The sequence below is a fragment of the Phoenix dactylifera genome, chromosome 11, assembly GCF_051530095.1.
Source record: "Phoenix dactylifera cultivar Ajwa chromosome 11, Ajwa_hap1_PhDact_Kaust_v1.1, whole genome shotgun sequence".
NCBI lineage: Eukaryota > Viridiplantae > Streptophyta > Magnoliopsida > Arecales > Arecaceae > Phoenix > Phoenix dactylifera.
Genome location: NC_143200.1, coordinates 22049290 through 22187370, shown reverse-complemented (window position 1 = coordinate 22187370; position 138081 = coordinate 22049290). Strand labels below are relative to the sequence as shown.

Here is a 138081-nt window from a genome sequence, read left to right as displayed (position 1 = left end):
AAAAAGCTTTGCACCAGCAAATCCTCCATTTTAGTATATATATATATATATATATATATATATATATATATATATATATATATATATATATATATATATATATATTAGATATAATAAAATCGGATACCTTAGGAAAGTTATTTATGTAGTGGATTCACAATTGTTAATTTTTTTCCCTTCATCCTATAATTGAATAAATGGAGATATCAGTGGCTTGATGAGGATACTTGAAGATGATTCAAAAATGGAACTAGTTAGGATGGAAATAGTTGAAATTTTCTAACTTAGGCATCAGTGAAAGCTTCCAGATATAGATCTATTTGTATCAAACAAATTAATTTGTATTAAATCGTGATTTTGGATAGAAAATTTTTGAATGATTCATCTTTTTAATATTAGTTATTTAAATTATTTTAAAACTAGTAGGTAACAATTATAAGAACTGGATTTATTATATTAAACTAGGACTATTAGGGATTAAATCTTGCAGCAATGATTAAATCGGATCAAATAAGTGACCAGAAATAATCTGTGAGTGGGTACGAATTAAGAGGTCTTGATGCGATCCCCGATCTCCTAGATATAAGTCAAAATTTTGCATCTTGTTATCATTATTTGACCCGATCCGAATGCTATCTGGCCCAATCCCCTCTCTCTAAATATATCCATCGCTTGGTGGTTCAGTTAGTTCAACGACGATATATATTTAGTCTCAGATGTATCTCCCAATTGCATGTCTTGTAAGTTGGTGTGAGATTTATCTTCCATCGTCTTTATTTTTTTAAGTAGAAGAGATCTGTGGACAATGAATTACATTATGGAGATACCCTCTCCCAGATACCTCTAAAGCCCCAAACTATAGTAAAGTATGGATTTTAACCCAAATGTGAGGCTTATTTACAAAAAATATACTTTAACACAAAATGCTTACGTAATAAAAGTAGGACTCGTATACGTAAAATGCTTGCATGATATTGTATAATCTTGTCTGACCAGCATCTAAAATTTCACATTGCATGGCCATCCTGGTCTCCCTCTTATATTTAGAAGCCATTAGAATATCCAAATGATGTGGAGAGAAATGATATTTGAGTATAGTTTAGATTTTGAGAGAGAGAGAGGGAGAGAGGAGGGAGGCCAGCCTCTATAATTATCTAGATTCTATTTGGGAATACAATAATACACCATACAAGACTTGGTTTATATATTAGCTCATATAGTATGTTGACAGGGAGGGATGGGCTATTGTGGTATTTATTGACTTTTATGGAATAATAAAATCACTTACTTGAAGATTAAACCATTAATATCTTGATGTTTGCTGTCAGCATTACAATGCAGGAAGAAGATCCGGATGTATCAAACCCAATTTCGAGTACTCTTCATGGGAGTGCAGGTTCTGTAGGGTTTAATTTTATAACATATATACCTCACCCATCAAAAGATGGTTACGAAGATTAAGATGTATGCTATCTCTGTTAAGGTCACGTAGTAATTATTCTTATCATAACGACCATAAAATATATCATAGCGTTATACCGGAGGCTTATCTCGAATAAAGAACCTATACTAAGTTGAACAAGTAAAATAAATCGGAGTATATATGTTAGTGTGGGCCATATATGGATGGATTTAAATCGGAGCAATACTTGCATGCAAATTTATAATAAAACAAGGAGGAGATTAAAAATTAAAAAAAAATACATAATTGCTAGAAAAGTCAGATGCATCGAGACAAATGATTTAGATATATTAAATTTTTTTAAAATAATAAGCTAACCTATGTATTGGCAGTATGTTCATCTCAGCCCCATATTAAGCCACATATCAAAAATCTATGATTCTAAAAATTCCAATTTTTTAATTTTTAATTCTAAATTCTAAATTTTAAATTTTGAAGTTTGAATTTCAAATAGAATAAATTTAGGATTTATTCTAGAGACCCATTTATTATTTTTTTCTATCTTTGTATCATTCTACTTATAATCTCTTGTATATTCTGAACTATAAATATACACGATGACTACCTCATGAAGTAGGTAGAAATAATTCTCCACAATATTTTTTTTCCACGTATTCTTATTTCCCTACATGGCATTTTGGGTATCGTTGCTATATATATTTTTCAGATGATTATAGTCATTTCTCCTGGTATTATCCATTGCAAAATCGTTTGGACATTTATCATGTCTTCTGCATTTTTCAGCTACACATTGAAAATATTTACAATATAAAATTAATTTTTTGCAAACTAATTGTGCTTGTGAGTTTCAATCGCAACCGTTTTAATAAAAATTAAATGATCATGGAATTAGTCATTGCTTCTCATGCCCACACATCTCCCAACAAAATGGGGTTGCAAAGTGCAAACATTATCATATTGTAAAAGTAAGCCTCGCTCTTCTTTCCCAACCTAATCTTTCTTCTCAATTTTGGGATACGGCTTTTAAAGTGGCTAAATTTTCTTATAATCGTTTACCCATGCATGCATTCCATTTTACTTCACTTTGGAAATTTTGTTTAATAAAAAGCTAGATTATAATTTTCTTCGTATTTTGACTCCAAATTTCTTTTCTACCTTCGTCCCTACAATAAAAATAAATTAGAATATCATTCTCTTCCATGTATTTTTTTTGGTTATCCTACAGGTTTTCATGGGTACCGATGCTATCATCTTTCTTCTGGGCGCATTTCCATATCTTGTTATGTTATTTTTGATAAGATAGTATTTTCTTATGCACAGAACTCTTCTAGTGAGCAATCATCCTAATGCCTCTTCTTTACCATAGCTTACATCTGAGCCCAACAATCTATTAACATCAACCCACATTATTACACCCGTATCTTCAACCCCAAGTCCTCAAACTTAGCCCAATTCTTTACAAACATATGACTATGATCCAACCACGATATGTGACCAACGTTTTATAGCAACTACTGAACCTGTTGCTAGCCCGTTCTATAGCCACCGACGAACCTATCGCTAGCCCAATTAAGTTATCCCTTAATTAAGTTTTTTTTTCCAAATAACAAGGTAGCCCGTGGAATGGAAACTACTGCCAGTCTTCTTCAAGAAAATTGTGGAAATAGGCCTGCACCCGGTCCTGTCAACTTAGCAGCTGATGGTTGGCCATTTCTTTGGAGCATTTGAGGGAGGCGAAGCATTTTCTAAAGTGTAACGTAACGTCACCTACAAGATAACAATCGCGAGCACCAATCCGGGATCCGATTGAGGCGGCTTTCTAAATCGAGCAGTGGTTCAAAACAAAGCCCTTCGTCCATGGTCATAGTTTAGGGTAGTGGATTGGTCACTATGTTTGTCCCGGTCTTGGCTTTGTTCGGTCCAATGAAGGGCTGAAATAAAAGTAAATATCACGGGTCAAATCTTCTATTTCGACACTAGGATTATGGGTCTCTACTCCCTTCCGTTCGCAAGGACCGGGGACTGATGCAAGGGGGTCTTTGGGGTTTCTAAGTACGCAGATTGGACTAGCACGTCCCTCAAGGCAGCTACATTGTGGTCAAGAAAAACACGATGCACGTGCGAACATGGTAGAAGCACAAAATATCTAGAAGTAGAAATAGTTATGTCGATTAAAAAAGAAAATAGTATCCCGTTGACTTGGAAACTTTATCTAATCCAAAACCCATGCGATGTTTCCCTTTATACAAAGTTTTTGGCCAAACATGTGCCAAATCTTTTTGGCAACAAGATTTCCTTCTCCGAGGAACTTGATTGGAAGAGTGTAAGAGAGGAAAATCTTTCGTATTACAAAGAATTAGGGGTATAGAACTCCCGAGGAGTTAGTTACCTATTTATAGGTGTTGGCTATAATTAGAGGTATGTACACTGGTCGGATAGGGTCGATTTAGGGGTAAAATTAAAATCAAATCGATTTAACTCAGTCTCCTAGAATTAAATCCAAACAAATGGTTCATGAAATTGAAGCGAGAAATTCTGTTTGATTTATTCTGTTGAAAAGATCCAATTTTAGATCCATTATATCAAGTTGAGAAGATGTAAGGATTGCTGATTCGTGATAGATTTTTTTGAAAATTGTATCCGAAAAACTCATCTGAAAAGCCTGTAAATCAGAGAGAACAGGATTTGTAGTCGGGATAGATTGTTTTGGATGCTCTCTAATCTAGTAAAATATTTGACTCCAAAGTCTCTCTTCGCCTTATTTCTCAAAAAGAAAGGCATGAGGAAAAGAAGTGAAGCAATTAAAGAGAAGGAAAGATTTAAAAATACAAGACAAAAGAAAGTGGCGAGAATTTGAGGAGAAGATTTTTGGCATCGAGTTTTATCCAAAAAAAAAGAGGTGAAAGATATGAGACACCCCATAAAAGCTCGATCTCGTCGAGCGAGAGCACTTCCGTCGCCGCCAAGGGGCCGTCGCCGCCGCCGCCGTAGTCGAAGCAATGGGCGGACCAGCCCGAGCACAGGAGTGGAAGGATGGAGAAGAGGATATCCTTAAAGTCATCGAGCCCATCGCCATCCTCACGAAGGAGATACTCCACTCCAGCAGGTACTTTTAGCTCAATACTGCCCATCCTGGCTTTTCAGTTGATGAAAGGGTATCGAAATCAATGGACCAAATGAGATTTTGTCTGTTAATTTATACTGTGAATAATCTGAGTAGGAATCGTTAATTAATGCCGTTTTGTGATTTTGCATGAAATTCCTAATTAATCGTCACTGATAAAGGGCCCAAGTTGCCGTTCCTGTGTGTTTTCCTTCGATTGATCTGTTAGAGCATAACCAATTAAATACCTGGAACTACATTTGAAAGAATTTCCACAAGAATACTTCCTCAAGTTTGAACCGTTTTGAGATTTTGTAGTGTAGTCATATGCATGATCTTAGATGAGCAACCCGAGATGCAAAGTGGATCTTGTTTGAAGAAATGTCCTCTGGAAGGAAAGTGAAATCTGCCAGAATTAAGTACTGCTGCATGGATGGGGTTTTGGATTGTCAGCTCTTGATTGTGATGGGCAACTTGACCTGCTATGATTCCCCCCCTTCGCGCAGAATCTCAATTTTAGAGCAAGGGTGAGACTAGGAATTTTATTGATTTAGGGTTAGGGGTCCTGCCAGCCTAGTAATAGAGGTTGTATGGGTGCATCAATTTTACTACCAAGACTTACGAAGCATCTACCAAAGTTTTTGTATGTAACAAAAACAAGGAATAGATAGCTAACTAGCCTCAAGGAGAGAAGTTGCAAGCCTGAGGGATTTCTTCTCTGCATTCCAAAAGCTTTCATCATAGTGCCATTCTTCCAAGATCTATCATAGACTCATGAAAAAACTTGACAGGAGCTGACTGACTAGCCACTAAAAAGAACTCATTACACAGCAACAACTCAAAGTCATCATTCAGCAGACTACTTTTACAGTCCATTCCTTAAGTTTCTAAAAGACAATTGTAAGGGCTAACTGATCAATGGGCAAGAGGGTTGATCATCCAAAGTTCCAACATTCTTATAGTATGAAGCAATAGATTTTGGAGTACGTATCAATACAATATGAAGTTAAACTATTGATCCAAAAGAAAGATCATGTGGCATCCTAAATCTACCCCCGATATGGTTAAAACATCTTAAAGGGATATAATGTGTCAATCGTAATCGATTTTCTTACACACAAATATGCATGCACACGTGCATGCGTGTATATCCGTATTTGTATCTTGTCACATCCACGTGCATCCTAAATCTACCCCCGATATGGTTAAAACATCTTAAAGGGATATAATGTGGTAATCATAATCGATTTTCTTAGACACATATGCATGCATGTATATCTGTATGTGTATCTTGTCATATCCACTGTATGAGAGAGGGCATTGTTGTCCGAGTTATCGGCTTCTGGCATATTTAAAAGTATGTTGCTTATTTTCCCTTGGTATCAAAATACGTTAGTTAACCGGCCTTGTTTAAAGTGCCTCAAATAAAAAAGTAATAAGAGCATAACAAGCTCCACTGATGGCCTACTCACATACAATTGTCCAGGTGAATAGTTTCTCCATGCATTTTATACTATGGACAACAGCTGACAGACAAAGGACAAAACAGTATATAGAAGATAATAAAAAGTTTAGAAGAGGGAAGAGGGTATAGAGTTGTACATTGGTATCGGAAGGATAAATAAGATAAGCATATAGTAGCTGGTAGGAATGAGATGATTTGACAAGGAAAAGAAAAAGATATTAAGTAACAGGAGAAAATTGTCAAAACCTGGGCACCTGAAATTTTGCATCAGGTATATTAAGGTGCAGAGATAGAAGCAATAAGCAAGGGAATGGCATTGAGGGGATCTGCACTGTTGTTACAAAATTCAGCACCATGATAGGTAGGATGATACACTATGGCCTAACTACACATTTCTAAGATGCAATATGAACTCCATAACAAATAAATGGCAGCACGATGCAGCATGATGTAATATGGATGGTACTCTGATATGTTGGTGAATAAAGCAATACAAGGATTGTGGTATAATGCAACAACGGGTGAGGTCATGTGCCAAAATATGGGTTATTTTGTGTGGCTGTAATGTGCTCAGAGTATCAAGTTGTAGATGGCTCTGACAGAGATCATGTCATTAGTATGCGGTGAAGAGATACCTCTCTAGGCAGAAAATTACAAGGCTACGGTGGTGAATGAACAATGCAGTATCTTAGAACTCTTCTTCCATCTCTTTAACTACTTTGGCCACTGGTTTAGGGGAAAAGGTTTGGAAGATGGGTCTAGAGATAGAAGATATGAGATAATGATCTCACTTAAGAAATAACATTAATAGCACTGTACAAGGTTTGAGTGTTGACGTGGTATTAATGGCTTATGAAGGTTATCAAGTTCTCTAGTGAGAAGGTGGTGACATAGCAAGATGACAATGGATAGAGTGACAATGGGTTGCATCAGAGCACTGCTATATGTCAGGAGCATAACAAGGCTTGACATTAAATAGAGAAGTGCAAAAAGGTAGAAGGAAGAATAAGGGAGAGAAGAAAAAAAAGGATGGTTCAAGAGAATGCTTTCGTTAGATCTCTTATAATATAGTGAACAAGAAATGTTGAGATTTTGAGATGAGGAATGACATTGACCCATAGAATGTTATATGGATGCATGATATCTTGTAGGTCCCGTTTTCTTTTGTTCCACTTCAAGATATGCATCTACTCTAAATATAACAATTGTAGGAATGCCGTGGTTGGAGTGGGTATGGGCAGTTGAATATGATAAGAATACTCCAAAACTTCCCGGTTCTCTTTAGCAATGTACATAAATACATGTAAAGGTTTGGTGGTTTCAAATAGGTTATAGGCCCATGACATGTAACTTCTTGAATCTTGATGATACCTAACAAATGTTTTGTATACACACAAACATTAGGCTGGGCACGTATTTAGTCAACCATTCTGCTTATACAAAATTGTGTGTTGGGTCTTCCTCAACCAAGCATCTTGGGTCCTCCAAGTATCTGATGGGCTATATGGTGGCACATTTACCTTTGATCTTGAAGCATATACTAATAAATACTTGTCTGGGGCCTGCCATGTATTAAACCGACCACAAGCCTTGTATGCATAGATATGCGAGTCCATCATGCATCAGGTAAAATACCTGCCACGACATGTAACTTCTTAATATTGCTTTGGATGTCTTATAGATGAACTAACATGCAGGGCATGCCATGTATCCACAAGGTACATAGTTATCTTTTTCTCAAAGTCAAGGGTTTGCATGCCAAACTAGGTTGGGAGGCCCCTCATGGCAGACATTTCATTGGTTGGAGAGGAAAATAGATTCCCAACTTTGGTGTTTCTCTTAAATATGTGGGTCCACAAACATTAATTTTTGAGGTATACAAAACCAGAAATCTTGGGCTGTGTTCATTCCCTATTTATGAATTTTTTGAATTGGTGGAATAAGAACCTTCCTCTCTGAACAAAGAGTCAGTTGACTAGCAGTATTGATATTCTTTTCAGCCTTGGGCTTTATCTCTTAATGTATTTCCTCTTCTTGCTCCAAATAATCTCTTACATACCCACGACATTGTGAAGCTGAGACTCATTTGTTTCTTTTCTTTGACATAATTTGTCATCAACAATTTTGAGATTACAAGGACTGTTAAGGGGACCGAACAAACAAAATGATGAAAAACCATTTTGGAACCAAAGGTTTGAACTTGCCATGCAAGTTTTTTTATCATGCTCTGTATTTAGAAGGCGAATTTTATGAAAAACTGGTTTAGATGAGAGGTTGAATTTGTCATCCAACAATTTCTGTTTGAATGGTTACATGTTTATTAAGGTTTCAAATGCTTACATCTAGGCTATCTTGGCTAAGGAGTTAGTTTCCAAACTAATCATTTAAAGAATTGGCTACTGGATTTAGGAATCAAGATTTAATGGCAATTGTCAGGAAATCCATAGGTGGAAGCTAAAATGATTTTACAACTTTTAGTATGTTTGCAATAATATAAAAGGTTAAAATTGGAATTAGCAAGCAAGTTGTAATGGCGACCATCAGTTTATAATCTGGAACTGTTTTTGGATAAGTATAGTTTAATCTTAGATAGTGCTGTTTTGACTCATTAAGTTTAAAATGTCTTGGTTTAGTTGGAGGCTGATTTTCTCAAGCCATTAAGTTGTAATAATTATGTTTTGGAGTGATTTGTCCCTCCTAAGTATAGGTTTCCGTGGAACTCTGGTATCATTTGGGAAATCCACTACTTTTCTATTTCTCATTTCTTTTTGTTTTTATTCATCTTGTTTTTAGCCCCAGGCTTTTCATCCTAGATAGATGTGGTAGATGGGCAGTAAGCTGACAATTGGCGGCCAGGTTCTGACATCTATCTGGCTATTTTGTTATCGGTGGATAGTCCCTTGTGAACTCTTGTGCTGATGGTCGTAACAACGATCAAGTTATACCAAAAATGAGCCACTTTGTGCTATAGAACTTTAAATTTTTCATGGTGGTATTGAAACCAAATATCTAGGTTTTGATACCATGGAACATGAGAAGGTTGGAAGGATTGCAATACTACCGTGAAATCCGCTAATGGGGGCAATAGCTCCATATTTACAATTACAAGGACCATGATCTATTTAAATAGTATACAGATATAACAAATATACATTGTATTAATATTAATATTAGGAGACAATATTATACACCAATATCTGTAACAAATGGATAAAACTTGCATTTGGTTATCTCTAAAACCTCTTTTGTGAAACGACAGATCATATATTGAATTTCAGCCCTTTTTTTTATGACACATAATGTCATCCTTTTCAAGAGTTCTTTATTTGCCTCCCAATCTCAAAGTTGAACAATAATTCTATGCGTTGAAGCTCCAGAGTCTGTGATCCAGTCCATGCGATTTGCGTAATGGAAAGTAGTAGGAACTGGACATCAGAAGAATCCACAACATTATTAGATAGTAATATTACAGTTCATGATTTTGCCTGAAACACACATTTAGGATTGATGGAGGCTTAATCAAGGATTTCAGTGTTGTTCCATATAGTATGTCCTATGATGCCTACATAGCAGAATAATAATCATATTTGCATTAGCTTTTATTGATGTGTTGGCATCTATCGGACCATATGATGGAATGATACCCTATGATGTGCTGGTAGAGGTTGCCACTGCTCTCGAACTGCCTATAAATGCAATCGAACCAACTCAAAGTTGAGTTACTTGAGTGAGTTACCTTTCATATTTTCCCTCATTCAGAACCGTAATCTCATTGAAGCTTCACTTCTTTCATATAAGTTGTTGTTTTTGCAATTACAATGCATTTTTAGTATTATTTAGAATGATAAATCGAAAAGAGTTCGATGAGGGAAAATGCTTGACGTGGTGCACTGCCTCCATGGCTTACTCTAGGCAAATATTTAGCCATACTTGTACAAATAGCTGATTATTCTAAGGGGATCATGATCAAATATAAAAAAACTGTTCAGTTAGGTGCTCTGTTGATTGTTCTTCAGACACCAGCATTCTGCTAATTCTTTATCATGGCTTAGTTAGACAATGCGAGACATGATTTCATGTTTATGAAGCATTGTGGTTATTAAAATTCATTTTTCCATAATATGTTCCTGCTTTATCATTCAATCGGAGTCTCTTTCAACCTAAATCCTTTTCCTTGAGATACGCAAGTGTCCTACATCATACCTAGCCAAGTTGTGCATTATAACAGTGCACAGAGTTGTTCAAATATTTGAGGGGGAAATCTTGTGCTTGTGGGCAGCACAAATGCTGTCAACATGCAATTACTGCTGGCCAACAGCAATGCAACAACAGTCTATCTTCTAAGATCAGGCAAGACCATGGAGCTTGTAATTTTATCATCAAAAATGCTTGAGCTGGGTGTTGCACAAATGGAAGATGCACTTACCAAGGTTACAACTATTGTCTTCATATGTATTAGCATGCGAGATTGTGAGAGTGTCATTTTAGCTACCCATGTAGTTGTATGATGTATACTACAAATGCTGCATTCACCTTATTGCCCTTTGATATGCAAATGCATTCAGGTGCTAGTGGTTTAAAATGGTTTCCAATGTACTTTTCTTTCTGAATTGTTCTTGAGTGAAATTATTTTCTCAGGTTCTACTTGAACCTCCTGCTTAGGTATGCTGAGAAGAATCTGGGAATCCACTTTGTGCGTTCTTATTCTTTATGAACCAAATTTATTTGTCATAGTCTTGTGCAATCACATTCTCTGTGTCTTAGGTTTCCCAGGAGGCCATAAAACATGCTGCTTAAAATATGAAAATAGAAGAACACCTTGAAATAAATGGGAAACTATATGTCATCTTATATGTGAAAATTATTAGTTTTTAAAATTTAATAAACAAGATCCAACTCGTGACACGATAGGTCCAGATTAACGAGCTTTTCTTATGCCTGCAAAGAATAGCATGAGAACCTCTCCTTTTTTTTTTTCTTTTTTTTTTTTTGAATCTACATTGTGCTTCTACTTAAGCCTCATGATTATTTTCCCTATCCATAGATGGATCATTTCAGCGCATGAATCTGGATGTACAGAATTCTAATTGGGATGCCAGGATATAGAAGCTTATTTGATTTATGTTGTTGAAGGTTGATCGAAATCCACAATTCGGAAATTCAAGATGCCTCTTTGTTGTAAGAACTGATGGTGGCTGGATCGATTTTTCCTACCAGAAGTGTCTTCAAGCATATGTTTGAGATAAGTATCCATCTTATGCTGAAAGGTTCATGCAAGAACATTTCAAACGTGTCTAAAGATTTTACGTTGTCATGATATATTTTGCTCATCCAACCACCCAACATTCTCACTGGTTATGGATATGAGGGAAAGATTTCATACGTCAAGTTCATGGTCTCATTTCTAATTTTGTATAGCCCTTGTATTTTTTCATCCAGTGACCAAGAAGATAAATTATTTAGCAATTGTAGTTGGAACAAACATGATGAAATGAAGTATGCAAGATGACCTTTCTAATATGTTCCCCTTTTTAATTCTTCCCTTGGAAAATTCATGAAGTCATACCTGAATCTTGTATTTTAAAGTTCATGGCATTGCTTATCAAACATGGGTACTGCATTGTATAATCTGACCATGTTGTGTGCAGCCTGAAATTTGGTACTGAAGGTCAGTGAATCTGATCAGTTACTCTCCAAGCACCTTGATGCGGCTTAGTTTTTTTTGTCAAAAGTGCCTAAAGAAATTTCACATGTTCACTCACTCGAGGTGCAGCACGAGGTATGAGTACTCCTATTCCACCCCGCTCAATTTATATGTCTTCCATTTTAAACACAAGCTGACCCATTTCATGGATTTAAAAAAGTCTTAGTTGTGTTCCATTTGAAAGTATAATCATCTAGCTGATCTCATAGTATTCTAATAATAGTCCAAGAAAAACTAGTCTTTTAAGCTTTACCATGATCTTTGCGTAATAATTCTATGTTTTCCTTCAGCCTCCCTAGTGTTCTTCATGCTCATCTACCTTAAAAGAAGCCTATTACCCTGTGCAGTGCAACAACTATGAGCATAGCCAAGCTTCTACTACATGACATCACATCATACGAAGAAGGAATATTGCATCTTCTTGTTTTTTCTATCGAAAGGTAAAAACTAGTTTTTCAGTCCTAAGTTGGAGATCAAGTAACCAGTCTTTTCCTGTATTGGATTATCGCACTAAAATTGGATGTTACACTCTTTCTATGGGTTTCCATCGACAAAACAAAAAATGCACTCTTTCTATGGGACATCCGGGAGGATCCATAGTAGCAACCTATCCTAAAGCTAACCTTTCCTTTTAAACAGCAGCCATCTTTTAACCGAAACAGCAGTTTAGGACCAGCACATAAGTTTCTTTACTTTTTTCTTCATAAAAAGGACCAGCAGCACATAGGTCCCCCCTCCCACCCGCAGATGTCTCCATCACTGTTTGTTAAAAAATTATCATCAGTTGTTTTTTTTTTTTTAAAGTTACATCGGCAGCGCACACCAGTCTTCTAGCATGAGCATTGCCCTCAAAGTCAAGTAATACTTTATAAAGATAAAGGAACAGATACAAAGCGAGTCCAAAAAAATTTTCAGAATGGTGCCTCGGCTCTTCTGGATGTCAGGATACCTCCGGCCTTTTCTATAGAATCTACTCAATCATCTTCATTAAGTTTTCCTCCAGAATGATCTCTAGAGGAGTGAAAGTGTGACCAGGTGAAGAGCATACCCTGAAGAGGAGGGCACCATTACTGGCTGGACGCCACAAAGAAAACGATGGTCCACGGCACCTTTATCTTCTCACGATTTTTTGAGTTCTGCATCTCACACTCACCCTTTCAGGCTTTTCCAATCCTCGCCTCCTTTATCGCAACGTACCTAGTCTACGTTGGACTTCATGTTCTATATTTTGTTATAAAGAAAACTAAAGGAAAGGTGTCCGTATGACGACACGGCAAGCCAAAGGTTACTTGCCACAACATCCGCAACATGAGACTACTATTGCATTGAATCCATGGCCGATATCTTTGCCTTTGTTGAAACGAAGAATGGGAAAGAAAGGATCAGGGGATCCATAAAGATAGGAAAGAGAAAACGTAGCTGTAGAAGGACAAGAGAGAGAGGGGAAGGAGATAAATAGAGAAAAAGATAAAAAAAAAAAAATGGAGGGAGAGGGAGAGGGAGAGAGAGAGCAGTGGAACTTGGGTTTCTTCCTATTGATTAAGGTTCATCGATATCGTGTATCCGTTCTACTGCAAGAGGGGTAGCATTGGACCTCTTCTTTTTTCCACTCTTGAAGTGACTCCTACTCCGCGAGCTTGTATTTTTTGATTTTTTTAAATGTATTCGTACATGCATTATATAAAGAACCTATCAAAGCAAAAAAAGTTACGTACCAAGTACATGAGACACCACGTACAGCTCAATTCTCTTTATTCTTTTTGTGGTCATATGCTCCTCTAATGTTACCCAAAGCCATTCCTCTGACTTAAGAATTCTCAATCAAATCAGCTTCGGACGACCTCCTCTCTATCTTTTTTCTGTATACAAATCAGCGCTTCTTTTTTTTTCTCTCATGCAGGTTTATCGGCACTCTTCAGATCATCATATCGGATTTTGGTAATCGAGGTAGATCCCATTTGTTCTTTTGTTGTTGTGCATTTGTTTTGTTATGATGAGTTTTCCTTCGACAATTAGAGACTTTCCTATGGTACCGAAAGTGGGCTGGGTTTATAAATCCTTCACCTTTCTCCAAGAGGGGAATTTGTGCGTCACTATTATTTGACTCTCCTTTAACTGGATAACCTAGTGAAAGGCTGACTGCAATGCAAGTGATATTATTGCTCAAGGGGGATGATCAGGGCTATTGGTGAAGCTGAGCCTTCTGCAATCGATTAAAGAATAAGGAGATATGTTGTGCATATTAAGGCTCAAGACTTCATGCATTGCTTAGATTTTTTTTTTTTTTTGCACAAAGATGATATATCTAGAGCCTTTTTTTTTTGTTGTTGTTCTCCAGATGGGCTGGGCCTGAAAAATTGGCCCATTTAATAAACGGGCTGAGCTAGGTTTGGGAATTATTTATAATATAATATTAAATAATTTTTAACTATTTATAATTTTAAAATAAAATAATTAATAGAATATTTCAGTATATTTTTTAAAATATTTTTAGTATTAAAAAAATGGTTATGAAGTCGAAGCCTGAGTAAGAGCCTGGCTCGTGCTCGGAAGGTAGGCCTGCCAAGGTCTAAGTAAATTTTTGCGACCTCTGGGCAAAGCCCGGCCCCAGGATACACCACCACTAGGGCCTAGATTATTGAGCTGGCTCGCCATGGCCGAATACTTGGATGTTGGCTTACCATATTAAACAAACGTAGCAAACTTTTTTTTTTGTGGCTCTTGTTCTGTAGCAACGCATGGCAATGCTGGAGCACACATTGAAGCGTTTCTTTCCCGGACCTACTGTATCTGGATCTCACCCACAGTAAAAACCAACAAAAGAAAAGAAAGATAAAACAAAAGAATAGTATAAAAAGAATGGCAGCTTGCAGGCAGGCGAAGGCCTGGTGACGCCCCAACTCCAATTAAAGCTTGCGCTTTTTCCGTCTCTCTCTCCCTATGCTCACCCTCGCTGCTGCAACCGAAGCCCAGTAGGCGCCATAGCAGCAGAAAAAGCCAACAAAGGGAAAGGGGAGGCGAAGATAAAGATAGAACAGAGACAGAGAAGAGAAGAGAACGAAGGGAGATGACGAGAAGCCACTCCCTCTCCTCCTTTTCGATCGTCTTCTCCTCTCCATCCTCCCACCACTACTATAACCCCTGCGTATCATGAACAAAACCCGCCAACCTCTTCTTCCCCTCAGAAGGAGACCATGGCTCTCACCTTCCTCCTTGACCCCCTCTACTGCCCAGAAGAGCACTCGGAGCTCGACGCCGATGCCTCTCTACCTTCCCACCTCCCCGTCTCAGCCGCCGAGGTCGGGACGGAGCTGCCGGAGGACTGGGCGGAGATCTTGTCTTCTCTGGTCGCCAAAGAAGGGGAGACCCACCCCACGCTTTCCTCTGATGGCGCTGACGACCTTTATCTCCGCTCCGCGAGGAGGGGCGCCGTCGAGTGGGTGGTGCGAGCCGTCGCCCGGCATGGATTTTCTGCTCTCACGGCGGTGCTCGCCGTGAACTACCTCGACCGGTGCTTCCTTTCCGGCGGAGGTAGGCTTCGGCTGCAGGGTGATCGGCCGTGGATGGGGCGGCTGTCGGCGGTGGCATGCCTGTCTCTGGCGGCGAAGGTGGAGGAAACGTACGTCCCGCTCCTCCTCGACCTCCAGGCGGCCGCGGTGGAGGCGGAGGCAGACGGGGAGGTTGAGGCGGGGTACGTGTTCGAGACCAAGACCGTGCGGCGGATGGAGCTTCTTGTGCTCTCCGCCCTCGGCTGGCGGATGAATCCCGTCACCCCTCTCTCCTTGATCCACCTCCTCCTCCCCCGCCTCCTTTACAAACCCCAAAACGGTACCCTCACCCCCTCCTCCGCCCTCCTCCGCTGCGAAGCCATTCTCCTCTCCGTCATAGCCGGTGGGTTCTGGCAACAAGTCGTTCCTCTTTGTTAAAATCTCTCTCTCTCTCTCTCTCTCTGCTCCGATTGCTTATTTTATTTGCTTCTTGGTTAAAAGATGGGAGATGGGTCCGGTATCCGGCATCGGCGTGGGCCGTGGCGGCGATGCGACACGTTTTCGACCAGCAGCTGGAGCCCGGCATTGGCGCCGCTGCTGGGGACGCCTTGGAGTGCCACGAGACCCACCACCTCCTGGCCTTCCTCAACGCTCCCAAGGTTGGATCTCGTATTACTTTTTCCTCCAATCAGTTACGTCCTTTCCTCGTTATATTAACGTCTACCAATTGGTCAAACAATCTCCATGAAAAGGTGGAAGAATGCTTTCAGCTCATTCTGGACTGCACTGGCGGTAACGGTGGCGTTATTGGTCATGGGCGCAAAAGGAGGAACTTGTTCTCCTCTTTGGATTACCATCCTTCGCCACCCAGTCCCAATGCGGTGCTGGGTTCGTGCTTCAGTTGCGAAAGCTTGTCGAGCTGCGACTCCCGGGCAATGTGGCCCTTCTCGTCGGCCTCGTCCTCCCCGGAGCTTCCTCCTCCCAAGAGACCCAATCGCATTGCCACCGAAGCCTTTGGAGACGACGAAGATGGGGAGAATGGGGATCGGCTTCATCACCACCAGGAGCCAAGACTGGACTGCTGCAGTGCTCCTCCTCTTTAAAGTATATTAAGTTATATGGTATATGTTATCAGAAAGCAGACTGCCTTCCATCTCTGTCTGAGTTTGGGAACTCGGTAGCGGGTCGTAGATCTTGGGAGCAAGTCTTGGTATGGTTGGGACTTGGGGTGGTGAGGTGGAGGAGAGTTGGGACTCGCAACTAGGAGGGAGAAGAGGGAGGAATGCAGAGATGGGCGGCATTTTTCTTTTACTTTAGTTGACAAGAGAAAGAGGCTTTGGCCCTACTGTTGCCATGCTAACCGTGCCTTTTGGCCCAGCGTTACTATGATACCGTACGTGCCTCTGGCTGTCGTCCTATCAGTTATATATCATCGATGCGTTGTTCCCATGAACTCATATATATTCACGAACTTTTAAACCTCTTTTCAATGGCTCTCATGGATATAATAATAACGACTGACGAGTGTTCATTTATTTATGCTAGTAGTTATTATGTCATTAGGAGGCTAATAAGACTTCGCCCTTCTGATGATGTACCTTCGGTCGGGCATGCTTCCTTGGAAGCAAAATAGTACATCCAAAAAAAAGGGTGGAGGGTGGATTGAAGACCGGAGAGAGAGTGAGAGGAAGGCAGGCCGGAGAGAATATAAAAGCTTAATGCCTAACCATTTGTTGCATGTGGCCATGATAGGCAATGCGATGACTTCCTAGACCTTTTGGCAGCTTCATTAAAAGCTAATAGAAACGAGTACAATAGTCAATGGGAGAGAGATCGAGAAGGACGGATTATAATTAGTCATGCTGTTAGCCATTATGTTGGTACTTAAATTTTGCCTCCGGTATGCTTCATTTAAGGCTAATAAAATAAGCACAGTTGGAGAAAGAGAGAGAGAGAGAGGGCAGGAGAAAGAGTGAACTGGATCAGCTGTTTTGTTTGCATGTGTGGAGGGTGAGTTTTTGGCGGGGCAGATGCAGCTCCGCGACATACATAGATTATAATTTTTTTTTTTTCTCGAGCTATTCAAATTTATTGCAAGACAAATATTTTTTCTTTTCAAGCCATTCATACCTATCGATTTTTCTTTCGAGTTGCTCATATTTATTAGAAAGCAAACAGTACTCATAAAGGAAGAGTTTTGGCCTGTGAAATTGGATGTCTGCCACTAACAAGGGTTTTTTTTTTAATTTGTTTTCGGGAGGTCTTGTTTGGACTTTATTAGTGTTTGACCTCGAGGAAAGAGTAGGAGCCCTTGAAGTCCCACGACCCAGCCAATGTCCCCCCCTCCAAGGACTTTTTAAGCTCCTTGCTTAGTTTAACCTACAAAGCCGAAGCCCCAAAGTGCTCAGTCTGCTGCAAGACACCCAGAAGTCCTCTCCCCATGTGTTGCTTTCCTCCACCTTTTCCTCTTTCAACACCAAATCATGTGTTTGGTGCTTCTCCTTCTGAGCCATAAACCATGTCTCATGGCATGACATTGCTCGAACAAAAGCTTCACTATGAGCCTTGTGAAACAGCTAATAAAGGAGAAAGGGTGGAGTGTCCTTGACTACTGTGCCCTTTCCTTTCTCTTCTTTTAACAACTATCGAGACATGGAGTGGAGCCGGACGAACCCCCACCAAACCAAACCAAGACCAGCTTTTGTTTCCGTAGCATTGGATGGGATGCTGCGTTAATTTGTAGTGTGTGGTAGGCCACAGGAGATTGGATCACTTCAGGACAGAGCTATGGGCAGAAGATCTGACCCCATGGCTCTCTCTCGTTATTTTTTTGCGTCTTTGTTCTGGTGTCATGACATATATGAGATGCATTGAGTCTCACTTTTTTTATTGGCAGAGAGATGTATATGAGCTCTCCAACTCTTGAAACCTGGGCATAACCACACTTGTTTCTGGAGACATGTCTACAGTCCTGCGTACAAGAGTAGGTGGGATATCTCAAGTGTTTTAAATTCTAACAGCTATTCTTGTTGACTTTTTGACCGACGACTTTTGACTCGTGGGAAACGCTTGATGCCTTTTCCAGTTCACTTCATCTCTGGACTAGATAATTATGGCTAATTATGGCTTTGCTTCCCTGTTTTAATTTTGTTGTGTAATAATATTTTCAGGAGTGCATGATGAAAGAAACTATACAGAGGGATAATTACAGAGCTTAAAAAGGTAGAAAATGAAGAATTTGGTTTGGTATTTTAAGGAGATAGATGTGACATATTTTAAGGGAGGATTCCATGTATATACTTGCGACTGCAAAACTTCGCACGCTTAACTTTTGACAGTATTCAAACTCGCATCCTCGCATTGACGTAGAAATCTTCCTTTTTATTTCCCAGGCTCTGAACTGTAGCTCTGCGAGACCGAAAAAAAAAGAAGAAGAGGGCGAGATATGTTTCAGAGATTGCACTGCGTCATGTACTTCATATAGAAGTTGGTTGTCGTTTCAGTGCTCATGTACTAATATTCTACTTTCTCTAAAGCCTCGCTAACTGTAGCCTCCAAGCCCTTGGAAAACAAAAAAGAAAAAGCTAATTTTCAAGTATTTAACATTTCACTTTTTAGTACACAGTTTAGTCTTCCATCTGATTGGGAGATGCTGATACCTTCATTTGTATGAAAAGCTGACAATTTTAGGAGTTGGCGGAGTGGAAGAAGGTGGGAGAGAAAACCTTTCCACCAAATAAACGTGCTTTCAACGGATTATATCTCTTAGAGGGAGAAAGGATTTTAGATTGGATCACCAACTTTCTTTTTAGTATATGATGAACCAGTATCATGTCAACTTGGATCAGATGCAAGTGGAGGCACAGTCCTAGTTTGGAGTGACAAACCCTATTTGCAACCTGTTATTATATGTACTTGTTGTGGGATGGGGTTCCCAGTTTAGTCCCACATCGGATAATCAGCGGAAAGGTCTGTGCCTTAAATGGGGGGTGCAAACACCTCTTCTCATCGAGGGCCCTTTTGCGGGACAAAACCGTGAGGGTAGGGGGCAACCTCCGCGGACCCCCGCGCCGGCAGGGCTCGGGACTGTCATTGGGACTGTCATTGGGCTCCGGCCCTGGGCGACCTCCCGCAGACCCGAAGCGGCAATCCCAGAGCGGACAATACCTCGGGGAGGACGCGGATGCTTTCCCTGCTCGTCCGGTGTGCGGGCTGGTGTCGGAGTTCCGACCCCACATCAGATGGCGCTAGAGGAAGGGCCCCGGCCACGCACAGACCTTCCCGCTGGGGGGCTGTGTTGTGGGATGGGGTTCTCAGTTTAGTCCCACATCGGATAATCAGCGGAAAGGTCTGTGCCTTAAATGGGGGGTGCAAACACCTCTTCTCATCGAGGGCCCTTTTGCGGGACAAAACCGTGAGGGTAGGGGGCAACCTCCGCGGACCCCCGCGCCGGCAGGGCTCGGGACTGTCATTGGGACTGTCATTGGGCTCCGGCCCTGGGCGACCTCCCGCAGACCCGAAGCGGCAATCCCAGAGCGGACAATACCTCGGGGAGGACGCGGATGCTTTCCCTGCTCGTCCGGTGTGCGGGCTGGTGTCGGGGTTCCGACCCCACATCAGTACTAATGACTTCGCAAATAAATTTAACTAATTAAATGGAATCTAAATAATTAATGATCGGTCTAAGGCAAGGCATTGTGTGTAACAGAATCAAATGATTGACGGATAGTTACGAAATATCTGAACAAGAAGAGTGGAGACAATACCTAGAATTTAAATCAAGAGTGCAACAGTCAGGAAGTTATAACTATAATAGCAAACCAGTAATCGAACATATGTCCAGAAATTAGGCAAGTCATATATATATCCAAAGTTATAACTATAGAGAGGGGTTTTTTCCCGAACCATTATTACATGTTAAATTTTTATATTTTTTGGTTTTCAACTAATATTATAGTTTGCTTTTCTGAGCCTTCTTTTTTAGTCACCATCCTTTAAATGGGCAGCTGTTGTGGTTCAAATTTGGCCCAAGGGTGACCACGCCGGAGGAGTCGAGGGAGCTGTCGGAAGGTCGAGGAAGAGGGTGAGCCATCTCGCGCGCGACGGCGTACCTGCACAAAGCCTTACCGGTCCCCCCCCCCCAAAAAAAAGTTTCCTAGGTGTTACCAATGGGGCTATTTGTAGTCCATACAGAGGTGCCTAGGTGGCGGAGGTGTGGCCCGTTCTCATCATGAGAGGAGATGGCTTCCAACCAAATGACGCATAGCTAGGACTTGCTTGAGGCACACGATGCGGTCCATTCTTGTGAACGGGAGGGCGTTGACAATTGTAGCAGGGTGTGGCTGGAGCAGCATTGCATTGTCTTTAATTGTCGTTGGCCAGCAATCAAAGCGGAGACGTTGCGATGTACGGCCGCGTAGGTAGGTGTAGGCAGGCTCGTGGATGTGGCCGTAGGCGAGGCCGAGCTCGGTAAGGTCGCATCATATATTTGACAAGGTCGGCTTGTCGGGTGCTACGGTCGGCTTAGCATCCCTGATTTCGAGATGTGCTCGGTAAAGCGCCACGAGCTCGAAGGTCGGATAAGACACCCCGACCGAGATCGGAATGCGTCGGTGAATATAGGGGCGCCCTAGGCTCGGTCTGGGCGCGTTGTCTATGGAGAGTGCTGGAGCAGCTCAGCAGAAAGCTTGTGCACGACAATTTTTTCCTCACGGCTCTGTCCCACAAGGGGTGCCTTGCTATGAGTATTAAAGAAGGTTGACGCAGGTGGTAGCAGCGGAGAGACCTGTCTAAAATCGGCTGAGCCCTCGATGAAGTTCGAGCTTGGATTAACTCTTAGCGGGGCCGAGACTTGGCTCAACCGGTGCTGGGGTTTATTTGGCTAAAATTGGGTGGCCCAACTGTAGTGAGCAGGACGATCTATTCTAGCAAAGTTCTTGAAAGTTCAAAGCGATAAAATCTACTATCATTTATCCATTCTTTCCGGTTCGAACTGGTGGGAGGCTCGTGCATGGTCTTGGCCAGCATCCTGGTCCGACCCCTCTTCCAACTAGAAATTAAGACAAGCAGCACAAATCAAACTATAAATTGAAGACGTTCTATAAATAGACTATGATGAAAGAAAAGCGCAATGCTACGATAATATAACTAGAATCCCGACCACGAATAATAACTCAAGTCAAAATTCTGCCTAGGTGCCAGGTACACAAGCATATGGCCCTTCATTAATTAGTTGCTGAAATGATTTAGCTATGCTAATTCATCAGACAAAGTGCTGCCACTTAATTTTGAGGAGAATAGAATATAGGTAGGATTTATGCTGCAATTTCAACGGCTTGAGTAATCGATGAAGGCGAACAGTAGAGCTTTACGAACACGCAGCAAGCAAAAGACATACTCATGTCTCATGCACAGAAGTCTCATCAACTTAGAAGAAGACAAAATAGAAATGAATTGGAGGGAAAAATCCCCACCCACTCCGCACTCAAAAAGTCGAATGTGGGGTTTAAACAATTGAACTGGGGAACAAGCCTTTGAATTGTGAAGACAGGTCCAGCTTTTTCTCCGAGAAGCATCAAAAAGATCGCTCCCTTCGGCCCACACAATAATTTTAGAATAATATGATGGCCAAGTCCTCTTTTTGACTCGGTCCTGCACTTCCCTTGGTAGAATTCCTCATAAAATAAACATATATATATATATATATATATAAATTAAGGGAAAAAGAATAAAAGAAGAAATAAAAGCCTCTACGTCCAACTTTCCTTCCTCCCTCCCTCAAATATACAAATGGATGTCACCTGTTCAGAGAAATCTCCTATCATCTCTCTTTCTCTTTCTCTTTGGTCTGAAAGGCTACTGCTGCAAATGCTTGGATGCTGTTATAAACAATAATTAGACAATGTCAAACATGGTAGGTTTGTTTAGACACATATAATCGGATAATGTCAAACATCGAGGAAGATGTATATATAGGTACAGTGCCGGTGGAACCGTCTGATTGTCCTGTGCAACATCAACTGTTCATCACTCCTCCAAGATGTGTGTGATATATGGAACATAGGACAACTAGAAAGTGCAATAAGCACAATGACAATAAGTTGGAGTATGAACCTGAGAAACAAAGGATAAATCTAAATCACTCAGAATCTGTTTGAATGATTGAGCTGAAAATTCTATGAAATTCGTAAATTAAGCTAATATAACAACAAAATTGTAGAATTACAGGCTAGACTAAGCTTATATTCATAAATATCCAAAAGTAATTTTAGAATGGGCAGATTCAAATCGCACAAGGAGAAAAAAAGATCTATAAGATACAGGCTGGTATACTTTATCGCTATTTTTAGAAATTTATGAATATATTCAATTCACAAATATGATAGAATTACCGGTCCAATCATTCAAAGAGGCTCTCAATAATTGTGCTAAGCATATAACATATTTAATTAGTTTTTACCATAAGGAAAGTTTGATGAGTATGTTGCACCTAACAATGTAGTCAGAGTGTAATTAAAAAGTTTATGCAAGAGATTGTCGGAAATTAATGGCTAATGCAAGCGACAGTGGTCGGGTGCGGAGCCCAATTTCGAGGGCGTTCAATTCGGACGCACCGCCCACCGCGCTGCGTGTGTTAAATAAGATCTCGGACTGAACAATGCGGTGGCTGCAGGCTGCGGCGTAAAAATCGAAGAGGAAAAGCTCTTGCCCCCTAAAAATAAAAAGGAAATAAGAACAAGAGGAAATCGATCTCCATGCATCGATGGGATTAACCTGGCCACCTTGGGCTTTTCCTCTTTTTTTTTTTTTTTGGTGGGTGGGACGTCTCTCTTATTTTAATGAAACACTAAATCTTTATCTAGTCTAGCTTTTCATATAGGCCATCTTGTTCACGTTCGTAGGATCTCATGTTTTGAAATAAACTAATTGGTAATTCGGTTCATCTCCGGGCAATTCCAAACAAAAAGATTTCTAGACTGGATTAGACGTTTGGATCTTGACTTATCATGGCTCTAAATGTGAGGTATGAGTTGGAAATATAACTTATATAATAGAGATATGCGTCTATTCAATCCACTTACATCGATAAATTTGACATAAGGATGAGGAAAGGAGAGAGAGATAAAAAAATTTTGAACTCCAAAAAATTCTTCATTTTTTCGTGGTTTCATAATGTTTCTTGTCATCGTCCAACAAGTATATTTTACTTTGGCATCTTTCGTGAGAGGAAAACTGTTGCGGGGACGACATTCTATCGGAGCCTCACACAACAGCCTAGCCCACATTAAGCTAGCAGAGAAAGAAGACTGCGTTCCTTCCGAGGTATTGTCCGCTTTAGGAGTCGAGCGTACCCGGAGCCCTCCTCACGGTTTTGTCCCACAAAAGGGCCCTCGAGAGGAAAGGATTTCCACCCCCCATTTAAGGCACGGAACCTTTCCGCTACTAGCCGATGTGGGACTAAATTCAAGGCCCCCTCCCCCCCCACAACATAGCCCCCCAGTGAAAAGGTTCCGACCAGGTTTTACCCCAACGGGCCCCCACAGTCCTGGAGGGTAGTCAATGGAGAGAGGAGGCGCCCCTTTCCTGGCGCGCCATCTGTTGCAGGGACGGCATTCTGCCGGAGCCTCACACAACAGCCTAGCCCACATTAAGCTAGCAGAGAAAGAGGACCGCATTCCTCCCGAGGTATTGTCCGCTTTGGGGTCGAGCGTACCCGGAGCCCTCCTCACGGTTTTGTCCCACAAAAGGGCCCTCGAGAGGAAAGGATTTCCACCCCCCATTTAAGGCACGGAACCTTTCCGCTACTAGCCGATGTGGGACTAAATTCAAGGCTCCCTCCCCCTCGACCAGGAAGCGCCGACCAGGAAGTGCCGACCCGGAGAGCGCCGACCAGAAGCGTCCGACCTGATGACGCTCGGACTAGAATGCGCCCAGCTTGGCAATTGGCTCGGCACCCGACCAGGTGCCGAATTCCGAAATACCTTGTCCAAATATTCAATCCCGGCCTAACTCCTTAAGGAAGTGTGACTCCAGATACGCAACCTCACCATATCCTGCCACTGTCGTCAAACTATTATTGCGTATGGCCTCTGCAGGCCTCCAGCACACTCAACCATTAAATGGGCATGGTTCATGATGATCTCCGGTTCACTCAACCATCAAAGCGTATGACCTCTCCCGACCCCCGATTCACTCAACAATTAAAGCGTATGGCTTCTGTCGTCTACGGACATTGAGCCTCTTACAGCAAACCTACTTGACAACTGATGATAGCATGATTCAACGATGACTCGAGAGCTTCGACCTAATCTCCAACAGTAACAGCGTTGACTCACACGATCGGGCATTAATTTTCACTCCATACTAGATTGTACGACAGGCCGTTTGCCCCGTCACATCACAGGTAACCCAGCTCCCTCTATAAAAAGGGGACTCCTCCATTTTAAGAGGGGGGCGGGAAGCAAAAAAACCCAGACTCTCTACTATTGTCTCCATTCTCACACTTGTCCCCTCTGACTTAAGCATCGGAGGGCCGGCGCCGGAAATCCCGGCCACCGGCTTCTTGCAGGTCTTCCGGAGGACGCCACGGTCGCCGGACCGCCGCCGATCACCGCCGATTCTCACCGGAGCTCCCCCTTCCTGGCCCAGCGGTCGCCCCCGAGTCCAATTTCCAGCAACAAAAATAATAAAAAAAAGGTACGCATTTCTTATTCCTACCATGATTTTTTTTCTTCTCCTTCACCCATTTCTCATAATCTGTGACATATTGTTTCTTCACCGGTCGATCCTGTATTCTCATTTTTGATTATACATATACATATATATTATCATTATTATTATATATTATCAATATATATACATAGCATCCAATTGCAATAATTTTTTTTCAGAATTCTGTTTTCCTGTCAAGATGCTGATAAATCTTATGACAAGATATATCAATACTTATGTTTTAAGTACCCACCTATGTACAAATATGATAATATAAGTGAATCATTTCGAAAATTAATATTTTTTTCAATTTTATAAGAGTTAGATTTTTCTAAACTAGTATGACATCTAAATGTACTCCTCTTCTTTAAATTGAGAATATAATATTTTTTTAAAAAATTTATCAGTCTAGGTAGGAGAATAATATATCTTGGTATTATTGGTCATTCTTTGATTTAAAAAGTCATCCCATCTTAACTAAAATATATTTTTTAATAAAAAATTTTTATGTTTAAGTTTTTAGGGATGAATAGCTCTTTCGTTAACCTTATGAAAAGATTGGAAGAATAGTTCTTGTTGGGGGGGAATATGGTTTTTCCCCAGCGACATGGTTACCCCTAAGAAGCCGTATAACCGCCGACCTTGGACAGCCGAAGTCGGCGTCCGACCTCGGAGCGTCCGACCTCAGAACCTCCGACCTGGAGAATTCCCGACACCCGAGGTCTATTCTTGTCAACCACCTACTACGGCCGTACCCCACCGAGGTCCGGCCGAGGGCCATATCCTGCCACTACCCCAACATTTATTGCGCATGACCTCTGCAAACCCTCGGTTCACTCAACAATTAATGCGGATCTCCAGCCTACTCAACAATTAATGTGGATCTCCGGCCTGCTCAACAATTAATGCGGATCTCCGGCTTACTCAACAATTAATGCGCGTGGCTCCTATTATCTACGGACCCACGGCTCTCCACGGCAAGTCAGCTCAGCAGAATTCAGTCAACTGTGATAAGTCTCTGATCTCGGTCTCACCTCCGACATCAATGCAATGATTCACCCGATCGCGTGCCAGTTCGGGTCGTACGACGGCCTCACCTCCGACATCAATGCAATGATTCACCCGATCGTGCGCCAGTCCAAGCAACATGCCGAGCCGTACAACGGCCTCACCCCATCACATCACAGGTAAACCGACCCCCCTATAAAACGGAGCCCTTGCTCCTCAGGGGGGGATACACAAAATTCTACATATACTGTTCTCCTTCTTCCCCTCAAACAGAGCTTGCACCCTCTGACTTAAGCATCGGAGGGCCGGCGACAGAAGATCCGGCCACCGGCTTTTCTGCAGGCACCCAGACGGAGGACGCCGCCCGCCGACGGACTGCCGCCCCCCTGTGTCCACCTGCTGCTCCTCCTTCTCGACCGACGATCGCCTCCGGGTCCAATTTCCAGCAACAGTTCTTTTGTTTTTAATCAAAGAAGTTGGCCAGATGAGCTCTCTGCTTTCTCTACTCCCACGACGAGCCTTCGATTAAAAAGGGGTCGAATTGGTTCCAATAGCTGCCATCTCATCAATGACTAGCGACAGCTGACTGGGATGGCCTTGCCATCCTAGAGAACCAGTGGTTGGCATCATTCATGGGGAATTGAGTCTATTTTGCAGCCAAAATTTTTTATCTTACCCCTCAGTCCTTGTTCGCAGAAATTAAATCAAGCCTGCACTCTCTTTGGACATCATTCTCCTCCCAAGGAATTTGAAAATAATGGTACAGTGGAATCTATCGATTGCTATGATTTCTAGAACTCCATCCATCTCAAATATTATCATCCCGCAGTGAAATAAGGCGGCAACGGGATAATAGGGCTGAAAGTGAGCTCGAACTGGCCCGAAGCTTATTGGGCTAGATCGAGGCTCACTGAGCTAGATCAACTTCAGATCGGACTTTGAAATAGGCCTGAAAGAGTTCAGATCAGATTTGGACTTAATTATAGAGCTCATTTATTTTTTCGAACCTGATTTAAGTATGTTATTGATCCGGCCTGAGTCTAACCCTAGACCGAGGACAGATAAGGTCTGAAATGAAGCCCAAATTTAGGTCTAAATTCGAAACCGAATCTATTTATTTTTGTACATTATTATTTAGAGAGAATAACAAAAAAGTAAAAAAAATAAAATAGATTTACCTGAAAATAATATATCATGTATTATTTACTTGTGTTATAGGATAGAGTTCAAGTTTTAACTAGTTCATTTACTTGTAAAGCAATATTATGAAATATTAAATTTTAATCAGATTCGAACTAGACATATTTTTGACCCAAATGAATAATTTGGGTCGGCCAAATTTAGGTTCATTTTAGGCCTGGGCCTGGGCTCAGAGCTAGAATATCCAAAAATTCGAAGTTCAAAAAAAAAAAAAACCTGATTCCGGTAGGAGCGTGACCCAACTCACTTTCTGCCCTAAATGGTTGGCCATACAAACTGTCCAAAACGTTTATAAGATTGATGGTGTGAGTTGGTCTTTTGTGAAACCGCTCTAGATGGGGCTGTTGTGAATTAGCTGACATAAAGTGATGCAGCTGGCGAAGAAGGAAACCAGGACTTTCAACTTTCTTTCAACTTTGAACCATGCATCGATCTTTGCTTGGCCCAAGGGGGCAATGGTGCTTTGTTGGGCTAGAAGCCCTCACTGGTAAAAGATGCTTGTTATTCAGCAAGTGCCATGTTATGTACTGCATGCATAGAGAACTCCCATAATCCACTGTCGAACATTCAATATATCCTCTTGCTATGATCTTAATCACACTAGAAAGAAAACTGGACAAATGGAAATACACAAAAGAACTAATTATATGTGCCAAGATCTAATTAACTAATAGTAATTAGGATATGAACAACCTTATTTGTTTTTTTTTTTTTTTTTGCTGAAATCATCCTTATTTGTTTGGTTGAAGATAAGTTGCTTGGGATGGTAATAGAACCTAGAATTATATTCGCAAGATTCTGGAATACTATTTTTATTTTTTAAACGAACACCGAGGTTGATAAGAATACTGGCAGGAGACTTGTACGCAAACATCCTTTGGTTTGGGGATTTGTTTCATCTGCGACGAGACTGGTCATGAGTTCTAAGGTGCCAAGACTTGACAATGCACCCAAAAAAAAAAAGAAGAAAAGCAGCAGCAAAAGAAGGGAAGCCGTGACTGGCCGTCAGGAGCCTTGTAGGGAAACGTTTTTTTGGCATTCGTTTCAGCTGTGAATAGACTTGTCATCAGTTCAAAAATGTGCGAAGACTTTTGACTAGTCACAAAAAAAGAGGGTCGAATGAGACTTCACAAATTCTTTTTGCAAAAAAGGAACTCGGCAAAAGCAGGAGCTTGGAGAGGAACCACACCATTGTCCACATCATGAAAAAGTGTCACGTTGATCCGATTTGTTCACATTGTTTCCTTGAGAATCTAGAATGAGTGGACCAAAATCTTTCAACAAAATACAAGTCTATCATCTGTTTCTATCATCAGTTTAATAGCTGTTCTAATTGTAACAATGACCAAAGGCTAGTAGTTGTTTTAAGAGCTAAAGTGTATTTCAAGTTAATTCTTATACTTCAGCACAATTATGAAAATAGATGCTAATTTTATATTACATTGACAATTTTGCACTGCACTTCAACAAAATCATAATGTCTGTCATAAATACATTAATGAGAAAATCAGTTATTATGATAATTGATAAACAGTTATCCTTTCATGCTTTTGAGTAACTACCCTGTCAAGTAGCTAGAATAATTTATTATGAGCTGCTATATCAGTTCCTATCTTGGCAAAACTTTAGAATTCACCATATATAGATTTTCAGATGAATGCATAACAAAATTGGATTCAACCTTGCTTATTTTAGGATAAATAGATGATACACGACCTACGACTAGATGTAAAGAACCCTAACTTACCCTGGGGAGACTATAGTGTAACCAAGCAAACGGCCCGTATGGTATTACACATGCGGCATCAAATATATTCTATGCAACATACCTCGCAACATCTTCGATGTATTTAAAGCACCTAACGATGTTGGAATAAGGGACCTCCTTATCATACCAAGGGCCAAGCTTCATACGCAAGATCAAAACCATCAAAAAAAGATATAACTCATGTTTTCAAGTGCCTTATTCAGCCCAAAATTGGTTATGCAAGGAAGTATAATAATGTCAATAGGGTCATTGGTGCTGTCTTAACACAGAAGACTGCTTTGCATGTGCAGTGGTTCAATGGCTGGTTTTAGATGGCTTGATTCAATGGCAAAATTTACTCCTTCCCTGTATCACTAGATACGCTGTAAGGCTATCTCGGCCATCCAATGACCCCAAAAATCTTCAGCTTTAACTAGGGATACAAAGGACGATGCTTTGAAATGTAAGAATTTTATGAACACTTGACCTGACAACAACCCATTATTACTGGGCTCCACAATGTCAGTCAAGTAAACTGCTTTGCAGAATCCCAAATCATGAAGCAATAATGTGAATCAGCAACTAAAAAAATGCCAAGACTTGGAATACCGAGCCAAAAAAAAGATTATAGGATTGAGCATGATAAGATATATAATAATCTTGTCATGTAACTCTGAGGAGCTGGTTGAAGGACCGCCTTCCCCAGAGTCCATGATATCAATGAACTAACCTGCTCCGAGTCCTAAAAAAACCTGTTCATGGGCAAGGCCGGGCTCGAACCAGGCTTTGCCCAAAGATCAATATTATTTATTTAGGCCCAGGCCCGGCCTAGTCTTTGCGCCTATGTCCCAGGCCCAAGCCCGGCCCTTACTTGGGCCCTTACTTGGGCTTCAGACCTCGGCTTCTCTACCAATCTTTCTAATTTTTTAAAACATCCTAAAAAACCTTAAGTATATCCTAAGAAAATGCTAGATATAAGTAAAGTAATTAAATATTACCGGCAATCTACAACATACTTATTATCCTATTAAGTCTACTTATCAACAATAATTGTCGATTAAGTTTACAAATGCATAAAACAATAATAACCAACACAAAAAAATAAAAAATTTGAACCAGGCTGGACTTTAATCTCCAGGCCCAAGATCATCTCATGTACCAAATGGGGCTATTTTCCAAGCCCAGCCAAGCCCGCTGGGCCGAAAAACCTTTGGCACTAGGCTCTAATCCTAACCACATATTCACAGTCACATGTCACAATCCAGAAGTAAAAGCATCAAATTCATGCATATAATTTTTCATGCCTATGATAACAGTCATACCAAACTATTACAACACCGCCAAAGGTATAAGAGACATAGGAATGCTCATGAGCTGTGAAGCAGTATCCAATTAGGCTATGCAGTAGTGCTAAGAAAGATGCTACAAGGGGTCCATGTAGCACTGCAGAGGAAGCAGTTTAAACACTGCAAGATTGGTAAGATTAGTCTTACATTGATACAATAGTAGCAAATAATAAGTTTAGATCATCATGACTGGAAGAAGCCATATCCTCCTGAAATCATTAGCCTCTATAATGATGGTGTGCATTCAGTTCACCAAAATCAGAGCCTTTTTCTTGCAGACAAACTGCATCCAGCTTCTGCATCAAGACCTCATTTGTGTTGATAACCAATCAGGAAGCCTTGATGGCACCTGTTGGCTTGACCGTGAAGATAAAGCTACCTTCTTTGGGATGTATCTCAATGAGTCCTGGCTTCCCCCTAGCTTCTGCTTTCTTGATCACTTCCTCATCATAGATGTAATTTCATTGCTTGTTTGCCCGGTCTTACATACTTAGTTGTAGCCGTTGCCTTATGAAATCTAACTTAATCGGGTAAGATACCCATTCTTGCACTATGAGGTTGGTATGTACTTCAGGAACGAAGACAGCTTATCTTACCACTACAAGTCAGAGCCATTCTGTAATTGATTTCTCTACCGACTTGGCCCGGTAATCTACATCGAATGGAGATAAACCCCATTTTAGAACGAAGTACCCGAGAGCTTTCTACTCTTTGTTGACCTTTTTTTGGGGCTATGCCTCAGAATGGACCACCACTACATAATACGCAAATTCAGTGATCCGCAATGAAAAAAAATGATCCGCAATCAAATAACATTGTCCAGATTTGGAGTTTGATATGATATAGCATGCCATGAAATATTGTGGATGAATCACTACAATTCATTTAAGCTAACTATTTCAGGGCACTATTGATGTTGAGGATAATAGTTCTAACACTCGCTATCAAAAGCAATCAGATTACTCCATTGTTGTGCGGTGTAATTTTATTCAATTGTAAGCAGGCATCGGTCATTCCTAGATACTTTAGATGCAGCAATAATGGACATCTAAAAATATTTATAAAATTGACCTATGATATATTGCAGAAACCTATTGCTTTGCAATAAAGACATATTGAGATCCCGTCAAGTTATGATCCACATTAACAAATGACATCAATATGGTCCAAGTGGAAGAATGTTGCATTTTGTTTAATTAAACCCTGATCCTGTTTAACTAGAACCCACATTTGACAAGTGTCCCTTGAATTTCGTAAATTCTAATGATCTTAAGGGCATTAAAGTAATTTTGCAGCAGTGAAAGGTTACCTTGATGGAGAGTGACTCTTAACGGGTGTAACCACCCGCGGTGTTTGGTCCCTGGAGAGGGTTATAAATAGCTTGTTAGACCTCTTCTCTAATACACGCATTAAAAGCTCTCTCTCCAAAAGATCCTTCCCTAATCTTTATCCATATCGGAGCTAATCTCGGTTGATCGTGCGGTTCAGATTGCACACATCTCGAAGTTTCAAGATGGATTTAGTGAGTCAAGGTATGGTTTATGATTCATTTTGGAATCCATCTGCTCTGATACCATTGATGGAATAATTATACTTAATATGGGCATCAAAAGTCGGGGTATGTCCAATGTGACAAGCTCCACTCCCATATACTGCACTAATCTCCAAACCGCTATGAGATGGAGACTTAGCAAAGAATGGACTGGTGATCTGGAGAGATGCTCTTGATTTTATCCGTGGTCCAACGCCCTAAACCCACACGAGTCTGGGTCTGGATTTCAGCCCGAGTTCAAGTGAGACTCCGATCATTATATGCTTTTCAGGCCACAACCTGTTCAAGTCCAAGTAAATTCCCAGTCCAATTCCCTATTACAAGCACTGCTCTAAATTCCCAGTCTAATTCCCTATTACAAGCACTGCTCAAGAACTTTATATTAGGCCCAGCGGCAACTAGCCGCGTACTTAAAAAAGAAAAAGAAAACAAGGCCAGCAAGCATACTTCATCTCACAGTGTTGGATTACAGCAGGGCGTGCCCTCAGACTGGCATTAACCTAATTTTAGTCACTGATCCATTGCCCGGCAGCCAGCTATTCTATCTAATTTCTCCTCACATGGATGACTGTGAGAAAGCATAAGGTGGAAGGATGAAGAAATCGAGGAACAGCGGGACTCAAAAGCTTTCTCAATTGTCGTCATATATATAACTATATAAGTACCCTACTTTCTTTCCACCTCCTCGAGATTTGTTTCCAGAAAAGATCTCCAGTCCTCAGCTCACCACACATCCAGAATCTAGTAACCAATGCGAGCGCGGAGAAAAGATAAGCTTCATGGTATCTGTAGAGGGGAATTTGCTCAGTTCCGAAGCCAACAAGAGGTAAAAACCGTTGCTTTTTATCGTTAGCTCCGGCTGGACTCCGGGCTTCTGTCTCCGTGGGAGCCACCACGATGCCTGGTACCGAGTCTCGACGAAGCACCGGACGCAAGCATTTCATTTGCCGGTGTCACGTTGAGGAGAACAGTGGGTGCAGAGTGAAGTCTTGTGAACGGGGTACGTACGGGGAGGTCCACCTTTGAGCTGGCCACTGACACGATTTCTGCTAGTTTATTACCATCTCCGGTAGCTAAGCTTTTAATCCCAAAAAGTACATGATGATGCTTTGCTTTAGGCTTTAGCTCAATCTAATAAGATTGAAGTGCTCAAATATGTTTAATGGATCTCATTTATCGATGGAGTTCTTTTTTCAGTGCTAAACTTAAACTCTTTTGTAGATTGCTTTAAAGATGAGAGGACAGCTTTGCATTACATGCAAACAAATCACCCTCAAAAAGGAGATTTATAAGCACCGTTCACACTAGCGTGCATGCAAATATGCAATGGGAGATACATGTGGCCCAAGCGCAGAACAGAACTTTAGAGTCCACGTGCATGGAGGTGGTTCTTGACGACCTGCATGCATATAAAACGTTATTTTAAGGCTACGTTTGGTTTGTAAAGAGCTTACGGCCGTAATTCTAAAAAAACTTCAGTATCTGGTTTTGTTCGGTCAAACAAGCTTTTTTCGTACTCCAATAAATCAGGAACGAACAAGGTAAAAGAACTTTCTGGTACTATAAATCTCCCAGCTTGAACCAATTAAACGGTTGCGGTGACTAGATTAAAATAGAATCATGCTAAATAACCAGCATTGGAAATCTGATGATTAACTAGACCGGATGTTGAAATATCCTTCATAAATTATTTGGATATTTTTTGTGTTGAAAACTCACCCCTCAGCAAATGGACATTTTTTGGTTCAGTCTCGGTGGCTGCAGCAGTGTCAAACACAATATTCTACTATGGATCGGGTTGGGCACATAATAAATCAAACCATATTAATGCGAACTCGATATTTTTATTTAGTAGGTCGAAAATCCAAACTTAATTCTGATCATTTTATGAAACAGGTAACCTAATCTGATCTACAATGAGTTAAATCATGTAAAATGGGTCAAGCATTGCCGCTTCTACTATTATATACTTTATACTTAATCATATGAGCTTACCTTGCTCATTAACCAAACAAGTACTACTATACGTGCCAGGCCACAATTACTGGAATTTTAAGCCACACCTTTGAGCTTGTTGCCGACCAAAGCACTATTACTTAACAATGCCAATGCCAGGCTGCTGCAGTATTAAGACACCTCATTGCCCCACTCAGCATGCATGATTAGGTGTGCTTAACTTGTTTGGTAAGAAAACACAGTGCAACATCTTCATCTTCCACACAATGTTATTGTTTTTTAATGACTTTCAAGTTAATCTACAGAATTATTTGATATGGCAATCTAAATTTAATATATATATATATATATATATATATATATATATATATATATATATATATATATATATATATATATATATATATATAAAATATTATATTCTGTTTGGTATTCAAGCCATGAATGGGAAGGCGAGTCCAAGTTTCTCAGATATCTTGCCAAAGTCGACTGCGCCTGGTCAGCCATCATATCTCCGACTTCAAAAAGTCACAGTCCACTCGGTTTCATATATATTCTAGTTTCATTAAATTTACTATTCCTATATACGGAGCCATAGTTAGAATGAAGCTTGTCTCTCGGAATTATTAACAAATTTTTCATTCCCATTTCAACCATTAGTTTTCCCGGGACTCTCCCATGCCCTGTTATGATTCAGTAAGAATGAAAAGGACTAGAACGTATTCTATCGACCTGCCTAAGTAGTTGACCATGAACTCTTCTATTTAAACAGACAGCGCATCCAACTACTCTGAGTTAATGGGCATATTATTGTGCTTGGATCTGATACCACATTTGAATTAAATGGTCGAAAGCTAAATACTTCGATCACACACACATATATATATAGTTGAAAAACTCTTTCAACTAATAGCGTTGCATATTGAATGGCATTATTTATTGCTGCTCATACAGGATCTACTGTGACCGATTTTTTTTCTACATTTTATTTTCTGATTCTCATGGATGCATCTACTCTAGAATGGTTCAATGAATTCCGGTTTACCAAAAAAAAAAAAAACTCCTCCAAAAGCTTGGATCAAGAGTAAATGCCAACTTGTACAAAAAGCAACCCGCTTGAAGATAAGAACATCTTGTTTCGGCCATAAATCATTGTAGGAAAATATGAAAGCCCAACCATCAACATTCATCACATAGTGGGACCTTTTACCTGTTTTACTGTTCTACGATTTTACTACTTGATCACATTTGGCAACTGGGCGTGCGTACACTTGGGATGCCTTGAAATTAATGTTAAAGAAACAGGGTAAAAAAATTTGTAGTTTTCTAAAAAGAAATAAAAAAACAAAAGTTATGCAGCCAACGAAATGGCTGCTGTTATTAGTTTCTCGGATGTTAGAAGACAATGTCGATCCGAGGGTAAAGCCACAAAAATAACGGTGATATGGTTGTAGAACGTCCACGCCCTCAAACCACTATGATCCTTTGTTCGCGCTGCTACAACAATAAAGTTTATTTGATTAAAAAGTTCAGATGCCTAATTTCCAAATTATATTTTGTCTCAATTACTTTATTGTTAGTTATTGCAATGGCACATGATGGCTCGCAATAACATTGAAAATATTTCATGTATATGTAATTAGTACCATTCATATTGAAAAGATATTACTTTGTATTTGGATGATACATTGTAAACATATTTATATTATGGAAGCTGAAATTTTAGGTAACACTGTTTTTTTTTTTTTTGATGCAATTAGGTAACTCTGTTGTGAGACCGTAGTTTGCGTAGTTGCAAGAAACGGTGTTGTAGATCTGCATAGAATTAATTTTTTTGATGAAAACGGAGAGAAACGGAGAGATATCTGCACAGAATTATCATACCCGTGCTATTTAATCTCAGAATATGAACAGAATTCAAGGTAGATAACTTCCAAGCAAACCACTAGACACAATGAGTTGACCCTAAGACTCAAGACATATGTATCAAAGTCAAGCGAAAAAAATGGAACTGGCAAAGCATAAAAATGTTGAGAGGAAGCAGACAATATATGGGTGCTGAAAGAACCAGCCAAATCTATTATGTGTTAAGCTGAGTTTGATCGGGTACTTATAAGATAGAAGAACTTCAGACATTCATGATGCCTAATGACACTACAATACATGCCAACAGAAAAATAACACCACAACCTAGCAAGATGCTCATATTTTAACTCAAGGAAAATGTTGAGCTAAATATATATGTGATGCTTATGAACACCTTGCTAGGTTGATAGTGCTAGATATAAATTAAAATGGCTGTCATTTGGTCATGTATGTCATCAGTGTTGTCATCTACGTCGAACCTTAGTACATTAGGTTTATCAAAGTTGGGCTACCAAGGAGGTACTTAAACACATTGGAAACAAGACATAATCTCCATGTCACCCTTGTTCTGCCTTTACTCCTCTGGGCACTCTTCAGTGTAGAATCTATATCCAAACCCTTGCGTAAAAAGTGGTTTTGACTGTTTTTTTTCTAAATCATTTCTTAATAAAACTACTTTCTCAGCAACTTCTAAACCTTCAGCAAAATTATCTTCTTAAATATTATGTGTACCATTTGTATGGAAAGACATGAATACAACTACGCCAGCCAATAAAATTTTAAGAACATGGAAATGGGACAGAAGCCAGAAAGAGTGAAAGATCAATTAAGGTGAAAAACTCTATTACCACCTGTCCGAATGCACCGACAACTACCTTAATTTCTATCCAAATACTCCAAAATAGAGCAGCCATACAGTCATTTTGGCTATCTCACGCATTCATTGAAATCCTCTTGGAAATTTTACAACAAATTAAGTAGAAGGGCCCATGGAAACTCCTCCTTCACTTGTGCAAATGCCTGGTGTTGAACCATATGAATGCCAGAATAAAAAAACCTGATCGACTGACTTGTCCAACCATATCTATCTTAACTGACTCGAGCAATCCCAGTAGAAAGCAAGTCCAGTAAATAGTAATTGTTGCTTGTCAACTAGGTCACTGACTCCCCATGGTCTACAAATGCCACTACCAACAAAAATCTTCCCACTAAATAGCACAGAACTATGGGGAAAATTTGGCCAGGATCATGTCGTGAGTACCATACCTTTCATCTGTCAGACACAAACATCCTAAAGACCAGGCATCACCATCTTTGCAGTGCATTACTTTGTCTTCTTTCATCAATTAAAAGGGCAGGCATTGCGACTTCATCATCGAGATGCATGGAATGGTTTCACGAGGGCAATAGGTATTATAGATCAGGCACACGGACCGAACTATTTTATAGGGCATGGAGGTGACCACGCTTTATCCATGAAACAAAAGCTTGGTGGCTGACCAGCGGCTGTCCATGTCCATAAAGTTGGGCATGGCATGTCTCCTCAAGCGGGCCTACAATAACAAGATTGGATCAAAGATGAGAGATACGGAGGAAGCTCTCCTTTCTGACGTACATTAGCTGCTGAAGGAAAGCATAGTGTTCCTTGTTAGCTCTCCAACTATCTATTGTTATCTAGTTATTGATCCCACAGTAGATTGCAAGAGTTAGTATACTCTATCAAGTATCATGCCTATGTACGTCATATTTCTTAGATATAGGACACAAAGACATCTCGTTATGGTTTTGATTGAAGCTGTCAAAGCTAGGCAGCACTACTCTGATCAAATTTCTTTCAAGCAATCATCAGTCTTTTGTTTAAGAACTCCAGGCAACTACAATTGCATCACATGACTGCTAAAATCCAAAACCTAGTATGCTCTCATAAGATTCCCAGGCTGTTGTGACATCCCAGATCTATAACACTTTCACCCCGCACATTATAATCCTACAAATCCCCGTGGTCCCAAGCAACGCCTTAGATCTCCTAATCCTTTATAAAAACCACGGCAAGTCAAAAAGAGCTATACTAGAATCCTATATAAAAGAAATCTTTTACCCAGTTTTACTCGCGTCAGCAGAGTACTCCATGAGGAGAATAACACACGGGCATTTCATTCCCTGCCGTCCCTTACTTAATTTATCAGGAGAGGAAAAAAAAAGGGGTATAAACCTGGGCGGGTATTTAATCGTACCTCGGTTAAATATTTATAGCCGGCGCCGTCCTTTTGATGAGCTGTTATCTTATTTTATGCCACTCTCCCATCCTCATGTCCCCTGGTCCCTCTCCTACAATGCCAGTATAATTTTTTCCAATCTTCTCTCGCCCCCTGGCCTTCATTTATTTGGCGAACTCCCCTCCGCCAAACAAAGGATTCCCCCATTACTCCTCCTCCGCCTCCTTTTTTTTTTTTTTTTTTTACTCCTGTTTCCTCTTTATCTCCTTTCCGTCCACCTCTTATTCTCCCCTCCATTGAGACATGCTTTGCTCCAAGGCTGCAGCATGAGCTCTCTAAGCGGTAGTCTCCGTTCCAGATGGAGACGTACAGTCTCTCGTATTGCTCTTTTGCTTTGCGGTCTTCTACTCTTACCTTGTCAAATATTTGGTCTTAACTCGGATGGAGTGCTGCTGCTGTCCTTCAAGTACTCCATCCTCAGCGACCCCCTATCGGTGCTCGGTGACTGGAACTACGACGACGCCACTCCCTGCTCGTGGAATGGGGTCATGTGCATGGGCTTCCCAATCGCTAATGCCGCTAGTTTCACATGGAACACCAGTCGCGACGACTTTAGGATACCGGCTGCTTCCGCTTCTAGAGTGATTGGGTTGGTCCTCCCCGATGCCCAGCTGCTGGGCTCCATCCCCGCGAAACTCGGCCTCATCGAGCACCTCCGCCACCTCGACCTCTCCGGCAACTTCCTCAACGGCACCCTCCCCGCCACCCTCTTCAACGCCTCCGACCTCCGCGTCCTCGAGCTGTCCAACAACGAGATCTCCGGCGAGCTGCCCGAGATCGTCGGCGAGATGAAAAGCCTGCAGTCCCTCAGCCTTTCCGGCAACGCCTTGGTCGGCGGAGTTCCAAGAAATCTGATGCTGCTTCCCAACCTCACAACGGTCTCTCTCGCCAACAACTACCTCTCCGGCGAACTCCCCGGCGGAGGTTTCGAGCAGCTTGAGGTCCTCGATCTGAGCTCCAATCTTGTAAATGGATCCCTGCCGCCGGATCTCGGCGTAAAGAGCCTCCGGTACTTGAATTTGTCCTCCAACCGGCTCGCCGGCGTGATCCCGCCGGAACTTGCAGCAAGAATTCCGGCCAATGCCTTGATCGATCTCTCCTTTAATAATCTCACGGGAGAGATTCCGCAGGCTGGAGCTTTCCTCGCGCAGAAGCCGATGGCCTTTGCGGGGAACCCAGAGCTCTGCGGAAGGCCACTGAAGAGCATGTGCACGATCCCTTCCATCCTCTCCAATCCTCCCCCTAATGACTCCACTGCAGCTCCGCCGCCGCCGAAGTCTCCTCCAGCCTTCGCGGCGATACCCGAGATCCCGGCCGGGAATTCGTCGCCAGGGTCTGCAGCGGGCGGCGGAGGGCAGGGGGGTCTTAGGCCAGCAGCAGTCGTGGCGATCGCCGTCGGAGATATCACGGGGGTTGTCCTTCTATTTATAGTGTTTTTGTATGCGTACCAAGTAAAGAACAAGAAAAGAGAGCAGCAGCGGCAGCGGCAGCAGCAGCAGAAAGCAGATAGAGGGCTCGACCTGAAGAGGATGGAGAGAGGAGGGAGGGATGAAGGGCCGCCATCAGCATCCCCTGAATCCAGTGGAGTAGGTACCTTGTGTTGGTGTTTAAGAAAGAAGGGTGGGGACAGCGATGACACCGAAGAGGCCTCCGAAACCTCGGCGTCCTCGGAATCAGAAGCAGAAGTGGGGGAGCTACACACGAGAGGAAAGCAGGATGGCAAAACCCAAGCACAGCAGAAGCAGCAGGGTGCTACTCTCGTCACAGTCGATGGAGCTGAGCTGGATCTGGAGACTCTGCTGAAAGCCTCGGCTTACATACTGGGAGCCACCGGACCCAGCATCGTCTACAAGGCGGTTCTCGCCGACGGGACCGCCTTGGCCGTCCGCCGGATGGGGGAGAGCTGCACCATCTACAGGTTCAAGGATTTCGATGCCCAGGTCCGCAGCATCGCCAAATTCCGCCACCCCAATCTCCTCCGCATCCGGGGATTCTACTGGGGTGCTGACGAGAAGCTCCTCATCCATGACTACGCCCCCAACGGCAGCCTCGCCAACATCTCTTTTAGCAGTAACAGCTCTATCTCTACGTCTCTCTTTCTCTTCCGCGTATCGGATTTGTCGCACTGGTAGCGAGCATAGACTAATTAATTGTTTGCAGAGAAGCTGGGCTCCTCGCCGCTTCACCTGAACTGGGATGCCCGGCTGAGGATAGCGAATGGCGTGGCGAGGGGGCTTGCGTACCTCCATGAGAAGAAGTCTGTTCATGGCAATGTCAAACCAAGCAACATTCTCTTGGGCGCCGACATGGATCCGGTGATCGGAGATTTCGGGCTGGATCGGCTCGTGCCGGGCGACGGCAGCTGCAGACGGGGCGCATCGGCCAGGCAGTTTGGAAGCAAGCGGTCGGTGCTGTCCACAAGCAGCCTACCGGACTTGTCGACCGTCGCCGGAGCCAGCCCCTGCGGCTCCTCCTCCACTTCAGCATTGGCTACTCCTCCACATCAGCCGCCGGAGTCGCTAAAGAATCTCAAGCCCAATGCCAAGTGGGATGTCTACTCTTTTGGGATGGTATTGCTGGAGTTGATTGCTGGGAGGGTGTTCTCAGAGGTGGAGCTCCGGCAATGGAGTGCTGGATTTGTGGTGGAGGAGAGGAACAGAATTTGGAGGATGGTGGACCCGGTGCTGAGAGGCGAGGTGGAAGGCAAGGAAGAGGCTCTGCTAAACTGCTTCGAGTTGGGCTTTGCATGCTGTTCCAGTGCTCCTCAGAGGAGGCCTTCGATGAAGGACGCAGTCCAAGTGTTGGAAAAGGTAACGGCCACCTCGTCCTCTTCCTATTAGTCTTCTCGGCAACGGTAGTAATAATGTCATCCAAATTACGGTAGCTGTTGCTATTCTGCTGTGGAAACAACTAATTGAGTGCTGCCATTAACCCGTCGTTGTAACGCTAACTGATTTGGCTTATGTTTCTTGCGTGATGTGATTTCAAGTGGATGTTCTTTTTTTCCGTTTTTCTCTTGCGGAGCTGCTCGCGATCACCAGCCTTCCAATTTTGCTACAGATGGTGGGTGTTCTACACAAGTGAGATCTGGGTTCGGTATTTGTAATATAATGAGTTCAGGTGTTGCTTTCTTTTGTTCCCGTTCAGATGGATGGTAAGCACTAAGGTAGCGTTGGAAAAAAAGAACATTCTCTAATCTCGCTTTCAGCAATCATAATAGGCTATGATTGCTAATTTGGAGAAAATAAAAATGAAAATGAATCCACTCCCTGATTGGCTTCACTTTGTCCGAAAAGGAAAGCATTTGTGCTTCTTTTCTCCGTATTTCACAAGGCATGATAGGTTTGTCTCCAAGAGCACCTTTTTCTTCTAGTTCATGAAATGATTGGGAGAGGATTTCCGCCTATTTGGTAAAAAATTATAAAAACTACTTTTTTACCGGTTAAAAACTAATTTTTTAAAAAATTATTTTTAAGATATCAAAATTCATAAATATTTTTTTATTAAATGTATAATAAATATTTTATGCAATTTTTTTAGATGTCAAATTAAACATAAGCTACTTATCACTTTTTTATATCCAATTAAATATGCTAAAATTATTTTTTCAGATATTATATTTTAAAAAATATTTTAATAAAAAATTTTATGAATCAAATAAATTTTAAAATAGATAACGCTAAAATAGTTCTGCAGTGGAGTAGTTATTTAGGTTGCTCCAACTCGCTTATAGCAAGCTTCCGTCGTGAAAACACTTTGGGCAACGCGGCTGGTTGAAGATTTTTTTTGAGCACGAGAACTCCTTTTGCTCGGGATACAGGCCAATGCTGCCGGCTGGACCTCTTGGGATACGTGCTCATGTACATGAAGCCAAGCAATTGAGTCAAACACCCATCATATCTTCAACAGTGGACTAAATCGGCCCTATGTGTGATTGCGCTGCGACATGTGCTAATGTACATGAGAACAAACAACTGTGTCAGATATCCTCAAATCTGAGACTCTGTATGTGTGTTTGTGTTGGGACATGTGCTCATGTACATGAAACCAAACTACGGTGTCAAATATCCATCCTATCTTCAAGAGTGGACTAAGGCCGTACTGTTCGCATGTGAAGTGAATTCAGTATCTCCAACAACATTGAGCCCACTCCTTTGTACCAAATAAAGAAACATTATTAATTCTGCCGCTTCAAGCAATGCTTGGCCTTCCTACGGAGCTTTTTGAGACCGACAGGAGCCTGCCGTCAGAAATAAATGATGCAAACTGAAGCTATACACAGCTTGCCCGAAAGATTCATGTTACTGCAGCCATACCTAAAACTTACGACGATGGAATATTACTTCAATGGTCCAATCTAATACAAATCTGTCAACTTAAGACAGAACCAACTGGTTCAAGAAAACATCGTAAAATGATTGCAAATTAAATTAAGTAGGCAACAATATGAAGAAAACGGTGTGAAGGCCTGCCAAATCAGTGGCAGCTCAAATAAATGAAACCGAGCATCATCATCAAGAGGCATAGAGCAGCATCTGCAGCATTGGCTGGCTGACCACTTGGATGAGTTTGAGAACTTGCTGGTGCTGCACCTGGTGCCGTCTCGGAGACTTTGACAACAGGAGGCAGCGGTGGATCCACAATATCGGCAGCATCGAGAGCAGGTGCAGGGGCTTGGGTTGGAGGAAGTAGTTCTGGTTGAGCCTCCTTGAGCAGGGAACCAGGCTCCACTGGTAGGATTGAGAATGGCAAATTGGCTTCCACATCAGAGCACGGGCTCCCTGCAAAATATTCAGTTTAGCTCGTCACTGGGTGTAATTTGAAGCACCATAACTTTCCAACCACTCAGGTAGCCTCATAAAAAGAGATCCAGCCATCTTTTTCGGTTTGTTATGGCACCACCACATCATCAGCTAGCAATAGTCATATAGGGAGATTTTTTTGCCGATGAATGGACAAATTTGGGCATAAGGATCGACAAGAAAACGAGATGATAATTGCGACCAACTACAGCTGCAAGAAGTGGGGACCAGGAACATGAATAGGAGAAGCTTTGGGTATGAGAGTGTGGAAACAGCAGTTGAAATGATAGGAAGGTGAACAATTATAAGAAGCACTTATAAAGCAATCCTATGGATGTTAATTACTGTAGTTGCAGAATACAAGAGAAGATTGGGAAGAGATTGCAAAGCAATCATATTTACTATGTTACTTGAGAAAGCACCCTTAAAATATGTTGCTTGAGAAAGTATATTTGATGATAATTGAATGTTTCGTTTTCATAAGTCAAGTACTATTACTCAGAAGTGAATTGGGTGATGCTATCACTCCTCTCCTTGGAGGAGGTTCGAGCATAAAATTGGTCGACTGAAAAAAATGACAGTTAAAGACTGGATCGTAATGGATCATAACATCACAGGAGACCAAATTGGATTAAATTCAGAAATAGGTTTCTTAGAACTGAAATAATGATTGATAAATCTGATACAGTCAAAAATAATAAACATGATAACACTGGGTAATGATTTCTTGATTACCTGTAATCAACTAAAATATCTACAGGCAAAATTAAAAAATTCTAGAAATTCAGCAGAAAAAAATATTTAAGAATACGCTTATCCTTATATGCTCATGCTCTTGTATAATTATGAAAATAAATGTGCCCTTGTTTTTCCAGATACTTACTGAAGTATGCACTAGCAGTTGCAGGAAATTCCGTTACTATCCCATCAACAGCAAGCCCTGCAGCATAAGTAGCAATTTCTACCGTTGGATCTGAGAAGCAATCGAATGGTATACTCACGAACTCATTCCTCAGTCCTGTGACATAGACAGAGAGGTTCGCTGCATGCATCTTATCCATCACTGGAGTAAAACTAGTAAGGAATGAGTTTGAGCTAGCAATAAGGGAAGTTTTTGCAATGTTAACTGCATCCGCAAACTGCTTAATCTCATCCACTGCTGGCTTTGGAGCATCACTTATAGTCTCCTCCACTTTGAAAACTCGCTTGTAGCTGGAATTGTTCTTGAACATGGAGAGGACTGAAGTGTCATCAGACTGGATGAGAACCTTCTGAGTGATTTGTTTGTCATAGCTGGCATTTATCAAGGCACTGGAGACTGCAGTAACTATGTCAAGTCCCTTCTTGGAAGCAAGGTATGGAGCATTCTGCAAGCATATGATGATTGGCTGGTAAGATGATTTAGAGCAGTAATTTTAGGCACTGCATAGTAGACAATCAGTTGTTTCAAGATAGAAGATAATCAGTTGTTTCACTTGATATCTTGTTTTCCTAGCTATATAAATTTCCATTACCACCTGGCCTAGTGATATGATGGTTACACATCAGGACCCTCAAGGTTTTAGGAATTTGAAATTCAGACATGCCTTTTTCATCTGTCATTTACTAAAGTTCCTTTGCATATACAGAATAAAGTAATTTTGACATTTCAAAATTCTTGTTGCACTGTAGATAATATTCAATTTGAAATGTGCTGTATTTAAGACGTTATTCAGGCAGAGGCTATAAGCAAATTTATCTCATGGATATGATAAAAATCTCATTTATTACTTCTGTCACAATATGATCCCTTCGAACAACAGCTTTGACAAATCACATGTACCTTGTCTGTCTGATTGCTTGAACTGGTTTTAAAAGATTAACTTTATTCATTCTCTCTTATCTTCAGATCTTATACATCAAAGTGCACAAGATTTTTTGCAATGAATTGGACAAATAAATACGGCAGCCTGTTACATCAAGTTTAAACTGTACAAGGCTTACAGACAGGAGAACACACACATCTTTGGAACCTCACATGTAGACTGCGATAATTCCACTGAGTTGTACAGAAGGAGCTACTTATAGATAGAATGAGTTTTAAAGTTCAGCTGAAAAGAGCTGGCCAGACCATTGGTTTGCAATCTAAAGAGATGTCTTCTGTTCCTAAACTTACATTCTTATTTTAATTTTTTTTGCAGCAAAGACTTCATTAGAATGGTTGAGCTTTGATCTACACAAACAGAAACCTCTGAGATTAACCCCAGCTTTTTAAACATTGATTTGAAGATCGTAACAAGCAGGAATATCAGGCTGCTTATTATTATTCCGTTTAGAAATCTTATCAGATTTTCTGGTGGACTTGATAGTCACGTAGTTTCACTTCAAAATAGGGCCAGTTCAATTCTCCATTAAGGGCCCTACACCCTACAGGGCAAAAGCATTAGCATCCATTGTTGCACTCTACTGCTAAAGAAGAGCAGGGGAAAGAAGGCAGTTGTTTTCTGTATAATTTACAGCTATGTCAGATTTTCTGGCAAGTGCCAAATGAAATAAGAAGGATTTTAGGTGAAGCTGACAAGTCGTTATAACCATTGTCAAGTAGACAAAGGACACCTTCTAAAGCCTCTAATCCCCAAAACAAGTCTTAGGTGTACAGCCAGGCACAGATATCCTGTTTGTGGTCACCTTTCTTCCTTACTGATGCTTTGAAATTCACACACATATTTCAATGCAGCACTCATTTTGAGCGTCTATCTCCCAATGCCAATGGCTACCAAATGGTGGACGAGTTGCCAAACACAAAATCTTGCCTTACCCTGAACCCAAAGGCATTCTCATGACCACCATGGGAAAAGGTAGCAATTTGGGCACAAAGTCCAGGATGAATAGGGTAAGTTTATAAAATAAGAAGTATGCTTGAGAGTTGAGATAAATGCTCATGTAGGTGCAAAACGACTAAACATGCGTACACAGACCTTTTGGAATGGGCCCCACCTGACAGTTGATGCAGGGCTCGAAAGACAGGTGGGGCGCTTGTGGCATGGAACATCTAAGATGGTCCTCGCTTGAATACCTAGTGCAAGCCTCCTAGGAAGGAATATATCTCAGAGAACATCGCAACCTTAAATTTATTCATACTGATCCCCCACTTGCTTTCCAACCCCAGAGCTCCAATCAATAATTGATTTCGCTTAAACAATCTAGCAGTTCTCGGCTGCTGATTGAGAACAGACTTCATGCAGGCATTTTCTTTCAAAACAATTCTAACTTGAACATGCCAGTTCACTTACACATGCGTGTACTTGGAGCTCTTCTACCAAAAAGGAATACAATTTCAGAGAACATCACAACTTAAACCTAGTCAAACTCAAATCCTACCTTCATTAAAGCCTACAATCAATATTAATTTCAGAAAAGTAGATCCACATATGTAATATCCTTAACAATGTCATTTCACTTGTTAACAACTTAGCAGTTCTGGCTTGCTGATTGGGAATAGACTCAACTCTAATAAAATGTTGATTAAGATCTAGCAGAGAATGTTCACAAAAAATTATTAACATGTGGAATAGAGAGACTGTGGACTTACCTCAATGTTGATTAAGATTCCAGAGACAGTGCTGCTCTTTGCAAAGTCCAAGAATTTGGCCAGTGTCATGAATTTGCCTTGATTCTTTGCGGCTGGATTCCTCACCAAGTTAGCGCTAGAAAGGGGATTTGCTAGCATCGCTGCCAGAAAAAAAAGGGCCCAAAGATCAATGAGGTAGAATAATACCAGAATACCACTACAAATTTCACAAGATGATTCTTACACAAGCAAATTGAGAAACGGTTCCCTTGAGTATCATGATAACAGAATATGGGTCATGATTGAACCATATCCTCTCAAATTGCGAAAATACATGCACAAAAAACAAGTTTCGATATAAATGGAAGATGAATCCTATCAAAAGCGGTTATCGGTAAACATTTTATGTTAAATTAGCAAAAAACGTTTTACATTAACAGTTCCTAAATAGATAGGAATAGTTTCAGTTTTGCTGTTTAGGTCATAATGGGTGGGCCAGAGATGAATCCAGTACCCTACATTGAATATTGCATTTTGATATCTTTGTCTCAGACTTTTCACAAAAAATAGGAAAATTATCTTTTAGCAGTAGATCTCAGCACCATGACAAAAGCTCAGTGCACATGTCTATCATAATTACAAACTGATTAATTCTTGAAATGTTTAGGAATTTTTAGATTGCCATACATAACAAACTTTTCATAATTAAGATAATTTCTCAGTTGATAGAAAGGATAAACATAATTATATGACTCATTCCATCAATAATACTTTTCTTTAAACTAAATATATATTATTAAAATATGGAGTAATTCCTCTTTGAGGGCCAAATTCAACATCATAATTTATTCAGCTAGACAATGGATTTCTTAGAAATATATGGATGTGGAGAATTAAAAATCGAGGTACAGATAGTGGATGCTATTAAAACTACATGTGATCAAATGTAGAAGTAAATGATATTTTGAGTCTTAAAAAAAATAAAATTCCTGATCTGCCAGGTTAATTTAAATTCTTACATTCTGGGTATTGCCTATGAAGAATATGTTACCTTGATGAATGAATTAACAGCTGTCCCACAGCAAATCAAGGTCATTTGTAATCACAAAATACATCTCACATAACATTAAGGCAAAAGGATGAAATCCTTACGCTTCAAACTTTCGATCTCGCTCCATGTGAGATCAAATGAAAATATTCCATTGCTCTTCTGTATCTCAGGCAACAAAGCTGATCGGGACATGAAAGAATCCATTGCTGTTGTGTCACCCATAAGATCTGCTGAATCCAAGCAGAAGGCCACCCCATCTTTTGACATCTGAACAGAACAATCAATTATGTCGGCTCCATCTTTTACTGCTTGCTGATAAGCAAGATCGGTGCATCCAGCAAAGACTCCACTTGCGCCATTGCGTGTTATAATTAGTGGTCTCTCTGCATCCATAGCCAGTTTATGTGTCTTAGAATGTGTAACCCACCAAAAAAACATTGAGAAACACCATGATAATAGCCTGAGAAAGGATGTTAAACTCACTTTTCTTAGCAGCAGCATTATCCTTGTTATGTGCCAAGCAAGCTGCATCAAACAAAATAACCATGAACAGAGTGGATAAAAGGTTCAATGCTAAATCCTCATTTGATGCAACAACGGATCAATGCCTTTGCCACCATGTCTAGGGGCTTAAAAAAACAAAACAAAATAAATCCGGAACGTTATAAGAAATAGAAGTGCAAGTATCAACAACAACTGATGAAGCTGAAAGAGAGAATAAAGATCCAGAACATTATGATTGACCTCATCACAAAGGTATAAAATAGAGTCTCTGAAAACATTTTATGGCAGCAAGACTAAGACTAGGTTCCTAAATGTTTGTCTGAAGTTGATGATGTTGAATACTTAAAAGCAATTTGTGTATGCATGCACATTTTAGCAGCAGTATTTCTCCATTGTACAGAGATTATTAATACATATTTTTTTCTAGGATAAGTATTGAAAGGCATTGAAAGAGCAGAAAGAACACTTACCTATAGCTGCTGATGCTGTGGAAGGGAAGTCTGTGAACACACCATCAACAGAGAAGTTTGGGTTATCAGTAAACTGCAAGTACTCGGCTGTAGGATCAAAGCTGTAGTTGTAGCTTGCAGGCTGGTCATTTGCAAAATTAGATGCATACACTTCTAGGCCCAGATTGTGAGCATCTGTTACAAGAGTAGTAGAAGGCTCCAGATAATTATCTTTATTAACAGGCCAAATGTAGCTTTTGGGAACAAGAATTCCAGAAGCGAATGATTTGATTGTTGAAAGATTTTTTAAGATTGAGCTGTATGTTTGATTAGTTGAGGGTTCTACTGCATCCGCATCTAGAAACCGGAAGATGAGCTTCGTCTTGGCTTTTCCTAACTTCCCACTGAGACTCTTTAAGAAACCAATTTCTGGAGATGAGATGTAATCAAAGACCACTTTTTCTGATGCTGTCAATACGAATTTTGCTGGATCCAAGTTGTGTTCCTTATAGAACATGTCATACTGCAACAAAAGTAAGAATAAAGATCAGTTCAGTATTGATGGTCATGGCATATCAGCTCTCTAGGTAAATATGAAAGAATCAGCTTAGTCACAATAGGATAGGGCATTATAAAGAATCTCCTTTTATGAACTCCTAATAAGGAAGCCATGCCTATGCCACCGCAGGTCTGACCAAATGCAAAGAGGTTCGGCAACATGATATCGTTAAATGTAAAAGTAATACAGAAAATAATGTTGGAGAGAGATAGACTAAAAGTACTACAGAATATAATATCGGGGAGAGAGAGAGAGAGAGAGAGAGAGAGAGAGAGAGAGAGAGAGAGAGAGAGGAGTAACTCCTGACCCAAGTAGCCAGAAGTTTTCTGGAATGAGTAACTAGGCATCTCTGCTATTTCCTTAATTTTGCACACAGTCCTCAAAATAGGCCAACATTCTACTACAAGAGTACAAACAAGGCTGGTATTTAATCCCCAAACATGTGCAGAGGCATGAACTGGAAGAAAAAAGTTTCATTTATAGTAAAAAAAACGATAACCAATGCCACAAAAAAGCATACCTGCACATTCAACCAAAACTGAGATGGGTGAAACCCTGTGATGTCTTGAACCATGGATAGTGGCAGGTTGCCATCAAATATACTTGGCCGAGAGAAGATATTCTGAATTGCTTTGAGATGATGAGAGTAGCATGACAATGAGATAATAGTCAGTCTACAGTTTGAATTTCATCAAAAAATCAAGCATCAAATTTGGTTACTATATGAATTATAAAGAAGGTTGATTCCAAGATCCTACCACAAATTTATAGAATTGAGATTAGACTAATTATATTTCAAACTGATCAACAAGAACATTACCCTCCACACAAGATGACTATTCTGATAAATTCCATAATTTTCGGTTGACAAAAAAGATATTTAACAAAGGTGATGCTTCAGCTGCCTTTTCATAGTGCTTTCCACAGAAAGTACAAAGAAAATGTTATACGTGTCCTTGAATATGTTTCCTAGCAATTTGCACATGCATATGTTGTACATGTGCAGCATATATTGGAGTCAATTTCTCCAATTCAGCTTATGACATATCCAGGCTGTAGGACCACTTACAGAACCTGCTTTCTTTCCATGAATAACAGAAATCAGGTGATAAACCACTGTTTCAGAAAGACCCTTTTGCTTCATTTCAATAGTTATATTTTGCACAAGCTTGTCAATTCACATTACTAATATTCTTTTTTTTACTTTAGAAATGAGCATGATGTGCTGATTAATTACTAAAAATATTATGCATCTTAAGGTAAAAGACTGTAGCCTGTATTCTATAATTAATCAACAAGCTAACACAAGTGCTGACAAATGTCCTATTGGAAGTACAAGAACTACTATGTGCTTACTCGTAACATTGCCGAGTAACTCATCTGAAGTAAAATCCACTGAAAACCATCCATGAAGAGACTGTCCATTCACAGAGTAGGTTGTATCTCTCTTTGGAAATGCAGTTGATATAGTTGTCGAATTATCGAGCTTCAAATTTGAATGGCAAATACCAGCCCCATCTTTGGACAATTGCAGATCACATAACAGAACAGTTTCTTTCAAGCTTGTTGCCAATGCAAACTGGTATGCAAATTGACTGGACTCAGGAAAGATCCCCGAATAGCCGCCGCGTGCTATGACTAATGGAGCATTACCTGCATACAGATGCGAAAAATATTTTATTGACTTATTAAGATAATAGATGCTGAATTCCTGATCCACGAGCTAATGTATTAATATTATGTTTTTCATAATTCCACCCTACATCTAGTTAAAATACATGGATTTCTAAATTTTAGTTTAAACCTTTATTACAGGTCAAAAGGACTAACATGATCAAAAGTTACAGATTATTGTGGCTGTTAAAGACATAAAAACATGCTACGTGTTCTTCTCAGAAATCACTATTAATCATGACAAAAAATAACAAAGACAATACAGCAGAAGTCACCATGAGGTAGCAAATTTTTTACTATTAGATCACTATATATCTGAAGGTAATAAGTCACATGTTGCAGGTTAGATTGCGTGGGCCCCATATAACCCAGACAAAAAATTCTCCGCAATTCACCTTTCATTTGGTCCCCTCTACCAACTATCTTTTTATTTTTTGTGCAGATCCACCAACATTATCAAATGATAACGAAAAAAGCTTATTTATCTGTTTACAAGCACTGTGCATGCTTCCAAATTTAAAAGCGAAATGGTATTGGCCGTGAAGACAGCCACTGAGGAAATTAACCAGCATGACATGCAATAAGACATGAAACCAAAGCCTAGCAAATACCATGTCAAACCAATAGCAGTTGGGACTCTTGGAATGAAAGAGAAACACACTCAATTCATCATAAATAATGGGATCTCACTGGTAGAAACCATGAATAAAATACATTCTCTTCATAAAATTAGCATAAAAAATTCAAAATGGTGTTTAAGAAAGAATGTAATCCAATAAATCAGATAAAAAAGCCATCACGATACCGCTCAGAGTCTTCCACTTTGCCGCCGGGGGTTTCGCAGCCGCTGGCTTTGCCGCTGGCTGATTCCCAGCCGCAGCAACTCCATGCAGCAGCAAGAAAACCAGAAGCAGATGCCGCATCATTATCCTCCTTTTATTCCTACGAGGAATCCCATGTATCAATTATCAAAATATCGAAATAAATTTCTAAAAAAATATAAAAATTAAAAAGGCGAACGGGACGATCTTGTTGCATGAACGACAAACCTCAGGATTCGAATTCCTTGAGTGGGATCCACACCAGAGGAAGGTTTCCTGACTCCACTTCTGTCGATTGTGGGGGGGAAGCGGAGGAAACCTACCTGCAACAGCTAGAGAGATGGGAAAGGGGGGACGGTGCGAACCTCAAGGAGAGCGAGAAGGAGAGGAAGGAGGAGCTTTATTTAGATCGGCAAAAATAACGAAAAAATACGGGAAAAACAAAAATTTGGCTGTAAGCTTATTGTTCGCAAGCTGTACCACTTTTTTAAGCATTTATTAGTTTTTTCTTCTTATTTTTAGGAGTAACGGCGGAGCTGAAATTTCTCCTGGTCTCTCCCCATTTAATCGTACGTTTTGTAACGTCCTCGAGAAAGTCTTTCGGTCTCTCTTTTGGGACGGGGAGTCGATCGGAGGGTACATCTCGGCCGTCATCGGCATGGTCGCGGCGGTCGCGGTGATTGGACACGTGGCAAGGAGCTCGATTGAACGGGAAAACAGGCAATTCCGTTTTTAGCTAAATATGGAGACGGTTTTAGGAAATTTTGGAATGGATCCTAGAAGGAGGAGGAGGAAAAGCAGAAGAAGAGGCGAGGACGTTTCTCGCCGCAGGCTCGCAGCCACGACAGGTTTTATCAAGTTAAAGGGAATAATAAATTTGAGGTTTCTAGTAATTAATGTCGAGAGAACCTTCGTGTACTCCTCCGTCTCTAACTCCTCTCCCTCTCTTGTTGTCGCCAAGCTTTCCCCATCGCCTATTTTCTCCATTCTGGCGACCACTCTGCAATGGCGCGCCACCGCGGAAGCTATATATGGTGCCGGATCCAGGGGTTGGGGTATGAGAATCCAGATCAGCTCTCGCCGCCGATAATAACCGATCCTGTACCAGTCGCCAGCGTTGGCGGCGATGCGTCCGAGCCTGTCGACGGCGGTACCCCAAGAGCCGGTGGCCGATGCGACGGTGAAGACAGAGGAGGAGATGAGGGAGCGCATCCGCGGGAGGAGTCGAAGGAGCACGTCGGTCGTGGGGCAGAGGTGGGCCGTTTCCCACTTAATAATGGCATTCCCGGCAGCGAAAGTAGGTAAGAAAAAGGCGAAGGAGAGAAAGAGTGAGGAAATCGGTGGTATGGCATGGTGTTGTCTCGCGCCGGCAGCGGTGACGGAGCCGGTCGGACTAGGGAAGAGGAGGAAAGCGATAGCAAGGGGACACTACGTTTCTTCGCTAAGTACACGTTGGCGCGGCCGCTCAGCATGTGAATTAGCGTGCCTTGCAAACATAAGTACAAAAGAGAACCAAGAATAAGAGAAGAACAAGCCAAAAACAAAACACAGGAATGAGAAGCGCAAGCGACTCAAACAGCCAGATAGAACCAAACATACTTATTTTTCAGGCAAAAAAAAAGCAAATGAAAATATTTAATTTAATAATAAATGGATCAAATTGTCATACAAATTAATGCACTTTTTTTTAATGAATTTGTAGTGTACAAATAATTTTCACACAAATGCACATTTTTATTGAATATATAGTGCATCCTTTATTCAGGGTCAAATTGCAAATTTCGAAAATAAAATATTTATAAAGAAATATAAAAATAGTCTAAATGTGCCGAAGCATAAATGAAATAACCCATTCCTACATCTTTCCATTAACATTTGGATATGATAATTGTTGCTCAAACTATATCACTTTTTCATAATTTTTAGAGTTTTTCACCAACGTTTGGATAAAAACAATATATTAGTCCTTTTGTATATCCATTGCCTAATGCCAACCACGTCGCCCATCTAGACTAGATATAGAAGAAATCTTAGTATAATTTTAAAAATTACATAATAATTTGTATCATTTTATAATATTTTTTTATTAATGTAATCTTATATCGGTATAAATTATTTTTTTTATGAGCATAATCTTGTTAAGTAACTTTAGACATCGCATAACAATTTATATCAAGCAATAATATTTTCTCTTGTTAGCATAATACTATATAAATATATATTATTTTCTTTGTATGAAATCTATACACTAATATATATATATATATATATATATATATATATATATATATATATATAATATTTAAGACGTACCCAGATATAAAAAAATTTTATTTATTTTTTCTTCTTCTACAAATATTTTAACAATTTCTGACATCACGCTATGAAGTCAAACACATAATGTTTATGATCAAAATGATCTGCTGCATCCAACCTTGTGAATTTAACTAAATGTCTTTGCACAAAAACTGAATTTAATTAAATTTCAGAACATGCATATTCCTTTCTGTTTGGACAAAAAATCTAAACATCCGCTCCTTTACATGCACCTGAATATCCATACGTAATGCATCACTAGATCCGTCTTGCCAAGCTCAACCCAAAAGAGGACATAAAACAAACTCAACATCTTTTATTTTTTTCTTGAGAAAAGTTGAAAAGAACATAGTTATTCAAATTTTCCAGAACAAGCACTTATTCAAGATCTAGCCATGCATGGTACCCCTCCTATACATGTACATAACTTGCCATACGCTTGTTAGATCGGGATTGTCGCATATGAATCCCATATAACAGGCGAGGGATTCCATTATTAACATCCGGGAAATTATATAACTCTTTCCCACCGTGACCAGAATCACAGCATCCTTATTAGCTAGTCTTGCTTTGCAGCTATAGTGGGATCATCTGATCCTTTGGCTGGGATCTCATGAACCACCTCGACTGGCCTCTTCTCTTGCTGTCCCTGCCCCGCCGACGAGCGGTAGTCCACCGTCTCCACCGTCTTCGTCTCCTTAACTCCTTCCCCACCTGGCGGAGTTTTGGTGGTGGAGGTGGCGGTGGTGGTGCCCTGTGATCATATATATAGCATCCTCAATGACTGACAAATTAGAAGGTAGAGGTCCAGAGAGGACTCATGAAGAATAGAGGAATAGATGCACAAAGAGCGGACAACAAATGCTCGCTTTTTACCTTTGCAGCGTTCATTTTGGTGACTACCAGTCTTTTCTCGTTTGGTACTCGGAGGAGATTGGAAAGAAGAGGTTGATACATGCGTGAGGTTATTCATATATAGGAAGTATGAACCAAGGAAACCGTGCTTGAAAGGGTTTTCCCGGAAAAAAAGGAGCCGCGACACGTGTTGCGAAATGCCGGCAGTTCATGCTGCAGCTACGCATGCAAGCGCTGGTTGGGTTTAACACGTATAGGCCACGTGGTAGGCCAGAGATGATTAACTCTCAGAAAATGGCACGTGGAAGACTGACTTGATTATTTTATTTATCAAATTTTGACATATTATATATATAGCAAGAAAAGAAGACAACCGCAATGATGGCTCTGGGGAATGAGAAATCATGAAACTCCTGGAAGAATGAGGTTTCTTAAGATAAATTCAAGCTTGCGATAGATCTTGTATAAATATTTAAGATCTATGCAAATAACCGACGTGAAACTAAACACACGCTCACACGGATCATGACATACTCACTCCATTTAAGTCCTAACATGCTTGTCGGGCTAAAGGTTCAAATCCATTCAAATCTAATTATAAATACTACGATCGTTTTATGGTGAGCCTCAATAAATTTTTGTTGCAGTGTCTCCTAGTCCACATCAAACCAAAACTATCATTATTCCATCATTATGGGATTGTTGTCAATAATCGCAGCACGGTTCAAAATTTTCTAAGAAATAGGTTATGGGCTGGTTTGCTCTGATATTATTTGTAAAAATTCAAAATCTTACCCAAATAACTAGTTGGAAAGTATTTTTTGGATCTCTTAATCTCGTATAAATACTCAAGATTTATCTAGTGAATAACCAATGTAGAACTAAATACATGCCTGCACGGTCCTGATAGGAGAGGCATCTCAAGTTGAGCCGATCGTAATGATGACGAAAGACTCAGCCATCATATATAAGGATCATGATGAGTTGGATTAGACACGAGAGTGGCTCAGTTATATATGATTCAATTTTACGACTTTGTGCACGTTGCTTTGCTCAAGTTTGACTTGTTTATTTCCCGGTCATGGAAGTGCCAAATTTATTGCAGAAACATCATGTTCCGTCATAACTAGTTAACCACTCACCGGAATTTCACTTGATGCCACTTGCTCTATAAGATACGCTCCATGTGACGCTTGTCAACGGGAATTCATGAGGAATTTTTGTCCAATTTCCAAGAATTTTTGCCTGTATACGGTTTGATCAGGTTGAGCTGAAGTCATCAGAGATTGACCCCATTAGATTCACCTAGTTAAGCACTGTTGCGGGCCTTCCGATCCGACAACAGCACAGTCCCAACCAACTGACGACAGAGAACGGCCCACGTCCCCCACGAGGTATTGTCCGCTCTGGGACTCCAGCCCGCGCGTCCAGCGCTACGGAGGGAATTTTTTTCGGCCCACGCGTCCAGCGCTGACGGGGGATACCCGCACGGTTTTACTCCACAAAAGACGCCTCTGAGAGAAAGAGAGAAGCTCCCCATTTAAGGCACAACACTCTTCGTCACACAAGCGGTATGGGATTAAAGAGATCCCCCCATGTAGGGATCTACTTAGAATAATTGTTGCAGGAATATCCATATTGTCATTAATTCACTTTCCCTCTTAGATATTCCAGCAACTATGATTGAAAAATGGATTTGCATGGTGACATATATACCATCCATTCTCTCTAGCAGTTTTGCTTACAAGAGGCTGCCTGTAGTGTGTATATTGGAAGGAGCTCTTCGGTTGCATATTTCATGTTCCCCATGATAAAAAGGTATTAGATATCAAACAAGCAAGAGTCCCATGGTCATGTATGAACTTGCTAACTGGCTTTAACTAAAGCAAGTTATGGTTGTTATATTTAAAAAAATTATCGCCATTTGAGGGTACGATCAACACTTGAAATATTGTGAAGCCAATTCACTTTCTCGATCCCTCTCCATTATATTGTGTGCATCGCTACAATTTCTCATCGATTCTAAAGCTGTGTTTGTAGTAAATGCACTCATATAGTTGACCCTCACATGCATGGGGTTTGATCTTGGTTGTTATATTTCATTTCTTCAACCTGTGCATAAAACTTTTTGGATTATATATAAATAAGTAGAGATCCTAATCCTAATTCCCTCAATAAATATTATATCTAGATTGGTCATACATGTATGTGCTGAAGATTCCATTTGTTTTTCTTTTTTGGCCTTGTAATGATGCTGCCGTGTCAGGCATAGCATGATTACAATCACGGATGCACACTTAGGAACTACTTAGAGACAAATAATTTAATTTAGGAAAAAAAATAACTTGCCCAAATTTTCTAGATTAGTTTAGATAGCAAAATAAAATAATAAATAACAAAATAAATAAATTTATGAATATAAAATTAATGATATATTTATATTTACTTACTGAAAACAGTAACGGGAGAGAAAACAACACCAAATGAACGATGACCTATTTATCATTGCTTTGCGACTTCCATGAATATTCCTTTAATGATTAATGAATAGATAAATAAATTCATAAATAATCGAATTGTTACAAATCATAAAACTTTTTAGAGAATTATCTGAACAAACCAAAAAAATCATGATAGTTCGAAAACCGTTTAATAGTTTAGACTAAGGCAATTAGCGTCCATCCATCATTGCCATGCTATAGCTATTTCCATCTATAAAAATTATTTAATTGATATGTGAGCATGTTCTTCCTGCATTGAGTCTCTCTCTCTCTCTCTCTCTCTCTCATTTAAGCCATTTACAGTGCCTTTGTGGTACAATGCACACACCATACTACAAAATACAACAATTAAGGTTGTGGAGCTAGGAATAACTTATTGTCTGGATATGAAATTAAAAAAAATAAATACCAGCTAAAATGATCTGCAAACCCTCCCCACTCAAAGTTAGTGGACCTAAAAATGAGTTCTCTACGTACATGTAGGGCTCGTTTGGTTCGTGAGAAAAGAAGAGGAAAAAATGTAGTCAACAAGAAAGTAATAAGATGCCACTTGTTTGATTAGAGTTTTCAAAGGAAATAAACGGAAAAGTTGTATTTTTATGAGAATATGATTCTCACGTTTCATGGAAAAGTCAGAAACATAGAAAATTTACTTTTCTATGAGCCAAGAATCACTCAATTTTTATTTTTTTCAAAACAACCCTTCAGCATTAAAGAGACATTAAAGACCTAATTTTTATTAAGGATATAATAGAAATTACACATAACATTTTCAGAAAAGTGGATGGTCAACCAAACATAAGGACTCTGAAAATCTTTTGTTGCTATCTCATTACCTGTTTGCCCAAAGTACTTTCCCATATATCATCTTTTCAGAAATCTATTTTTTTAAAAAATATTTTTTCGCCAACCAAACGAGCCTATAGAAGTAATTTAAACCTCTTTTACTTCCATGCGGAAACTGCATATGAATCTATGATTTGCTATTCCATGCACAACCTGGGCGGCTTTAATCAGCATGCAGTCTTTCTGCACGATAGCAGATAGCGGATCCGGAGCGTCCGCATGCTATCCGTTCGGTACGGTAATCCCTCGGCCTTCTCAAGCTTCAAATCGACATCGCTCCTCTCGCGCGGCCTCGTTCTCTGCTTCCTCGCTTCTCCCCCGAAAACCGACGAACCGTAATCCTAACCCCACCGATCGCCGGCCGCCGCGCCGTGGCCGCCTCATTATCGACCCTTTATTCCCGTCCCAACCCTAACCCTACCCTTCCGCCGGCGGCCGCCTTCTTGACGGTCGACACCAGCCCCGCTCCTCGATCTTCTCCTTCGAGACTTCTCTTGTTCTACGTCTCGTTCTAGGCGACAAATCCTCTACATTCCCTACGGCTCTGCTCCTTCATCCGCCATCGGTCCCTCCGCTGCAGCTTCTTCTCGTCGCTCTCTTCTAAAGAGGTGAAGTTTCTTTCTTGATCTTTCTTCTCTCCAAATTCAGATTCAGGATCTGTATTTAGGGTTTTATCATAGCAGATCACTATTCCGATCTTGATCTTGCGCGGGTTGATCACTCTCTCTTTGGAGGGGGCGCAGATTTGGCGTGTCATTGTATTCTTTGGTAGCACCGAAAGATCGGGATATTGATTTGGATTGAAATGTAAGCCCAAACCACTCTCTTGGATCAGGGGCTTCTTTTGATCGCTTATTTTAGTCTCTTCTTGTCATTTTCTTTTCTTCGTGATATCGCAGGCATTCTCTATTCTGAGAATGTTAGATCTGATGATTTTCTTGTTTTCTACATTGTCTCCTTTTTGTTTCATGCCCTAAACTAGATGGGCCACTGGAAGTTGTTATGATATTGTGTGGACATTAGAAGTTTTAAAGAACAGAGTTTGATTTATTAACGAGAAAAGGAAGATTAGTTGTGTTATGTAAATTACTGAAGAGATATGCCTTAAATACCCACACTGGGCTGCCGCCGTCTTATGGTTGGGGTGAATGACATTACGTATGGCTGGTTTGGACCAAAAAAAGTCAGGGAAATCCCATGTGGAGACATGTTTGGTTGCAAGGTGAATACATATCGGCTCTGTATTTTGACCATGGCCATTTTATTTCTTCATGCATTCCAGTGCCATTTAAAATTTAAATCCATAAATGATATATCTGTTTTTCAGCTCCTTTTATGACAAACCATTACTAAATGGATTAATGTTGAGATGTTATAAAAGTGAGGACATGATCAGGAAGAGGAAATATTCACCCTTTTGCAATTGCTTTTATGTAGCTTTAGTAAATAGTTAATAAGTAAAGCCAGTAACAAGCTTATTTGTACATGTACAATTTACTTATAACATATGCATCATGTATGTAGATGGTATCTATCAAAATATGTAAGTACTGAAAAGAATTCTATTTCACGATTATTAGTTATTGACCATCCAGCCAACTTGATTCCTCAAAGTTTGTATTATGAGGTTCAAACGATACTTGGTTTGTCTCACTTTGTTTAGGTGTTCTGTTCATAATTTGTAATATGTTCTTGCCTGAGAAATCAGGTCAGCTTTGGGCAGGATGTGAAACTTCTTTTTTAATTGAGATATAAAATGAAATAGTAATTTTTATCTGAAAAAGAATGCTTATTGATAACATGGTTTCTGATCATTAAAAGGTATGGAATGAGATGTATAAGAACAAACTAGGAGAATTAGATGGACAAAGACAAGGGTATAGATTATATTGGGGAACTAGTTGAACACCATATTATATAGAAAATTCTTAAGTTTTTCATCCTTTTGTATTAGATCGAATTTCATAAATATTTGTTTAGTGCCAATTATGTTAGATGCTGACATGGTAAATTAGCTAACTATGGTAGAGAATAATTATTAATAAGCTACTAGTCAGTACATTGGTCCTTTTATGTTGTCATATTCCAATTTACTTCTTGCCAGTAGTAAAAAGTTGCATATGGTGTTAGTGCATATGGGCCTCATGCTTCTGATACATTAAACAATATTACTGATAATAAGGTTGCTGTTAATTAGTCTTGACTTGTTAAGTAATTTGCTATGATAGTTGCAAGCTGGTCAGGCAAATAGTTGATTATGGAGAATGCAGAAATTGAGAGTGTAGATGAGGAAATGCCTTCACAAAATGGACGACAATATAGGCCAGTGGTCTCCGATGATCGGGCTGTTATCCAGATGTCTTCCATGGGGTCTAGCTCTTCTACGGACATACCAGTAAAGTGAGTTCAATATCTGCAAGATTTTTAATTTCCTTTAGATACTGACATTTTGTATATTTTGTTTCAAATTTACTAGTTTGTTTTATCTTAATTGTTATATTTATGGACAACTTGGTGTTATGATGCTGAATTTGCTTTTTTTTTTCCTATTTAGGTGAATGTTTCTTGGTTTTATTTTTCTTCTCTACATTTTTGATATTCGTAAATAGCGGGTGGAAGCATGGTCGAAAACTTGGACTTGGGTAGTGGATTGGTAATGTCTAAAAATTTGACCTGGATGAGTTAGCTCAGGAACTCGATGGGTTATGGCCTATTTTTCACCCAGATCTGTAATTAAGGTAAAAAATTCTAGAGTTGTCAGTCTTCATCATACATTAAAATGACTAACTGCTAATGTTTGACTGTTGTGGTTAATCCTAGAAAATAATCCATAAGTAAACTAAGAAAATTGCAAGTTCTACATAAAATCATTCTTCATTTTCTAAACCTGGAACTTCACAAAGATGTGGAGTTGTAAATGTAAAATGAAACTTTTGTTGGCAGCCAGCCATCTCATAGTTTGAAAAAAGAAATATAATTAAAAAGAAATGAATGGCTTTATTCAGATAAATAAGAATTGGAAATTAAAATGTGTTAGAATCATCCTTACTAGAGCATATGATAATGGAATGCAGTGTTAGCGTCAAGATTTTAAATATTGATATCAAACCCCGTACCATTTTTTTCATTAGAATGGTATGGAACCAATACAATACTGGTACCTATGGTATGTATCAAAACTAATAGCTTCATGAGAAAAAATGAAAGATTGTCAGTAAGCATTGGTATGATTGATATAGGTACTGTCAATATGTACTGGTATGGATTGTTATTGATGGTACATAACAGTACATAGGGTTTGGTGTCTCGGCATCCATATTGGTGCTGGTTTTGCAATGGAATGTTACGAAACTGGCTATACTGTCCTGTTCTGGTGGTTTTTGAATCCATGGTTGGCTTAATTACTTTCTTGAAATGTGCTAGTTGCGCGACGCTTATGCGTTTATTAAAAATGGTTTTGATGGTGGGTGTTGTGTCAGATGATCAAATGGTCTAATTATAGGCACTTAACCTAATCCATCTCTCCTAAAAGGAGCCTTTTTTTCTGTCACACTTTTGCAAAAACCTTAGGCATCAAGGATTCTAGGAAAATGTGATAATGAAATGTTAATATGATGCAAAGGACTTTTATCATTCAATGCAAGTTGTGAGCAGAAATATCTAGGTGACATAGATCCATAGATCAAAAAATGGCTGATCCACCAACTCTTAACGTCTACAATCACGTAATCCTTAAGAATATCCTTCAAAGTATGGCACCCACTAGGTAAAAATGTGACCAAACAGCTGATAAGCAACCACTTTATCCCTCATTACCGGGTAAGACGACATAAAAGAATTTTTCCCAATAAAGAAAGTTTATCTCATTATGGATCTGTCTAGAAGCAAACACCTGTTATCTTGCTCTTGTTGGGTTTGACACTTTTAATTAGGTCTTCATCAGCCAAAAATATACATTTCCAAACTCTGGATAAAACCTTGGATTCCTACCATTTTAATCTAAAGCAGGGTTCCAATGATGAAATCTAAATGTCTTATAGGAGGAAAGGCATTCCCATCTAGGTGAGAGGGACCTTCCTTATTTAGCACCTTATAATGCAAGTGAAATGGAAACAAGCGCACTTAATGGAAGATACACATCTAATGGTGCCTCACCAAAATTAGTGGTGAAGCTTTTTTGAAATTGCCTAGCAGGTTGAGCAATGGCTGGATGTAAATTAAAGATTGAACTTTGAAGTGCCATGACATGCTGGGTGTGCTGGCCGGTGGCTAACATGGCTTGTCCTATGCCAACTCCTGTTAAGATATTAATAACCCTTTTGTAGAATGGGCACCATTGTGACTTGTGTTTTGTGCTGGTACTAGCTCAACAAGGTAGGTGCTGGCTGGCGGGGACCTGCATTTGAAAACATCAGTGTAGAACACTAGTAGGACATGCTTGAGAGATCATGTCAAGATCTACAACATTTAAAGCTTCCAGCATGAGATGTCTTCTTTTGTTAGCTTTGCTAAGTATTTTCTTGAAGTAGCCAGGATGTTTTGTTTCATGGTGCTGAGAATAGACATAGTGGAGTAAGAACGTTATAGAGATAAAGGTAGGAGTAATATGAAAGGAAATTTGAGTGAGTGCGAAGATATGCCTACTTAATTACTCATTCAGCAATGCATACTTGAGATAAGGCAAGGGTTTTTGATGAACTGACTGGTCTAACCAGCTGAAACTAGCAAAAGTTTATTGTATGGTCCATGAAGCTGGATACTCCACATGACTAGATGTGAAATTGGAACTCTTGCCTTTATTTGGGCACAACAGTTGGACATAACCAAATTCATGCAAAGCCACTGACCTCTAGTATTACACAGTGTCGCAAAAGAGATGTTTTTTTGACTTAGAGCCCTCAATTTTGTAAAATTGTGCAAGTTTCTTTCTTTGAGTGTGCCTAAGAACAAGATAATCATAATGTAGTTGTTTGCATAAAAAAAACCTAGATGTCTTTGTATTGGAAAAAGTAATGACTGGTAGCATTAATAGTCAAGAAGACACGCATTAGTGGATTTATTTGATGTGAAATAATAGAAAAATTCCTGTAGATCAAAGGTTTGATATATAGTTGTGGAAAAAGGGAAGAAGCCCATAAAATACTAAAAAAGAAAGAGGAAGAAAAGGTGAAGAACAACCCCTAGCACTGACATATGAGATAATAGAGCAAAGGAGAGGCTACTTGCCAAAAGCAACTTACAAATGATTAAGAACACAACATGAAAAGATTATCATCGACAAACTGATTATAGAAACACGTGAAGGAGGTCCAACATAACTAGAGAAATTTTCCTTTTGAGTGCTTCAAAGGCAACCATAATGATCAATTTCGAGTAGAGTGGAAGAAAAAGTGGTTCTCTAAAATCCATACAAGTAAGCATTGAGAAGGAAAGAAAAAAGTAATCTTTTCAGAAATAGCTTGATTAGCTGTTTTAGAGTAATAATTGCTAAAAAATGCTGCATTCTGTTTCTTGCTATGATTGCCAAAAGGCTATATATATAAATATCTCAAGCTTGAACAATGTTTAAGGGATCAAAATGCAAGGATAAATGAACTTACAATTTGGTTGAATCCTCTGGCTATGAGTTGTCTGAAGTCTGTAATTGCTTACTTGGAAGCATTCCCAGATTAAGGTGACATCTTGTTTAGTTGCTTTGTCGAGAATATTATTGTAAGTGCTGATAGAACTGATAATGGAAGTTGATAGTGGACATGTCTTTAGGGATGATATCTGTAGGTAGTGTGATGTGACATGGTGGTTGACTATTGGGTACTGTACCATGAAAGTTGAGGAGCATGTATGTAACTGAGTTTTTAAAATGCTTTGGTGGCAAAAAGGCCATTATATACATTTATAGTCAGCCATAGGATGTTGTACAGACTATATATATGCTATGCAAGTAAGAATTGTGGAAAATACATAAACCATGGTGATGTGAAGTCCTTTTTCTTGTTCTGAACTCTGTGATGAATATGTTGTCTTTCTTAATCATTCTTTCCATGCTTGTTATAACATTGTGGGACTCTTCTTGATTGCACATTAGCTTGAGTTGCATGATCTATAATGCAGTTCTCTATCCCTATCGTGCGACTTTGTAGATTTTATTGCAATCTCTTCTTCTGCAGAAAGTAGCTCTAGCCAGTTATTAGTTTTAAGATCTAGCATACAATGTTCTATCTGAAACCCGATATGGATGGTTGCAGTTAAAATTAATCTGCAGCATTACATGAATCCTTTTATCCTTCCAAGTTCCATCTCTAGACATTGTAGTCCAACTGATTCATAGTGGTTGCAACATAATGTCAGCAAGCGTTTACGATTTAAATGAAAAAACCTTATACAATGTCTACAATCACCTTTTCTTTTCCTATAAGCTATGGAGATTAAGTTGCATCATACCTTGACATCTTGGCCATTTATATTCTCTCATTTTAGCTATTCTCGTTGGTGTGATTGCAGTATTGACTGTTTTATAAGCTATTGCTTTATAATCAAAATTGCTAACAAAAATAAATTAAGTGTTTTGATATAACTGCTTTTATTTTCTAGCTCTTCTTCATAGTGCTTTCCATCATCTTTATGTCCTAGATGTTGCTGGAACCATGCTAACAGAACATTGTGTTCGATTTCATGTTTGTTTTAGGAAAATAAACATGCCATCTCAGGTGGAAACTGCTGCTAGTATAAGAGATGGACCTCATGAAGGATTGGGGCATTCTCAAAAGGACTCAAAGTTGGAACTATTTGGTTTTGATTCTCTTGTCAATATATTGGGACTCAAGAGGTATTTGGTGGTTTTCTCATATCTATTATTTTCTTATAATACTTTTCTGAACTAAATTTTGCTCTCAGAAGCTCAGCATTCTTCTTTTTCTATGTGATAAAGTGTTCAAGCAATGCTCTTGAAAGTTTATTGTAATTTATATGTTTGGATTTCTGGTTGAGTCATTTAGAATGGTTGATGTTCATTTGCTTCAATATTTTAATTGATTAAATCATTACAGTATGACAGGGGAACAGATTCCAACACCCTCCAGTCCCAGAGAGAGTGAGGATGTATCCATTACAGTTGGACGCCCGAAGGTATATTGGCTTGCTTTATCATCTAACGACTACTGCACATGTGCTTCCTTCAATGAAAATTGCTTTACAAGTTGCACACAAATAGTTACTTTTTACTATTATGTGCATATTTCTTTATTCTTTTGCATATATGATCTTTGTAATGCAGCAAACTTCAGCTGTTTATCAGAAAACTCAAATATAACTATAAAAGTAGTTAAGTGTTAATGTTTATAACACATGCAATGCCTTGTTACTAGACTTGTATAGAGTTTGTGAGTTTGGTAATCATCTGCCAAGCATGCAATTTTTGCAGAGTCAGGACATTGACAAGATAACTTTCAGTTTTATGCCAGCTCTGCTATATAGATTACATTCCAAGGTGTATTCATGCGTATGTATGATGTGTGTGCGTATTGCAGTTTGGGGTATATTCATTCATCTGTACACTTATATATGTAGTATGGTTATCTATGTTTGTATGTATGTATGTATTTGTGTATGTATGTTTATGCATGCATAAGTACTATAGAAAAGGCTACATATTTTTGCTGTGTAAGATTCACAACTTATGACCAGAATATGCTCATGCATAAAAATTATCAATATCTCAAGGGCTGCTCCTTACAATATGTTATGTGCATATTTATAGGACATGATATTCTAATCTTAATTAGGGCATTAAACGCGATACAAAATTATACTCGAAATAGGACTTGACAATAAGAAAATATACTAGAATTAGTCTATAACAAAAATGGAAACCTAGCAAAAATTTGATACGGTTCCTAATGGAATATCTATAAGAAAATCTGCTGAAAACCTCTGAATCTGCTGTTTCGCTCGCGAAACTGCCGGCTCATTTGATGCTTGGCTTGGTCTAGTTGGCCATAATACCTGTTGGTTGTATGCTGTGCTGCATCAATTAAGATGTCTTTGTGTCAGAAGAGCCCTTGTAGATGCTGGATAGGAAAATGAAGAAAATAAAAACTTGGGTTCCACAACTCATTCATCCCTCCTCTCTTAGCTAGATTATCACCATATGATGCCCCAAATGCACTCATAAATAAAAAACTTCCCTGTATACATAAAGTACCTATGTAAACATTCCCAGAAACCCCATATGAAAATTGGGAATTAGGGGACTCCCCAAACTCATTGAATATTCTTAGATTATTGCCCAGGATTTACAATCTTGGTATTGGTTTTTGTTATAGGTAGGTTATTAATATGGTATGATATTGGTACATGGATTGTACCATGACATAGTTTAGTAATTAGTGCCAGGATAGTTAAGGTGTCACAAACTATCATGTGTTGGTACGGTAAGGTATTGGGGACATTTCGAGCACTAGTCTGTCACCTGGTGTAGTATGGCATATTGCCTACATGGACCTGTATGGTACTAGAAATGTTGCCTTCATCAACATGTCAAGCCCTAGGCAGCAGCCATGAATCTTAGCATCTGCATTTTTATGGAGAAGGGATGAAGTAGATTGTCTTTTTAATATATAAATATGTTTCTGTACATTTTTGGGTTTACACCATAACCGTCATTGAAAGTCTTCCTTCATCAACATTATTTTGCTGGATTTGCAAGTGTCCTGTTGTTTAGCAAGAGGTGAAAAGGATGATTAAGTGTACCTGCTGATGTGAAGCCATAGCTGGCTTTGCATGGGGCAGCCACAGGCATGGTCAGGTCTTCCCCATTTCTTGTTTTTCTATTTGAGTTGGGGAAGGAGGATTAACTCGCTAAGGTTGTATTTGAAATGGGTTAAGCTAATTCTTCTCCTGGATCAGCACCTGCTTTGTTTATGATAGGCTGGCGGATCCAGCCTAAGTTTTAGTCTAGCCTGGCCATGCCTTATCCAGTCCAGGACCTGGTATAGGCTGCTTTGGGATCTTTACTGGCTTCTGGCTGGATTCTTGTCTAGACCTGGCCCAGTTTGTTAGAGCTGGTGTGGGCCTAGGGCCACCTGGTGCGGGGAGTCATATTAATTATTATTTAATGGCCCGCAAAAGTACACATTTTGACTGAATTAAGGTTCCAACCTTGACCCAAAATTTCTGATTAGACCCTGAGTTTAATGTTTATATCCCTACGGACGTGTTCTATTTTTTAGGGACCTGTTTGGAATCTTGATTTCAGAGTCCTATATGTTTTTCTTTTGGGTAAAATTTAGGGGCCTATTTGTCAAGTTGATTGAAGTTTCATAAAGTGGGCCATTTTTCATCACATTCGGACTCAACAGGAGTTAATCTTAGAAAGGTATTCTGGACATTATTCACTTGTCCCAGATACATCTGATCTTGCATTAATGAAATATTATTATTTTTTAAAATAGGTATACTTTATCTCCATGATGCAGTTGTGTTATTTATTTCAAGATTTCCACACATCAATTATGCCTCAAGGTGCTCAGAGATTGTTAGGGATCTTTTGGTAGCTACATAAAGAGCTATCTCTGTTTCTTTTTCATGGGTTTCAAAAATAAAAAAAAGAATTTGAATATTTCAACTGGAGAAGCATTGGTTGTAAGTTTGTAACCTTGGCAAAGTCAGATTTTTTTTTTTTTACTTTTGACTTTCAAATTCAATGCCTTTACAATGTTGACGAGTTATGTTCAAGAAATAGATGTTGTTAGATACCTATGAGATATTATGCTACCAATAATAATCATAAGGAAAGATAGATCCTTTCAACTTTTATGCATTGGTAAATCCTATGTAATAAATCTATATGTAGATTGAAACAATTAGATTCTATCATTTTGACTGATCGATGACTGGTACAGAGAAGCCTGTAAATATTTGTGCTATATGGATTTTTCTCTTATGCATTTGCATGCTTTAATTTACTAGTATTTAGGTTTGTTTGCTTATATGTATATGCATCTGTGCATACATATTCATATATACATACTTTACTATATTTAGAAACAACACTAAGTGTTTGTGCTTAAAAGCCACAGATATACATAATACCATGCAATCTTAGTATGGTTATACCTGAGAATGTTGCATGTAAGCACATGCAAATGCTGTAATCTATGGATGTTAGAAAGATCACTAAATCTAAACTTCAAATGCATGATGATCCAGTTCAAGTTTATTAATTAATTAAATTGTATTAAGGTAATTTCCTTTCCTTCCATCAGTTGATACTGGAATTTGTTGTCCAACATCATAGAGAGTCTGGAAGTAGGTTGTTTTTTTTACCTTAATTAATAATTTTTCTTTCCTGGTTAATCTTAACATGATATTGATTCTAGTAAGGCTTTAAGGTCACTGGCTAGTACAGTATTTACCTTGATATAGGTTGGTACAAATGAGCAAAATAAAAAAACATATATTGAGCAGTATGGGTTAAATACGCCTCGATACAACACATTATGGGGCGGTATTCATCATACAGTGTGATATAGGGTTGCTTGGGCCTGATTAACTAAAATTAAGCATTTCAGGATCCTATATATCAGTTATACCATTTGCACCGGCTCGTACAATATTTACCTTGATACAGGGGTGGTACACCTTGGTACAAATGAGCAGAATAAAAAAAGATATATCGAGCAACATGGGTTCAATACACCTCGATACAACACGTTATGGGGTGGTATTCTCCATATAATGTGATATAGGGTTGTTTTCCATATATCGGTTATGCAATTTGCCAGTACGGTTTGTACCAGCTGGTTTGAGGCCAGCATGGGTGGTTTTTGAATTCTTGGACTAAAGACAACATAAAATGCAAAGGGTGCACGGTAGAGCTATATTGTCTATAGGAAGAGAATTTATTATGGACCACCTTCCAAGATTAAGCATCATTTTGTGTTGCATATGGCGAGAGTCTATCAGGCAATTTTGAATGAGGAATTGATCATCTATCTAAAATGACAATGGTGGCTTAGTTGGTTCTCCTTTTTTTGGGCATCTTACTCTAAAATGACAGAAAATATGCAGGAATAAGAAAGATTATGCAATACTTTGGCCTCTCTTATAGTTTCTACTAAATTTTTCATATCGCTAACTTCTTGTACTTTGGATAAATCCTTTTTATCGACCTACCCAGAACATTTTCCTTTATTTTTTAGGTTTTAGTACCTTTTAGAGGGAATTTCAAGTTTCAGCTAGATTCATAGGTTATGAGGATTGGTTTACATAATTAAGATTTTTATTCTCTTCAATGGACTTTTGGGCCTGTTTGCATGGGTGCATGCCTTACTCCTGTCTTCATTTTTTTGGTTTTTTTCTAGTTTCATTCTTGTCATACTATCTTTCTTTACAGCATTCAGTTTAAGCAGAAGACAATCTATTGACTCATTTGATAGACCAATTACTTAGCAACTTCTCTTGTAAATGTAGTACTTGAATTTATTGGTTGATTTGGAAATACTTATTGCTAGTTACCGGGTTGCTAGAGATGGTATGTTTTGAAAGTTGTCTTTTATGAAGCATTCCTGGCAGGAAATATCTTACTTTATGAACTCATCTTGTGGCTACGATTGCTTTTTGTCTGTCTGTCAGTCTACCTTCATCATGCTCTTTTTTTTTGGGTTTTTTGTTCTACAATTTTAAACCGTGCATACTTGACAAATTGAACTTGATTTGCTCTGCAGGAAACTGGTCCTGGTCCTAAATCGGGAACCATGATGGGTGTATTTTTGCCTTGTTTGCAGAATATCCTGGGGATTATCTACTACATCCGTTTTTCATGGTAATGGACGCCATAGTTTATTTTTCGACTTAAATGTCAATGCTAGAAAGAAATTTCTAGTTTTTCTTTCTCACTAAAGGAATAGAGTAAACAATAATCTGTAATCACCTCCAACTACTTGTGAGACATCTTAATCATTTAACCCAATAATTAGATATTTATCCTGTTAATTTAGTGGCGATTAATATTATCGTTAAACAGATGTACAACACACAAAAATACATATGTATGTATGTTTATGCGTAAATGTGTGTACATCAAAAATACATATGTATGTATGTTTATGCATAAATGTATGTGTATGTATGTATGTGGGTGTGTCTGTATATATTATCTCTAAGTGTCATATCCATGGTATCTTGGACCGGTTGATACCGATGTGTACCGGGCGCATCGTACCATACTCATACCGAACATTGTACCAAGATAGGACTAGTATGGGATCTGGCACCGAGATGACGAATCTTGGTTGGATCCTTTCAATATCGAAGGATTTCTTCATGCAGACCCATGTCCATATGTCATCACTGTAAGTGTGGGTAGAAGATTTTAGGATAAATTGAAGGGTCCATGTAAGATAGATCTGTGCATATTCTTTGAATCCACTTAATTAAATGATTTTTATGTACTTTTGTTTTTACATATAGCTATCTGTTGCACCTGGTTAATTCTTAAATTGTATAGTGAAATGATCTTGTAAAGAAGGTGTATTAGAATTTGGTTACGTTATTCTTTATAACAAACCAACAAAGGAGTTCACTTTTCTTGGTCCTTAGCACGGAAAAAGAATATGCTAATTATAGATTTTCATTCTGTAAGTGAGACCATATACAGAGAGATTAAATGTGTGAAAGGAGGGTGTAATTTCAAATTTTTGCTAATCATGATGGTTGCAATGAACCATTGCCTCCAATTCAAACATTCATTACCTTTTTCACCATGAGGTGGAATTATGATTAGAACACATAATCTGATGGCAATGCTTGGAATACAGTCAGAAGGGAAACACACTTCAGTCTTTTCGTGCTTAGCCAATTTCTCCTTATACGTGCAAGGGAATTTTTGTCAAATTGATGAAACTGTTACCCTTTATGTCTTATTCTGTTCCTTCCGACCAAACAGCTTTTCAGTCACTCCAAAAGTTATTGTCAAGAATAGCAGATTTTCAACCAAACAGAATCCAGATTTATCTAGACTCACCCATCGGGTAGCAGGATTAGTGGATGGGAGCAAATTACCCTGACAACACTAGCCTGCAACCAAGCCAAGCATAGTGGATATTTTGGGGATAAGCACAAGAGCATATGGATCCAAAGATGATGCAGATTGGATTTCCATTAAGTTTATTAGCTATCGAGCCGGCGCCGAGGATCTGCTGCTGGAATATTTTTAGGTGGAGCTTTGATTAGATAAAAGTCTTGGTGCCAAGCATTTGGAAAATGTTTTCCTGTATGTAAAAGTCCAGGGTTAGTCTTTGTTTGCCTGAATAAATGGTAGCACCTTGGTGACATCATGGTGATTGGTTCATCAGTGGGTTTAATTTATTTATGAAGATCATTTTGAAAATTTGGTAGGTGGAGGAATTACATTGCATGTGATCTGCGTATAGAGTTGGACTCAACCCTATGCTTTTGCCTCCAAAAACTTGCATAATAATGTTGGTGCCCCATGTCACCTATGGCTGGTGTGAGTCAAATTAAGTAGTGTATTGACATGATATTTCTACACATTGCACTCAGGCCTAAAATGTCCTAGTTTGCCATTCCTCTCTCCCTATTTTGTATAGTAGCTGGTTTCCAGGGTTATCGGGTTACTCTATTGGCCAACTCCCTTTCTTGAGAAGAAGGAATAAGAAAGAGAGGGAAAGAAAGCTTGTGCAGGTGATTCCATAGAGAGTTCCAATGATCTAGGCTGTCATATGCATTAGGGGTCTTTTCAGGCTTCTTTTATACATGCATGCTTTGCTTTATCAGTATAAACCCTAAAAATTTATACGATCATCTGTTTGATATGTTTCCTGTGGAGTTATGATGTTGAAGATTTGACTCCAACCAACAAGGAGATGATTTAGTATCAATTTTGATGAGAATTTAATGAAATACAGTTCCTCTTCTTCTATTTCTTTCTTCCACCAATTGTTCTTTTCTTTGGTGGCTTCCCATTGGGCTGGTGGAGTTGCCTCTAGATTCTAAGATATTTGCTGCACATTTTGAATTGATATTGTGCCAATTTTCTTGCACTAAGTAAATGCTTTAAACAAGGTTCGCCGAACTGTTACCGAAACCCATACCGGTTGGCGGGCGACTCATACCAGTACCGTACCAAATCAGCATGCCCAATTTTTTTTTTAAAGTTTTTCAAGTTTGATTAATTAGTAATTAAATTTTTTTCAATTTTTTCAATGATTTTAAGTATAACATGATGTTTTTTGATGTTTTTATGATCCCGATTTAATCTAAATAATGCATCTTGTTGTTTTAAAGTAATACAAAACATAAAATAATTAGTGAGATGTTGCATGTTACAAGAAGTAACATGAAATATCCTAAAATCAACTAGTGAGGTGGAAAATATAGAATAATACAATCAATTATATATATTTAAAGTACAACATACGTACTGATATCTAAAATCTCGTTGAGTGGTGATGCCTCTCGTAGATATCCGAATCATTAACATAGTTAGGAGGCATATCAGCCCATCTTTCTAACCAAGCGATGATGTAGTTTTGTATGTTCATCCAATAAGAAATACGCTCTGGGTTATAAGCACTTTCGGATTTCTCGCTAAAGCTCTGGCTCTGAGAGGTGCCCTCTAGCTGATAATACGGTTGTGGAGGGGCCCATTTGAATATGCCGGTAGCAAAATCCGATCCGTAAGATGCTTCGGACTGCGTATGATAGTAGCCACCGGAAGGCGATGTCTCAAACACACTATATCTATATTTGTATCCATATGGGTCATAGGCTGCCTGTGGCTGGAGATGATAGAATCTAGTATATGACTCAATACCTGATATGTCTATGGATCCTACTCCACGTGCGAACCGGATGGTTCGCACAGGTTCCGCACAGAACCGGCCGGTTTGGATTGAATTCGGACGGTTCGCACCGGTTCCGACCGGTTCCTATCGGTTCAGAACCGGTTCCGAGCTGGTTCCAGAAAAAAGAAGTGAATTGACCCGGTCTTCCACCGAGTAGGCTCGGTACCGAGTTCGGCCCGGTTCGGCGGATCTTTGCTTCAAATCTTAAGAATACTCAAAATCTCAAACGAATTTTAGAACATAACATTGTGGAAATCAATCACCTCTCCAGTCTATGCCGTATTTTTTTTTAAAAAAAACTAGTTAGAAAAGTATTTTGTAATTACAATATTTTCCTCCAATAAATAGCATATTGTTTTTAAGTATCTATTTTAATTTTTTTAATAATATACTTAATGTGATGGCTTGTGCCTTCAAATTGATAATATACACCTATACGAACGTACACATGCATTCATGATAAACACACGAACAGAGACAGTCACAAGAACACTCAAAAGTAGGGTCTCGTCCGGTTCGGGGCGTCCCGAGCCATATCGGTGGCAGACTGGGACGGTTCCGACAATAAAAACGAGATCGGCGATGGAGGGAGAGAAGTAGAAGGAAAAAGAGGAAGAGAGAGTGGGGAGGGAGGGAGAGGGAGAGAAAGGTGTAAACAAATCGATGGAGGCCAGGAAGCTGCCGCGAGGAGGAGGCGGAGGTCGGGGAGCTACGGAAGGGGGCCTCCGCCTCCGGTCCCCTGTTTCGTTTGAAACAGGGGCTTGGAGGAGGCCCCTTTTATTTTTGCAATTTTTAAGTGAAAGTCGGCAACCCCATTGCCTCCTTCGCCTCTTCCATGCGGCGGCTCTCCGGCCTCCACCTCCTCCGCACAGTGGCTCCTCGACCCTCTGCTGGCTCTCCGTTGGTCTCCCTCGGGCTCCCCCTTCTCTCTCTCTTTTTTTCTCTCTCCCGTTCTCCCTCTCCTCCGCTCGGTAAAGGCTCGGCACGGCACAGGCCCATATCAACCTGTGCTGCCAGACAACTGATTCGGAGCGTAGTACCAACAAAACAGACACTGCTCAAAAGCCTTTAAAATGCTAAATCTGTGCTATCTATACTTGCATTGAAGGATCTGTCTGACTTTCAAATTGAAATTTGTCCAGCAACAGTAATTCTCTTGTTCTTGTCCATTAGGTGTTATTTTATTAGGTAGATGCCTTCGCAGCTCGGGCTTTGTTAATATTCATAGAATTGAAGCTTGGTTTGCTAAAGCTTGTTTAGTTTGTTCTTGAGTTTCTTATTATTCACATGTTTTTAGGAGCCAATACCTAGATTGTTGCCTCTCTCCTATGAATATGAGGAGACTTTAGCTGAGCATATCGTTGTGCCTCAACTGTCTGTTGACTCCCAATTTTTTGAGTTTGCAATCATCTTCTTACCTGCTTGTCTTACATAGTGTTATCAGTTACAGGAGACTTTGTTTTCAAAGTACTTGATTATATGTTCCCACAATTTAATCCTCTCGAGTATTGGGAGTAGCTTTGCGTGCAGTAACCTCGGGCTGATTCTTAAGCATATTATTTAAGTTTTTCTTTTCTTCCCTTTCTTTCTTATTTTTCATTTGACTAGTGACATGATTTCCATGATAACATTTATGATTATTATGGTATTTTCACTGATCTTTCTAGTTTTTCTAATTATATGACCAATACATAATCCTCTATAAAATTTTCCAGCTGTAGTTTTTTGGTGTTGATTATTTACGACCAATACATAATCCTCCATAAATTTTCCAGCTGCATTTTTTTGGTGTTGATTATTTACATCATCATGCCATTCACTTTCCTTGTTTTACAATGCATGGTGCGTGATCTTAATTGCAACATTCTTTTTGTAGGATTGTGGGTATGGCTGGCGTTGGAGAAGCACTTGTGTTGGTTGCATTTTGTGGCTCTTGCACATTTTTAACTGGAATATCACTAAGTGCAATTGCAACAAATGGGGCGATGAAGGTAAACTGGATTGTCTTTATAGATTTGTGAATTTATTCTTCAAGTAGACTAGATAAGTCTTGATAATTATGGTCATGTCATCATCTTCCTTGATCTCTTGTTTTAGAGTCATGGGATACTCAAGCCTGGCCCGGCTAAGTATATATCTGATTTTTGGTATTCGAAATTTATAATATATCTAGGAATGAACATAGTATATACTACACACAACTGTCAGTTGAGAGAAGGCTAAATATTGTCCTTCCTATTTATATGGTTTCATCGTATTCCTAGCACCTTTTAAAGTAATGATATATCATCTACTTTACCTATCTTGCTTTGAACAAGAAACCCATGCTGACGAGGTCACTAGTAGCTGATTTAAATTGAAAGCTAACAAAACTGTCCTGCCTCAGATAAGTTGAAACCCATCAATCTGCATATACTATGAAACTGAATCTAAGCCCAGAATTTTGGGTTTCTATTAGACTAGGTGTTATATAGATTCGTCTTATTGCTATTTCTAGAGGTTCTTATCTTTGGCTTGTTCAATTTGTAAACAATGAACTTACATTCTAAATGGTACAAGATTCTATTGTTCGTGTAGATGAGTTTGGTAATGGATTTGGTTACTAAGTTTTATTTGATCTTAATTTTTTCTCATGAGCTTTCAGGGTGGTGGACCATATTATCTTATTGGTCGAGCTCTTGGTCCAGAAGTTGGAGTTAGTATTGGTTTGTGCTTTTTCCTTGGCACTGCAGTTGCTGGAGCTATGTGAGTTTGCATTGGGTTCTTTATGTATCCTGAAAGCAGTTGTGCACATTTTTTTGTTTCTTTTTTTTTTCTTCATATTTTCTTTATGCACATTTAAATCTATTGGGAAATCCTTTTAGAGTTGAAATGACATGCAATCAATTTACTTATATTGCTTATCTAGAGAGCCTATGCTTTATTATCATTGTAATTCATTATATGAACTCCAATTTGAAAATTTCTAAGTAGACATGTTCCTCTATAATGCTTATTTCGCCGCTGCTAGATTTTGTATTTACGGTGACAAAAAATAAAATAGGAACGCTAAGCTATTATTTGTTTAAACCAGAGAATTGACCTCAATATGATTTTGTTTGGAAATGTGCATATGTTGCTCTGTATAGTCATGCTCTTTGATATCTCATAAGTCACTGTGATAGCTTGCAGTCTTGCACATTCACAACAATTACTTTGACTACAATTAGAACAATAATCTACACACGCACATTGATCACCTGTCATGTGAAAAGTCAGAATGATGAAGCATACATGACTTTGTATGTGTTGGTGATTAACACATCCAAGGTGGTTGTCTGCTGTTAAAAATCAGACAAATAGCGCTTAGTATAGACATTGATATGCGTTGCAACTGCACATTCACCATCGTTATTTGCATACACCAAAACCAGGAGTTTAAAAGAAGTATATCTTAATTTGGTTACATTCATTTATTAAACATCTATCATGTATTGTCAAATATTTTCGTCTTTTGGTTAATTATTTTGATCAATAAAATATGCCTTAATGAACTTGGGTTGTTTTAATCAAAACTAATAAAAATCTCACACTTTTCGGTTTGAAATTAAAATCTTAAGCTCTACTTTGTAGACCTGAAGCTTGGGCCAGAGCCACAAGGAAAATATATAAGGACATGTGAATTTGAAGTTTCTTGATCTTATGGTGTGAACAATGGGATTTAGTGCCATATAAGGTATTATATTCTTTTTTACCTTACATTATCTTGTGTCTCTTTCTTTTTGCTGTCACTAATATGGCTTCTTTAGAGACCGTAAAGGGTATGGAATAAGGAATTCCATCTTCTCTCTCTAAGTTTCCTATTTGCTGTCTCATTTTTGATGACTGTTTATCCTCGTTTGGTGCCCCCTATTGTGGAGTAGAGGTAGTCTATATATCTTGAGGTAGTTTAGAACTTTAGATTTTTCCTTTTATAACACACTAATTTAGAATTCACCCAAGCATATTATCATGCGGAAGTTAATGAGGATATTTTGGTGATATTGGAAAGATGGAAGGGGTAGTAGGGGAAAGTATCTCAATCACCATTGCTTAGGCTGTTCATTTTATGAGGAAGCTTAAGAAATTGCATGGAATTGATTCTTAAAAAAATGGAGAGGAAGTTTCTTTTATTGGAATGATAGTTTTGGTCTAAATTTTAAAGCATGTCCTTTCCTGATTAATTGGCCATTGTATTTCTGAGAACATTGTTAACTTTTCCATGCCTCATTTTATTCAATTTGCATGAGAAAAATTTCAAGCTGCTCCAGACTTTACAAATACAAGCAAGCCCAATTACACCAAGTATACAAATGGAACCTAATTATATCAGTCTTTTGAATTATAGGAATCCATCCTTCTTCCCCAAAAGAAGAAAACTGTAAACTGCGATGCCTCTTCATCAAGTTATTATAGACATCTACACTATTAATTTTCTCAGTAGTTGATACAAATGAAGTTTCTTAAAACATTTTACTTTTCATCAAATAATGTGCCAATGTCTTTTTGCCTTTTTACTTTGTGTTATTTTTATGGTGTTGTTTTAGGTATGTCCTTGGGGCGGTGGAAACCTTCTTAGACGCTCTGCCAAATGCTGGTTTTTTTAGAGGTAAACTATGAAGATGATTGTGGTAATTGGAATTTCTGCTACTCTTTTGTACAAAATGTGGTGGGCTAATGTTGAAACTCCCAGGACCTGTCACATCAATTTAGTATGATTAGATAAAAAGTTTTGGATTGATTTCGGCAAACCAAATTATGGTTCTAGTGCATAAGTAGCTATGCGTTACTAGTTTTGCTAATATGTCAGGCTATTTACAAGATACAGCAAACCTGTTTCATGAAAAGGGAAAAGTGCTAATTTTGAGCCTTTGTCTCCAATAATTCATCCTCAGAACTTGTATATGACAATCTTCCTTGCATTTGTTTGCAGATACAAAATAGCAGTGTGGAAAATGGTTAACCATATCAATTTCCTTGTTTTCTAATAAAAGTACAACCCATCTTGCCATGATTCATCATTTTATTGCTATTGTTTTTCAACTCTTCTACCGTTCCGTATTTGTAAGAAGACATGAGGGGTATGTGATTCCTATAATCCAAAAAACATTTGCAGTTTGCTGCTTGAGGTTGACAAACATGAAAAAAAAGACTTTTGCCCATCCAGTTCCCAAATGTAAACTAATCTTCAGTATATTGTACTTCTGTTGGAATGGAAGTAAGAGAGTTTTTTATAGTTTGAAGAGCACCTATTTTAGAATTTGATAGCTGCACTTGAGAGGTTGATATTTCTTAACCACTCAGTCAATTAGTAAGCAAATTCCTAATAAGTTGAATGGTTCTTCTGAATATAATTTGAATGCCAACTGTCTGAAGTGAAGTCATATATGACTGGTTTGGAAACTGGCGTGAACAATTTTTTGGTAAAAGCACTCTTGATGGACCATCCTCCATTTGTTCAATTCTGTTAACCATTAGATAGTTATGATACTAAAATGGGCTGTTTTAAGATGTCCTCCTGAAATTCTTAGTCTTTTTTGCTTCTTTTTTCAGTGTGGTGGGTGACTCATCTGATTTAGTTATTTAATGTGCTTTGTGATACTTTATGCAGGGGTTGGACAAGATTAGAACTAGAATAAGGACTTCTACTCCAAAACAGAAGTTTATTCATGCTGGTTTATGGATAGGACTTATTCCTGTTAATAGAAATAACCTTATCCTCATCCGTGGTCTCTGAAGATCTTAGTTTATGAGTCCAATGACTTAGGGCTACATAACTAATGCGTTGGTGTCTATTGAAGTGATAGTAAATAGGGTAATCTTGATCGTATTCTATAGCTGTTTGGTTTTATTAGGATGTCCCAAACACCAGGTTTGACTTACTGCTGATGTGGACATATCTATAGTTGCGATGAAATCTTCTCCTTAACAATGACTAAGTTATTGGACGGTATAACTCTATATATGATGATTGTACCAGCTGTATGTGGGCATAAGTGATGTTTATTGATGTATTATGTTACTTTGTCTAAGGCTTTGCTGGTTGTCTGTCAAGTAGAATGCCTGATACTAACCCCTGGGCCCTTTGCTTGTGACCAGCATACCATGGGATGTTTCCATTTTGTGTTTGCCTGTGACCAGCATGACATGTGATACTTGGATCTTTGATCTTTAATGCACCTTTTGATATGTGTTTGCTCACATTCAAATTGTGTGACTGAAAGCCTATTTTGATTGTGTTACTGTGTCATTGTTAATGTTGCAAACAACAGAAATAGTGGATGCATTTAGGCATAATCAATTCGTCAAATTTTGTTTTATATAATAAAATCGTAGTAAATTTTCTGTTTACTACTAAAATATGTCCTTGCATATGCACATTAAATTTGAATTAGTAGTTAATTTTAAAAGTAAAGGCATGCAAACCATCAAAATAAAATTAACCATTTGATAAATTAAAAATGATTAAGATAGTAAAAAATAAATTTGAAACAATTAGACATATTAGAGGTCGGTCACAAAATTTTAATTTGTCTTGCCATATTTTTGGATCTATCCTTGCAAATTATGTGGTAATTATTAAGTGTGACATTGCTTTTGTTCATAAGAAGCACATTTTTCTAAAACATTTTGAAGCATGTATAGCAATAATATAACCCATATTGAAAAGTTTTCACTGCAAAATTACATCAACACCTAGATAAAACATGTTAAGAATGAACAACCAAATGCTGAAGTAGTGGATCACCCTATATACAGATTTTTTACCTGCAGAACAATGATTAGTGATTACAATTTACAATTTTGCAGCTATGATTGTAGAAAGGTTCACCATCTCGGTACCGGACCCTATACCGTAACATCTTAGTGCAGTGTCAGTAGACCCAATATAAGAGTCGGTTTGGCATATGGACACTTGGTACAACCCTTGTACTACATACTAGTTTGGTATCAGTACGGTATGGTATGCACGTACTGATCGGTACAGCATACCATAGGTTGTGTTATTGCTCATTTGTCTATTAGTTGGTCATCGGTACAAAGAAATTTGATTCCACAAGTACTTTTAATGCTTTTATACACATTTATGTTTAGAATTGTGACTATTACCTAATGACTATGTCTTTATCAAGCTTGTCAATTGTGCGAGCACAAATTCAATCCCATTGAAATATCATGAGAATGCTTATCTTGCAGCTGCTGCCCTTTTTTACTGATTATATGGTCCTTCATTGTAAATTTGAAAACTCAGCAAGGTAGGCTGTTTATCGTATAAACACACAAACAAATAACTGTTGTTCTTTTTGTGGTAGCACTATTTATGCAACCAAGCTCAGCCTACCAGTTACTACAGCCACAGTTTGGTGATTAGCTGTTTCATTTGTCTTCACACTATATACCCAAACAAGTAGAAATACACAACTTGCTAGGCTGATTTGATCATGGCATTTGGATTTGATTTTTTGTGAGAGAGCAGGAGAAAAAAGAGTTGAAAAGAGCCCATGAAGAGAGTCCATTGAAGTTAATGTGGAAGAACAGCACTCAGTCGAGGTTATACATACACTTCAGGAGTTTTATATTAAAATTAGTCCTAGTTTACAATTTGAATGGCTAGATGGTTTTGACTAAATCCAAGAGTTGAAAAGATTTATTTATATAGTTTAAGATTTAAGATAAGATAAAATGAAGATAATATTAAGATTAAGATACAAGTTTAGTCTGTTCTAAACTTTAAATCCTTCAGAGATGTTATGGTTATTTTTCTATGTTTTAAATATTTAGAGGGCTTGCTCCAGGTCTAATTCAAGAAAAAAATCAGTGGAGAAATCTGATTAGGGTAATTTTTTGGAATTGAAAAATTGGGAAATTAAGCCACTTTTGTATAGTTCTAGGATATACCTTAAAAGCTCATCATTAGATTGGGTTGGAATCTAGTCACTTATGTTAGCACTTCGTAGTACTGCAGCAGAGATAACATCTATAAATGAGTTCTAAATATCCGTGGTCTATTTAAAATCCTTACTTGTTAAAGCAACATTACAACAATCTAGTTACATTATGGTTCTCCAGCATTGCTATCTTTCTTCATTACAAAAAAAAATGCTATCTTTCTATCATATATTTCAAATTCTTTACTATCTTTTGTGTCTCATTGCAACACAATGTGATCCTTAATAATGCTTGTAACTATCTTGATGTTTCATTAGAATTCATTTTCGCTGATCTGTATCTTTCTTCTTTGTTAATGCAGTTGCCATTTGCTACTATACTATGCTAGAAATTTTAAATTTATTTATCCAGTGTAACAATGTTTTTTGGGGTGTTCATATTGCAGAGAGTGTAATAGTCATCACTAATAGCACATCGACTAATGGGACTAAACCAGATCTTGTTGCAACAACTGTTTCTACTCCAAGCTTGCATGACTTGCAAATCTATGGAATTATTGTTACTATCCTGCTCTGTTTTATTGTATTTGGTGGTGTGAAGATAATCAATAGGGTTGCACCTGCTTTTTTAATACCTGTCCTATTTTCTCTACTCTGCATATTTGTTGGGGTTTTTTCAGCTCCAAGAAGTGATGCTTCAAGTAAGTCTTATTTCAATATCCTTTCCATTTTTATATGTATACAATTCTTTTTTATTTACACTTTTTGTGCAAATTAGCCTTGTTTTTACAGTTTTCCACATTCCCATAGATGGGATAAGGCTTGTTTATGTAATAGGCAAAAGTAAAACCCTTTTTTCAATCCTTTCTCAGTCTTTGATGCACAATGTGATTTTCTCACCGTTGAAATCTGGTAAAGGTGGAATAATGGGACTGAACTTGCAAACATTCAAAGAAAATTGGAGTTCTGATTATCAACGTACTACCAATGCTGGGATACCTGACCCAGAAGGATCTGTTTATTGGAATTTTAAGTAAGCCTTTACTGCTTTTTCTTTGGACAAATATGGTGTTTGTTAATGAATAGGTATGATTATACCTTTAGATATGACATTATTTTATTGATGCCTGCTAGTAATGTGTATTTATTTTGTTTGTATCTTTTTAATAATATGAAATTAAAAGCTATATTGTGTCTATTTACAACGTATAACTTTCCATCTTTCGACACCGGATTGCTTTGAGCGTTCAAGAAGACATCTTTATACTGATCATGGTATGCTATACCGGCGTGTACTGGTGCATACCATACCATACCGATACCGAACCGTTACGCAACATGGAGGGTACACCAAGTATCGATGCACCAAACTGACCCCTAACGGGCATACCAATGCTATATCATATTGGTATTGATATGGGGTCCAATATGGAGATTGCGAACCTAGATACTGATAACTGTTTACCTGCTTATGCTATTTTTAGGTTCTCATTTAGGTGATGAAATGCTTGCTGACTGCTGGGCAACACCATCAATAACACTCGCTCACAATCAGAAATTGAAAATTCGGCTGTTTGAGCTCTTGAGCAGCTTAAATATCATCCTAGAAACTGCAATATCCTTATGTAATGACCTCCACTAGTCATTTATTGCCATTAACTGTAATGATTCTATGTCAGTTACATGAATTGAGAGAAAGGTTTGAATCTTGCATATTGACCTTGTATTGTTCTGTACTGCTAGGAGATTCTGTAGGCCCCCATATCTACTTACCAGACAATACATCTGTGTTGATACAGGTCAACATGGCATGCAATATAGGATTGAGATGGTAGGGTATGATCCATATTCCAAACCTTGATGTGAGTGAGTGCAGGAGTTGATTCAGGTGTTGGTATGTTGAAGCAATTAATTTAAATACATTAAGTGCTTCAGAATTGGGTGCAGGAGGGAGTTTCTGAAGAGATTCTGTGGCAGAGGCAACACCTCAGATAGATGCTTTTTGCGACTAATGTTTTTTTAAGGAAGGCTGCATAAGCCTGAGGCTTTGATTGTAATTATAGGAATCTAATGTGTTAGAAATTGCATACTTTTGGTTTAGGAAACCTTGTCAGAAATAAAGTTCACTACTCAGTTTGGTACGAAAACATATTAGAAACTTAACTTGGGAGTTTAAGATTCAGATTAAATGCTGATCAATCTTTTTAAAATCTGGATTCTGCAATTTCAAATGTCAGATTTGACAAGCTGATTATAATTTGATTAAGAATTCTAATGGATTTTTTGTATAGTGCACCTTTATGTTTAAAATTTCAAGTGGCTCTGGTCAAAAGAATTTTATCGACTTTGTTTTTTCATGCATACTGACAATATTGGTACTCTGCACTTCTGCCAGTGCGTTGGTGGGTCTCTTTTTTCCAGCTGTGACGGGAATCATGGCTGGTTCAAATCGCTCTGCATCACTGAAAGACACACAGCGTTCTATACCAATTGGAACATTGGCTGCAACTCTTACCACCTCATCTTTATATTTGATATCGGTGTTACTATTTGGAGCTCTGGCAGCAAGAGAAGAGCTTTTGACAAACAGGTATTTGATATTTCATTGTTTAAAATGTCATTTACAGAAAGACTTCTGTCAACTCAACTATTTAACAAGCTTGTGCTCTATAATGTTTTTTTTTTAATACCTGGGGAAAATTAGAGAGAGAGTGTAAGAACATGATTATCTTAACTTTGGATTGATGACAGTAGCAATTGCTGCAAACTAACGAAACTTCAGTGTCCATTAGAGGGTATGAGATTTGAAGGTAGATGCAACAAGGGGCAGATTATTATGTAGTTAATCAAGTTTACTATATAATTGATGGATTTTCTCTGAAGTGTAACCATGAGTATGGGATCTAGTAGGAACTTGGATGCTATATCCCCCAAGGATTTAAGTCTTGGTGAGATGGCAAAGCCTCCCACTATCCCAAGTGTCGGGATGGGGCACCATCACAAGTGTCGAGATAGGATAGGATGGATGGGACCGGGACAGAACATCCATTGTCTGTAGTCTCGGGATGCGGTGCGTCCTGTTCCACCGAAAAGCTAGGATGATCTTGTCCCACAGGATTTGAATCCTTAATTTGTCACCAAACAAGAAAAATCTATGCTAGGTGCTGCAAAACATTGTTGGTGTTGCTTTTGTTGATATGACACTTCCAACATTAGCTTTTTCTAGAAAGATTATCTCCAGTTTTAAAGTTATATGACATTTATAAAATTCTATAGACTGTCTCTCCACTTCATCCACTGTGCTCTAATTTTCTCAAATATCCTCATCTATTTATTTACTTTTACTTATTGTTGATTCAAAGTAACAGAATGATTATACTAGGCTGCCTTTAACATCTCAGACTGTAGATCTCATTTAATATTTTCTTGATGCACTCCAACATGTTGCCCAACCATCACATCAGTTAGATGGAGGATGATTTGAGGAATATTCTATTATATATATAGTTTGCTGATCTTGCCATTCTTGATAGGTGTTGTTGGATGATTTATCTTAATGCATCCTTTGCAGTAAGATAATACTGGATCATTGTATATTTACAAAGGTGATCGAGCATATCCTCTCCCACAATCTAATTATTGAAGAAACTTTTGAAGCATCAACTATTGATTCTGTAGAGATTGCTTCCAAGTTGGATTAATGAAGAATCTGCAATGACTGACTCACTATCTGCTGCATCGTCAAATTCTCAACTTTCTTCTTGGGAATGCAAGATCTTTATTTGATGGGTCTTTAAGCCTTAAATTTTAATTAGGCATATCTTCTACTATTCGAACATTTTGTGAAACTTTCAGTTGTCATATCTTCAATGGTTGGGTTTTTAATCATAAAAAGCATTGCCTCTTTGTTGGATTCACAATACATGCATCAATGATTAGGTTTTGAAATTACCCATCCTTAATTTGGAGTTCTAAATGGCACTTAAAAAATTTAAGACAATTGTGATTAATCTAGTAGATATGGTCCTATTATTTACGAAACCATCAAAATACCACATCCATACTATGTTTGCTTCTTGTGATTAAATCTACCTCAATTGTTGTTGATCATGGTATGTCGTACCGGTTGGTACCTATGTGTATCGACTTTACTGTACTGTACTAGTACCAAACTGGTATGTAGTATGGGAGGCATATTGAGTGTCTGTATGCTGAACCAATCACCATACTATGTGTACTAACACTATACTAGGATGGTACTGGTATGGGATGCAGTACCAAGATAGCAAACCTTGTTGTTGATACTATGTGATAAGAAATGATCATGGAAATTGGAATATGATGGCTTAATTCTGGTTTTTTCAAATTACGAGTTGAAAGGAAATAAATATCGCGATTAAAAGTGTGGAAAAACAAAAAATTTATAAGGGTGCTAGATTTTTCATTTTAAGCTCCAAATTATTTGGATGACCTCTTGTCTAGATATAGGTCAAGTTGAACTCCAAAAACATCAACATAACCTAGAGCCTTGATAAAGTTATAGAACCGAGTGGTTGATTTGAACAAACCCCAAATGAATTATAGTACATAATCTTTGTTCTTGTTTATAGCTTATGCAAGATTATCATGTTTTTCAAAATTGTGTAATTCTATTATTTGAGGTAATATGTTGTGATTTCCTCCAGTTGCAAGTGGCAATGGCAACCCATACTTCATCTTTTGCAGCAAGCCCCTTACCTTTAGATGCCTTAGCCAGGGGATCTGAATCTACTTATACATATTAAGTTGAGATTTCACTTTAAAGATTATCAAATCTTAATAGATCATATGTTGACAGAAAATAATTGTTTTATAAAGATGAGATAAGATTTGTCATATACATGCATTCTCTAAGGCCGTGTTTGGAAATCAAATAAGTTAACCCAGAGTAAATTGGTTACCTCACTCCTCCTATTTAATCTGGAACAAACTACTCCAGCCTACATGGCGGAGAAATTTATTCCTAGGTTAAGTGGGGTAAATGGGTGGCAGGCAAAAAGTTTTGTACCTATTTTCCAGAAATACTTGTTTTGACCTTCTGAAAAAGCGATTTAACCTAAATGCTTCAATGATTGTTTGGCTGAAAAAGGGTGGAGTAACTCGGTTAAATGACTTGGCTCCCTCTTATTCTACTCCAAACGAGTAGCTAACTGTGTATCTCCTATATATCCTTCACCAGTGCACTACTTGTATGAAGAGCTACTTGGAAATCATCTCCTTCCTTTATCAATTTCAACATCTTACACTAAAGTCTTATTTGCACCTAATTTGGTTTATATTTTGTGTTTTTCTTCCTCATGTTTTCTGATCTGTAGATACCCTTCTTGTTCCTCCTAAGTCCAATGTATTGGACTGTCAGCTGCTTGTCAACGTTGTCTACTGACGTTATAGATTAGTCCTTTATGCTACGTCCTCACTTGAGTAGAACTGTTTCCCTACGAGCTGCTTTTTAATCTGTAGTGTTGCTTAACTTTGTGTGGTTTAAAAAAATCTCTAGCTAATGCTATAATTATTCTGCCTCCTAATGCCACATAATATGAGGTAAAATTTGTAGATTGATTTCTATGAGCAAATCATCTCTAACGGATGCAGTATTTAAAATTCTAAGTCTTAAACTTTAATTTCCCAAAGATAATGAAGAATTTCCAATGTGCACTTCTTTGTGTTGGTATGCCGCAAATATAATTGTCATTATTAAGTTTAGCTTTGCACTACTTTCTTGTCTATCTTTCCTTTCTTTTTCTTTATATATATATATATATATATATGAACTTTCAATATATTTTTTTAAATGTAAAGTAGTTGTAAAGACATGAAGAGCTTAATAGTGGATTCTTGATGTGGGTATATTTTAACATCCTGATCTTTGGGTCCACATAACAAAGTTAGGTGCATGCTTAGATGTGTTTGATTCCTCCAATTGCTGACGGTTAGGTACTCTGTTCAGGCTTCTGACTGCTGAGGTGGCTTGGCCTTTTCCAATAATCATTTATGTTGGGATCATTCTCTCTACTTTAGGTGCAGCACTTCAGAGTTTGACAGGGGCCCCCCGCTTGCTTGCTGCTATAGCGAATGATGACATTCTTCCTGTTCTTAATTATTTTAAGGTCACAGAAGGGGGTGAACCTCATCTAGCAACTCTTTTTACGGCCTTCATTTGTATTGGGTGCGTTGTGATTGGCAATCTGGACCTAATTACACCTACTATAACGATGTTTTTTCTTCTATGCTATGCGGGAGTGAATTTATCTTGTTTTCTTCTGGACCTTCTTGACGCTCCTAGCTGGCGTCCTCGATGGAAATTTCACCATTGGAGCCTTTCACTTCTTGGAGCATCACTTTGTATTGGTATGTCACCCTTGTCCTCTTCTATTTTATTTTTCAATACAACATTTTTTCTTTTCCATCAATCTGGAAGCTGAAACATGTCCAAGTTATATTCCTTGTAGAAATGTGCCCTATGTTACCAATTTCACATTACGTTCTGCACATGTACGAATGCAATAATTGCTACGAGTGAGTCTTGATTAAGGATCATAGTTCAGCTTTTCATCTAGTTGGCTATTTGTGACTTTGAGGTCATGGGACTGACCTCAGATCTGCATCAAGGACCATGAAAACAATAACAGCAACTGAAAGAGAAAAAAGACCCTCACCACCCTCCCCAAAGAAAATGTAAGTGGCATCAGTGTGTTACAGGCCTTTTGATTCTAAAATTCCAGTCCTTGTACTTATCCTGTGATGATATGTCATGGTCCAAGCTTGATAAAAGCAAATTTGGCTTTTGATTGGTAACTTGAGCATAATTAAGGCATGATTTTCTTTCTACATTGATATAATTCTTTCCACATGTATTTTAAGTTAGTTGGCATGTTGGACCAATTATTAAGTGAATCACACCCTGGCAAATGTGGATCAAGAGACTCTGCACTTCATGACAGTGCTGTTTTGATGACATACAGCTCCTGTACTTAAAGACTTTCAGGCACTTCATCAATGTGAAAAAGGAGGGGTGAAGTCACAAGTTCTTTATTTTTTATTTTTATTTTTCTGAGAGGTGATAGGTGCGTGAGAATGCTTTCCATGTCAAACCAAACTAAATACTTGTGTTGATCCAACTTTGGTGACTTTCTTGATGGCCACTCAATGTCTTGATGAAATTATAGCAAAGATCATTTGTATCAATATGATGTGGGTACAGCCTTACCAGATTACATGGGATTCATGTGATTTAATGCAATGATATTGATTTACAGTCTATGGTTGGGTCGAGCTTGGTTAGCACCTGAAGTTTTCATGAAAACCGAGGACAACAATCTAGAGCTTTTGTACCTTGTAACTTAGAAAATGGAGTTTGTGTTTTTGTCATGACAAAAAGTTGAATTGCTTTTTTTTGGATTAAGAGATGTTCATTTTGCTGAAAACAAATGAAACAAGAAAAATTTGTAACTTTATTTTCTGTTCTTTTTTTAAAAAGAAAAAGTACAATGTTTTTTGCTCAAAATTTGATTCATCCATATCAAAGTAAGCAGTCTGAAAGAAATTGATTGAGGTTCATAGTTAAAAGATGATTTTGGTTCAATTGCAGTTGTTTCCAATATCATGTGGCTTTTCTTTTGATAAATAAAAATGAGGTGGGTTTTGAGTATTAACGTTTTGCATCCTTAGTAAAATATGGGTGGGTTAACACCCTCCCTTCCCTTTAAAAAAAAAAAAGAGAGCATCAGGGTATTGCGAGTTTGTCTGAACTCTGAAGGTAACCATCTGTGAGTGTTTGACTTTGTGCAAGAAACAAAATGATGCCCTTTCATGTCTCAGTTGGATGATGTTTTCTTGGCTCAGCGAGTGTAACCTCTTTTCTTGTAGTTAAATAGGGTTCTCCTCCTGCCAACATCATATCAAATTTCATTTTTTTTTGATGATATAGGGAAGCCATTGAGAACTGAACCATTTTGGTAGAGACTTTATTGTTTATTTGGGGATTTGGACATTCAATTTGAACACTACTTCTTATTTACTAATCAGATAATTACTTCAAGTGTTCTTATGCTTTCCGAAGGTAAAGAAAATGTGGAATGCTTCCTGGGCTATCTGCTGACTTTTGAGCCTCAAGCAATCTTGATTTGTCTGGCTTATAAAGTACTGTCTGGTGCCAGAAAGGTTCAGTATGCTATAAAAGAGTCTGGGAAATCCTCTGAAGAGATGGAAACTGCTTCCTAGTGGTTTTCTCATGGTTATTAATACCACTGTGAAACCTTGAATTGACAGAATGTACCGAGGGTGTATTTAGAAATGGTGAAAGTTTGACCGTTATGAAATTAGTACCTTATGTTGATTAGAATTTGATGTTGTCTTTTGAGCAATTAGTGGTATCCTTGATACTTATCTTTGGATTCTTAGTTTGTATCCGACTTCTGCCACTGTGTCCCACCTTGGACCCTACTTTTGTTTTGCATTCCGTAGTCAAATTTCATTACTGATCGGTTAAATAGATGTACATGGAATTTTGTTGTTTGATTTACATCTTATGAATTATCTTTTGATTATTTCAGTGATTATGTTCCTCATCTCGTGGACATTCACTGTGGTGTCTCTGGCCCTTGCTAGCCTTATATATTACTATGTGAGTTTAAAAGGGAAGGCAGGAGATTGGGGCGATGGATTCAAAAGCGCATATTTTCAATTGGCCCTGAGAAGCCTTCGATCATTAGGAGGTATGCTTATATGTTGTTCGATCACTGTTTGGCAGCTTCAAGAGTGCATATTCCAAATTGTCATGGTAAAATGCATAGTGCACCATTATTTATGTATATTTGTTACGGTTAATACCATCTAGAAATAGATGTGCCAGTGTCACAGAAGTACTTGGAATCTGCGTAAAAGAAAAGTTAGTTTCATGTCACAGCACAAAGGATGTCATGTCCTGAAAGATTTACATAATGAGTGTGCATTAATGTTAAATGAACAAATTTTGACCTAGAGACAGAAGTTGAGGAAGGAATATACTGATATGTATGCATATATAGTTAGTGGCATTCTTGGAAGACTTTTATCCATAACATCTCATTTGGCATATTTTAATATAATATTGCATGAAAATCCATGTATGGTGTTTACAAAATGAGTTGCTAAATAGACACATGTATTGCTGTCAATCTTGCTGCCATTAGAACATTATTTTATTTTGTGCTGTTCCTCAGCCATTTAAGCATTGTGGACTTACTGCAGTCGAATGATCCTACGGACATGTTACCAGTGTGTTTTCCACAACATAAGGATGTATACTTTTTTTCTCTCTCACCTTGATAATTATATGTACTATGTACAACACACACCTGTACAGTAGCCGTCTGTAGTAATAAGATAACTTCAGATAACATCATGTATATATGTCAGAACCATATACTGGCAAAATGTTAGGATGTGTAAACTACGTATATACTCATCTCTGGCGGAACCTTGCGAATGACATCAGACTCATCCTGTTTGTGGTGCCCTCCACAGTCCAACGTGTATAATAAGCTAGTTGCCCAAGGTTACCATTCTTTGCTAGGTAGTGCAAACCAGCTATACTGTCTGCTATGTGGATACATTCATGGTCTTACGTCTGGCACTAGGAATCTTTTCATGCACTAGTTCCATATGTTACTGCCATCGAGACTTCCTTGGCAATGTATGGAGGCATAAAAAACATGCAAGCTGCTTATATGAAAGGTCTTTTTCGTATTGATTTTCTGCATTGCTTGTTTCTTGCAGCAAACCAAGTACATCCCAAAAACTGGTACCCTATCCCCCTCATTTTCTGCCGGCCATGGGGGAAGCTTCCAGAGAATGTTCCTTGTCATCCCAAGCTTGCTGACTTTGCTAACTGCGTGAAGAAGAAAGGCCGTGGTATGTCAATCTTTGTCTCAATCATTGATGGAGACTATCATGAATTGGCTGAGGATGCCAAGACAGCTTGCCGTCAGCTCAGCACTTACATAGATTACAAGCGCTGTGAAGGTGTAGCTGAGATCATAGTTGCTCCCAACATGTCTGATGGTTTCCGTGGTATTGTCCAGACTATGGGACTAGGCAATCTCAAGCCCAACATAATCGTCATGCGGTACCCGGAAATCTGGCGTCGTGAAAACCTCACTCAAATTCCATCAACATTTGTCAGCGTCATCAACGACTGTATCATTGCTAACAAGGCAGTTGTGATTGTCAAGGGCCTTGACGAATGGCCCGGTGAGTATCAGACACAGTATGGGACAATTGACCTCTATTGGATTGTGAGGGATGGGGGCCTAATGCTACTGTTATCACAGCTCCTGCTCACAAAGGAGAGCTTTGAAAGCTGTAAGATCCAAGTCTTCTGTATTGCTGAAGAGGACACAGAAGCTGAGGAGCTGAAGGCCGATGTGAAAAAGTTCCTGTATGATCTCCGGATGCAGGCTGAGGTAATTGTTGTGACAATGAGATCATGGGAGGCACACATGGAGAATGGGCCCCAGCAGGAGGATTCAGTTGAAGCATTCACAAGTGCACAAAGGCGGATCGCTGCATATCTTGCGGAAATGAAGGAGACAGCTCAGAAAGGAGGGAAGTCGCTGATGGCAGATGGGAAACCGGTTGTGGTTAATGAGCAGCAGGTTGATAAGTTCCTTTACACGACCCTGAAGTTAAATTCAACCATACTCAAATACTCACGGATGGCAGCGGTTGTTCTTGTTAGCCTCCCCCCTCCACCCTTGAACCACCCAGCATACTTCTATATGGAGTACATGGATCTACTGGTTGAGAATGTGCCAAGGATGTTGATAGTCAGGGGATACAGGAGAGACGTTGTTACCCTTTTCACGTAATTGAAGAAATCTTCTTTCCAACTGAATGTTGTAATTCATTTTTTGTTTACTTCTGTATTCTTCTCTTCTTTATTTCTTTTTGCCTGCCCCTGGACATGTTAAATTCATTTTTTATGCTCTCCTTTACATGTTAAATTCATTCTTTATGCTCTCCTTTGTTGGGATTTTTTTTTCCTATAAATCTCTTGAAAATAGATGATTTAGAAGGGCAATGGAAAAATTGAAGTTCGCTAGAATTCACTATTTTGTTTTGATTGATCTGCATTGTGTTTGGGTTGCGTATTTCTGTTGTGGATTTGCTGGATTTGCTGAATGGATTATTGCTTTATGAATCCTATAAATTGTCACTATATGGAATCAGATGCCATTAAGATTCAGGACATTTGTCCTGAGGATAATGATTCTGAGCCTTCAAGAAATCAGAAGTGGCTCTAAAAATAACATTGAATTTAATATTGAGACGATAAGCCATGAATTCATGACAAAAGATTGCTATTAAATTTGAAAAGGTTCCTTTACTATCATTAATGTGAGCATATTGCCAAATACTATGTCATCTTTTGGTGAATTTCATTTTCGTAAAAGTTAGATGTCATTTCATGAAAAAAACATTTCTATTTTGTTCTACAAGATTTAACTAGGTTCTCTGGGTAACCTTCAATTTGGTAAAAGATGCTTTTTAACAGCCACATCCCATACCAATATTTGCATTATAAAATAAGTCAATATTTGCTTATTTAGGCCTTGAACTACAATGCCCTTTATGATTTTTTTCTTTAGGGTGAACATATGATTAATTGTTCAAATGCACAGCTTCATGGGAGATGGAGTCCCAAATTTATAAGATGCATATATGTCTCTCTGCCACTCTCTCTAGTTCATTTAGCGTTATTTGTTTTTCTTCTCTCCGTGTTTGTTTTGAATGTTCCCCGCGGTCCCAATACGGAATGTTCAATTCAACATTTGAATCCAAAACCTCCAGTGAATAAGCAAAATTTACCAAAAAAAATAATTATATGACTATACACTTATTAAATATTTTATAACGAGTTTGCGGGATAGATTTCGGAAGATTATTTTTTAGATTGCGTAAACGGAGGATGTTAGAAAGCCCTTACTGTTTCTGTTGTACAAGTACATGGCTGTTATAATAGAATAATAGATTCACAAGAACTGTTAGTTAAATACATACAACCATCTATACGTATATGACATAACAAGGACACAAACAATTATACTGATCAATTTAACTTAATAATGCACCCGACCATTTGAATTATGTACAAGCTTTTTTTTTTTTTTTTTTTTTACTTGTAAGACTAAGTCCCTCATAATCTTATTTAAAAAAATAAACTAATGTAGAACTAAATACACATATATATAAAACTTTATATATTTATTCTATTTAAGTTTTGGTATTCTCTCCAGCTATATAGCCTAAATTTATTAAACTTCAACATACTTTTTCTATTTAAATTTTGTCATTCTTTTCAGATTCACAATCTAAATTCATTAAAATTCAATCACAAATACTACGATCAATCTTTATCATCCTAAATATATTCGTACTACTAAGATATTATTTATAATAATTTAAAATTTTATATAAAAAATTATTTTAAAAAATATATTTTTTAATTTTTTTTATTCCATATAAATACCCAGCGTAGACGCCGACGAAGAATTAAACATGCGTCCGAGTGGTCGCGAAGCCCTACGTACTGATCAATTATGCTGTACTAACAATAATTCGGACAGCGTCCGGCATTTCTTTAACACCAGCACAAGTATTGTTTACCCCCAACAAAAGCATCTCCTGAGTACTACGAAGATTAGGGGGTAGGGGAGGGCCGATTAAAAATAAAACAAAACACTGGGCTGGCGGCGAAGCAGCCGCGGGACAAAGCTCCACCCCGTAGCAACGCACAATGCAGGCGCTGCTGCTGCCGCCGCGGTCTGCGGTTCGCTCCGCCGGGCTGCTGGTGGCCTCCTCTTCGCCGGCTCCATCGCCCCATCCTAAAACCCTCATCACCACCCCCACTCCCCCCGCCATCGCGCGTTTCTTCCAACGCCCCAATCTCCTTTTCTCTTCTTCCAGAGCCGCCCTCTCCGCATCTTTTCATCCCCGCTCTTTCGCCTCGACCGCATCGCCAAGCCGCGAGCCTCGGAGCGGGACCGCGGCGCGCGCGACCGCTTCGTCCCCTTCTGCTGCTGATGACGGATCCGAGAGGGCAAAGCTCGCGCAGGTCCGCTCTATTTTCTTTCTGTTTTTGAATATTGATTTGAATCCCTCGTTCTTGATGGATTTTGAATCGTTGTAAGATTTCTTGGGACCGCTGGGAGGGAAAACATTTCGTTGGATATGGCTTCTTGGATTTTGTCGAAATCCATCTGTTTGAAATGGTTGGATGAATTGAATGAGAATGAAACGGGTATATGTTGTAATGAGGTAAGAAGGTAAAGATGGGCTTTTCTTTTGTTATTTCAGCATGAAAGCATACGTCCAAATTGATTTAAGAATTATGGGGTGAAGCCCTAGGTTTTAACATAGAAATAAGTAGTCGGACCAAAACAAATAAACTAAATACAACTTTGGCCGAACTCTGAAGTTTGGTCGTAGCATGGCTGCGGTAAGAGTTTAGGGGCAGCATATCACCCAAGTGAATATTTTACACAATCATAATTTATATGTGCAGAAAATATTGAATCTATTTGTCAGATATTTTCAAAGGGATGAAGTAGGTCAGGTCAAGGGACCCCGCATCTCTAAATTGTGAATAGGGTTGACAAATAAAGGTCACTTATATAAAATGGAAGATGTGAATTTGTGCTAAAACTTGGAGGGACTGAGTTGCATACATTAGAGGAGGGCTACTAGTCGAACCAATAGGGCTAAAATGAGTTTGTTTGAAATGGTTTTGACATGTGCAACAAATGTAGGCTACATACATAATACATCCCAATGAAGAGGGTTTCCTGAATACATGCCACGTTAGTTAAGACTGATATCTGTTGGGAACTTAGAATATTTGGCTGCAAAAAACAAGAATCATGTGGTAGAGCAATTGAACCACTCAATCTATAATCATCATTATCGCTAGATGGGGTAAGACATTTCTTTCAGGGAAAAAACTCTAGTATGTACTGAGCCAAAAGTCTCTATTCATTTGTTTGTTTTGGCATTGCATAGCACGGCATATGCAGTGCGGGCCACTTACCACCATGCCTTGTGCCAGCTGCTCTTAAATTATTGATACATATACCTACAAAAAACCAAACTTCAATCTTGCTAAATGGTTCATTTCTGATATACTATGGTGGAATTCCGTTAAACCTTTTGACTTTCTTAGAGATAGATGGTTGTTCTAGTGATATTTAGAATGATGGAACATATATCTGCGATAAATAACTGCTAGACTCATACATGGTCAACCAGCATATATGATGGAGATTCTGAGATTCGCATATTTCTATATCAACTTCATATCATACTGTTGGAGTGGAGTTAAGAGGTTGGATCACAAGCTAACTGTACTCTGACTGGCTGATTGAGAGTCAACATAGTTGGCATGGCATGGGTACCATGTCACTAGCTGATTGGCATGAGCATGACCGTCAACACTCATCTACTTTCTATTGAGTTCCCTTCAAGGGCAGTTGCACTTACTACATTATAATAATTGTGTGTTTATTTAGGAGGGGGCTTGTTCCCCTCATATTGAGGATGTCATGTATCGCTCATGATGTCCAATGATATTAACATGATATGACTTTGAGCCTCTAAATCTAAATTGAAATCATCAGTAATGCGGTTTGTTTGAATCTCCTTGCTTAGTTTATTGTCTCATCCACAATTCTTTTGCTATCGTTTTAACTAAAATTAGTGGCCAAATGAGCAGGTCTCCAAGAGGTTGGAGAACACCTCTAGATATTTCAAGAGGTTGGGAAGTGCAGGATTTTGGGGGCAACTAGTGTGCACTGTTGTGGCAGCTGTAATTTTATCATTCTCTGCGGTTGTTACCGGGAAGATCACGTCACCAGTTACATTTTATGCAACTGCGGGTGGTATTGCAGCAGCATTTGTGTCAGTCTTTTGGTCATTTGGTTACATTCGCCTATCAGAAAGGCTTCGAAGAACAGCTAATGAGCCTGCAAAGGTGATCCTCCACCCCCCCCCCCCCCCCCCCCCCCTCCTCCTCCTCCTCCTCCTTCTACATGCACGTAAAAGTACATATAGCCTTCTAGTTTAACTACCAAAGCAAAGGAGCAATTAAAAATTATTTTTGTTCAGAATATGCTACTGCCAGTTCTTAATCTTTGAACAGCAACAACAGTGTTTCTTGAGTTGGAAATCATAAATTCTGCAAGACTGTTCAACAAAGGTCGGTCTGTATAGTGGAATAATCTCACGTGCAATGCTCAGATATGGTATATGTGCCTTTAGTTTATTTACATATATGATATAGTTATGCTCATATGGTATTTTTATCATTTGTGAGATCGAAGATGATGTTATGTTTTAAACAAAAGGAATTCCTTTGCACATTCTTATATATTTTAAAGCAGTATTTATATTGACTTATTAGTAGTTCAATTATCGAAGTGTGTGAAATAGCATGGACGATTAGATTGAGATGGGACTGAAGAAATGAGATTTAATGTATATAATTCAATGTGTTACAATAAATAGGTGTGGGAACAATACTTGGAGTATAGAATAAAATTTTTTTGGCACCGTTTAATGATTCCTGCTACTAAGTGGAATTTTAGACGGTAGGATGATGCATTGCTTTCTGAGAGATTTAGTCACCTCGTAAATAATGAGCACCATAACTCTTACATGAGTATGTTTTCTTGAGTGAAGATGTGTTCATCCAGTTCAAACTTCAGAATGTATTCTTGGTTTAAGATATGTGACTTTTGGAGTACTATAAATCACAAACTGAGATAGTCCCATACTCCCATATAATCAATGGAGATAGTCCTATGATTAGTTGAGTGATTTATGGAATGCTGCAGAGCAAGGTATATATTGGCATCATAACCATCATAGAATTGTTGCATCTTTTATTGTTATTTTTTTTTGGGGGGAGGGGGGTGGCTGGCAGTTGTGTGAGGGGGAGGTTATCTTTTTTACTGCATGGGTGCACATGACACATCAAGGCTGTGAATAAGAAAAGACAACTGATGTGATACCTAATGATAGGACATGCAGAAAAACAATGGAAGACATTAACAGACTAGAAAATGGTTCATTGTTCCCCCTCCAATGCCCTCCCACCCTACCCAATGAGACAGCCTATTTATCCATTTGGAGATGGTTGCTATGTGTATGTTCAGATTCATTTACTATAAGAAATCCCCTATTCCAGGTGCAGGTCCTGTACTTTTTTGATTAACTACTTGCTTGTTAGAATATCGGGGAATCTCTATTTAGCTTGTTAAATGGCTGAAGAGCTGCTACTGTGGGGGAATCATATTTACCCATGGTTAGTCAACATAATTGCATATGCCCAGAAGCCCATGTATTTTGGCATGGGAGGAAAACCAGATCTCTATACTATCCCCAAAGAAAAAAAAAGGAAAAAGAAAAGAAATTCTCAATGACGAAAAGAGGCTACGCTCGCTAAGCAGCTCAGAAGAATGGTGCGCGAAGGTGCAATTGAAAAGATCCTTCTGCTGCATGTTTTGATTGCTAGATCAATCTTTGACCATGTCCATCCATTCAGTCATCTAGCTGATTTTTAGATATATGTATCTTGTATTTTCCTCCTTATATGCAACTAAACTTGTATATACATCAGGAGCTTTCTTTCATGATAATCTTTTATATAGTCTAATACCTATAGGGGCGCTCTCTTTCATGATATTTTTTTATATAATGCAGTGCCTACAGGCTTTCATTTTCATTTAACCCACTTGTATAGACAACTTTGAGTATTAGTGACCTTAACATGAAGAATAGATTGTTAGGATTATCATGTTGTACAAGGCAACAGAAGTTGTAATTAATACACGAGCTACCAAGCTACAAAAGTGATGTGGCAAATATAGGATATATGACCATAAATCTTACTAATTTAAAGAAGATGAAGCCTTGAAATGATGATGGTTACACTATCACAAAAAGAAGAGGGAAGAATAAAGTTGGTTGGATCAAATTCTTGCATTTGTTATGGGGGCATAAACATTGTTTAGAGCAAAGCTTAAGTGTCTCATATACTTATTTTGTTTTAGTTTTGGGAATGCATAGATTATTAGTTTGAAGGTTATCTTCAGTCCATTAGATATTTTTTCTCAAATAAAAGTAAAGCCAATCATACCGTACAATGGTTCAAATTACATATGAATAACTATCTCTGAATCTTTTCTGTGATATTCTTTTATTATGCTTTTTTCACTTATAACTGATTAATCTTATAAGGTCATGTGACTTGTTTTGCAGGCTCCTCCACGTGCTGATGTGGTAAAAAGCTTAAAAAATGGTATAGTGCTAAATATTTTAGGAATGGGTGCTGCAATTCTCGGAATGCAAGCAACAGTTGGATTATTGGTCGCGAAGGCCCTTACTTCATCGGCAATTCCGTACTACCAAGGGATATCCCCTGGTCAGAGTCCTGTTTTGGCATTAGACGTATTCCTAGTGCAGGTATGCTGTCTACTGATGCTGTTTTTCATTCAATTACTGAGAGAACTTTTGGAAAAATTATTTTAGCCATTTACCGTGTGCTCTTTTTCATTTTTCTTTTTCATGCCCTCAACATCTGGGCACAAAATTATTGATGATGTAAATGGGATTTTTCAATCATACACCATTGGATTGTGAAGTCAATGACATATGTTCCTATGGTTGGATACCCAGAGCTCTCATGTGCAATGTTAGACTCAATATATAAAGTTCATGGATATATTTATGCTTAGATGTGTTAAATGTTGGAGAACTACATGCCTGTCCATTTATAGATCAACACATATACATATAGACAACTTGATGTTTTTTTCGTTGTTGGGTGTTACCTTTTCCTTTTGCCCAACCATAAGCAATACTCTTTTATATACAGTTTTAGTATTTGTCTCATGAATATTATGGTACTCCATATGTAGACTTTTTTTGAATTTCAGCATGCACAGTGCTAAACATGGAGCTTCTACAAGGGAAAATAGCTTGCAGGAACTGGTCTTAGTAAGATGTGCAGGTTAATTATGTTAGATTATTAGTAAATGTGAAATGTTACAAAAGTGACATCCCATTTGCATTAGCCATAAGAGGATTAACCACAAAAAGTGGTGCTAAACCTATGCCTAATCCATAATTTTATCATCGTTTATGGTCCTTGGTCACCTTGCATAAATGTCTAACCATCCAAATTTTAATATCGGTTGTCCATTTGATTATTTTCTATAAACTTGAGTCTTTATCCTCATAAGAAACCATTTTCTGTGAATCTTTTGGATCAGTCATTCTACAGAATAGTATCAGATAATTGCATTGCATGCATTTATATTTAGTGTACAAATGCTTAATATTAGTTACGTGGATATCATACACTTGCCTCCTAACAATGATAAATTATTGTTAAAATCCATTCTCATTTTAATCAGTTTCATTTCTTTTTTATGTTTTTTCACTCGAAGATGCTAAGAAAGGTGGGATAGCTCCATTAGCCCGTGGGGAAAATTAGTCTCCCGAAATTTTGGATGTTGAACTGGCTTCCTGTGGGGGTCGTATGGAGGGGGTCACGGGGTGCATCTAGTGGCATGGGAGAGCGTTTGCCTACCAGTGAGAGAGGGTGGCCTCGGGGTCTCGTCTCTGGTGGAGCGACGTGAGGCGTTGATTGCCCGACATGCAGCTCGATTCACGCTGGAGCCACAGGGATTCTGGAGTCAGACTATGGCTACCAGATATGGCCGTACTGGCACTGCAGGGGCGGTCCGCAGTGGGCGTCGCTGCTCTTTCATGTGGCGAGAGATTGCCAGATACCTTCCCATGGTTGAGGAGAACACTAGATGGTTGATAGGAGATGGGCAGAGTATTGATGTGGTTGGTGACTCATGGGTGGGTACCCTACCCTTGAGACGTTGGCCGACTATGGTTGATACCGAGGCAGTGGAGGGACTGCGGGTTTGTGACCTCCTTGTCCCGGGCGGGGCTGCCTGGGATGAGGAGAGGGTGGGTTACATGTTTGGGGCACACTTGGCTGAGAGGGTTAGGTCCCTTCCGATCCCGGGGCATGCGGGTCCGGATACTCGGGTGTGGAGCATGTCGTGTAGGACCGGAGTGAGGGTGGGGGACCTCTCCCGTGTGCTCCGGCCAGAGCATGAGCCAGGGCCGGATTGTGCCTGGGTCTGGCGCCTAGGCCTCCATCCGAGGGTCGCACTGTTCTTATGGAAGGTCGCTTGGGTTCGGCTTCCGACAAGAGCAGTATTGAGTGAGCGGGGCTTGAGGTTGTCCCCAGAGTGCGTGGCATGCGGAGCTGAGGAGTCGGTGGACCATGTACTGTTTCAGTGCAGATGGGCGAGGGCGGCGTGGTGTACGGCGGGGCTGCCATGGGATGGTTGGACCCAGGGGGACCAGTTCTTACGAACTATCCGCTGGTGGTCGGGTAACCCATTGACTCGCCAAGAGGCGGTTAGAGCGACCTGCACAGCATACCAGATATGGCTGGCTAGGAATGCTCGAACCTTTGGTGAGCAGAGCAAGTCGCCAAGGCTCGTGGCGGAGAGCGCCCGGGCGCAGGCGGCAGAGTTTAGTGGTCTCTTCTCCTTAGACGGACTTTTGATAGCTCGGGATATCTGGGGTTCCCCTTCTGCCTCGGCAGCTTCTCATACGGTGTTTTTTACCTGGGAGCCCCCACCCCCAAGCTTCCTCAAAGTCAATTTTGATGGGTCCGTGCTGGATGGTGGCACGATAGGTGGAGCGGGTTTTGTTATTCGGGACCCTACCTCCAGGGTTGTGGCGGCAGGAGGCTGTCAGGTATTTGACTGTACGGTCCCCGGAGCGGAGCTGAGAGCTGCCTGGGCGGGCCTTCGACACGCTCAGCATGTGCTCTCAGCTAGATCTGTCATCTTGGAGGGTGACTCGGCTACGGTCATTAGTTGGATCCAGGGGGGTCTGAGAGCCGGTGCTACCGACCATCCCTTAGTCCGCGATATCGGGTTGATGATGAGGGACGGAGGGGTGGTCCAGGCGAAGCATGTGTTTCGAGAAGCCAATGGGGCTGCGGATTGGGTGGCCACGTATGTGGCCAATCATGCCGGTAGCACCTTATGGGCTGGGGACGGGGAGCTGCCTCGGGAGCTCCGGGACGTCTTGTTTTCCGATTTTATTGGGTGTATCCGTACACGTGTTGTATAGATCGCCCGGTTTAGCAAAAAAAAAAAAAAAAAAAAAAAAAAGGTTTAACCATCAACTTGTTAGGTCTATGATTTGGACAGGCCCATAAACCCGGTCCATCACAAAAATTGCTTGAATTTCTAAGCATCATGTGAACTACCTGTTTAACTAGCAATTCATTCGAACCAGAACAAGTGCGTGAGAATCCTCCGATTTTAAATAGCATATTAAAATGGGTTTTGATGGGAATTAGGGCAAGTGAATGATCGTGTAGAAGGGATTTCTCTTGCTTTCCATGATCTCTTCCTCTTCTTCCTTTTTCTCTACTTTGACAACAGATGGCGGGGAGTGGATGGTTGGCGGCAGGTGGATGGCCGAGGTACCTCTCTCTCTCTCTCTCTACCTGGGACATGCAGTGGCAGCATTCCCCTTGCTTTCTCTCTCCCCCCTAACACTCCTATCTCTCTCCTCTATCCTCACTCTCTGTCACACATTCAGGCTTTGGCAGCCCTAAAGCTGGCAGCCTCCCTGGGCTTCCTCTCTCTCTGTCTCTCAGTCTCTCTGTGTCGTCTGCCTCACCCCTCCATCCTCCAGGCAACAGGCCTGTTGGACATGCTCTTCTTAACCCTCTCTTGATCCTGACTCAGTCATTCTATAAGTTAGATTTCATTAATCTGGTTGCAAGTGCAGTCAATGATTCATGGTAGGTTGGTGGCTTTGACATAAATTTATATTTGAAATTTCTAAAATAATTTCTTTTCTATTTTTTCATATTTTACTTAGTCTTGGAGTTGTGATTATAGAGATACTTCGGAAAACTGTTAACAAATTTGATTTTTTTTTTGATTTTTTTTGTATATATTTGTAATTTTAATCTAATAATTCTACATAAATTATATAATTATTTTTTATGTTATCATGAATTGATGGTTCAATTCTGGTTAAGCCAAGGTTGAACCGATGATTGACGACCTATGACCCAATCTCTTTTCAAGTGAAAATGAATGGACTGGGTTCTAAAAACATTGATATACATGCAGCATTGAGATGCATACCTACCACCCAGCTGGAAGAGTTTCATGCGCATCTCAAGGCTACAATGCGTCTTTGGCCGGTGGACACCACCAGCATGGTTGGAAAAAAGAAGTGTTTGTACTAAAGCAAATGGAGAGATAAACCCAATGTTATAGAGTATATATAACTAACTGAAAAGAGCTGCCTGTTTCCATGTTTTCCTCATTCTTCAATAAATTTTGTCTAACTTGTTAGTCAGTGATCTCAGTGAGTAAAGATTAAAGGGGATTCCGGTGCCGGAGGCTCCCACCAATATAGGGTATAGGGAGGGTCAAATAGATGCAGCCTTACCTCTATGTGCAGAGAGACTTTTTTCATATTTCGAACCCGAGACACTCAAGTCAAAACGGATCAGCCTTACAGCCCTCTCTCTCAGTGAATAAATATTATCACAAAGTTCCACAAAGTCTTATATTGACTCCTTTGTCTTTTAGTTGTGTCGGGCATGAAACTAGAGTCAAATTTCCACAATCAACCATCAATAATCTTCATTTTCTAAAGTATAATAGACAAATATATAGCTCACGTAGAGGTAAAGTGTCATTCTTCGCATCTGGTTGACTACTCTTTGTAGGTTGCCATCCACAACAACAAAATAAAAGATCAGGTATTTTCTAACTGTCATGATAAGGATACAAAATCCACTGTCTCATGGTGAAAATTACCTTTCTTATCTGTTATATTCTCTTGTTATGGTGCTTTCAGATCAGGTATTTTCTACGAAAGTTGTCATTGCATTTGCAAGGTGGCACTCCAATATTTTCTATTTCTCTAGTAATAAAAAATCATTGGACTTGCATGATGATGCTACTGTACACACACTAGCTTTTTTTTTTTTTGGTTACAGCATACACTTGCTTTTGCATTCTAAGTTTCCATGGCCTTCTGTTTTTGCTTCTCATAAAAATTTTCATCTGAAGATAATGTTAAAACGTGCATCTTTTATTCCATCTAATTGTCTTTAATCATCTGTCTCTGAATCAGATTAACCTATATACTCTCATTGATCTTGCAACCTGCATTGTTTTTTATTGGTTTTACAGGCCTCAGCCAACACTATCCTTTCGCATTTCTTGGGGCTTGCATTCTCATTAGAACTGCTGCGATCGGTCACGTTACCATATGTGGAAGCTATTCCTGTCCCAAAGCCTGCATAGCCTGATCCTGAATTTAATAGAATCTGTTTTGCCATTCTGTAGCTGCCCTTGTTTCCTTTTCCTTTTCAGTCAAGCTACTTCTGGTTGACTCTTATAAATTGGGGGAAACATTCTAGGGTCCATGGTACCTATACTCAATATTTGCTATTGAGCAAGGTGGGTTAGATCCAGAAGAGTATGTTGTGCAAACTAAGCTAGAAGCCAATATATCTGTAGCTGGATTTCCTTCACAATTTGAGGACAACCAAAAAAATGACTGAGACAAGGTGTGGAAGTGCTTCTAGGAGAATCTTATATTAGTCTACTCTTTTTGATTGTTTCTTTCATGTATGTTCTGTTTCATGGAGATGGAAAAATTATGCATTGTTGTAAACTTGTAATACTATTTGATGGTTCTGCTGGAATGTTTTCAATGACTTGTGGCAAATGGTTGGAATTTGGTGAAATACCTGCCACTCCAACCTAACCTAGCTATGCAGTCCTGCAGTCTTCCCCAGTCTTGCTGATCTGTACTCACTGAAGCTCTGAAGACAGGTAAATCTTCCTTATGAGGCTCTGAATGCTAGCAACGATGCCTACCTGTAACAAGCAAGACTTCTTAAGAATCTTGTTGAGCCCTCATGTTTGTTGTCTTATCCAAACCTGCTCTACCGCCACCTGCTTCTAGCCGAGTGGATCACAAATATGATAGTGAGGACGCTCTGCAGCTTGCTGATGTTGTTTGCTGTAATAACGGGCTCGCATGTTACTCAAATGTTCACGTCATTTCCGGCCATGTGTGGAGTTACAATCATCATTAAGGATAGCTTACTAAACCTAAACTTGAACGCAACAAGTGCTGTCGCGTGCAATATCGATTATCCTGCATCAATAGTCCCTGGATTAATACAGGACTGCGTGAGATTCTCATAATTTTCAGAGATTCTGATAAAATAAAGACTCTTTCAGTTTGTTAATCATGTGCAATACTTCCAAACCAAAATCATCCTGTCGTTCATATGCTGACTGCTTAGCGGACGGTTAAGCAGATTGCAAATTAACCTGCTCTATGTGTAAGGATGGATGCCCGCTTATGGTATTGCAATTTATCAACAAAAGAGAGATGAAGTTGAATTGCACAGGTTATGTGACCAAATGGGATTATAATAAAGCAAAAAGGCTCAGAAATGGTTGAAGTGAGCTCAGAAACGTTTGAGAGTATGAGAGATTCTTCGGCTGTATAAATTCAGACTCCAGCCGAGCATACTACGTGAGAAATTGCAAAATGCCCGGAAGCAAATCAAAGAGATTTCCTTATCATGCCATGCACCTTGCACAGCAAATCAAGCAGCTAAAGAAAAGAAATGGCCCCCCACGGTTAAAAATCTCTCCTTAGTCCTTACCGACAAGGACTGAGCAGGTGTATCTTGCTGCATAACAATTTAGTAAGATAACATAATCAAATTGTAGTAAAGAAATCATACTAACTCATCCAACGCGTATCAGCATTCCAAAAGTTGGTGTCTGCAGTCCAAGTGGCTTGTTTTACCATTCGCCGCCTTCTGCAGAAAGGAATGTGATACATGCACTACAAGTTACCGAGATACAAAGTTTTCATTCATCTAATGCGAAATTCATAAATCCAAGTCGCAAACAAAACTTTCATAATGCCCGCGCAATTAATCTCTGTTCAAACTAGTTGAAGCATGGGAGCAAACGTGCTGACTACTTAACATCAAACGTTTATACATTGAGATATTGGTGGAGACGCCCACTACAATATGCGCAGAAAACAAAAAATATTCCAGAAAGAGGGTTCCTTCCACACCTGAAAAGATTTGGCACCCTTTCCTGCTAGTGTCCTTGGGTACTTCATTGCATGGTCAAATTAATGGGGGCAACCTTAGAAATGGGGACTCGTCGACTTGAATAAAGGTTTTGCAGATGGCTGGACGACAGAAATCCAATGAACATGCACATCTGCAGGGTCCCTTGGATGCAAGCTCAACCACATTTGCCAAATAGGTAGCTGAGTAAACAAAACATATAGCAAGAGTCAGGAAATACCGTCGTGTGACAAATCTCTAATAGAGCTGAAATATAAAGGAAACGAGTATCCAAAAGTTCAAAAATTCAGAGCAAAATATGCTAAAAAAGGAAGAATACAAGACTCTGTTAGCCATTTTTACTGACATCTTAAAAAACTTTTTTTTGCATAGGGACCTAGAATACAATTATTAGCTTTGGAGGTTATAATTCATTAGAAGAAAATTGGTAGGCAGGCATATATAAGATGAGAATTTTGACAGATCAAGCATAAAATTAGGTTTACATATGCGCATTACAATATTGTGGTCCAAGTTAGCCTATTAGCAGGTATTGGAGGCATCCCCTATTTCCTACCTATGGAAAATTTACTGCACAGAGTATACATAAAACTATATAATACGCTGACCAGCAGTAAAATAACATGCTAGCCATGGTTTAAAGTTCAGCTGAAACTCAGAAACAAATGTAAGAATACTTTGGGTTTTACCAGAACAGATATGAATCAAGGCTACTTATAGAGTTTCCACTGAATATTTGAGACCAAAGTTATATGTTCAGGCAATTTGTGCTGCTCAGTGTCTTCATTTGAGCAGCATTTTTTTAAAAATTCAGTTTACATTTTGTAAGTTTCAAAAAAGACAAGGAAGTCCTGCAATATTGGTTTCAAAAGAAAAAATTAGAGAAGTAAATTGTTTGACATATGGTTATCACATCTTAAATATTAAATCTCATAGGCATCATGATTCAAGTGTTAATTCACGAAATAATAAAATAATAAGACTTAAAAAATTACCAAATAATATAACAGTGTATAACACTTAAATGTAATATGCTAGATTTGATAGTTTCCAAGGTTCGTCGTACCAGTCGGTACCATACTATACTAGATGTACCGTACCATACTATGCAGTCTCATACTGTACCAACCATGGTCAGTAAAACCGTTCGGAATCGGGCAGTTCGGAGATTACCGAGCCGTAACGGTGGCGAACCAGGATAGTTCCGGCGACAGAAACGAAATAAAAGTCGACGGAGGGGGTGAAGGAAAGAAAGATAAAGAGAGAGCGAGTAGGGGAGAGGGGGAGAGGGAGAAAAAGAGCGAAGGCCGGCAAAGGACCAGCGGAGATCGGCGAGCGCGCGGAGCGCCCCTCCTCTGCAGCCCTTTGTGCGCTCGCCAGCCTTCGCCACCCTCTCTCCCTCCTCTCCCCCTTCTCACTCTCTTGTTTCCTCTCTCTCCCGTTCTCCCTCTCCCCTGCCTCCTCTACTGTGTCGGTACAGACTCGACACGGAAAGGTACCAAGACACACTGACCCGTGCCGCCGGAAAACCAGTTCAGGCTCCTATTCAGGCATAGTAGACCATGGTACCAACACTCAATATATCTCACAATCTCGTACCATACTATATACCGATACTGTAATAGGATGGTACCGGTACGGGGTCCAGTACTAAGATGGCGAACCTTGATAGTTTCAGTGTAAAACCATAGCTTATCCAATAAAAAATATGCCTAATTTATTATTTAGACTTCAATTCTATTTCTTTATTTTTTCAAATATTTTTTCGTAAGTTCACTGAAGCTGCTGAAACCAAATTCATTTAGCCTAGCAGAAATTGGCATTGAAACCAAGTTTTTGGACCTTGACACTTGCAAATAATTATCTTTTTTCAACACACTTTCTACAGGACCATAACAAATAGCCGACGAAGCAGAATCACCTTAAATATTATGGAATACCTCAAAGTATAGTCTGTGCCCTTGCCTCTCTGCAGACTTTCTGGCCTCAATCACAATTAACCATACATACCAGGCAACTCTCCATATCCTTATGTCCAGAGCATCTCTAGCTAAGGAGCAATCACCACTATCAGGTTGAGTTCAAGATAATTAACAGTGTCGGCTAGTCAATGCACATCACCAGTTTCTCCTTCAGTCAAAAATTCTTGCAGACAGAGCGCATTGATCATCAAAATAAATAACCACAATAAAATAACTAAATTAGAAAAAAGTACAGCTCCCTATCCCATGGTCAATTCTAGAGCTTCCGACGTAAACTGGTTTTCAAATATCCAAATGCTTAACCATTGCATGGTGCATCTTTGTTGACTAGTAGAAACTTAGGCGCCTGTTAGGAAGCAACCACCTGTTATCTGCAGGTAACCAGTGCACTAGGTGAGGCGGAGCAAAGAGAAGTGTCTGGGGAAAGAGGGAAATGTCCGAGTGAGGGGAAGCAGAGTGAGGGGAAGCAGCAAATTCAATATTCCTGAACTTTTGAGATAAATCACCTTTTTATCAGATCTGGTTATCCCGAAAAAGAATAATAGATCAGTGACTTGTTCCCACCTCACATACTTCTTTCCCCTTGCTTCATGTCTTCAACCCCTCCACCGGCATGACAAGTTATCATAGATCACCAATGCTGACATCTAGGGCTCGAACCGGGCTGGGCCACACCCCTAATAGAGCCTGGCCCAAAACCATTTTCATGCTTTGGTCCAGGCTTAGGCCTGAAATCTTTTACAAAATGCAGGCCCAAACCCAACCCAGACCCAAGCCCGGCCTAAAACCCATCGGACTGTCCTCCCCACAAGAAATCCCCATCTTCCTCATCTATATCCAACAAGAATCACTTCTAGGTTCCCTGGTTGTAGCAACAGCAACAGCTTTTCGGTGCATGGGGGCCTGACTGGCACCAGAGCGGCCTCATCTTCTTGGCCCTCGGCAACAAGGGATGAGGATTGAAGACGAGGAATAGGAGGATCGGAGCAAGGAAAAGTCAGCTTACTAATATCGCCTTACTAGGATTGAAGACTAACATCAAATGCTATCCTTTATAGGAAATTTTTCGCATTTCATAAGAGCTTTACATTTGTTCACCTTACTAGAAGGAAGCTTCCAATTAGGTGAAGCATCCGCTTCACAAAAAATTGTTATTAATTTTTCTTTTAAGAGAGTTGCTTCCCTGGACCCATGCTCCCACACCTGCACCTTTTTCTAGTAACTAAGGCACCCATCATAACTTGATTACGTCATCTTTTTGATTGAAACAATCATTTTACCTTTGGATAGAGGCACCAGTAATTTGAACATACGATCATAAATCTCGCTGAGAGTTCAGTCATGAAAGAGAATGATGCAAAGTTCTGGAGATTGTCTGATAAATAACCTTGAACTTCAGCATGACTACTATCAAGAACAATCATACATACAATGGGAACATATCATCACCATCTCTTTCTTTTCATTATAACACATCATTGGATTTTCAACAATGTCTACAATGTCGAATGCTATATCATGGTTAGATGGATAATCAAGAACTATGTTCTCCTCAATGTTATGTGATTGAAAGTTTAATTACTTCTTTATCTTATTTTTAAATGACTCATTTTCCACTTAATACTCGTATGATCAGGGCATCATGCTCGTCCTTTATAAAAAATGTTCCATCTTTTCATCTCTTACCAATCTTGGAATGAGATCATAGCTTGATTAAATCATCCTTTGATTGGTATACAAATTCAACGATTGTAAGAAAACATAGAACCATAGCAATACATTTTGATTATAATACAAAAATCGTGTGGTCCATTAACAAGCTAAGGTTGCAAGATGATGGGCCAAAAGTCAAAAAGGGGATGAAGGTGTGACCTCGAATACATTGAAAGAAAACTTGGAGCCTAGCAAGAAATAGAATCCTAAGAACATTTAGAAAACCTATTGCAAGAGTACATGCACTAGTGCACATGCATGCACACATGTGCGCCCTCACATGTGCAATGATGCACATGGGCACAGATTCACATATACACCAGGTAACTTAAATTCTTAGAAATATGAGCAACTTAGAACCCCTAATCTAATAACAATTAATTCTGCATATTACTTTGCTAAACTAAAACCTTGCTAATCAAAATTCGCCGCCTCGGTACTAAACCTCGTACCGGTATCATCTTATTACATTATTGGTATGTGGTACGATACAAGATGATGAGGAGTGCTAAGTGTCGGTATGGCATGAGACTGCATACCAGTTCAATACCAACACGGTAAAGTATGCTTGGTATGGTACGGTATGCTCGATACGATGCTGTATCAACTGGTACGGCGAACCTCGTTGCTAATATAACTTAAAGTTCTACATTGATCATGCGCTTTAACATGGCCAGCTTTCACATTCATAGCAACTAATTTGGTCATTATTATAAAACCATGAGGCTCAAATTTAGCATTTTGGCAATGTACATGCTATAAACAGATTAGTTTCCATCAAAACCTCTAGAGAGATAACTGCTCAGCATTTCCTAAAATTTCATACATCTTCTGTCTTGCCTAAAGGCATTTAGTTAAGAACCCCATCTCGAAATCATCTATGTACAATAACTTCTTCCTTGATCTTTCTCAAGTGTGTTCCATGTTTTTGCAAATATATCTAGGTAGCAAGATAACAATAGATTATTCAAGAATGGGATTCTACAATTTCAAGATCAATGTTCCAAAAAGCACCTGGCAAAGGCTGAGGGTGTTCATAGCACACGTTGGATGGTGGGTGACAAGAGCTAGGGGTGGCAATTTACACTACCCCATTGAGTATCGACTTGACCTGACCCTAATAGGGCGGGTTTTACTCGACCCGCAATAGATTCAGGGCAAGTACAGGTAATGGTAAAACCCATCCTGAATCCGATCTGGATATATAAAACTTTTCACAAATCCTCTCCCTATTTTTGCTCCAATTGCCCCAAAGAGTGAATATGTGAAAGGTTACATGCCATGATACTTACTTGTTCATTTGTTAGTTGATTGCTTTTCTTAGTTTAAGAGACATTTGACTTCTTAAAAAACAATATTTTTGCTTGTTATGTTTTGTATTGTTGCTGAAAATTTGGTTTGAACGTTCTATGTCTTCGACACTTATTTTGTTTAATGTTATGTGAAGTAGTAATGTTTATTTTTATATTCCCTATTTGTTTAATTTATATGCAAAGAAAAGATGTTTACAACCTTACATGACCTGATCTGTCCAACCCATCTTGTTTAACTCTACCCACCCCGCCCCACCCTGAGACAAGTATGAGGCAGGTACGGATAATGGCTTACCCAACCCATACCCGACCCGTTACCATCCCTAACCAGAGCTCAAGGCAAGCTGTTAAAATATATTAGCAATCTACCCTACTCTAAGTATCCAATGAACAATATTTCACATGAACATCATGGAAAAAAAAAGATAATGGGAAAAGCCATCAACAACAAAGATATGAAACATTGGAAAATAAAGATGCATAATTTGTGATAACATCACTCTACCAAACATGATAAAATCATCTATAAGATAAAAAATATTGACAATCTAAAATGATATCATCCATAAAACATAAAACAAGTAGCTCTCTGATACATCTTGGCAGTATAGCAACCACAATCAGAAAAATAAAACTATGAAGAATGAGCATAGAATAATAAATAATGATTACATCAACTAACATATACCTAAATAAAAGTATTGCTTATATCAAAAATGTGTACCAATGAGTTACATACTCAAATAATTCAATCAATAAGTCAATATCACTCTAGACTTAAGAATAAAGCAGAAAACATGCATTTTTTTGAGAGAGAATGTGTGCATTTAAATCGAAGGTTCAATGATTGTCTTGTAATTAATATTAAAATTCATTAATCATGCAGAACTAATCAACAATGTTTCTGGAATAGCCACATCATTATATTAGTCATAACATCATATAATTACTCAATAAAGCAAAACAAAGTCATGCTACAGAGTGACTGAAGGAGGTCGTGCTAAATCATTATTTGTGAAAGACAATGAAAGAAAACCAATCGCCTGCCATGGGTGGGCCTGCCACAAGCATCCACCTTATTAGGTTCAGGCCCACAATGGCACCTGCCATGAGCTCAAGTGCCATTCCAGGCCACCAAGAGCCATGGCATGACAGCTAAACCCTAAAACCACCATGGTAGAGCCCTTTTTTCCAACAATGTTTGGGTTCTTTTCTAGGTATCAGTGTTAGTTTAGGTGCTAATACAAACCCAACTCTAGTTCCCTAATCAAGTAAGAAGCAGACAACTATACTCCTTCAACCAAGTGCTATTAGTGCTTGCCCACTAGTGTAAAACTATGGATTGCTCAACTAGTTCTTCTCAACCTCTAAATTTAGCATAGCTTCCTAAAAGAAACATAGCCTAAGGATTCTCTAGGACCAATCCGAAAATCAAACTACTAACACCAAAATGTATAAGACATTCAACATTTATCCCAAAAAGAACAACAAGGTTATACCAAAATATTATACAACCATACATATGCATGCATATGTATGCATGCATACAAGGTTATACCAAAATATTATACAAACATACATATGCATGCATATGTATGTATGTATGCATGCATGCATGTAGGATTTAAAAAAGATGCATTAATGACAATTAAATGACAAAAATACTTTCATGCAAGTAAAACTAACTAATACAATACAAGGGGGGTAAAAATTGTCAATTCTCAGAGAGATCAAGCTACGAACTTGGTCCAACCTGAGCAATATTAAAAAAAAAGCTAAGAGAAAAGCTTTCAGGAATTTCTTTTATGTCTCCTTCAGTAATCCAAATCTAGTTATAAAGGGGAGTAAGTAGCTGTTTTCATGAAAGCCTCTCATAGCACAAAACATACATAGAGATCAAAAAGAAGTTTGAGGTACAATATGTTGATTGCATGAGTTCCGGACAAGTGCAAGATCCATATAAAGAAAAGAATACAGCATATGGGAAAGAAACAAAAGGAGTTACAAAAGAAATGTAGGAACCCCCAGTTTCAGACCTCTCTATTGATGCAAAAAGGGGGTCAAAAAATATTTTCCACACCTACATTAAATCCACTGCTCCACACTCACAAGAAACATGAACCCCCTTATCCGGTACTCCTTTACAATTCCTCCTGTTGCTCCACTATAGCACCATAAAAGGGAAAGTTACCGGGACAAAAGTGACTGTTTGAAAGTAGTTAGCAAAAGGCAAAAGAAAAACATGTCTCCAACTTAGGATTCAAGTCGATTGGTAGGGGATGGCATCATTGGGAAACGGTAAAGACTAAGAACTTCTGCAAATTCTGATTTATTGCATGTTTTCTCAACTACTAAAATGTTTATACAATAAATATAATTTATACAATTTTATCATATTCATAAATATTGAAATTGTGTATTAGGAAAACAGTTTAATTCAAGAATTAAAAACTAATAATAGTGATCCATAACTAATCTACTTAACATTAAGTAGATAAACTAAACACCTATATCCGAAAAAGAATTAAATAACTTATAATGACCAATGGAAATTATATTAAAATGTACCCAGTGATACATCTATAACGCTAAAGTTGATTTAGAAAAAAAACCGTATATATTAATAGGTAATTAGGTATAAATGCCAGATGTTACATCATAATTCCAGTATTCTATGGAATATAAGCATATGTATAACAAATATATAAGTGAAATAAAGAACTAGGTGTAGTCAGTCACAAGGTAAAGTGAGGCCAATTGCTACAACTACAACAAAGATTGGGAAAAGCACAACAAAACTATCAGACGACAATTAGACTGTCAAACTCTTTTCACACATAGAAAGAGAATAAGAGAAACAAGAGAGAGATAGAGAGAATTAAGAGACAAAAGCTACAACTCAACCAGTGCTTGAATCCAACTTGAATGCATACTTGTTCATCTAAAATAAGAACTCACTGTAAGCCATATCTACATTGAGAAGCCAACAGGACTTTGGTCTGGCACCCCTCTACTTAGCAAGTTCACTAGGGAGAAGTTCCACATTTGAACATGGAAAAGTGGCACTCCTTTTGTTATTATCAAAAAATGATCAACACCAAGATTGCCAAACAAATTATAAATGAAATGTTTTTCTTACAAAAAAAAAGGAGAATCAGTTTGTATAATTTTTTTAAAACCAAAAATCAACTGTTTGTAGATATCAATATATATGGACCACCATCAGTCTTGGTGCACACCAACTAGTTGAACAACTCCACCAGGAGCGGCATACCTTAGCTCCCTCTCCATTTTTCTCTCTGTAATCCATTGACTACTGAGTAACAAACTTGGATTATTCACAATGAAAGGTTCTTCCACTACTTGAATTCATAAATTTAAGTTTGAAATGCATTGATCTAGAAATAAATGATAGGAAAGTAAATTCTACCATATTGTTATTATCATGAGGTGCAAGTATTTACATGATAAGAGTCGACAAAACATGACTATCATGCTACTGGGTCTTCTTTTCTTTGGCTGGCTTTCTTGTTCCCCTTCTTAGGATGTTGTCATATTGTTTCAAGAGTAATTTGTGTGCTATACCAAGCTTTTCATCAACATGGTCCTGGTACTTCTCATACAATGCAGGAAGAGTGATAGATAGAAGCAACCCTGCAATAATATCAAAGTACAAATCAGAACATGCAGATCATAAGAGGAAGAAGCTAGCCTCCATTTACAATTCTATCTTGTATCAAAGAACGAAAATAAAGAAAGTCCACCGAAACTCACCAATATAAACTAGTGTAAGAAAGTTAAACAAACTGCCGATATATGAGACAAGCCACAAAAGCAATGTAACCTTTAGAGAAGAAGGGGTCAAAAGAGACAATATCAGAAAGAAGTAAGACAAGGGACAAGCTTAAGCTTAACAAAGCATGAAAGGGCAAAGAGAAATACCTGAAGAAACACCTTCCTATCTCTTGTAATGGCAATATCATGTCCAACAGCCAACACACGATTGATCCACACCCGAGCCTCGTCCGCAGCTTTCCCTACGAACACCTCAGAAACTTCGAGATTGGGAAGGGGCGGAAGAGGCCTAAGAATCCAATATTTTGAACAAATTAACAATCATATCAGTCAACAATCGACCTATTAAGATTTAAGAACAACTAAGTGGCCTGCACTCAAAAATTTCGGAACAATCGTACCCTCTCATTAACCAAGAAAATATATACGAAGAAGCGAATCGCACCAAGGCAAGAAGGGAGAGAGCGAAAGGCAGCAGACCTGTTGAGAAGGGAGGCTGATTTGGCCCAGAAAAAGAGGATAACGACGAGAAGGAGAAACGCGTTGGCCATTAGAGAGAGGAAGCTGTACCCAGCCCGTTCGAAGAGGAACCAGACGGCGATGGCGGCTGCCGCCACGAGAATCCCGGCGTTCCTCCGCCTCCAGAGGAGCACATCGGCAACTGGAACGACCAAGAACCAAAGATCATCGAGGGTTCAAACGAAAACCCTAGTTCGAGAGAGAGAAAGGGGGATATATAATATATATATATATATATATATATATATAGAGAGAGAGAGAGAGAGAGAGAGAGAGAGAGAGAGAGAGAGAGAGAGAGAGAGAGAGAGAGAGAGAGAGGGAGGGAGACCTGCGCCGCCGCCGAGGGCACGGTGTACAGATCGCCCACTCAGACGGGGCGAGCTAGGCGACGCGGAAGAAGCCGCCGCTGGCGGCGGCGGCGTCGTGGATGGGCTGTCGAGAACTTCTCCGGCATCCATTGGACTGGGTTAGGGTTTTTCTTGAAAAAAAGGAAGGAGAGGAGGATTTAAACGAAGATGGATAATTAAAGGACAATGGAATCCTCCACTGGAGCTTCTCAGCAGCGGGCGGTTGGATTTTGCTTTGGTTTCCAGGGTTTTTTAGCAGTGCTGCCGACTTTGCCGGTGTCTTGCATATTACGCACGCACGGAAGGGAATTTTTCGTGGGGCCGACGGCGGGGTTGGGTTAGTATATTTATAGTATTCCTACTTCCCGAAGCGTAAATAGTAAGTGTAGTGGTTGGCCTGAGGCCCTGAACTCTGATATTAATAGAAAAGTCCAATTGATGGTTGGTGACTGGTGCCACCGGAAAGGGCTGGTGCAAAGTATATCTATCTATCTATATATATATATATGTATATATATATATGAAGGGAAATGATGCAGAGATTCCCCTCAAGGTAAGCAACGTGAAAGGCACCTTCTACAGTGATCCCCACGTGTAAAAAAGAAGGGGAAAAATCTTGCCCAGAAAATTCTCTATGTTGAATGCTGATACCATGAGCATGAAGCTCATCATGCAATGCACCTCGTTTGTGTTGTCCTCCACATGGAATGAATATTTATTCAGCAAGATCTTTAAGATGAGGCTCCAAGCAATAGATGGCATCGCATCATTGGGGTCGATCGGGGACTCGTGGTAATGAAAGAGTAATGAGATTCACATGATCGACTAAAATGCAATCTAAACGAGAAAAATTTTGACTTGTAACTAGTTGATTGCGATTTTTGACTCTTTTCATGTATAGAGAGAACCGTGGAGGTATCTCTCTAGTTGCAGAAGCTTAAATTAACTAGTGTTACTAAAATGCTTTCTCAAAGGAGGAGAGGGAAAAAAAAAGAAAAAAAAATGTGGGTTCCTGATAAAACCTTTTCTTGTCCCAAGATGCCTTGGCTGATAATCTAAGGTTAACTAGATCTAAATTTATTGCACCTAAGTTAATAATGATGTTTAATGCTAGAATTCTCCTTAAAATTGAGAGTAGTCAACGGCCAATGATATGGAGCTCCTTTTAGCAAAGCTACAGATGCATCAAGAGAAAAGAATAACATAATGCCTTCATACGAGGAAGGTGTGCCACTGAGGCAGAGGAAATGCTTCTTGGTAGTAGGATGAGGAAGGCTTCAACCATAGTTCGCATGTCCTCACAGCATCCAGGGCTCACACCCCTCAGTATTCGTACTGGCAAATACTCGTCCACAAAAGTAGCAGATGAAACGACCGGAAGTCCTTTAGATGTACCCTAAAAGAGGGGCCTCTCTTAGTCTACCCGAAAAGGAAAACTCCATGGGAATCCAACACGTTATGATAAGCACACGGAAACCACTTATGACAGCATAAGCAAAAACATTTGGAGAAAAGGGAACCTTTCTGATATGTTTCAACTTCAATCTCAAGAAATTTACAGTCAGAAGCCACAAGCTTGCATTCAATAGAATTCAGGTGCCACTACTTTTATTAGATCGGCAATGCATGAACTCACTCCTAACAGTTAAGGAAGAGGAGCACCAAACTCTGAAGCTACGAATGTAGTTAAAGAAATACAAGTGATGGATAGCTCAGCAAGTTGGCCGGACATTAGGCGGCACTTGGTCACAAAAAGAAATCTAAGATAGAGGCTATTTAACAGGACTAACATTACAATCAACACAATAGAGAATCACAAATCATTGGCTGAAAGTCCTCGTTGCATGCCAAACCCCTTTTAAGGAATTGCCAAGATAACCAATCATATTCCTTGAAGAAATGAGGTGCCTAAATCACCCAGATTATAAACAAATTTCGGGTAATGCCCTCAAGGCAAAGTAGTTCCATGACGTGTCAGTCCAAAACATTACCAAACTCATCAGCAGGGCAGAAAACATTCTCAGGAGTTAGGATGAATATATAACAAAATCTAAAATAGCTTTAAGTATACTCTATATAAAATTCATGCAAAGGAAAATTAGATTTTTCTTAGCAATGATCTCCCTGCTTATCTCCTTTTCTACTCTGAAAAAGAACTCACTTTCTAATAGCAGCTAATTATAAAATATTGCACTCACAGAGTACATTAAAGCTCTAATTGCACATGTAATTTATTAGTCATATGCTGGTGCTCAAACACATGCATGAAGCTGTGATGATATAGATTCCTTGAAAATGGAGGTTAAACTCATCATTATCACATGTAAGTTTTACATTAGCTCGAAATGCCTAAAAACTAGGCAAACTAGGCATTCCATTCACCTGGTTGCCTAGCAACAGGCCTGAATAAAATGACCAAAGAAAGAAAGCATTCCTTTTCATCTATTCCTCAAGTTCCAAGCTTCTTGTGTGGCAATTGTTGCATGTTTGGCACCCTATGATGAAAGCTGCAAGAGTCGATAGACGTTCTGCCAATTTGCTTTACATAAACAAAGGTATCTAGCAAATGCTTCTTTTCCACCCAAAGTTTGCATATCAATCTGCAATTAGTTTTGTCTCCGCAATGATTTGTCTGCTCCGGTGGGTTGAACCATAATTGCTAACTGAAGTATAAGTTCATAATGTATCTTGTAGGGTTGAAACCACTTAGAATCACTACACGCACCAATAACAAGCATTTAAAAAACACAGAGAGAGAATGATGCCCATTCTTAGGGCTCCAAGCTTAATTGGGATGTGGTATTGAATATGTACTTACTAAGAGGGGATAGGATGATGACAAGACCAATTGGATACAAAAAGAAAGTAGTTTTGTCCAAGAATGGCAGGACTGCATCAGTAAGTCCAATACAGAATACGTGAGATATTTCATCATTTAAAAAAAAAGAAAATGAATATGACATCCTAATACTCAGCAGAATAAAATTTCCATACCATCATATCCTAGGAAATTCAGATAGTGATAGTAAGAAATAGCCACCATGAAAAGCAGATTTGATAGCAGAACAGGAAAGAAACCATGTGCAACCAAGATGGGTGACACAAAGTACTGAATTACTGAAGCAGATAAGAAGTTGTCAGTGAAAACACAACCATGATGTGATAAACACTATAGTAATAATAACAAAGATTTAATTAAAAAGAAATTTGGTGTAGTTACCATAAAGCATAATGAACATGGGAAAGAAAGAGTTGCAGTGAACATCAAAAGCATACAGCCTGAAAATAGCACATAACATTAGTAACTCAATCATTGTAGCTTCATTAAAACAACAGTTGAAATGGTGCTAATCCTATCATAGAGGAGTGAGAAAGAAAACCGAAGAGAGACTGGTGGTTAGGTGTATGAAAACCAAAGTACAGAAAATTGGAAAGAAATCAAATTAGAATCTTAGTAGTTCAGCCTGGTAAAGCTTTATCCAAACAAGTAATGTTTTGTCCTACAGATATAAAAACACCAGATATGAAAGATTTGGTAAATAGAAATAGAAAACAAATAATTTTCATGTTATATAGAGAACAAGAATATCAAAAAATATTTTTTTTAAAAAAAAAGATTTCTAAATTAGTCATCAGATATCACAAATGTGTTCATAAGAAGTCCTACAATTTATGGATGTCCAGAAGCCTCGGACATGGTTGTTTGGATCTCTTTCAGAAGCATAGCATAGGGCGAAATGTAACTTTAGATTCCATTTAAGGTACTAATAACTTTTAGGAACTTCAATAACATTTCCATAGTCATTCTATGAGGATCTGACTTTATCAATCATATACTGATCTTTATTTATATCCCAGGTCCTATCATCCAAAACACCGACATACTTAACACCAGTTGATACAAATCCTATAGTTTCTCCCCTTTACATCCCTTTTACTTACATTAAATCCTCCTTTCAGGGTCATATGTGGCATCAAGTCCACCAAGTAAACCATCTCAAATAATCTTGAATAGGCTGAGATGCAAAGTGAGAAATTAATGTTTTCAAAAAGGTAGTGTATGCCTCTAGTTGTATAGTGTACATGCATGAAAATCCTATTCATAAAAAGCTATAAGTTGTTCAAGATTCTGCTTGAAAAATCAACTCTCGGTAATGTTGTGTACTCATAATTTTTGAGAATTTTTTAAGCCAATACATCAAGAAGTTGCTTTTCATGTCTATATGATGCTCTAAAAATGTAGAACATTTTTTATACCATACATAAGTTGACATTCAATTCCACTAATAATATCCTGGAAAAATAGGCCACATAATTATTCTCTCTTCTTTGGTTATGTGCATGGCAGAGTCCAATGCGAATGCCTGACATTAGAAGGTGCAAAATAAGGTGCAAGACATGGACCTCATACAATACAACCAACCAAACTGAAACAGGCCGAGAGGAGAGGCATTTGGACTTTCAATAAAGGAAGGGTTCAAGCCATTAGGTAAATAACACAGTTCACAAATTTTGCTTTCACACTAAAAAAATATTCAAAAAATCTCAAGTTACAGGCCCAGGACAAATGACTGTAATTACACCTGAAAATAGGAAAATAATCCTAGATTAAAATTTATATCAAAGGCTCATCTAATCCTTAACTACCAACCAATCATATATTAAATCAATTTATTAAGTGGTCAGTGATGTCTATATAGCACTTCCTGTACCCTTTACAAAATTGTGACTAGCTTTCACTGATTGCACGCTAGCATGAAATGAGATCTTGCAACATTAAGGCCATGCAAGCAACCACCCCCAAAAAAAAAAAAACTATTATACCCTTTACAAAAAAAACTATGCATGTACACTATTATTCCCCTCCACTACCCCCCCCCCCCCAAAAAAAAAAAAACAAGGAACCACCCCCAAAAAATGTCTTCATTAAGAATAAATTGAAAACAGGGAGGATCTGTCAAAAATTTTATGTTATCAGATCCAGAACAATAGTGTTTGATCTTATGCATCACCGGAGAAGGCTGGCAATAATGCCAGAAGATACTCTTATGCATTCGCATAAATTGATTTAAATATTTGATAAGCAGTTGGCGATAACATATTCCAAGCGCATGCCTATAGGTGATATGCATAACTGCCATATTGCAATTGATGAAGGACAGTCAGAAAGAAAACAAAGGATTTCAATGTGAAGAAAATGTAAATAAGAAACCAAGCCATGTGGAATTTAAGACATGGCAACTAGTATACTTGCTGATAAATTAAATTCCATGAGGTACCATTCAACACGTTGCTCGACCACATGGCTGTTTGGAGCCTCCTCGCGCAAATAAGCATTTGTCAGAAACCTGTATGGAAACCACTAACCTTAAAGCAATTGTTTTTGTAGATATATTTGAAAAGAAATTTAGATAATAATACATGAAACCAAATCAAATGGGTAATATCTGTTCGATTGTTACAAGCAACTACAAAGCTTACAGCATGTGATTAAAAGAATTATAAATATTAAAAAGAACCATTAGAAAAGTACAACTCCAATTTGATCAATCATATATGTCTATACTGAAAGGGAGGCCATTAGTCCTTTGAACAACTCAGTCTGAAGCTTCTTCCCATCACAAGTCCTTACAATGATAATAATTGTTATCAATTGTCTAATCTCTTTGACCATCTCTAAGCCTGACATTGCCAACAAAATTTGTGAAACAAGATGCTTTCTTAGTGCTGCTCAGTCATTTTACTCTTGCACTTGTGCAGCTCCTTAGTGTATTATCCTACGTATTCAAAAAAAACATAACTCATTTCCCTTTCTCTGCACCTCATTGCAGGATCTGTTAAGGGACAAATTAGTGATTTCACTAATTATCATCTGCTTAATTCTATGCTTCCTCAACTCAGTGACTCAATTATGGAAGAGAAAGAAGCAAGTGCATTTTTACAAACTCCAAGGAGCAGGCCTTATTGTCGCCTCATAAGTGGCAAAGGTAGTTTTGCTTTGTCGCTGATCTCCAACATAGGCATTGATTTTCTTGCTCCCACTCTAGTACTCTACCTCATTGTAACAAGACAAGTGTTTTTTTAAGAAGATAATGGTCCAATTTTTTCTCAACAAACAAATAATAATGATAAGAATTGCTCAATTCACCATTTCAATGCTTAAACTCTCATATCTTGATCTGGTGAATATTTTGTATCTTCTAGGCAAGGAATCATACCATCATGCACTCTCAATATTTAGTGGTGAACCTGGCCTATCATTTATTGAGAGTTTTCCTATTTTTTCTTTCTAGAGGGATATGTATGAGGAAGAAATTGTCTATACAGTTCAATGTTTAAAGTCTTTGAACACATCAAAGACTCACATAGTAAGAGCAATGCCTTTTCAGTTGGAGCAAGGGCATGATAAGCCTTCATCATACCCAGATTGTCTATACAGTTCGTTGTTTAAACTCTTTGAACACATCGAAGACACATAATATACAAAAGCAATGACTATTAAGTCCCAATATCAGGCCCCATACCTGTACCTTATCAGTAAGGTATGCCCCCATACCAACACACTGAACGGTTGGCATCAGCATAGCACTCCGTATATGTGTTGGTACAAGGACACAATAATCCTTCATCATACCCATATCATACCGGATCAGTACTTAAACCTTGCCTGAAAGACGAGTAGTAGCCGTTTTAGTGCTATGGCTTTTTATGATTGTTACATTAGAACAGTACCTCCAATAGACAATTCATTGTATTTATGTAGCATTCCAACATTTGCTCCTCGATTTACTTAAAATTTTACTTATGCACAAAACATCATCTTCAATCTTCATGCTCCTTTCTCATCCCCATTCCCACTTTATACATCCTCCTATCCTCCAATTGTGATTAAAAAAGAAGGATGTCAATAGCATCATGTTAGATTTGCAAATTTAATATTTCATTTCTTGAATATGTAGCTTCAACATTACTCAAACATATTTGACATCACATATTTAGTCTTTGTTATAAGTATTAATTACAATTAGTGGGCTCTATACAGCCACCAACATAAGCTTATATCTGTTTGAACTTTGAATATTCTAATTTCATTATCTGTCCAAAAGGGGAGGATGATATAAAAAAGGGTAAATGACTTGACTTTTGTGCAGTCAAGTTTCCTAAATGATAATGTGCAGTCAAGAACCCAGAGTAGTTTTTAATCTGGTCATGAAAGAAAGCTGTTGCTTATGCACAAGTTTGATGGTAGAAACAATGCATGGCCGAAGCTGAGAAGAACGAAATGGATTTGGTACTGTGCAATTGCAATTGAGCTTGCCACAAACAAGGCATCAGGACCAAGAAAAAGATCCACCCAGGTGCTGGATGCAAGGAAAATAAGAGGCAGCACAAGTAGATGAGGTGCTCTCTTAAAAGCAAATTTCACTAATTCATGAAGTCAAAGTCACTCGCACACCACATTGTGCTATCATTCCCTGTCCCATTTTGGTTAGAGCAACTTAAAAGTTATAATTCACACTCCAACTCCCACTCTTCCCCAGACTTTTACGGACATACAGAGGAACAATGGTAAATGTGATGAAGATATTACAAATGCCAATAGATTGCAAAATGGTAGCTCAAATTTGTCAGTCATATTCTCTAATACCACAATCTGAAAGGCTTCACACAAGTTCACTATGCCCTATCGAGCACCGTACAGGTAGTGTACATACATTCAGTACTGTATAGTACAACTCCCATACAGACACAGGATCAAGAGATCCTTTTCTCATGCCCAACCATGCTACTGCGCAAACCGAGTGGTACAAGTTGCGACAACACAAAACCAGGCAGAACTGGTCTATTCCACCTGGCACAGACTGGTTTGGCCCTTGCGTCGCAGTATGTTTCCGGTATGCTATGGTATGCCCCACCCTAGGCGATACAGGTTGGTACGTTGAACCTCAGCTTCACGTGACATATGCAACCATGCATAGCAAATACATATCTGAAAATATTACTAATGAAATCCGCTATAAAAGGTAAGCCCAACTCCATCCCTATCCGTCTGTCTACTCTAGCTACAAACAACTTTTTATCCTTCAGATATATAAATCCCTTAGAACATAGTACAGTTTGCAATCTCTTTCTTCATTGAAGAGAAATAAGAGGATCACATGAAGAAAACAAAACTAAATGCATAATTAATTAACACTGATCTTAAAGAAGCATCAAGTGAGATGAGTTGCGATCATCCTCTTCCTTTAATGAGCATTATACATGCCAAGCATGGCTACATTATAATTAGCAGCATCTGTGCTCTGTCAGTAATCTTGCACAGCAATCTTTACTTTCACTAAAGACAAAATGGATTGTTTCTCCAGCATGCCATTAGTTTTTATATCTTGCAACGTTTTACAAATACATAAAATGGAACAATGTCATAAAGATGATAATGAAATTATAGGGAAAAAAAACACAACTAATCACTAGAAGCTTGTTTCACGCATAAAACATTCCAGATCAAAATCTTACCAACAGCATGTGGCCAAAATTATTCCAGCTATCAAGAAATGAAAAACAACAACTGAAACAACTGCAGAAACAGCATGTGCCAAACTTTCACCATACCTAGAACATGGAAAAAGATATCAATATCCACAGTGCATAGCAAAATAAGAAAGCATGTACTCAATGAAGGGAGAAAAATAGTTTCATAAAGAACCTAAAAGATCATAAAGCAGAACCTAGAGGAATTAGAGAAAATTGCAAATCCTATCATCCAGAATAAATAGTGTACCAATTGCAGAACTTGCAGGCAATAAAGAGAAACTTACGCAGCACAATAAGCTGAAGTGGCAACTACCAAAAACAGACAGAGAATAACAACAAAAGCAGGATCATCCCGTGCCCACTGGTTCTTTGTTTCTGGGAAAAGAGGAGATGTATATATAAATGCTAGCTGCCTTTTTGATACAACAAACAAAATAAAAGGATGATTAAACATATCATAATATAAATTCAAAATGGTTCCTCAGGAAATTGAGTGTGAAACTTGTATAAAACAATGCTCTGGAAGGTACAAAAGAATACAAATTCACAAAGAAAATGCTATAAATTATTCCATGGAAGATATTAATCTAGAAGTTATTAATCGATTAACAAGATGCCACTGAATATCTGTCTATTGTATAAAAGCTTTGAAAACATATCTTCTAGGAAAAAAGAATTGAAAAGATATAGAATCCTAGACTTCTGAATAGTTTTTATATATCTTGTAGTGTTAATGCTAATTATTGTCATAAAGTGGTCGTAACTTGATCGATATCTCCATCATAATATATTAAATAATAATCTCACATTATACACTTAAAAACTGTTCAGATATAGTTGGTACTATTTCTGTATGATTGAACAAAAAGAGGCACAAACAGAAACCAAGGAGCTTAACTATAACCATAACCATCAAGCATTAACCCAACAATTTGTGGTTGACTTTATGAATCCGTATTCACCAAATTTCTACTTCTTGCATAATTTTCCTTAATCTCCATATGATAATTTAGTTCAATTACTAGCCTTGCCCGTTTAAAATTCTTGCAATTGCCGATCTCCTTGAATTCTGTCAATATCACACAGAAAAGTTCAGGTCAAGGTTTGCAACACCGGTCAATACCGTACCGATCGGGCATATATTGTATCATACCACTGCCGAACCAGTACGCTGTCTCGTACAATACCGAAACTCGTTACAATTTGCCATCTCGTACCATACCATGTACTAACACAGTAATGGAATGGTACCAATAAGGGGTCTAGTATTGAGATGACAAACCTTGGTTTAGGCTATGCTAGGATTCAAGGCCATTTCAATGCACTAGGTTATTCGGGAATAAATCTTAAAAATAAACAATATGTGAAAAATCTCCATTAGATCCAAACTACTAAATTAAAAAAAATAAAATGCATTGAAAAATAATCTGCTTTCTCAACATGCTAAGTTGCAAACAATCAACTAGCGGTATCATATTTCTCATTTCTGAGAGTTCAAGGAGTCATTGAAAAAGCGAACAGGTTGAAATGAAAAGGAAACCCTTATAAAAATATTTGGTCTAAGAAAGTATACATGTCTTATTCGTGAAGGATGTTTGGTATTTTAGAGACTTTCTTATAGTACATGCTGTAATTTTCTATGCAATATTTTGCAGAAAGCTGCTTGTCATATCTAGATTAAGGGACCAGAGCAACATAATATATAAGTTCATGATACTAAAAATATTTTGTTTTTCTTCCCTAATTATATGAAGGATATGACAACTCTCTTGGAAAGTAGTCCATTGAGTTCCTAGGCAAACTATCATAATATCTTATCTCCAAAGTTCTTTTAACAAGATTTAGAAGTGACCTACTAGATATGCCTTCATAGACAATGATGCTATGAAAAAGCAGGGAAGTGCCAGAATGAATAATAGATCTGATAAAGGCCTTACTTATATAGCAACAAAGAAGGTTTTGATCCATTTAGCAATTTAGCAGTGAAAAAGTTTCCATCTTGCTGACCATGTATATGTGACATCAAAAACCAATAAAATGGTAGTCTAATGTGCTCGTGGATGTCACCATATCTTTGCTCGTTTAAATTGTTAAATTGTGATACCTGGAAGGTACTGAAATCTCACTCCTATCATTCTCTTCAGCACAAACTAATCTTTCCAAGAAAAAGAGAGAAGAAACAATGCTCGACCTAATGGAGATGCATGCAAACAAACCTTTGAATATAAGATATACAAAGATGCAAATTATTATGCCAAAAAGTATGGAAGGATACGTAACAGGTAGACCAATAACTACTAGCCAACAAAACTATCAAACTTTCAACAAAAAAAAAAAAGGCCACTAACATAAAGAATGGTTAATGTTAAGTCAGATGCTTACGCTTATGATATTTGGTGTGCTGATAGCTGTCTTCCATAATTCAGTTTCCACATGCAGATACCCAGAAATAAATTGAATAAGATATTTCAATAATGATGCAACAAATGCTAAAAAAATAAAAAAAATGTAACAACAATACAGGCCAAACTTGGAACATTACATTATTACTTGATTGATCATTTTGTCAAAAAGTACATAGTTTTACTTGTTCACCAGATTGTAAATCATCTATTAATTAAGTAAAGGAGACAGTATGGCATAGCTGCCAACAGTATAGCTACACTTGCAAGAAAAAAAAAGTTAAATAATGATAAACAATTAACCTAATACTTCTGAAAGACCTCGGATATCACAAAGCTGGCACCGTTATCAATCATTGTTTCAATTTTTTTCCTCACACTTTCCATCTGTACTCTGTTAACATCCTCTACTCTGACTGTCAAAGCTTTAGATGTAAGGGATGGTTACTCCTCAGAACTCTTTCACATAAAGTTATACATGGCAACAGGCATCTCCAGAAATGTTCTCCATATATGTCAGAAGCTAGCAACGCAAGTTAATGTGGCCAAAGTATATTCTTGCAAATTATGTGAGGCTGAGATTTGCTTGCTGGATGTACAGTTAGGGTTTGTCACTTAAGGAGATTAGGATAAAAATTCATCTACGTTACTATAGTAAATATATCTATTTGAAGTATGATCCTCTGTTTGAAAACTGAAATAAGACATACCTAAAATATAATGTATTCAATAACCAAAGTAAAATGAATGCATAAAAAAGATACATACACAACTTTTGGTGAAGTGCAAAGATGAAGCATTTGCCAGAATGTATACTCAATATCCATTTGTTGCCACTACAATAAGCCAAACAATGGACCACACCAGTCAGTCAAAATCTAATATAAATAATTAATTAGTGTCAAAAGTAAAAAAAGAACTAATTTGCAATCAAATCCATGTATCTGTGTTATCTTGCTCAGAAGGATGACTAGAATACCATGATTCAAACAGCAAAGTGCTAAGAAAAATCTAGTAATAGATATCCATTTGTTGACACTACAATAAGCCAAACAATGGACCACATGAATCAGTGGAAATCTAATATAAATATAAATACTTAATTAGGGTCAAAAGTAAACACAGAACTAATTTGAAATCAGACCCTCTATCAGCATTATCTTGCTCAGAAGGATCTCTAGAATACCATGATTCAAGCAGCAAAGTGCAAAGAAAAATTTATTAATAGAACGCTCCAGATCAACAGTCACGCAGACAAATACAAGACAGAGATAAACATAAATACTAAGATTAGCAGCAAGAGTAAGTCATTCATATCTGCACATCTTGTGATAGTTAATTAGGCAACTTGGACATGACTTTAGCATCAACTACAAGTCATTAAATAATTCTGTATAATCTATTTTTCATATGCATAACTTAGCACAGCAGAATTTCTAAAAATAAAATATTTTATGTTTTAGCATAGTATTTGCGAAACATGTTTAAACTTGCACAACCATGACATGTTAAAGTTCATTTGCACATGACATGCATAACCGTAACCATAACCATTTAGTCTTTTTCTAACTATTTAGGATCTGTTTTATGGATCCTCATTCGCCACACATTCCTATTTAGGGTCAAGTCTGATATTATTCCAAATTTCTCTACATCATTTCTCATAATCTCCATCTATGTCACCTTAGGTCCTCCCCTCCTTTTTCTTATCACCTTCAACACAAAATCAAAGTAACACTCTGTGAAGATCCGTGCGGGCGTGTGTTTAGTCCCACATCGATTATTCGCTGGATAGATCTTGGGTAATTATACAGAATCAAAAAACCCAAATAATATCTTTCGGCTAGCCTTTTTGGGTGAGGTCTTAGATTGTTACAAATGGTATCAGAGCGGACCTGGCCCATAACTTATGTAGACTAGGAGACATTGCAGCATGAATTTTTTGGGGCTAACCATGGGCCAATCGTGGTGCTTGCGATTAGATTTGAATGAATTTGAACCCTTAGCCTGACGAGAACATCAAAGTTTAAACGGAGGGAGTATGTGAGGACCCATGTGGGCGTGTGTTTAGTTCCACATCGGTTATTCGCTGGGTAGATCTTGGGTATTTATATAAAATCAAAGAACTCAAATAATACCTTCCGGCTAGCCTTTTTGGGTGAGGTCCTGGATTGTTGCACACTCTTTACTAGAACATCCTCAAATCTTCATTATACATGCCCATGACATCTCAATCAATTTTTCATCACTTAATCCTTAATTTGTGCAACTTAGCTCCTCTAATATATTCATTTCTTATTTTATCTTTTTTAATATTACGACACATCCATCTTAACACTCTTATTTCTATATATTCAACTTATTTTCATGTACTTTTTTTTATTTCTCAACATTTTGAGCCATATAATATGGTAGGCCTTATTATTGGTCTATAAATTTTTTCTTCAAATCTCCAAGGTATACACCTATAATATAATATTCTAGATGCACCTCTCCACTTCTTCTAACCGTCTCTAATTCTATTACATATATCTTTATCTATCTCCCTATTATTTTGTACAATAAATCTTAAGCAACGAAAATGGTCCCTTTGTTCTACTAATCTTTAATCCTAAAATTTTCCTTCATAATTCCAATTTAGTGTTTAGTCTAGTTCTCTTTTCAACAATGAATAATATACTGTTTGCAAATAACATATATCACGTTACACCTTCCTAGATATTGGCAATAAGTTATCCATAATTAGTACAAAAAGATATGGGCTTAGTGGTGATCCTTGATGCAAGTTTATAGTAATTGGTGCTACACTTATTGTTCCCCATGACATTTATGTGGACCTTACATAACACTTGTTGTAACACATGATGTTTCCAAATCATGAATAAATAGAATTAGTTAAAACACTATCAAATCTTATATGTTAGTTCGCAGACATGCATATAATTCTTATGTCATTTTACAGTTTAAAAATTAATATGTATCATTTGCTCGATGAATGTACTGATCTCTGATGAAGTTTTATATATTGATTTGTAGGCCTCGGAATTCCTCCATATAGAAGTTATGCCCTGACATCAAGATGATCATTCAATTCTATAGGTAATTTCCATAGGTGTCAAGGGTTAAAGAGCTCATGCTGGTGGACAAAATGGAGGTTAATGACCATTGCAAGAATACTACCTAGAAAATAGGCAAAAGCTATCTTTAATTGCTTGGAACTTTAAACTCCAAAGAACTTAGCACAAGAACGCTTCTATATGATGTATGTAGAAGATATGCATACATACGTACATAATACATTAACAGACATATGTTTATATAGATATCAAACAATCTACTAACTTGAGTAGCTAATGGTATTTTATCTTTAAGAAACATGCTTGCATGTTCTAAATGTATCATAGAAGACAAAAAAGTTGCAACATTTCACTTCAAATGTCTACATACAAAAAATCATTTTTATGTGGCACTTGTATTGGTTGAGTATCTGCAAATATTTAATAAAGATTTGTGGCAGAAAGTGTAGGCTAGAAATACAAATGTGCAATATTTGTTATCTTGGGTCTAAAAAAACGAAGGGAAAAAAAAGGGTAAAACGCAAATGTTCTGTTTTGACAAGGGTCACTAATTATAGAATAAGGGTCATATTATCATGCCAGGACCAATCTATGACTTTGAAACTGTTAAGCAACATGGTTCAAAAGATTTACAAAATTTCAGCTTCCATTGCGAACTGCATGATACACCTACATACATGATGAACTCATAAGTCTACAATGTCTGAGTCATCTTTTATACTAAGCTCGGGGCAGGAAAAAAAACTAGAAATTAAGATCATAGCAACATTTCAACACTTCTCCAAAGTCTAGTTGAAATGCTATATGGACGCCAATCTATAATTCACTCCGACGCAAAAGTCAAACTTCTATATACTCGTTCAAAACAGGTCCGCAAGGTGCGTCTCAAAAATATTTACGAAGTTATAATCTTAGACAGACAAAACCAAGCAGAGCTGCTAGGGCACGCAGATCTGAACTCCTCTATGAATTCCAGCATTTTCTTTCAAATTTTAGCTTGGAAATTCGGATGTGTCCCGCAGGGTTCCATCATTAATGATACCAGAAATTCCTTGAAAATAATAAGCAGCCCAAAATTGATAACAAGAAAACAAGCCATTTAGGAATTTAAGATCAGAAACAACACGATCGCAAAGCATCAGATCCAGATCCGATTCAACAGCAGACTAAAAAACCGAATGGTAATGAAAATTCTAATAGCTTCCATCTACGAACGGACGGAGATCAACAGCATAAGATCTTATAGCATCAGGAGGAACGGGGAAGGGAGAGAACCTTGACGATTCGGCGAAGATACTGGGGGAACATGGGGGAGGTGCGCACGGCGGCGGGCGTGCGCCCTTTGGAGACGGTCGGCAGCATGAGGCGCTCTTTCCCCTCTTCCTCGATCCAATCGAGATCCGCCCTCTCTCTCTCTCGTTCTCTCTCTCTCCCTCCCTCTTCCCCCCTCCCTTCGAGATCCGATCGGTTCGATTCAAACTCGGCGGCGAGGTACCTAATAAAAACGCGTTACAGGGGAAGGAAGAAAGACATCACACCGAATCGAATCGGGGGTTCTTTTTTCCGGTACTCTCTCTTCCCCGTTTTTTCCTTTTCTTCCCTATATTTATTCATCATCAGGTCCGCCGCGCAGCGGAGAGTTTGCTTCTGCTGTGGCACCATATGCGATACACGATGACTTTTAAGTTCGTGCGTACCCTAATCCATTTAGGACCGTGACGACAAAAAAATAATAATAATAATCTGAAATTATGGTTAAAACTAAAACTTGAACCAACCTGAGTCCATAAATTAGATCATGATTCTAAATTATACATCTGAAAAAAAAAAATAACTGGATTTGTCTGGTTCATGCACAACTCTGGCATTAAATTGTTCCGTTTATATCTTGACATCAAATAAATCTTGCATTTGATGCATAATTAAATCAGAATTATTAAAGCATTCAAAGTATAAATTCTGAACTTTTACCATCATCCTCCGGCCTTTGATAGAATTCTATATTATTCTCTCTAACTCCCTGGTAGAAGCCTAATATAATTATTTATTTACCAACTATATGTAACAAATAATGATAGATAAGCATAGCAACAAGCTTTGGGTATTGCTGCTTCTTGTACCAAAAAAAATAGTATTGCTGTTTCATTTAATTTAGATGATTTTATATGTGAATATTAGCTGATGGGGGGCAAAATGGGCCGTCCTGCTCGCTACAGTAAGGCCACCTAATTTTAGCCAAAATAAACCCCGACACGGTTGGGCTGGGGCTTGACCTGCTAAGAGTCAATCCGAGCTCGAACTTCGTCAAGGGCTTAGTCGACCTTAGACAAGTCTCTCTGTTTCTACAACTTGTGCCGACCTTCTCTGATGCTCATAGCAAGGCGCCCCTCGTGGGACGAAGCCGTGAAGGGAAAATTGCCGTGCACGAGCCGTGCACGATGTTAAGCACGTGTGTGCTCCCCTAAAGTGGACAATACCTTGCTCTCCACGAAGCTGCTCCAGCATACTCTATAGACAACACGCCCTGGTCGAGCTCAGGGCGCCCCTATATTCATCGACGCACCCCGACCGAGCTCGGGGGTGCCTTATCCAATAACGCACCCCGACCCTAGGCTCGGAGTGCTCTACCGAGCACATCTCGAAATCAGAGACATCGGACAAGCCTCAGCACCCGTCAAGCCGTCCTCGCCGAGTATGTAATGTGATCTCTCAACGAGCTCGGCCTCGCCCATGCCCACCTACGTGGTCGTACATAGTAACACCGTCGCGCCATACTTTACCTGTTGGCCAACGATAGTCAAGGACAACGCCATGCTACTTCGGCCGTTTCCTGCTACGACTGTCAACACCTTACCGTTTATAAAAATAGACTACACTGCGTGCCACAAGCAGGCCCCAGCTACACGCCATCTGGCTTAAAGCCACTCCCTCCCATAATGAGAACGGGCCATACCTCCGCCATCTGGATATCTTTACAGGGACTATAAATAGCCCTGTAAGGTAACATAAAACGGATTTCTGAAAATCTATCCGAAATTTACTCTAACTTGATCATCGGAGGGCCCTCACTGGAACCACTGGTGAGGCTTTGTGTAGGTACACTGTCGCGCGAGAGATGGCTCACCTTCTTCCTTGACATTCCGGCAGCTCCCTTGACTCCTCCGGCGTGGCCACCCTGGGGCCAAATTTGAACCATAACATTATGATGGACTTTTAAGGATAGAATTAATTAGTTCATACAATATTTACTCCTCCGGCGAATCATTGTCTTCGAATCATACTTCCCGGTCAATCATTTCTCAAGCTACTTCTCCGAGGAAGTCCAATAATCAAATGATGTTAATTCATCCACAAGCGACCTCACCTCCATAATGACACAATTATCCGATCCAATCAAAAGAAAGAATCGGAAAGGTTATTATTCTGTTGTCCATGGTTGGATATCCATGTTTGTTCGATGGTGTCTTATCCATGCATATAACATCAGTAAATTGCACTTATCGTGCATGTTGATTGTATGAATAGTATGCGCAAATTTCTATCTCTTATGTCACCATTAATTCAAAAAAATTTGTAGTGTTGAATACCCCTATCCATGCTGTACGACTCCCATGCCATATCATACAAACTAAGTACAAATGAACCAGCAACATAAAAGATAAAAAATGCTACATGGAACTTCGAGGGGCAAAGATAGTCAATCAATAGTAGAAAAATATCAGTAGAAAGGCAATAATTGTATTTAATATAAAAATTACACACCATCATCACCATTGGTGGAATATCCTCTAAGAAAATCTTCACAACTAGAAACATTCAATTCGCATTTACATGTTTGCAAGGACAATTTATGTTTGCACATAGTTCTACCAAAGCGTTGAAATTGGGTTATGAGTTTTTTATTTTGGCAAAAGCTAAGAATATGCACCAAAATGCAAAACTCAATCATCTCGTAAAAGGTAGGTGTTGGGGGGAATAAGATTTTTTCCCAAATAACATAAATGCCCCTAAGAAGCCGTACAACTTCCGACCCTGGACGGCCGAAGTCGGCGTCCGACTTCGGAGCGCCCGACCTCAAGACGACCGACCTCGAGACCTCCGACCTAAGAAAAACCCCGATGTTCGAGGTCTACTCTTGTCAGCCACCTACTACGGCCGTGCGCCTCTGAGGTCTGGCCGAGGACCATACCCTGACGCCCCTCTGGCATTTATTGCGCATGGTCTCTGTAACTCTCCGGCTTACTCCACAATAAATGCGGATCTCCGGCTTACTCCACAATAAATGCGGATCTCCGGCTTACTCCACAATAAATGCGGATCTCCGGCTTACTCCACAATAAATGCGCATGGCTCCTGTCATCTACGGACTCTCAGCTCTCCACGGCAAATCAGCCCAGCAGAGTCTAGTCAACTATGATAAGTCTCCGATCTCGGCCTTACCTCCGACACCAACGCAATAATTCGCCAGATAGCGTGCTAGTTCGGGCTGTACGACGCCCTCACCGCCGACATCAGTGCAATGATCCGCCTGACCGTGCGCCGACCCGAACGACATGCCGAGCCGTACTACGGCTTCGCCTTGTTACATCGCAGGTAGACCGACCCCCGCCTATAAAAGGGAGCCTTGGCCTCTCAGGAGGGGGTTGGAAGATGGATGCACTCTACTGACACTGTTTATCTCCTTTCTACACTATTTGCCCCCTCCCTGACTTGAGCGTCGGAGGGTCGGCGCCGGAAAACCCGGCCACCGGCTCGTGTGCAGGCACCCAGACGGAGGACGCCGCCAGCTGACGGATCGTCGCCTCGCCGCGTGGACCAGCCGTCCCTTCTCTCCGACCGCCCCAGACGGAGGACGCCGCCCGCCGACGGACCGCCGCCCCGCCGTGAGAACTCGCCGCTCCCTCTCCTCGACTGACGATTGCCCCCGGGTCCAATTTCCAGCAACAGTTGGCGCTAGAGGAAGGGCCCGAGTAGCAGTCATGAAGTTGAGAAGTAAGGGAGCCTCTAACGCCTCCCGGCGTCCCCCGCAAAGTCCTGGACACTCTGTCCAGAATTCTCCAACTCCGGCAGACCCGGTTCCTCAGGTCCAGCCGGAACAGTTTGACGCCTTGGTACAGCAAGTCCAGGCCCTGGCCGCCGCCGTTCAGGGTCTGCGGCGCGAGGAAGCCTTACCTACGCTCCCCCCACGGGCTCAGGCCCTGCCGGAGTGTCTCCCCAACGGCCCGGTTTTCCCAAGCCAAAACCTGCATGGCTCCTCCAGAGCCAACAACGAAGAACGAGCTTCCCCCCGGAGGGAGTCACCGGGAGAAGGCTTCGACCGGAGGCCCCAGCTTTCTGAGGCGGAGTCAGCCCCAGACCACCGTGAGCCGGCGCAAACCACGGCGACAATTCCACGAGTGGGGGAGCTCGACCGGAAAGTTGAGCATCTGGAGCGCCAGATTGCGGCGCTCCACAGCAAGAAGGCAAGACAAGAGGGAGACTTTGAGTTCACTACTAAATCCCCCTTCTCCCGCCAGATCGAGGATGAGCCGGTTCCCGCGAGGTTCAAAATGCCTCAAGTGGAACCCTACAACGGGACGACTGACCCTCTCGACCATCTAGAGAGCTATCGGGCCCTCATGGCCCTGCAAGGGTCCTCGGAGGCCATACTCTGCAAGGCTTTTCCAGCGACCCTCCGAGGGACCGCTCGGCTTTGGTTTTCTGGGCTGAAGCCGAATACGGTGTCCTCTTTTGAGCAGCTCGGCAGGCAGTTCGCCACCAACTTCGCTGCCAGCCGGCGCCAGCGACGGACGTCGGACTCCCTCCTCGACATCAAACAGAAAGAGGGGGAGTCCCTCAAGGAGTACCTGGACCGCTTCACCGCCGCCACATGGGAGGTTCGCGAGCTAGACCAGTCGATAGCTATGTCGGCTCTGAAGACTGGGGTTCGCTCCTACCGATTCCTCTTCTCCATCGAGAAGAGTTTCCCGGCCGACTTCACTGAAATGTTGGCCCGAGCCCGGAAGTATGCCAAGGCCGAGGAGGCAGTTGCATCCAGGCGGGGGGCAATTGAGCCCGCCTCGAAGAAGCAGAAGAAACGCCGCGAGGAGCGCGGCCGACAAAGGAGCCGATCCCCCCGTCGAGAGAAGAACCTCCCCAGGCTGAGAAGTCCGCCCCGACAGCAGAGGCGATCTCAGCAAAGGACCCCCCCTCGGCCGAGGTCCCCACCACGGCCTCGGACGTATCCGGGAAAGTACGAGAACTACACACCCGTCAACGCTCTCCGGGCCGAAATCCTGATGGAAATCGAGGGTCGGGACTTCTTCCGACCCCCGCCTCCTATGCGAGACACGGGACTCCCCCGGAATCTCAGGAAGTATTGCCGCTTCCACCGAGATCGTGGGCACGACACGGAGGACTGCTACCAACTCCGGGATGAGATAGAAGCGCTCATCCGACGGGGAGTACTCAACCGGTTCGTAAGGAACTGACCTGAGGAAAGGAGGCCGGCGGAGAATGTCGCACCAACCGAAAATCCGGGCGACAACAGGCCCATCGCCGGCACCATCAATATGATCGGGCGGGCCTCGGCAGGAACGGCCGCCCAGGGAGCACCCCCGAAGCGCCCACGTACTGATGAAGTCATCTCGTTCTCGGACGAGGACTTAGAAGGGGTCGAAACCCCTCATGATGACGCTGTGGTCATCTCTATGATTGTAAATAGGTTTGATGTAAAGCGTGTCCTAGTTGACAATGGAAGCTCAGCCAACATTTTGTATTATCATGCCTACCAAAAAATGGGATTGACAGAAGGGCATCTCCGGAGAATCAATGCCCCGTTGGTTGGGTTTACCGGAGATGCAGTCCCGGTTGAAGGTGAGGCTAGCTTCCTTGTCACAGTCGGCCTCGCCCCCCGGGAGAGCACTGTGAGGATGGACCTCCTGGTGGTCCGTCTGCCCTCGGTCTACAACGCCATCCTTGGGCGCCCAGGGCTAAATGCCCTTCGAGCCGTGGTTTCAACTCGCCATTTGCTTATGCGGTTCCCCACCGACCAAGGAGTAGGCGAGGTCCGCGGAGACCAGCTGGTCGCCAAGCAATGCTACATGGCGGCCCACACAGAAAAGCAACCAGCCGAGGCGCCGGACCACCCAATGGGCCCTTCGCTGCCCATAGAAACCCTCGATGCGAGGGACACCCTCTGGAAGAAGCAAGTAGAGCCCGGTGAGCTCCTTATTCAAATCCCACTACAAGAAAATTTTCCCGAGCTAACTGTGCAGGTCGGCTCCGGCCTCGGCGCCCGCGAGAGGGATTGCCTCGTCAGCTTCCTGCGGGACAACGCTGACGTCTTCGCCTGGTCGCCCGCGGACGTGCCAGGAATTGACCCTGAGGTCATGGTCCACCGACTCCAGGTGAGACCGACCAGCAGGCCTGTAAAGCAGAAGAAAAGAGGCTCCGCCCCGGAACGACAACGAGCTGCGGCTGAGGAGGTGGACAAACTCCTCGGGGCCGGCTTCATCCGGGAGGTCTCCTACCCGGACTGGCTCGCCAACGTAGTCCTCGTAAAGAAGGCCAACGGGAAGTGGCGTATGTGCGTGGACTATACCGACCTGAACAAGGCCTGCCCGAAAGACAGCTTCCCCCTCCCGAGCATCGACCAACTCGTCGACTCCACTTCAGGACACCAGCTGCTAACTTTTATGGACGCCTTTTCAGGGTACAATCAAATCCGAATGGCGCCAGAAGACGAGGAGAAGACGGCCTTCATCACCGACAAGGGCACCTACTGCTACAAGGTGATGCCCTTTGGCCTGAAAAACGCTGGGGCCACATATCAGAGACTGGTCAGCCAAATTTTTAAAGACCAGATCGGCCGGAACATGGAAGTCTATGTGGACGACATGCTGGTAAAGAGCCGAGCGGCGGAGCACCACATAGCCGATCTCAACGAGACATTCGCCAAACTCAGAAGGTACCAAATGAAACTTAATCCGGCGAAGTGCGCGTTCGGGGTCACCTCGGGCAAGTTCCTGGGTTTCATAGTGACCCAGCGCGGAATTGAAGCCAACCCGGAGAAAATCCGGGCACTGCAAGAGATGTCGCCTCCAAAGACAGTTAAGGAGGTGCAACGGCTCGCGGGGCGGGTTGCCGCCCTGGGAAGGTTCGTCTCTCGGTCAGCCGAGCGATGCCTCCCCTTCTTCAAGAGCCTTAAACGGCCGAAAGACTTCCGGTGGACAGAAGAATGCCAGCAGGCCTTTGAAGAGCTTCGGAGCCTTCTGGCCTCTCCCCCGCTGCTCACCAAGCCCCAGAAAGGCGAGGTCCTTTACTTATATCTGGCTGTCTCCCCAGCTGCAGTAAGCTCAGTCCTCGTCCGGGAAGAGGACAAGCTCCAAAAGCCGGTCTATTACACCAGCCGGGTTCTCAGGGATCCTGAGACCCGATATTCTAAACTTGAGAAGACCATCTTCGCTCTCATCATCTCGGCTCGGAGACTCGGGCCTTACTTCCAAGCCCACACGATAGCTATATTGACCGACCAGCCTATGAAGCAAATACTGCAGAGGTCGGATCGTGCGGGGAGGATCGCCAAATGGGCGGTCGAGCTCGGGGAATTCGACCTCAAATATCGGCCCAGGCCGGCTATCAAAGCTCAGATACTCGCCGACTTCATCGTGGAGTGCACCCTTCCGGACGACCCCGAGAGGCCACCCGAATCCTTAGAGGAGGCCCCGAGGCAGCCATGGGTCCTGCACTCGGACGGGTCTTCGACCTCGGGGGGTAGCGGGGCCGGACTCATCCTCACCAGTCCAGACGGAGTGGTGGCAGAGCAAGCTTTGCGCCTCAAATTCCCGGCCTCGAACAATGAGGCCGAGTATGAGGCTCTTATCGCCGGGCTCAAGCTGGCAAAAGAACTAAAAGTGGAAGACCTGACGGCCTTCAGCGACTCCCAGCTGGTAGTGAACCAGGTCCAAGGAGACTTCGAAGCTAAAGAGCCATCCATGCAAAAGTATCTCCAAAAGGTGCGGGAACTCATATCTGCCCTGAATTCTTTCATATTCAATACATCCCCAGAGCGGAAAACCTCAGGGCAGATCAGCTATCCAAATTGGCAACCTCCCGCATGAGCGAGCTTCCCAAGGGAACAGCGCTCGAGTATCTTCGGATCCCCAGCACGGAGGAACCCGAGCCCACCATGTGCATCGACTCCGAGCCAAGCTGGATCGATGGGCTCGTCTGCTACCTTCAGGACGGAACCCTACCTCACGACGAGACGGAAGCTCGCCGAATCAAGCGCCAGGCCCCCCGGTATGTCTTATACGAGAATAGACTCTACCGGCGATCATTTACTTCTCCCCTTCTCAGATGCCTCCGCCCCTCCGAGGCGGACTATGCCCTCCGAGAGGTCCATGAAGGGATCTGCGGAAATCAACTGGGGGGTCGGGCATTAGCCCATAAGGTCCTGCGACAAGGATATTATTGGCCCACACTCCAGAAGGATGCAACGGATTTCGTCCGGAAGTGCGATCGGTGCCAACGAAACGCCAATGTCCAGCGCCGACCTTCAGCTCTGCTGACCTCCATCATCGCCCCCCTGGCTGTT

At 39.5% G+C, this 138081-nt stretch overlaps 7 protein-coding genes across 16 annotated transcripts; 4 read left to right on the top strand and 3 right to left on the bottom strand.

Moving 5' to 3' along the window:
* Positions 1 to 11170: 11170 nt before the first annotated feature.
* LOC103714268 (cyclin-D3-2-like) lies at positions 11171 to 16677 on the top strand. 2 transcript variants are annotated; one of them, XM_026807480.4, is made up of 5 exons: positions 11171 to 11770; positions 13596 to 13642; positions 14428 to 15586; positions 15685 to 15842; positions 15936 to 16677. In XM_026807480.4, exons 3-5 carry the CDS (start codon positions 14890 to 14892, stop codon positions 16284 to 16286), a joined length of 1206 nt encoding a protein of 401 aa, XP_026663281.2. In that variant the 5' UTR covers positions 11171 to 11770; positions 13596 to 13642; positions 14428 to 14889; the 3' UTR covers positions 16287 to 16677. The 2 variants fall into 2 exon arrangements, with proteins under 2 accessions (XP_026663281.2, XP_088563378.2); XM_088707252.2 differs by lacking the exon at positions 11171 to 11770 and adding an exon at positions 12063 to 12135.
* A 21148-nt stretch (positions 16678 to 37825) lies between these two features.
* On the top strand, positions 37826 to 40851 carry LOC103714255 (putative LRR receptor-like serine/threonine-protein kinase At4g37250). Its single transcript, XM_008801444.6, has 2 exons — positions 37826 to 39915; positions 40006 to 40851. Exons 1-2 carry the CDS (start codon positions 37860 to 37862, stop codon positions 40683 to 40685), a joined length of 2736 nt encoding a protein of 911 aa, XP_008799666.4. The 5' UTR covers positions 37826 to 37859; the 3' UTR covers positions 40686 to 40851.
* Positions 40852 to 42158: 1307 nt separating this feature from the next.
* On the bottom strand, positions 42159 to 52801 carry LOC103714246 (glycerophosphodiester phosphodiesterase GDPDL7-like). The gene is made up of 10 exons (XM_008801435.6): positions 51484 to 52801; positions 51240 to 51376; positions 50117 to 50413; positions 49281 to 49390; positions 48223 to 48724; positions 47732 to 47773; positions 47350 to 47631; positions 46219 to 46358; positions 43531 to 44014; positions 42159 to 42626 (listed from the first exon to the last, which is right to left on the bottom strand). The coding sequence occupies exons 2-10, from the start codon at positions 51358 to 51360 to the stop codon at positions 42322 to 42324; spliced, it is 2283 nt and encodes a 760-aa protein (XP_008799657.3). The 5' UTR covers positions 51361 to 51376; positions 51484 to 52801; the 3' UTR covers positions 42159 to 42321.
* Positions 52802 to 57923: 5122 nt separating this feature from the next.
* On the top strand, positions 57924 to 91666 carry LOC103714220 (cation-chloride cotransporter 1). Of its 9 annotated transcripts, none has more exons than XM_088707250.2 (15): positions 58058 to 58381; positions 58756 to 58995; positions 60002 to 60173; positions 64459 to 64599; positions 64828 to 64898; positions 69497 to 69594; positions 74514 to 74628; positions 75282 to 75382; positions 77203 to 77264; positions 80991 to 81245; positions 81463 to 81577; positions 82940 to 83134; positions 86531 to 86931; positions 89136 to 89297; positions 90340 to 91666. In XM_088707250.2, exons 4-15 carry the CDS (start codon positions 64506 to 64508, stop codon positions 91428 to 91430), a joined length of 2760 nt encoding a protein of 919 aa, XP_088563376.2. In that variant the 5' UTR covers positions 58058 to 58381; positions 58756 to 58995; positions 60002 to 60173; positions 64459 to 64505; the 3' UTR covers positions 91431 to 91666. The 9 variants fall into 9 exon arrangements, with proteins under 9 accessions (XP_088563375.2, XP_008799625.3, XP_017700376.3 ...); XM_088707245.2 differs by having other exon boundaries at positions 64820 to 64898; XM_088707249.2 differs by lacking the exon at positions 58756 to 58995 and having other exon boundaries at positions 57924 to 58381.
* Positions 91667 to 93186: 1520 nt separating this feature from the next.
* On the top strand, positions 93187 to 103408 carry TIC21 (translocon at inner membrane of chloroplasts 21). The gene is made up of 4 exons (XM_008801395.6): positions 93187 to 93676; positions 95330 to 95587; positions 97876 to 98079; positions 102882 to 103408. The coding sequence occupies exons 1-4, from the start codon at positions 93359 to 93361 to the stop codon at positions 102993 to 102995; spliced, it is 894 nt and encodes a 297-aa protein (XP_008799617.3). The 5' UTR covers positions 93187 to 93358; the 3' UTR covers positions 102996 to 103408.
* A 1161-nt stretch (positions 103409 to 104569) lies between these two features.
* On the bottom strand, positions 104570 to 114880 carry LOC103714202 (reticulon-like protein B11). The gene is made up of 6 exons (XM_008801384.5): positions 114472 to 114880; positions 114105 to 114285; positions 113772 to 113913; positions 113604 to 113673; positions 113294 to 113483; positions 104570 to 105003 (listed from the first exon to the last, which is right to left on the bottom strand). The coding sequence occupies exons 1-5, from the start codon at positions 114599 to 114601 to the stop codon at positions 113326 to 113328; spliced, it is 681 nt and encodes a 226-aa protein (XP_008799606.3). The 5' UTR covers positions 114602 to 114880; the 3' UTR covers positions 104570 to 105003; positions 113294 to 113325.
* A 1895-nt stretch (positions 114881 to 116775) lies between these two features.
* Positions 116776 to 130158, bottom strand: LOC103714192 (UNC-50 family protein). The gene is made up of 10 exons (XM_008801373.6): positions 129780 to 130158; positions 126196 to 126263; positions 125408 to 125433; positions 123310 to 123400; positions 123008 to 123103; positions 119770 to 119838; positions 117711 to 117769; positions 117485 to 117607; positions 117309 to 117380; positions 116776 to 117205 (listed from the first exon to the last, which is right to left on the bottom strand). The coding sequence occupies exons 1-10, from the start codon at positions 129864 to 129866 to the stop codon at positions 117150 to 117152; spliced, it is 747 nt and encodes a 248-aa protein (XP_008799595.3). The 5' UTR covers positions 129867 to 130158; the 3' UTR covers positions 116776 to 117149.
* Positions 130159 to 138081: the final 7923 nt, after the last annotated feature.

Coding starts and splice junctions, on each gene's coding strand:
- LOC103714268 (XM_026807480.4), top strand. CDS start 14,890: ATGGCTCTCACCTTCCTCCTTGACCCCCTCTACTGCCCAGAAGAGCAC. Junction 15,587..15,684: donor TCTCCTCTCCGTCATAGCCG/GTGGGTTCTGGC, acceptor CTTGGTTAAAAG/ATGGGAGATGGGTCCGGTAT. Junction 15,843..15,935: donor CCTTCCTCAACGCTCCCAAG/GTTGGATCTCGT, acceptor CTCCATGAAAAG/GTGGAAGAATGCTTTCAGCT.
- LOC103714255 (XM_008801444.6), top strand. CDS start 37,860: ATGCCACTCTCCCATCCTCATGTCCCCTGGTCCCTCTCCTACAATGCC. Junction 39,916..40,005: donor CGCCAACATCTCTTTTAGCA/GTAACAGCTCTA, acceptor AATTGTTTGCAG/AGAAGCTGGGCTCCTCGCCG.
- LOC103714246 (XM_008801435.6), bottom strand. CDS start 51,360: ATGATGCGGCATCTGCTTCTGGTTTTCTTGCTGCTGCATGGAGTTGCT. Junction 48,725..49,280: donor AGTTTTGGTTGAATGTGCAG/GTATGCTTTTTT, acceptor CTTTTGTTGCAG/TATGACATGTTCTATAAGGA. Junction 47,632..47,731: donor TAATGCTGCTGCTAAGAAAA/GTGAGTTTAACA, acceptor CTATGGATGCAG/AGAGACCACTAATTATAACA.
- LOC103714220 (XM_088707244.2), top strand. CDS start 58,971: ATGTGGAGACATGTTTGGTTGCAAG. Junction 60,174..64,458: donor TCTACGGACATACCAGTAAA/GTGAGTTCAATA, acceptor TGTTTGTTTTAG/GAAAATAAACATGCCATCTC. Junction 64,600..64,819: donor AATATATTGGGACTCAAGAG/GTATTTGGTGGT, acceptor AAATCATTACAG/TATGACAGGGGAACAGATTC.
- TIC21 (XM_008801395.6), top strand. CDS start 93,359: ATGCAGGCGCTGCTGCTGCCGCCGCGGTCTGCGGTTCGCTCCGCCGGG. Junction 93,677..95,329: donor AGAGGGCAAAGCTCGCGCAG/GTCCGCTCTATT, acceptor CCAAATGAGCAG/GTCTCCAAGAGGTTGGAGAA. Junction 98,080..102,881: donor TAGACGTATTCCTAGTGCAG/GTATGCTGTCTA, acceptor TTGGTTTTACAG/GCCTCAGCCAACACTATCCT.
- LOC103714202 (XM_008801384.5), bottom strand. CDS start 114,601: ATGGATGCCGGAGAAGTTCTCGACAGCCCATCCACGACGCCGCCGCCG. Junction 114,286..114,471: donor TGCCCTCGGCGGCGGCGCAG/GTCTCCCTCCCT, acceptor TGGTCGTTCCAG/TTGCCGATGTGCTCCTCTGG. Junction 113,914..114,104: donor TCAGCCTCCCTTCTCAACAG/GTCTGCTGCCTT, acceptor TTGGATTCTTAG/GCCTCTTCCGCCCCTTCCCA.
- LOC103714192 (XM_008801373.6), bottom strand. CDS start 129,866: ATGCTGCCGACCGTCTCCAAAGGGCGCACGCCCGCCGCCGTGCGCACC. Junction 126,264..129,779: donor ATCTTCGCCGAATCGTCAAG/GTTCTCTCCCTT, acceptor GGCTTATTGTAG/TGGCAACAAATGGATATTGA. Junction 117,381..117,484: donor GAATTTCCTAGGATATGATG/GTATGGAAATTT, acceptor TTACTGATGCAG/TCCTGCCATTCTTGGACAAA.